Below are 144,179 nucleotides of genomic sequence, written 5' to 3' on the forward strand. Positions count from 1 at the left end.
TCCTATGCCTTCCCCTTCTCCACTGCCAGATGCTGTGTTTAGGGTAGACCAGACCTTGCTTGATTCATCTCTGTCTATCCAGGGCTTTGCACAGGGCCAGGCACAGAGGAGTCACTCCTCTAACGTTTGTTCCTCTAATGACCTCATCAAGCTTGCTTGGTAACTGATATTTGAAAGTGTATGTGTATCTATATTTGTGAGTATGTATGTGCATGCGTGCATGCAAGCTAAGTCGCTTCAGTTGGGTCAGACTCTTTGCAATCCTGTGGACTGCAGCCCACCAGGCTCCTCTGTCCATGGGATTCTCCAGGCAAGAATACTGGAGTGGGTTGCCGTGTCTTCCTCCAGGGGATCTTCCCAACCCGGGGATCAAACCTGCATCTCTTATGTCTCCTGCATTGGCAGGCAGGTTCTTTACCACTAGCGCCACCTGGGAAGCCCATGTATTTGTATATGTGTGTGTGTATGTGTGTGTGTGTGTATTTATTTCACTTTGCTGTACACCTGAAACTAACACAATATTGTAAATCTATTCTTCAATATAGAAAACTCCCACAGGGAATTTCCAGGCAGTCCAGTGGTTAGGACTCCTCGCTTTCCCTGGGGAGGGCACAGGTTCCATCTCCAGTCAGAAACTGCAAGTCATGGTCCCCTCCAAAAATTCCTGCAGATGTTAGGTTCTAACTATAGCCAATATTCTATTAGTAATCAACTTCCATATTGATCTAAATTCTTGTTGTTGTTCATCAGATCCACATCTTCTCTGTATAAGATATTGATAAGAAGTTGGTGTTTTCTGTAGTTCCATCACAAATTCAGACTGAGTCAGCTGTTGGCAGGGTGGAGGGAAGTGCAAATCAAACCGATCTTGAGACCAAAAAAATGAAGCAGGCAGCTCTATATAACCAAAGGGTCAGTTTATTATGGGGTTACTTACTCACAGGTGGGGTCTGGAAGCATTTACAACTGCATTCCCCACCCCTAAGGGGTCATGGGGGCAACTTTATAGCTAATCTAGGGTATGGGGGTGTGTGCTTAGAAACAGGACGTGTATTCCTAAGTCAAGATTATGAATGGGTAACTAGTCTTGTGGGTGCTGAGAACAGGTCAACAAATGTTTTCATCATTGTTTGCAGACTAACAGAGCATAGAGGCCACCTGGATCTAATGACCATTAAACAATATCTATTAACTACAAAGCCCTAGATGACTGAAAAGAGATTTACTACACAGTACAGCCCTAAGGTGGGGTCAGTCGAAGGACAAGAGGAACTGAATGGGCCCACAATGGCATCAGTAATGCTAATAGCCATACACCTCCTAAAAGTGGCCTGTTTATTTTCATCTCCAAACAAGAAATAAAAAGGCACATGAAAATGAAGCAAACAAATGGAGCCAACATTCATAGCAGTTCCTTCACCAAGTGCTTTGGGATTTTAGTTTGTTCCTACTAGTTTCTAGAAAGACATTTGCTGCCATAAAAAAGAATGAAAATTTGCCATTTGCAGTAACAGGGTTAAACTTGGAGGGTATTATGCTAAGTGAAATAAGCCAGACAGAAAAAGAAAAATAATAAATTATATTACTTATACGTGGAATCTAAAAAAATACAATAAACTAGTGAGTATAACAACAACAACGAAAAAGCAGATGCACAGGTATAGAGAACAAACTAGCGGTTACCAGTGGGGAGAAGTGGGGAGAGAAAATATAAGGGTAGGGGATTAAGAGGTACAAACTATTATGCATAAAATAAGCCACAAGGATATACTGTACAACACAGGAAATACAGCTAATATTTTATAATGAATATAAATGGAACATAATGTTTACAATTTGTGCATCACTATATTGTACACCTGTAACTTATATAACATTGTATGGCAACTATACTTCAATTTTAAAAATTAATAAAAATAAAAATTAAATAAAATTTAAAGACAAAAAATTTTATAAAAAAATGAAAGGCATTTGCTCAGGCGGACTGGGTCTGGGGCAATCCCATGGGCGCCAAGGGTGTTGGCAGTCCTGCCTGGGAGCAGGTGGATATTGCTGGGAAGGCTACTCGCCCTCTCTGAGCCTCGGTGTCCTCACCTGTAAAGTGGAGACAATGATCCTGCGGTATAGGCTTGTCGCACAAGGTGAGGGATGAGATGTTTCAGAGAGGGCTCATGGCCTGGCATGTAGTAAGCACTCCATGCGCAGCTGTCACAGCCGTAACCCACTGCACACACTAGACGAAGGTGACCCAGAGTTCCTGCTCCACGCAGGCCTCCCCTCCCCCTTGGCCAACACAACTGCTTTACCCCAACGAGAGACATGGTTTCAGGGAAGCCACCTGGAGCTGGGCCGCTGCAAGGTGCTTAGTCAAGGCCCTCTTGCTTTGAAATTCAGTGACCAGGGAAGAAGCTTTTCGGGGTTCAGGGTGTGTTCAGGGGTTCTGTGAACGCTCTGAAACCATATTGATCAATTTTGTGCAAAAGTGTATTTTTCCCAGGAAAGAGGTCTTGGTTTTTATCAGTTTCACAGAGGGGTCTGTGATCTTAAAACACGTTAGGAACCACTGGTTTGGAGTCCAACCAGCCTGGGACACGTGGGGACACATGCATTCCTCTGAGTCTCCTAGGGCCTCACCGAAACGGTGCCGAGAGCTGGAGCCAGTCCCAGCCCAGACCCTTTGCCAGCCTGGAGTGCCACTCTGGACATGTAGACGGAAGAATGAGAAATCCCTTGTCAAGACTGACAGGTGAAGTGATGTGGCTTTGTGGTGGCAGATATCCTCTCTACAGGCCCTGCTCCACCTGGGACTGTCAACCCACAGTCTTAGATGGGAGCTGTAACACCAGCAGGAGGCTGTGGCAGCCTCTGTAACAAGGCTTCTGGGTGTGTGTGTTTTGTGTGTGTGTGTGTGTGTGTGTGTGTGGTGTGTATGTGAGTGCGTGGATTGATCTGCCTGGATCCTGGGTGGCAGATGTTGGCACCAGCTGCTGGGGGTGGGAGGTGCAGTCTGTGGTCCAGGAAGTTTACGAAGAGAGATCTCCTGTAATTCTCATCTAAAGAGAGGACCGCCTCCATCTTATTACAGGGCTCTAACCACCTCCTGCTAAAGCAAGCTGGCAGCTATAGGAGCTCCCTGTCCTGGAGGAACGACTTCTGGGCACAATGGTAGGTTTCTCCCCACATCTTGTGCTGGGAGAAGGTTCTGCATAGGGCTTCCCACTACCTGCTTTGTCCTCATGGCGACATTCAGAATACAGAAACATCTCAGGTGTGAGTTCTCAGAGACTGAAGGCGCATATCCACTGGCAATCAGGTGTTCAGATTGCCTGACTCCTTGTTTTGACACCCTGGGTTTAGTGGGATGAGACAGGTGTCTGGAGGTGCTCTGTGGCAAACAAATTTCCCAATGGAAATGCGTTTATTCAGAAGCAAATTGTTGCTTCCTTGGGCAGGATGTCTTAGAGGTCTTTAAGTTGCTCAGCTTTCCCTCCAGGTGAATGGAAGTCCTTTATGCCCCTGGCTGAAGGAGAAAGAGATGATGCGGTAATAGCTCAAGCTTGTCTTCATGCAGATATTACATTCAGGTTTTTACCATGAATGTTTGATTTTCCCTGGAGGAATATTTATTTCCAAATCTACCAAATGCTTCTCGAGGCAGCCTCCACGCGGATTTTAATTGCTAAACCCACTTATTCTGACTCAGTGTCTGTTTGGTAAAATGTCTAGAGATACAAAAAATAGGGAGAGGAGTGAGCTGGGCCCAGATGCTTCTCTATGACTAACCGAATGTCCACCCAAAGTTGGGAGATGAGCAGCCGGCTGGCGTGTCATAGGTGGGTGGGTTTCTCATAACTCTTATTTAAAGCTGTGCCCTATTGTACTAAAATTATAATTTGTGAATAAGCTTTGAATTAGAGTCATTGGGCTGAGCTGACTCACTGTCAGTAACTGGGACAGGGTCTGAGAGATGGCTCCGTGTCACAGTCAATGCTGGGGAGAGGAGAAACGCACAGAACTCTGGAAGGGAACCTGCACTTTGGCTTTTCTGAGAGTCATTTCTGCAAACCTGGGGCACTCCCTTTTCTCTCCATCCCGTCCCTCTATCCTTTTAGAAGAAGGATAGGGTTACTTTGGGACTTCCCTGGAGGTCCAGTGGTTAAGAACCTGTTTTCCAACCCAGGGGTCTCGGGTTCGACCCCTGATCAGTTCCCACGTACCACGGGGCAGCTAAGCCTAGGAACTGCAACGAGGAGCCCTTGTTGTTGTTCAGTCTCTAAGTTGTGGCCGACTCTTTTGACCCCAGAGTCCACACCCCCCGCCCCTCAACTCCCCACCAAAACCAACAATAGGGCTATGTTGAAGTCATCCTCACCTCATCATCCAGTGGATCTCAGTGGAAATGCTTGAAAATCAGAGTTTGGGGCTTTGAGCTCACATAGCCCACTTTAGCTCACTAGGCTGGCCCTTGCAGCAGGAGGTGAGGTGCAGAATACATAGGAATCTGGAAAACTGGTTTCAGGGCCAGGTCAAGAGGTAGTCAAAAATTCCCTCATTTTAAGTCATGGAGTTAAGGTCTTGGAAGGAGTAGATGGTCTCTGTGAGGTGGCCTAGACCGTGGTGCTGGGCCCTGTGTTTCTGGCAGGTGGAACAGGCTGGTCGGGGGAGCCGTAGTTCAAGGGCTCAGGGGCTTACTGTAGCGCTTTTGTTCAGGGGCCCTTGTTGTGGCCCCCTTGTGCCATCCGGGTATTTATGTTGTGAGAAGCTCAGCGTGTCATATGATTGACCCCAGGTGGTCCCTACTGAGATGTTTCAGTGACAAATGAAGGATGGTGGGAGTGAGTGTGGGTGAGGGAGCCACCGACACCTGTATCCATGAACAATTTAATTTGAATTCACTCCTATTCATTGATCAGCCTTTTGAAAAACAGAGAATAACGTTCTGAAGTGATAGATTTCAGGAAGCATAGTTTTCAGAAGAAACAGGGTAGAGAAACCCCAGAACACAGGGCTCTGGAAGAACAATGAGGTGCTGGGATGATGAAGTAAAGCCTGTAGCCCAGTGATTCCCAATGGGTGACGTTGGGCAATGACTGAAAACACCTTTAGTTGTCACAGCTGAGAAGGGAGGTACGGCTGACATGTAATGGGATCTAAGGGCCCTCTGGTGCATAAGACAGCCAAAATAAGGAGCAATCTGGCCCAATAGGTCAGTACCACCACTGCTGAGAAACCCTGTTGGAAATGGACCTCAAAGCAGGGCAACAGCATGACTGCCTCTTGCATTTTATGTGTAATAAACACCAGACATTTGGGGAGCGTCTGTGTGCCAGACACAGTGGCTGGCTGAGCGGGAGGCCAAAGAATGGCTAAGACAGTTAGGGAGACAACAGGATGGCTGGGCTCCTCTCTCTCTGCTCCTAGGTGAAAGTTCTCGCCAAGAAGGTGTATCTCTCAGATCCTCACAGCACCATCTACAGTGCCTGATGATCTTTGTTCTCAACAAATGCTCACATTCATTGGAGTGAGGCACACTTCTGCTATGAGGCCTGTGCTATGGTTTGTCCTGGTGACTTTAGCTGGCCTTTGGTGCTGTCCCGAAGGCTTCCTGGTTTCTCATGCATGCAGCTTCCCACGCCAAGAAGCAGACTTGTTTTAGTTACTGAGATGGACTCAGATGTGACTGTCTGGAGCTCACCTCTTGCTCAATTGTGATTATTCATGGCTGATTGCAGATTTCTGCAGAAAATCCCCCACATCTGGCCTCAGGAAGCCCTGCTGAGGGGGTAGTTCTTATGCCAGAGTGTCCTGGCAAGGCAGTGTTGGAGAAGGAGGAGAGTCATCTGTGTGGCTCATAGTCCCGTCATTCTGACCCCCCTTGATTACACGTTAGGCCACAAGAGTTCAGTGGAGTGAGAAGGTCTGTTTCACATGAGGAACTTGGACTTATGGGAGATGGAAAAGTCTGAAGATATGAATTTACCCAAGGCACAGAATTCGAAGGCTGCCTGGGTCAGCCCAACCCCAGCTCAGCCCACATAGGGATGCTCCCCATTTCTGCTACAGTGGAACAAGATTGCTGGGCAATTCCTTTGCTAATAGACTTAAAGCATCAGTTCAGTTCAATTGCTCAGTCGTGTCCAACTCTTTGCGACTCCGTGGACTGCAGCATGCCAGGCTTCCCTGTCCATCACCAACTTCCAGAGTTTACTCAAGCTCATGTCCATTGAGTCGGTGATGCCATCCAACCATCTCATCCTCTGTCGTCCCCTTCTCCTCCCGCCCTCAATCTTTCCCAGCATCAGGGTCTTTTCAAATGAGTCAGTTCTTCCCATCAGATGGCCAAAGTACTTAAGGCATAGAATGTCTCTTTATCATCACACATTTATATTCTTCACATTCTGTGACAAAGAGCTTATAGTGGGGCAGAAGATGCTACAGAAATATTGCAAGGGGCCTGTGACCTATGCAACAAGCCTTGATGTAGACCAAATATATAATATTTCACACATAAACATTCTACTCTTTTTCAAATGTATGTGAGTGCTGCTGTGATTAAACCATGGGGATTAGTTGAGGTGCTGAATTCAGAGTGAATTGTTATTCCCCTGCCACTCCTGTCCCAAACCACAAACAGTTTTGAGTCTGTCTCCTGGCTCGCTCCCATCCCTTCCCATTTCCACCTCTTCAAGTAGGAACTGGGCCTTGTCAATTACTCCTTCATAAATCTCGCCCTTCCTTCCCTGCTGTTCTCCGCCAGGTCAGGCCCTCATCTCTCCACCACTGGAAGACGACCAGAGCTCCCCACCTGGCCTGTCTCCAAGGCCCCGTTCAAGATCAGCTAGCACTCTGCCACCAAGTAAATCTTCCTTATGGTCCATACAATTCCTTGGTCTAAAAATACTTAGGACTTCTGGTCTCTTAACCTGGTTATTCTCAATGCCTCTCAGCGTGGCATTAAGTACCACCTCTTGAACACAAAACGAGAGCCACCTAATATTTAAAAATAACTGAATCAGATTGACGTGTCCCTTAAAATACCACAATTTCTGGTTACCATGTATTGATAAGAATTATTATTTTATCATAGCCTTCAGAATGTGTGTGTGTGTGCATGCTCAGTCACTCAGTCATGTGCGACCACATGGCCTCTTTGCGACCACATGGACTATAGCCTGCCAAGCTCCTTTGTCCATGGGATTCTCCAGGCAAGAATGCTAGGGTGAGTTGTGACTTCCTCCTCCAGGGACCTTCCCAGGAGGAACCTGAGTCTCTTGGATTTCCTGCTTAGGCAGGCGGATTCTTTACCACTGCGCCACCTGGGAAGCCTTTCAGAATGAAAGTGTTCAATAAATAGATTCGGTGGAATTATAGATGGCAATGAATAGAAAACTTCATTTTCCACATCTCATTTTTTTCAAGAACAGGTGGTCACCTCCTGTTTCCTTGAAATAAGTTTTCCCCAAATTGTGGTGTTCCTCAGAATTCTGCGTATCAGAAAGTTCAGGAACTGCCAGCTTAGTTTACTGGGCCCAGGACTCTAATTCCAACTTCTCTTTGCGTCCATGAGGGTGTAAGCAGAGCAGCTTGTCCAAACAGGACCTGCTGGCTCCCTCTGGTGGAGATTGGGGAGAAAACATGCACAAAGAAAGGTTGCTCTACTTATTGGCAAATTGGCAAATGCTAGACATACTTCTTGTAGAATTTCATGAATAATTTTAATTCCACGACAGAGAAGGCAATGGCACCCCACTCCAGTACTCTTGCCTGGAAAATCCCATGGACGGAGGAGCCTGGTAGACTGCAGTCTGTGGGGTAGCTAGGAGTCGGACACGACTGAGCGACTTCCCTTTCACTTTTCACTTTCATGCATTGGAGAAGGAAATGGCAACCTACTCCAGTACTCTTGCCTGGAAAATCCCATGCGCGGCGGAGCCTGGTGGGCTGCCGTCTATGGGGTTGCACAGAGTCAGACACGACTGAAGCGACTTAGCAGCAGCGGGAGTACTGTATGGAAAGGGCCCCAAGAAATGTGATCTGCAAAGTCTGTTCTGAGAGAGAGGTGTCTTTTACTGTGTGCAGTACTGCAGAACGGATGAGAATCATTGGGGCGGGGGGCGGGGAGTGGAGAATAAATAACTGGAAAGTGTGGATAATTAAATACCAATTTTTGGCTGACAGTTTTAGTGTGTGCCTTTCCACCAGGGAATTTTACAAGGAACAATCTGTTTGAGGATCTCTTTCTCTTTTCATGGTGGGAAGAAGAGCAGAATGATCCAGAGGGAGGGTCAAGTCAAAGCTTCCTGGTCCTGGCAGGGATTCGAACACAGGAACACCAGCCTCCCGGGGTCCTGGGGCTGCCTGGTTTCTGGGGTCCTTCCTACCGGTGGTTGCTCCTGACGGCCATCAACCAGCCCTTGAGGCCACTCAGCCTGGCCAGGGTTTTTCGCTGGTCTGTGTGTTTCCTTCTTCTTCCTACTAGAAATGGGGGTGCAGAGGACAGTACCCACAGGAGGGGACGGAATGGGCATGATGAGTGTGTCTAATACAGCCTGTCGTGGGTGAGAGGCACCAAGTGTTCGGCTTGTTCTGCTTTTGTGGTTGTGCCATGTGGTCCTTGATTTGCCACATCTGAACATATCTGGCTAGTAGGACACTGGACAAGTCCCGGCCAGTGGCACCCATCCTTGCTTGGCTAAATCTGGCCTGCCTTCCTGGTCTTATCTAAAGGGTCATTTATTCCAGGAGGCCCTCCTGGAAGTCTCCCACAACAGGGGGAGATGATTCTCTCATGTGCCCCCCAGCCCACAGGCTGTACCCCATTTATTGTGCTGATCCCTCTGTACTCCGCCAGCCAGTTGTTGTGGCTGTCCTCACCATCAGCCTACCTGACTCTGGCAGTGACTGTGGCTTAACTCTCCTCTGCATCCCCAGGCCTAGTGCCCTGCCTGGTACTCTGAGTGGGTTGTCAGAGAAGGCTTCCCATACCGTCTAACTTCTGGGCTATGTCTTCAAGAATAAGAAGGGAGGGACTTTCCTGGTGGTCCAGTGGCTACCATTCTGGATTCCCAACTCAGGGAGCCCAGGTTCGATGCTAGATCCAAACTTTTGGATGTGAAAACACAACCTTTCCAGGACAAACGCAAGCAATTTAAGAGAAGATACATATTCTCCCCTCCCCAGTAATGGACACTTTGGAAATTAGAGGAAAACATAAAAGAATTTGTGAATCTCTGGGCCCCATATATTAATACCAAGAAACTGAAAACAAGATGTCTTGTCTTGAAATGGCCATGGCCTCTTTATGCCCTGGGTGCAGCCTCTACCCAGATGCGTTAGGACAGGGGCACAGCCCATTGCTTAGAGAGATGACGCACAAGTAAAGCCGGCTGGGAGTGTTAAAGTCACAGCCACAGCTGAGATGAAGGGCCTTGACAGCAGCTGCAAGCTGGGGAGTCAGAGGGAGTGGGGGGCTGTGGAGGTACAGGCACAGCTGCAAGGTGCCAGCCACTTCTCTAGCCAGCAGGTGAACCCAAAGGTGCAGATAGAGATATCGAAATATATGGGTTCCCCTGGTGGCTCAGTCAGCAAAGAATCCACCTGCAATGCAGGAGACCTAGGTTTGATCCTGGGTTGGGAAGATCTGCTGGAGAAAGAAATGGCTACCCACTCTTGCCTGCTTAATCCCATGGACAGAGGAGCCTGGCAGGTTACAGTGCATGGAGTCACAAGAGTCGGACGCGACTTAGTGACTAAACCACCACCATGTATACATATATAAATTTTTTTTTTCAGATTAGAGTTCATTACAGGATACTAAATATAGTTCCCTGTGCTATACAGTAGGTCCTTGTTGTCTACCTATTTTTATATTATATAGTGCTTTGTATCTACTAATCACAAACTCCTAATTTATACCTCCCCTTCTTTACCCTCTGGTGATCATAAGTTTGGTTTCCATGTTTGTGAGTCTGTTTCTGTTTTGTAAATAAGTTCATTTGTATCACTTTTTAGATTCCACATATAAGTGATGTCATATGGTATTTGTCTTTCTCTGTCTGACTGACTTCAATTAGTATAGAACTCTGTAGGTCCTTCAATGTTGTACAAATGGCATTATTTCATTCTGTTTTTCTGGCTGAATAATATGTATATATTATTACTGTATATATATATATATTTATTACTATATATCGGAGAAGGCAATGGCACCCCACTCCAGTACTCTTGCCTGGAAAATCCCATGGATGGAGGAGCCTGGTAGGCTGCAGTCCATGGGGTCGCTAAGAGTCAGACACGACTGAGCGACTTCACTTTCACTTTTCACTTTCATGCATTGGAGAAGGAAATGGCAACCCACTCCAGTGTTCTTGCCTAGAGAATCCCAGGGACGGGGGAGCCTGGTGGGCTGCCGTCTATGGGGTCACACGGAGTCGGACACGACTGAAGTGAACTTAGCAGCAGTATTACTATCTATATATCTATATATCACATCTTCTTAAGCCAATCTTCTGTTGATGGGCACTTGGTTGGCTTCCATGTCTTGGCTATTGTAAACAGTGCTGCTCTGAACACTGTGGTGCGTGTATCTTTTCAAATTAGAGTTTTCTCTGGTAAGATTTTTTGATCTTTAAATGGCTGGCAACTGATTCAAATTTTAAAATACTCTATCAATATTCTATCAATCAGACAAACCAAATGCATCTGTGAGTCACACTCACCCAGTGGCCTCTGTACTCAACCTCCTTGGCAAGGATTGCTCCGGCCAAGAGCTGGTTTCTCCATTCAGACAGATGGACAGACAGACCCTTGGGTCTTGTTTCCCCCCGGTTGCCCAACAGAAGGCTGATGTTCCCAGTGTCACCCAAGCCAGTGCTTTGACTTAAAGTCTTGGGAACTAGTGCGTGAACTGGGATACGGGGACGCCAAACTTCAACTTCATCTGAACTTTTGGTAACTTTTAATCATCGCATTCAGCATCTTGAACCTTGTAGGCTCTCTCCCACATGCTCTATCCCCAGGGACCCAGCCTCACTGGCCACCACCAGGACAAGGGGGAAGGAAGGGGAAGCAGGGGACGCTCCCAGATCTTCTTTAATTGCTCCTAGGAAATGGCAATCCACTCTAGTGTTCTTGCCTGGAGAATCCCCATGGACAGAGGAGCCTGGTGGGCTACAGTCCATAGGGTCGCCCAGAGTCAAACACGACTGAAGTGACTTGGCACGAACACACCTTGCTGCACCCGGGGTGAGCATGCCTACCTTGGCCCCTGCGATGCTGAGCAGCACTGTGAGTCGCATTCCTTTCTCTCCACAGTCCAGACAGCTCTGGGATTGTGGAGTTAGTGAACCCTGAGCTTTCAAAGGCATCCAAGCTGCCTTTGGTGCAATTCACTTGGCTTGGAGCTGGGAGGATGGCAGGCAGGACAGGAAAGAGGGAAAATGGGGATGTGTAGGAAAAACGGGGTATGAGAGGATGGTTATATCTCAGGTCTCAGGTGAGTCCTTGGGACAGGCTGCCAAGTGAGAGTCCTTGGCCTCCTGCAGGAAAGAATTCAAGAGCTAGCCATAGTAAAGTGAAAGGAGATTTATTTAGGGAGATACACACTCTACGGAGGGCTTCCCAGGTGCTGCAGTGGTGAAGAATCTGCCTGCCAGTACAGAAGATGCAGGAGATGCTGGTTCGATCCCTGGGTCGGGAAGATCCCCTGGAGTAGGAAATGGCAACCCACGCTGTATGTTTTACGTGGAGAATCCCATGGACAGAGGAGCCTGGCGGGCTACAGCCCACAGGGTCTCAGAAAGTCGGACACCACTGAGTACAGCACAGCAGTGGCACATTCTATAGATGGCCTGAGAAGGTGAGAAGTGGCTCCAGGGCTTGCGTTTCTCTCAGAAAGTCGGAGCCATCCCGAAATATGGAGTTGTCAGTTTTTACAGGCTGGGTAATTTCATACACTAATAAGTGGGAGGAATATTCTGTCTTGGATAACAGACGGGGATTTCTGGGAATTGGGGGCATCGCTCACTTTTTGGCCTTTTGTGGTCAGCCTCAGATCCCTCCTGGTGCCTGTGGGCATGTCCTTTAGCTAATATATTAACAGTGTCCGTATAATGAGGCTCAAGGTTGCAGCAGCTGGATATTCTGCCATCTTAAGCCTAGTAGCTTATAATGGGTTTTTTGTTGTTCAGTGTTCTTCATGGTTGCGTCATTCTTTTAATGGTTGTGCCCTGCCTCTATTCTTCCCGTCTCAGAAAAAAAGCAGAAAATGGCAAAAACGTGCTTCTCTGATTCCTCACCTTCTCTGAAACCTGCTTGGCTTGTGCTGAAACTCAGAAGAGAATTTCTCCGTGGAACTTTTCCCAGGGTGTGTTTTGTTTGCCACAAAAACAAACTCTCTGTTGAGTGTAGGCATGTGTGTGTGTGTGTGTGTGTGTGTGTGTGAGCTGCTGGAGGAGGCACTGGGTTGCTCTGGGTTTTGTGAGAGGTATCCGTCTGGTTTCCCCTGTTCTCTTACAGCCTGTGGCAGCTTTACACTCCAGTGAGCTGCTGCCTTATTGGTGCTTTGGACCCAGTGCAGGTACCCCTGTCACATTCCCGCCGGGAGAAACCTGGGGTAATTTCTCTTTTGCTGCTGCTGGTGTGTTCTGAAGCTATTTGAGTTTGGTTTTAGTGCCTGATGCCCTCTCTTCTGAGTTAATCCCTCACCTAAGAGCTCAGTGTGACTTTTGTGATAAAGCCAGTTTTCTCCGAGGGCTGCTGGTACCCAGGGACTTGGGGGTCCCTGGAAGTGCCTCCAGCAGGTGGGCGTATCCAGTTCTGGTCTGAGCATGTGACTCCAGCTAGGATTTGGGACTGAGGGGAAGAAGGTCTTGAGCTTCTAGGGGACGAGGATCAGGTCCTTGAAAGCTGTCTGAGGGTCAGACTGCGGAGGAGAAGTGGGTTTGGAATTTGGAGGTGGGCGTTCCTGCCCCAGGCATCCCTTCCTGCTAGCCTTGCTTACCTGCTCTAGACTCCTGAATGGTTCCACATTTAGGAACCTGCCCGGGACTCCTAAATGCTTCCACAAAACAAGCGAGTGCAGAGGTGGCAGATTGGTTTCAAAGACAGAGTCCGGGGCTGAGCCGACCACAGGCACTGTGCTAGGACCCCGGGCTTCTGTAGCACCCCTCCCCCCAGTCCCTCAGCCCCTGGACAGCAGGGCCTTTTGTCCTGGGGTCTGTGCCTGGAGTCACATGCTGCTCATTGACATTGAGGGGGTACAGGAGAGGGGGTGCCAGACTTTATGATTTTGATGACTTTCTCATTTTAACTAATTTAAATGTAAGCAGCCACAGGCATCCCGTGGCTGTTGTCCTGGAGGGCTCAGCTTCCATGCCTCCTCTTGGGGGGAGTCCAATGGACAGGAATGATTTCACTAGACAAAAAAGCATGTGTGTGGGTGTGTTAGCTGTCAAGTGAATCATGACTCCGGGACCAGAGTCATAACAGCCCTGTAGAGGCTCTTAAAGGGTGACTTGATGGTGGGATCTTCAGACGTCAGCTCTGGCATCTTTTTCACTTTCTGTGTGTGTGGGGCAGAGCCTTTGGCTACCTTTACACCACTGTCTTCCACACCCAGCTCTCCCACAGCCGGGAATCACATTGCTCCGGAATAGCTCTATATTACTGTTTTGCCTTGGAAAGAAGAGTTTGGGGGGTGGGGATGGGAATGGAGGGGACTTTTCATTATACCCTCCACTCTGGTTTGAAATTTCCATTGTGTACACACACGCATAACTTTCATCTATATAAATACATAAAATGATGATCCATCCCCTTGTCTCAAGCCTTCACAGCATTATAGTTGGCATGAAAAGATGCTCAGGATATTTTGTTATGTGAAGAAAAGGAGGTCACAAAATCATATGTTTCGTTTTTGGAGGACATGCACACAGGCAGTGAGGAAAAGTCTCGATGGATTTAGTCTAAGTGCTAATTTGGTTAGTGGCATTTTGGATGATTTTAAGTAATCTTTTGTATTGTGTTTCCTGGTGTTTCTTCAGTGAACGTGCATCACTTATGCCGTAAAAATAATAATGGGAACATAATGTACTACCACAGTAATCACCACAGAACTTTGTTTCTGATTCAAGAAATAGGGTTAAATGACTAAATGAATGTGTGTGCGTGCTTAGTCACTCAGTCGTGTCCCACTCTTTGCGACCCTATGGACTGTAGCCTGCCAGGCTCCTCTGTCCATGGGGATTCTCCAGGCAAAAACACTTGTGTGGCTTGCCATGCATGACCAAATGAATACTTGAGTTCTAATCCTTGTATGGGCTATTGAGAAAACTTTAAATTAGAATTGAATAATGGGTGTAGCATTTGGAAAGAAGACTAAAAAGAAAAAAAAAAGCAACTCTCTTCATAGTTACCGTGTGACAGATCTCTGAGCCGTGGATGTCTGGGAAACTGTTCTTTTGCAGTTAATCAACTGGATTGGTTTCTTTTTCCCCTCTCTCCAGTGCAAATAAGCTTTACTACAGTTGAGACTTCTTGATTAAAAACGTATATCAGTTTTATATTAATTCTCACAAAGTTTCCATTTGTAGTTTATTCAATCCCTGTTATTGATGTGAGAGCTTTTATCTGTTATTTGGTCCCCAGAAATATCCAGGTTACCATTTATATTTTTGTATTGCATATACAGGTATAACTGAATCACTTTGCTGTACATCCTAAATTAACCCAACATTGTAAATCAACTATACTTCAGTTAAAAAAGGAATGGAATCCTAACAGAATAATAGGAGACATGTTACATAGAATAAGGATACATCCGAAGTAAATGGTAACCTGGATATTTCTGGGAACCAATGCATACATATATATGGGGCTTCTCTGGTAGTTCAGACGGTAAAGAATCTGCCTGCAATGCAGAAGACCTGGGTTTGATCCCTGGGTTGAAAAGATCTGCTGGAGAAAGGAATGGCTACCCACTCCAGTGTTCATGCCTGAGAAATTCCATGGACAGAGGAGCCTGGTGGGCTGCAGTCTATGGGGTCGCAAAGAGTCAGACACGACTGAGCGACTAACACTTGCACTTTTTTCATACATATATATCTTCTTTTTGAATATACAGTAGGTCCTTGTTGTTTATCAACTGGATTTGTTTTGAGTTTGGTTTCTTGCTGTTTTTGGTGGAATTGTGTCCCCTCAGTATCTGTATATTGGCGCCTTAGGCCTTTATTGGGCCTTTAAAGAGGTGATTTTTGGTAAAATGAGGTCATACGGGTAGGCCTAATTGAATATGACTGGTTTTCTTATAAGCAGAGGAGATGAAGACATAGATAACACAGACAGAAGGGTGACCATGTGCAGGATCAGTGAGAAGGTGGCCATCTGCCAGTCAGGGAGAGGTCTCAGAAGAAACCCATCCTGCTAATACCTTGATCTTGGACCTTTAGCTTTATAATTGTGAGTAAAGTAATTTCTGTTATTTTATTTTATTATGACAACGCTAGGAAGCTACTATACTTGGGTTTTGTGTGACTTACTTCATTCAGGCCAAAGAGAAATAAAGGAATAATTTTTACTGGGCTCTTCCTTGGGCCTCAAATCTGGCAAAAACATGTCTTCATCCTTGAGGGAGGGAATTTAGTCAGACTATGGGAAGGCTGTTTCTCTTCAAACCTTTGGGGACAGCGACATCTAGTGGTCTTTTCTTTTATAAGTTCCACTCTAGTCCTTCAAGGCTATGGTTTTTCCAGTAGTCATGTATGGATGTGAGAGTTGGACTATAAAGAGAGCTGAGAGCCCGATATTATTGATGCTTTTGAACTGTGGTGTTGGAGAAGACTCTTGAGAGTCCCTTGGACTGCAAGGATGTCCAACCAGTCCATCCTAAAGAAGATCAGTCCTGGGTGTTCATTGGTAGGACTGATGTTGAAGCTGAAACTCCAATCCTTTGGCCACCTAATGCGGAGAACTGACTCATTTGAAAAGACCCTGATGTTGGGAAAGATTGAAGGTAGGAGGAGAAGGGGACGACAGATGATGAGATGGCTGCATGGCATCACCAACTCAATGGGCATGAATTTGGGTAAACTCCGGGAGTTGGTGATGGACAGGGAGGCCTGGCATGCTGCGGTTCATGGGGTCGCAAAGAGTAGGACACGACTGAGCGACTGAACTGAACTGAACTGAGCTGAACTCTGTAGTTCTCAGTCTGGCTATACAGAAAAATCACCTGAGGAGATTAAAAAATTCCTGGTGTCCAGGTGGCACCCCAGACAAATGATACCAGAGTCTGGGAGTGCGACCCAGGCAGCAGTATTTTTAAAGCTTCCCGTGTGTGCTTGCTAAGTCACTTCAGTTGTGTTCGACTCTTTGCGACTCTACGGACTCTAGTCCACCAGGCTCCTCTGTCCATGGGATTCTCCAGGCAAGATTACTGGAGAGGGTTGCTATTCCCTTCTCCATGGGATAGTTCCCAGTCCAGGGATCCCTCTTATGTCTCCTTCATTGGCAGGAGGATTCTTTACCACTAGTGCCACCTGAGAAGACTTAAAGCTTCCCACATTAGTCCAAAGTTCAGCCAAGGTTGAGAATCACAGCTTTCAAGTGGGAACCCCACTTGAAAGGTGGTGAAAACATCAGATCAGATCAGATCAGTCACTCAGTCGTGTCTGACTCTTTGTGACCCCACGAATCGCAGCACGCCAGGCCTCCCTGTCCATCACCAACTCCTGGAGTTCACTCAGACTCACATCTATCGAGTCAGTGATGCCATCCAGCCATCTCATCCTCTGTCGTCCCCTTCTCCTCTTGACCCCAATCCCTCCCAGCATCAGAGTTTTTTCCAATGAGTCAACCCTTCGCATGAGGTGGCCAAAGTACTGGAGTTTCAGAGTTCAATGAAAATAATTCTGGGTAGTAAAAATATGACTTCATATTATGATGTAACTTTTCACAATATGACAACTTTGATTAAATTGTATACTTATATATTGTTCCTCTGCCTCCACAGAAGGCAAACTACATGAGGCTTGAGGGGACCATGGTCTGGTTCACCTCTGGGTCCCATGAGCCTGCCACAGTGCTGGGCACAGTCTGGGGTCATAATAGCTTTTGTGAAATGAATGAACATATAGCATGATGTCTGGCTGTGTCAATTGTAAATATAATATTTATTCGATGGAAAACAGCCATCTCACTTTAGAGTTTTGAATGTGTTATATTAGGTTCACTTCAAAGTGACTTGCAGAATATTACAGGAAGACATCTTTGGATCTGTCATATAACATGTAGATTGATGTTTTGGAGTCTTTACCGCCTCTGATACTAGAAAAGGATTTTCTGAGGTTCAATTTTGTGGCAAGCCCTCAATGTCTACCAAGAACTATTATCTTTTCCTCTGTGCCCCATTCCCCGTTACCTTTAGACTTAGAAGATTCTATTATTTCAAAATCAGTTAACTGTTTAAAAGTTTTCTAGTTTTTAAGTTGTTTCTTTTTTCATTGGCTTAACATATCTGAAATTAATTTTTTGTGTATGATGCATAGTGAATATATAAAGATTTTCTCAAATCCAAGAACTAATCATGCCTGCATGATTTGTGAATACACCATCCCTTTTCCTGGTTTGTGACACTTTCTGTATCCTGAAATAAATCCTTTTATATACCAATATGAAAGATGTTTGGAGAAGGACATGGCAACCCACTTCAGTATTCTTGCCTGGAGAATTCCATGGACAGAGGAGCCTGGTGGGCTACAGTCCATAGGGTCGCAAAGAGTCGGACTAACACTCACTCATGGAAGATGTTAGATTGAGGCTTTTCCTGGCAAACTGAGTGAGAGATTCTGCATTGTCTTCAAAGGAAATCCCTGGGAACCTGCTTCTTGACCACTGGATGTGATTAAAAAATAGTCAGTGAGGAGATAAAAGAACAAGATTGTGTGAAGAGATTTCTTTGGAGAAAGCTGTTACTGTGTTCTGGGCCCCCAGCATCCCTTTTTGGGGACAGGTGGAGGTGCTTTCTTCTAATCCTTGGCTTGAGATACTAGGAGAACTTTGAAAAGTGCTTCCCATGGGGGAGATGCAGAGAAGCAGTGCTGACTCAAGGTAGCGTATGGACCCCTACTTGGAAACCTAAGGGGCCAGAGGAGGCTACTGGTTCCTACACCCCAGGGTTGTATAGGGCACAGGATGTGTGATTGTGTCTTAAGGACCAGATAGGGGGCTGCCTGGAAAGGAAAGATTAAAAACACATTCACAAGTTTTTTTTTTTTTAACTGCTTCTCACTCTGAGAGATGATGCTTAATTCCCCTCTGCTTGAGTGTGGGCTAGACTTACTGACTTGCTTCTAATGAACATAGAATATGGTGAAAGTAAAAGTGTGAGACTGCCAAGACTAGACCGGAAAAGGAGTTGTGGTTTCCTCTTTGTTCTCTCTCTCTAGGGTCATATGCTCTGGGGAAAACCAGCTGCCACATTGTGAAGACATTTAAACAGCCTTGTAGCTGGACTGTCAGATAGAATACAGGCTGCTCAGTTAAGCTTGACTTTCATGGAAACAATGAATACTTTTTTTGTATAAGTATGTTGCAAATATGATAGGGACTGGGCATCCTTGATTTGGGCTTCCCTGGTGGCTCTGTCAGTAAAGAATCTACCTGCAATGCAGGAGACCCAGGTTCAATCTCTGGCTTGGGAAGGTCCCCTGGAGAAGGAAATGGCAACCTACTCCAGTATTCTTGCCTGGAGAATTCCATGGACAGAGTAGCCTGGTGGGCTATAGTCCATGGGGTTGCAAAGAGTCATGACTGAGCAACTAAACAACATCCTTGATTTGGAGTTGAGACTGTATTTAGGATTTATAGTGACTTAGGGTTGTCTTTGACCTACGAGTGGGCAAAAATATCAGTGGCTTCTTCATCTGAGAAAAGGGTTAATGCTTCTCTAAGTAAAATTTAAGGGATGGTGGGAGACTGCAATGATAGTTTTTTTTTTTTTTTTCCCCTGAGTCTTTATTGCAACACATAGGCTCCAGATTGCTCAGGCTCAGTAGTTGTAACATATGGGCTTTCTAGTTGTGGCACATGGGCTTAGTTGCACCATGGCATGTAGGGTCTTCAATCCCTGACCAGGGATTGAACTCGGGTCCCTTGCAATGGCAGATAGATTCCTAACCATTGGCTTACCAGGGAAGTCACCAACATATGATTGCTGTAATCCAGGCATCTTGCTTATTCAATATACAGATTGCATTAGGACTAATTTGAGAGTCATCTTGATAGCACTCCCTCTTAAAATGCTATATCTTCATTAGGATCTTTTTGTTGGTTGCAAATAGCAGAACCTTCCTCAAACAAGCTCAAATAGAAAAGAAAATTTACAGTAAGGATATATAAGGTGGCCTTACTAGTAGGCATTCAATATTTTGGTCTTCTCTCACATATCCAGCATCCCTGGATGTGGTAGGTTTTGATACATCTTGATATATAAATAAATCAATGAACAGATGAAAGACCCACCTCAGCTATTGGAGCCAACCAGAGGCATTGTCCTTCCCACACTGGGCAGGAGTTGTATCAATACAGCTTTACTTTCACAAGTCCATTCCTCTTCACCTCTCACCAGCAAAATGGTGCAGCAAAATTGCCTGTTTTATATGCAGTGGAATATTATTCAGCCTTAAAAAGAAGGCAAATCTGTCATGTGCAACAACATAGATTACTGAGGACGTTATGTTAAATGAAGTAAATTAGTTACCTAAAGACAAATACTGTATGATTCCAGTTAATATGAAATATCTGAAGTAGTCAACCTCTTAGAAATAGAAAGTAGAATGATGGTTACTAGGGGCAGGGGAAGGGGGAAAGAGGCAGTTGCTGTTTGATGTGTGAAGAGTTTCAATTCTGCAAGACGAATGGTTCTAGAGATCTGTGGGGGCTTCCCAGGTGGCTCTAGTGGTAAAGAACCCGCCTCCCAGTGCAGGAGACAGAAGAGACACGGGTTTGATCCCTGGATGGGAAAGATTTCCCTGGAGGAGGGCTTGGCAACACACTCCAGTATTCTTGCCTGGAGAATCCCATGGACAGAGGAGCCTGGCAGGCTACAGTCCATAGAGTTGCAAAGAGTCAGCCACGACTGAAGCGACTTAGCACGCACGGACACTCAAGAAAAAGTTGTCCATGTGGTTACAGACTTCGCTGGATTTAGGAGGCAGGGCTCAGTGACCTTTCTCTTTCATTGTTTTATGCTGATTTCTGAGGATCTTACCTACTTGTCTCAAAAGGTAACCTTCTTATCAAATTCTGGAAATCGGATCACCCACACTGTCTGAACCTCTAGTTCAGCCTGGCATTCAGCCAGCCTGCCCTGCTTCTGCCAGGCTAATGCAGGAGGAAGGGTAGCTGCATAGAGCCTGGATCACAGCCTGGGACCCAGGACTCTGGTCTTCAGGAAAGGGACAGACTCCGAGACAGTAGGGAACCCAGGTCCCACTTAGTGATATGAACAGGCAAGGTGGGTTTTTTTTGCCTTTTTCTGCAGAGCCTCCTGCTTTTCAGTTATGAGACTGCCCAGTTGTATTCCTGTCCCTTTACACAGAGCTGTGTGGCTCAGTTGTCTTCTGTGAACACCCATCTGAGCCACAGGCAGAGGGCTCTCTGCAGCTCTGTGAGGGGCCTTCACACCTAGCTTTTTGCCCCTCCCGCCTTCTCGGCTTCTCTTTCAGCCAGTTAGCACCTTCGCAGGACAGAAGGTCTGCAACAGGGGGCCTGCTCCTTCTTAGGAGCCACGCTGGAGAACAAAGGGGACTGATGCCCTCCCTCCCCTGTCCCCCATCTCCTCTTTCCTCAGGATTCCCCCGCTTTCTGAGAAACCATCTCAGAGCTGGTGTACAACATCCATAAAGAGTAATCACACCCCCTCTCCTGCTTTCTGCTCCTGGCTTCCTAAGAAGACTGTGTTGTGCTAAGGGGCTTCCCAGGTGTGCTAAGGGGCTTCCCAGGTGGCGCTAGTGGTAAAGAACCCATATGCCAATGTGGGAGATGTGGGAGATGTAAGAGTCACAGGTTTGATCCCTGGCTGGGGAAGATCCCCTGGAGGAGGGCTCCTGCCTTCTGCTCCCCACTTCCTGGGTAGAAAGAACTTAAAAAAATCATGTGAGTAGAAAGGGTTATTGTAAGAATAGTTAGAAAATAGAGATAAGGGCCTTCCCTGGTAGCTCCGTCAGTAAAGGGTCCACCCACAATGTGGGAGACCTGGGTTCGATCCCTGAGTTGGGAAGATCCCCTGGAGGAGGGCATGGCAACCCACTCCAGTATTCTTGCCTGGAGAATCCCTATGAACAGAGGAGCCTGGTGGGCTGCAGTCCATGGGTTGCAGAGAGTCGGACACGACTGAGCGACTAAGTGCACACAGAGATAAGGGAAAGGGAGAAAAAGAAACACCAACCATGAAAATGGGCTGCCCAGAGATATTCCGAGGTCAGCCTGGTCTGTCAAGAATGAAAGCCTGAGAGGAAGTGGAAGCCAGGGACTGGGGACCGAAACAAGGAAGAGAAGCTAAGAGAAGGATGCACATTGGCTCTGACCACTGCTAAGGGCACCTGTGAGCTTAAGCCACTCTGACTGCTCGGGGGGCCTGGGGCATAGGAAGTCCATGTTAGGACACTTGTCTAGGGGAAAAGAGGGAGGCGCTTATTCACTGGCTTTCATCTCCCGCTGTTGGAACACTTGCTCTAAGGCAGCTCTTCCTTGTGTGCATTTCTGGGTCATACATGCAGGAACACCAGAGGGTGCATCACTGCAAAATCAGAGAAAGAGGATCCGTGTGGGCTTGAGTTTGGTGCTGTAGGGATGGGTGTGAGTGGACTAAGAGACAGGTGAGGAAGAGAGAGCCTGAAGTGGCGCCAGAGGCACCTGGTCCATCTACCATTTCCCAAAAAACCTGTAAATCCAGCAGTTACTCTGAGCCAGGTGCAGTGCAAAGTGCTCTACACCGATGACCTCATCTCATCCTCTGGTAACTGGAGGAGAAAGTCCTGTTATTATCCTGATTTTAGAGATCAGAAAGGCTCAGATGACCCAGTGAAAAAGTGGCAGTTTGAAGATCCAAGCCCAAGCTGTCTGAATCTGGCCACATTGTCTCCGCCATCATAACCAGTGCACGCTGGTCATTTGGGCTTGCTCAGCATCCCATCTGGCTTCAGGTGGGTTGGACTGAGTGACTGTCAGTCTGTCTGTCTGTTTAGGCTTCTGTTGTATCCACTGCATTTTAAGTCAGCCCACAACCCCCAAAGCCACATGCTTTCCCACCTGTGTCTGAGGGACAGAGATAGAAGGGTTTCCACCTGGCATTCCAAGTCGTCCCCTGACTGGCCCTGCCCCTGTGGCCTGCTCACCCCTGAACTGTGATAAGGGAAACAGGATAAGTCAAGGTTGGGAGGGATCCCTTTTCCCTAAAAAATGAGAGGAGAAGCAATGGATTCTTGAAAATCTGGGCTTGGTTAGGAAAGGGAAGTGGGGGGTGGACGTGAGGCAGGCCCCCTTTGACCATTTGGACATTATTTCCTCAGACTTCCAGTTTTGAGCAAAGCATGCATGAGTAGAAGGAAAGGTTGGAAGGGTCATTGAAAAGCTGGCTGCTGGCCAGACTCTCTCCCAGAACTTTTTTGTTGAACATTCTTCTCTCTGACCTCCCCTAAACCTGGTTCTTCTGTCTAATCTAGAAACAATTGGCAACCCCCTGCCTGCGTTATTCTTTTAATAAAGTCCTCTTTGCCTTAGTTCATCGGATAAGGTTTTACTGCTTTTCACTGAGAGCCTTGACTGATGTTGGGACCTCTGAGGAGATCCAGTGAATTCCACCCTACTTCCCCACCTGGTTGCAGAACAACCAGAAATACGGCCAAGAGTACAGAAAGAGGCCAGGACGTCTTCTTTACTGTAGATAAAGGAAAAGTTGGAGATGTAATCTAGTGTGAGAGCCACATGGGGCTGCAAACTGAACCCCAGATTTAGACAGATGCAGCCACCCAGACACAGCTGGCAGTGAACTGGGTGGGACTTCTGGCCCAGGGGGCAGTGGAAACTGTGTTCACTGCAGCCAGATCACTCCCAGGAGCGGGAAGGGAGAAGCAAGCCAGGTAGGCCTGTTATTCTTCTCAGACTTACAGTCAGATAAGTCACTCCTCTTCCCCAGAGATGGAATGAGTTAAAGGGGATGGAGAGAGACCAGGAGAGTTTATTGATAATCCTTCCTCAAGCAAACCTGGGGTGGAGTAAAGGTTTTCTCTCCTAACAGAGATATAACATCTCCTGGTTATTTCGATTCATCCATCCATCCATCTGTCCAGCTACCCCACCCTCATCCATCCATTCATCCACCTACTCCCTCATCTGTCTGCCTCATTCACCCAGCCCCCATTCATCCACCTTCCATCCATCCATTAACCCATCCACTCATCCATCTATCCCTCCATCCACCCATCCCCTCATTCATCCCTTCATCTATCTCACAAAAATGAACTTGTACAGTATACCCTATCTGTACTTCCTTTCCTCCTCTGAAAATATGTTATGAATATCACCCTGTGCCAATCAATACACCATTGCCACATTTCTTTAAATAGCTGCCTGATACTCCATTATTAATCATAATTTATTCAATACTTTCCTATTTTGAATATTTCAGTTCAGTTTAGTTGCTCAGTCATGTCCAACTCTTTGTGACCCCATGGACTGCAGCATGCCAGGCCTCCCTGTCCATCACCAACTCCCAGAGTTTACCCAAACTTGTGTTCACTGAGTCGGTGATGCCATCCAACCATCTCATCCTCTGTCGTCCCCTTTTCCTCCTGCCTTCAATCTTTCCCAGCATCAGGGTCTTTTCAAACGAGTCAGCTGTGTGCATCAGGTGGCCAAAGGATTGGAGTTTCAGCTTCAGCATTAGTCCTTCCAAAGAACACCAGGACTGATCTCCTTTAGGATGGACTGGTTGGACCTCCTTGCAGTCCAAGGGACTTTCAAGAGTCTTCTCCAACATCACAGTTCAAAAGCATCAATTCTTTGGCACTCAGACACTTTCTTTATAGTCCAACTCTCACATCCATACATGACCACTGGAAAAACCATAGTGTTGACTAGACAGACCTTTGTTGGCAAAGTAATGTCTCTGCTTTTTAATATGCTGTCTAGGTGGGTCATAACTTCCTGCCAAGGAGTAAGTGCCTTTTAATTTCATAGTTGCAATCACTATTTGGAGTGATTTTGGAGCCCCCCAAATAAAGTCGGAGAAGGCAATGGCACCCCACTCCAGGACTTTTGCCTGGAAGATCCCATGGACAGAGAAGCCTGGTAGGCTGCAGTCCATGGGGTCGCTAGAGTCGGACATGACTGAGTGACTTCACTTTCACTTTTCACTTTCATGCATTGGAGAAGGAAATGGCAACCCACTCCAGTGTTTTTGCCTGGAGAATCCCAGGGATGGGGAAGCCTGGTGGGCTGCCGTCTATGGAGTCACACAGAGTCGGACACGACTGAAGCGACTTAGCAGCAGCAGCAGCAAAATAAAGTCAGCCACTGTTTCCACATCTATTTTCTATGAAGTGATGGGGCAGGATGCCATGATCTTAGTTTTCTGAATGTTGAGTTTTAAGCCAACTTTTTCACTCTTCTCTTTCACTTTCATCAAGAGGCTCTTTAGTTCTTCACTTTCTGCCATAAGGATAGTGTCATCTGCATATCTGAGGTTATTGATATTTCTCCCAGCAATCTTGATTCCAGCTTGTGCTTCATCCAGCCCAGAGTTTCTCATGATGTACTCTGTATATAAGTTAAATAAGCAGGGTGACAATATACAGCCTTGACGTACTCCTTTTCCTATTTGGAACTAGTCTGTTGTTCCATGTCCATTTCTAACTGTTGCCTCCTGACCTGCATATAGGTTTCTCAAGAGGCAGGTCAGGTGGTCTGGTATTCCCATCCCTTGAAGAATTTTCCACAGTTTGTTGTGATGCACACAGTCAAAGGCTTTGGCATAGTCAATAAAGCAGAAATAGATGTTTTTCTGAAACTCTCTTGCTTTTTTGATGATCCAGTGGATGTTGGCAATTTGATCTCTGGTTCTTCTGCCTTTTCTAAATCTAGTTTGAACATCTGAAAGTTCACAGTTCACGTATTGCTGAAGCCTGGCTTGGAGAATTTTGAGAATTACTTTACTAGTGTGTGAGATGAGGGCAATTGTGTGGTAGTTTGAACATTTTTTTGGCATTGCCTTTCCTGCCAGTCCTGTGGCCACTGCTGAGTTTCCCAAGTTTGCTGGCATATTGAGTGCAGTACTTTCACAGCATCATTTTTAAGGATATTTACATCTTTTTGAATATTTATTTTCCAATTTTTCACCGTTAAAAATACTTTCCATGTATTTGACTACATCTCTGATTATTTCCTTAAAACATATTCATATATTATTAATTACATGAGATTATTAATGTTACAAGTGATTATTGAGTATAAAGAAATGCATATTTTAAGGGTTTTAGTGTATTTCCTGAATTTTTTTGGAAAAACATTGTGTTAAATTATATATTTACCAGTAGCATGTGAGAAAATCTCTGCTTATTTTAAAAGCCTTATTTGATGGGAAAAACATATTGCTTTAATTTGTACTTCTTGATTAATAAAGTTGACCATTACTTATGTACCCATATATTTATCATTCATTCTCCTGATTTGTGTCTTTTACTTAATTTTAGAGTGGTGTTTCTTTTTCTTGTTGAGTAAACAGGTCTTCGTATGGTAAGGAGATTAACCTATTGCTTGTCAGATATGTTGCAAGTATTTCCCCCATTTGTAGTGTATGTTTTAATTTTATTTAATATCTTTGACCTAAAAAGTTAAAGAACCTGTGTAGTCTGTAAGTTTTATCCTTTATGATTCTCTGATATTGTGACTATGGGGACTATAGTTTAAAATTAGTTAATTTTTAATTTTTTAATTTTTATTTTTTTGGCTGCACCACACTGCTAGTGAGATTTTAGTTCCCTGACCAGGGGTCGAACCTGGGCCCTTGGCACTGAGAATTCAGAGTCCTAACCACTGGGTCACCAAGGAATTCCCTATATATTTTTTAAAAATAGCTTTAAAAATGTATATATATATATTCATATATTTATTTGTTTATTTGGCTGCACTGGGTCTTAGCTGTGGCACTCAGGATTTTCACTGCATCACTCGGGATCTTCTGTTGTGGCGCACAGACTGTCTAGTTGTGGCACACGGGCTCCAGAGCATGCAGGCTTAGTAGCTGCTGGGCACGGACTTAGTTGTTCTGAGGTATGTGGGATCTTAGTCCCTGACCAGGGATTGAATCCCAGTCCCCTGCATTGCTATGCAAATTCTTAACCTCTGGACCGCCAGGGAAGTCCCTCCCTATAGTTTTGGGGGTGTTTCTGGCTGTGCTGGGTCCTTGTTGGCTGCACAGGCTTTTCTCTAGTTGCAGTGAGCTGGGGTTAGTGTCTAGTTTCGGTGCATGGGCTTCTCACTGCAGCGGCTTCTCTTGTTGTGGAGCCTGGGCTCTAGGGCTTGAGGGCTTCGGTAGTTGCAGCTCCCAGGTTCTGGAGCACAGGCTGAATAGTTGTGGTGCTCGGGCTAAGCTGCATGTGGAATCTTCCCAGATCAGGGATCAAACCCTTGTCTCCTTCATTGGCAGGAGGATTCTTTACCACTGAGTCACCAGGGAAGCCCCCTCCCTATAGCTTTTTAAAAAGAGGATATCAAATCTCTATGAAGCTCTAAATATGGAGCAATATGCTTTGTCTGAATACTTTGTACCTTTGCCCACCACGTAATTTCTCTTCCAGAGCTTTCATAAACATTTTTGTTTTCCTTTAGTTGTGGAAAAGGATCTCTGAGAGCTGCAAGTTAGCACTGACTTTATACACACAGCTTGCACGGTTCTCCCTCTCAGTCCTCTTGTTGTTGCTGTTCAGTTGTTCAGTCCCTCCGACTCTTTTCGGCCCCATGGACTCCAGGCCTCCCTGTCCATCACCAACTCCCGGAGTTTGCTCAAACCCATGTCCATTGAGTCAATGATGCCATCCATCCATCTCATCCTCCATCGCCCCCTTCTCCTCCTGCCCTCAATCTTTCCCAACATTAGGGGTTTTTCCAGTGAGTTGGCTCTTGGTATCAGAGCCAAAGTATTGGAGCTTCAGCATCAGTCCTTCCAATGAATATTCAGTTCTCTATATTTCTGATTTAAAACTGATCACCAACTGAAGATGTAGTAAGGAGTTTAAACATTAATTTTCCAATAAGATATTAAGCATCCTACACTCAGGTGGTTTATTAATTCATTCGTTTAATTGCATAAGGCAACAGATTCTCTGATTTCTTCTCAGGAAGAATTATGGGTTTAGATCCCAAGGCAGAGATTGCCAGGGCTATCCTGAAGCTATTTTCTCCTTTTCTTAACAATGATCAGCACTGCACACGCAGAGGTTGGTGGGAACCAGGCACTGGAAAGAGGGCAGTGGATGGTTGGCTGAGGCTGATAGTTTCTCAGAACTATTGCAACTAACTCCTGTGATCCTGTAAATAGATACTATATTGTCATTGAGGCCTTCAAGCTGGGTCCTGTGAAATATCTTTGGAATTTTGTCAGCTGTCCCTTAGTTTCTGTTATGTCTACAGCTGTCAAAGATGGTTACTGTATCCAGGATATCATGTGGGGGTGTCTCTGCTCTCCTTATTAAGTTCCAAAGATGCTCCAGACACAAGTCCTGGCATACTTGAAGTCCCCAAGCTCCCCAAAGGCCGGGGTGTGGCTTCAAAAGAGGCCAGGGATGGTTTTTTTTTTTTCTTCTTTTGAGGGTTTCTAAATATCCATCTCAGAAAGATCCTGTGAATGGTTTACTTTTATATAAACCTTCCTTGCACGCTCCCTTGGAGAAAGTTCATGTTCACTTTTGTATTTATTTTTAAGGAAGCTGTGATATTTGCAGGTCTTGATATGCACGTTACATCTTGCATATCAGGACCCTCTGTGGCATTTCCAGGTTTAACTGGAAATCTGGGTTTTTTTCTCTTAATTGCTTAAAAATGCACAGGTCCACTGATAAGTGAATCAGAGCCACAGAACTGAGGACTGGGAGGAGATCTTCAGGGCAATCCTACCTGCAAGGACCATGAGGCTCCAAATCCAGGTAGAGACTACAGTTAAGACCTGGGGCTTGGGGAGGTGATGATATGTATACTCTGTAATGGTGTGTTTTGGATGACTGGTACAGTAGCGAGTGTCTAGGGTGTTCGGTGTATTAGGTTCCTATTGCTGCTGTAACAAATGGCTGCAAACTTGGTGGCTTAGCACAACACAAATTTCTCTCTTACAGTCACGAAAGTCAGATGTCCTAAAATCAAGGTGTTGACAGTTCTGGAGATCAGAGGTCTAAGATCAAGTTGTCAGTTGGCCTGATTCCTTCTGGAGGATCTAGGGAAGAAGCTGTTTCCTAGCTGTTTCAAGCTTCTAGAAACTGCCCGCATGAATTGGCCTGTAGCCTCCTTCCATCTTCAAGGCTGGTAGAGCAGCATCCTCAGACCTCTCTGATTCTCTGACCTCCGCTGCTGTCACATCTTCTCTGACTCGAATGCTCCTGCTTTCCTCTTATAAAAATTCTTGTGACTACACTGAGCCCGCTGGGATAATCTGGGTCCTTAATCACATTGGCAAAGTCTCCTGCTGTGTAAAGTTACATAGGTACAGGTTCAACATAATTTTAGGAATTGGGATATAGGCATCTTTGGGGACCATTATGCTGTCTTCCATATTCATTGTGACAGATTTGCCCCAGCTTTTGCTTTATTGCAGAGATCCTCAAGGAGAAATGAGGATGATGGTGATGATTTATAACAACCTTTTATTAGATGGTGATATGCCATTTACAACACATATGACATTTCAATTTCCCTGAATTTCAATTAAAGTATAGTTAAAGGAGCTCTAGGACTTCGGATCAAGAGCTCTGATTTCATCACGTAACAATCTGTATGTCCTTCAGCAACTTATTTAAACTCTTGAGGCTTGGTATTCCCATCTGTAAATTGGGGGACTATTGTGATCAATGGGAAAATTTAGCTAGATTCTGGACAACTTGAGAATCTTGGAGTGTTCTGTGGGAAAATTTCATTTGGGGAGGTGCTTTTCAACTTTTCACAGTCTAGGGTGAATTTACAAACTTGTCCGAAAAATTTTTGCTCTAATTTTCACTCTCTGCATTTTGTGAGATGATCTGAAAAGCAGACACCAAAACGGAATCAGACACATTCATGAGATTTACTGGGAAAAATGCTTGTGTGGGGGAATGGGGAGGGGTTGGAGGAGGTTGGGAGAAGCTGTTCTAACCCCTGCGAAGAAAAGCCAGATGGATGGAGCTGGGTGTTGCTGGAGAAGAAGAGTAGTATGTGGTGAGATTAGTTGGAATTTTATTGTTTTTTAAATATTTTAAAAAATTTATTTATTTATTTGACTGCATGGGGTCTTAGTTGTGGCATGCAGTTCCTTGACCAGGGATTGAACCCAGGCCCCCTGCATTGGGAGCACAGAGTCTTAGCCACTGGACCACCAGGGAAGTCCCTGGAATCTTATTGTTGAGGGCCTTGAACTGGGAGCATCAGATGATTATTGGCAGAGGAGTAACTCAATTCCAACTGCCTTTTAGAAGATTGTCCTAGGATAGAAGATGATGGATTGGAACTAGAGAGAACATGGACACCATCCAGGGACTGCTGTGACCTTCTTCAAGTGGGTAGTGTTATGGGTCTGGATTAGGCTAGTGGCAATGAGAATGAAAAGAAAAGAACATGTGGGCGAAAGTCACTCAGTCACATCCAACTTTTTGGGACCCCATGGACTGTAGCCCATCAGGCTTCTCTGTCCGTGGGATTCTCCAGGCAAGAAGACTGGAGTGGATAGCCATTTCCTTCTCCAGGGAATCTAGTAGCCTTGAGTTATTATTCATCCCCCAAAATAAGTTTCTTTATTCCTCCCTGCCAAATAGAACCATCTGACTGTGTTAAATCAGTTTTGTTTGTTGAGGGGCCAGGAGATGTTTAACATGCTGTTAAATGACTATTGTAAGGAATGGTATTTATATTGCAGATATTGACACCATCCCAATGCCAGCTGATCTGTATCAGTTTCAATCTGCATCCCATTCCTCTCCTCTCCTTCTGTCCTCTCCTCTCCTCTCCCCTCTCCTCCCTTCTATCTCTTTCCTATCAGACTTAAGAACTCAACATAATTTATGACAGGAACAGGAATGGTCTGGGCATTCTCCCCTTTCTTTGATAGTGGATAATTCATCAACAGTGAGTTATGTCGACTTGCATCTTTTTGAATTTATCATAACATCTGAAGTTCCTGATGATTTATTAAAACAAAAAACTGGGAGGAGTACAGGAAATGTAGATTTAAAAGATGATCACTCTTGCTGCTGATCTGACTTAAGGATGTTTGACTCTGAATGTACTTGTTTGTGAGAAGTGTCTTTAGGCAAAACTGATGGCCTGATGGTGACTTCAAACAAATGGCAAGGGGTCTTGACAGGTGGATAACATGTAGCAGCAGAGCGTACCTGGAAGTCCAGGCAGATATCTGTTGTTTGTTGCCATCAGTTTTGGAGACTGTTTTGCATGCTCCAGAACCTCTAATTGCTGGACTGAATTTCAAAATAGGCTTCTAGTCTTTGGGCTGGAAAACCTAGGTAAGGCCCTTGTTCTAGAGAGGATTCACAGCACCAAGAGAGGGTGCAGGAAGCATGAACAAAATATAAACTAGGAGCTGAGGTTCAAGATCAGAGCTACACAATAGGAGTGCTGGTGAGGGTCCACCATGTTGGACTCTTGAATTTCTTGTGTCTAAGTTTAGGCTTAGACTGGATACTGAGACAGGACTAGCCCTGCAGGCAGGGGATCAAGGGCTCCAATGGGGAAGAAGAAGAAGATGGGGCCTTGTCAGGACTGAGGTCACCCAGAGGGGATTCTCATAACATTGCAGGAAACAGAGATGTCAATCTCATACTGAAGCAAGAATCAGAACTACCTGGAAGGCTTGTTAAACCACAGACTGCGGTGCTCCACCCCCAGAGTTTTTGATTCAGTAGGGTTGGCCTGGCTTCCAAGAATTTGCATTTCTAACACGAGTCCAGGTGATTCTGATGCTACATCTGGGGCCCACGCTTTGAGTACAGTTGTTCAGTGGCTAAGTCATGTCCAACTCTTTCCAACCCCATGGACTGCAGCATGCCAGGCTTTCCTGCCCTTGGTGTTGGAGAAGAATCTTGAGAGTCCCTTGGACTGCAAGGAGATCCAACCAGTCCATCCTAAAGGAACTCGGTCCTGAATATTCATTGAAAGGACTGATGCTGAAGCTGAAACTCCAATACTTTGGCCACCTGATGTAAAGAACTGACTCATTTGAAAAGTCCCTGATGCTAGGAAAGATTAAAGGCAGGAGGAGAAGGGGATGACAGAGGATGAGATGGTTGGATGGCATCACTGACTCCATGGACACTGGGAATTGGTGATGGACAGGGAGACCTGGTGTGCTGCAGTCCATGGGGTTGCAAAGAGTTGGACACGACTGAGTGAATGAACTGAATTGAACTGAACTATCTCCTGGAGTTTACTGGAACTCATGTCCATTGAGTCGGTGATGCCATTCAACCACATCATCCTCTGTTGCCCCCTTCTCCTCCTGCCCTCAATCTTTCCCAGCATCAGGGTCTTTCCCAGTGACTTGGCTCCTGGGTACAGTGTCTCTCCCTATTTATTGTACATTTGAATCACTTGGGGAGTTTTTTAAAACTATGGATGCCTGTGTCCTGCCTTCAGAGATTCTATTTTAATTGGTCTGTTGTCTTTGGACTTCAGACTCTGATCGACTCTGATCACACAGTTTTTTAAACAAAATTTTCTCTAAAATGTACATATAATAAAATTCACTCTTTTTCGTATTCAGTTCAATGAATTTTGACAAATCCGCAGCCATATAACCACTGTTACAATCAAGATGTGGTCCTGTCACTCCTCCTACCCTCATGCTGTGCTTTTGAAGGCACTCTTGTCTCACCCTCAACCCCTGGCAACTGGTGGTCTGTTCTTTGACTCTATAGTTTTGCCTTTTCCAGAATGTCTGAATCTAAATGTAATCATATAGAAAGTTGCCTTGAGTCTTGTTTCTTTCACTTAGCATAATGCACTTGAGATTCATTGTGTGGCAGTTTGAGCATTCTTTGGCATTGCCTTTCTTTGGGATTGGAATGAAAACTGACCTTTTCCAGTCCTGTGGCCACTGCTGAGTTTTCCAAATTTGCTGGCATATTGAGTGCAGCACTTTCACAGCATCATCTTTCAGGATTTGAAATAGCTCAACTGGAATTCCATCACCTCCACTAGCTTTGTTCGTAGTGATGCTTCCTAAGGCCCACTTGACTTCACATTCCAGGATGTCTGGCTCTAGGTGATTGATCACACCATCGTGATTATCTGGGTCGTGAAGATCTTTTTTGTACAGTTCTTCTATGTATTCTTGCCATCTCGTCTTAATATCTTCTTTTCTGTTAGGTCCATACCATTTCTGTCCTTTATTGTGCCCATCTTTGCATGAAATGTTCCCTTGGTATCTCTATTTTTCTTGAAGAGATCTCTAGTCTTTCCCATTCTATTGTTTTCCTCTGTTTCTTTGCACTGATCCCTGAGGAAGGCTTTCTTATTTCTCCTTGCTATTCTTTGTAACTCTGCATTCAAATGGGTATATCTTTTATTTTCTCCTTTGCTTTTCGCTTCTCTTCTTTTCACAGCTATTTGTAAGGCCTCCCCAGACAGCCATTTTGCTTTTTTGCATTTCTTTTTCTTGGGGATGGTCTTGATCCCTGTCTCCTGCACAATGTCACAAACCTCATTCCATAGTTCATCAGGCACTCTATCTATCAGATCTAGGCCCTTAAATCTACTTCTCATTTCCACGTATAATCTCAAGGATTTGATTTAGGTCATACCTGAATGGTCTAGTGGTTTTCCTTACTTTCTTCAATTTAAGTCTGAAATTGGCAATAAGGAGTTCATGATCTGAGCCACAGTCAGCTCCTGGTCTTGTTTTTGCTGACTGTATGGAGCTTCTCCATCGTTGGCTGCAAAGAATACAATCAATCTGATTTCGGTGTTGGCCATCTGGTGATGTCCATGTGTAGAGTCTTCTCTTATGTTGTTGGAAGAGGGTGTTTGCTATGACCAGTGCGTTCTCTTGGCAAAACTCTACGAGCCTTTGCCCTGCTTCATCCTGTATTCCAAGGCCACATTTTCCTGTTACTCCAGGTGTTTCTTGACTTCCTACTTTGGCATTCCAGTGCCCTATAATGAAAAGGACATCTTTTTAAAAATAGTTTTCTAATAGTATTTTACCTGGGTTCAGTATCAGAGTAATGCTGGCCTTGAGTAAATGAGTTTGAGACTGTTCTTTCCTCTTTAGCCTTTTGGAAGAGTTTCAGAAAGATTAGCGTTTATTCTTCTTTAAATGTTTGCTGGAACTCACCAGGGAAATCCTCTGGATCTGGGATTATCTTTGTTGGAAGATTTTTCTGTTCTGATTCAGTCTCCTTCCTTACTATTGGTCTGTTAAGATTTTCTGTTTCTTTATGATTTAGTCTGGTTAGGTTGTATGTTTTGGGGCGTATATCTATTTCTTCTAGGTTATCCAATTTGATGGCCTATAAATGTTCATAATAGTCTCTTATTATCTTATGTATTTCTGTAGTACCAGTTGTACTGTCTCCTTTTTCATTTCTGATTTTGTTTATTTAAATCTTTTCTCTTTTATCCTTAGTCAGTCTAGCTAAAAGTTTGTCAATTTTGTTTATATTTTCAAAAATCAGTTTTTATTTCATTGAACCTTTCTATTGCTTTCTCATCTCTGTTTCATTTGTTTCTGTTCTAATCTTTTAAATTTTCCTTCCTTCTACTATATTTGAGCTTAGTTTGTTCTTCTTTCTTCTAGTTCCTTGAGATGTATAGTTACATTGTTTATTTGATATCTTTGTTTTTTCCTAAATGTAGGCATTTATTTCTATGAACTTTTTTCTTAGAACTGCTTTCTCTGTTTCCCTAAGTTTTGGTATATTGTGTTTCCATTTTTTATTATTTCAACATATTTTTTGATTTCCATTTTGATTTCTTATTTGACCCATTTGTTGTTTAACAGTGTGCTGTTTAGTTTCTACATATTTGTGAATTTTCTAATTTTACTTTTCCTGTATTGATTTCTAGTTTCATACCCCTGAGGTCAAAAGATACTTGGTATGATTTCAATCTTCTTAAATTTGCTAAGGTTTGCTTTGTGTCATATAATCTATCCTGGAGAATGTTTTGTGTGTGCTTGACAAGAATATGTGTATTCTGTTGTTACTGGTTGGAATGTTCTATATATGTCTGTTAAGTCTATTTAGTCTAAAGTGTAGTGTAATCCCAAAGTTTCCTTTTTATTGATTTTCTGTCTGTATGATCTATCTATTGTTGAAAATTCGACATTGAGGTTCCCCACTATTGTTGTATTATTGCCCATTTCTCCCTTCAGATCTGTTAACATTTGTTTAATATAGTTAGGTACTCTCATGTTTGCAGATACACACCCCCCCACACACAAATGACTGTTGTATCTTTTGGATGAATTGACCCCCTTTATCACTACGTAGTGACCCTCTTTGTCTCTTGTTACAGTTTTTTCTCAAGGTCTATTTTGTCTGATAGAATAGTCTCCCCTACTCTCTTTCATTTTGATTTGCATGGAATATCTTTTTCCATCTCATTGAGTTTATGTGTGTCCTTAAAGTTGAAGTGAGTCTCGTGTAGGTAGCATGTAGTTGGGTCTTTGTTTTTTTAATTCAGCAATTGCTGTTTTCACCTACATTAGGTCATCTGGCTCTTCCATTGTCGCCTCTTTCTTTTCACTACAAAAACTTTATTGAGAAAGATTTGCTTGAGTCCTCTTAGGGCTGGACAGTAAACTGCTAACCCTGGTTCTCTGCTGTGTTTCCTCCACAGAATCTGTGACTCAAAACTGGACATTAGATTCTAGTCTCTTCCCCTTGATGTAAATTCCAGGTCTTTTAGCCATTATCACCATGTGTATGTGTGTGTATAGACATTGATTCCAATGTCTAGTTCTCTGATAAAAGATCTTCAAATCAGCTAGGAATAGGATGCCCCATTTGTTCCTGAGGTGGCCCTAGTATGACCTTGTGATACATAATTGTATGGATTGCATCATTTACGTTTAATCTTTCATTGTCCCACTGACATTGCTTGTAAATTGTCCTGTTTTGACTGGTTTGCTTAATTCTGTTGGTGTGGATCACAATCTTCCAAGAGGACGTGGAATTTTATTATACTGGTGTTTATAACCCATGTGGGTGAGGGTGCTCTGAGTATATGTCACTGTGAAAGTGACAGGGGTGAATGGATTTCCATTAGTACACTCTCTCGGTCTAGGAGTCCCTATGAACTGTGGCGGCGAGAGAAGTGTGAGGACTATTACAGTACTGTTACATTACTGTTACTGTTACAGGAACCATTTCAACTCACTTTTTGACTGGCCTTTGCTGGCAGTTCTGCTAATGGCTCTTCCCCAAGAGAGGGAAGTTTCTGTTTAGGAAGGAGGAAACAGGTATGGGAAAATATCCTTTTTATTGTTCCTGAGCCTACAGCTCAAAGAGGGGAGAATGTGTATGCTGGTCACAGGCCCAGGCAGATGGCAGCTTTCTGAGGCACCTGTTTTCCAGCTGTTTGCACCCCTGTGAAAGCCAGAATGGATGCAAGTAGATATAAAACATTCCACAAACTCTGTTTAGGGTGTTAGTAAGTAGCCAAGTAGAATACTTATTTAAACAAAGTCAGTGCCCAGGGATATTTTTCTATATGTCACATTTTGCCTGGCGTGCATGTATTAATCTTGTAGTTGAAGGAGTGAATTGGTATTAACCTGATATGTTGCCATACTCTGAGTTCCCTAGGCCTGTTTTCCATTTGGAGTGAAATCAAGAAGATTAGGACATAAGCCCTGATCCTTTTTTTTTTAAATTGTTCTATATCTTGTAAATGAGAAAAAAGACCCTTGTATTTTGGGGTGATGTCATTTTCTTTTTGGTAGAAGAGTATAAGATTAGTATTTGTCCCTCACCTTTAAGTCTGGCTTTTGATTTAATTATCCTGTGGAAGTAATCTTTTAGTAGGATGTTCTATCATGGCTTTAATGCCATTTCTGATTTTGCCTGTGTGGACAGGGCCTGAGTCTCCTCCAAATGTTCAATTAGAATGACTTACGAGAACAAAGTGGGGAAATGGCATTGGATATCATACCAAAGCCATTTGTACTATCAAATAATGACGTTTCTTTTCTAGAAACACATAATTATATTTGGAATTCATGATAACATTCTCCTGTATTTCAAAATCCAGACCACAAACAGATAAAATATCAGAGGAAAGAAAATGCTTTTGATGTGTCAGAATTCATTTATATTCCAACTTGTAATGCTTTGTCTTACGTATGTGAATGAGTACTTATCAAAACATAAGAAGGTTATTATTCAAATATTCCATTCTGAACATTTGTCCAAATGCAATTTAATGTGCTCTATTAACATGAAGAATGTTGAAAGAGGATCCCAAATAGACTTCAGGAGGCAATTAGAAAACTAAATCAGGCTTTGTTCGTAAATATTTTAAAAATATTTATTTAAGCTATAAAAGTAATACATGAACAGATACTTAACATAAAAAGCAAACAATACATTCTTTAGTACTTACCAGCTTTGGGTGAAAAATCTCTCCTCTGTAAGAAATTTTCGAATCTATCTTTTCATGGCTAATACCTTTAAGTTAGCCTTTTTTATGATTACTTTTGCAGCTGCCCATTAAAAATATAATTTATTATTTAGGATTCTCTTGAACATATTTTGCGTTTTGGTTTGCTCTCTTTAGTAAGAGGGACATTTATAATGCAGTCTTCTAAAGTGGGCACTTATTTTCTGCCCCTTAAGTTGTCTGTTTTAATGCTTTGCCTTGTTGAATCAGTCATTGTGGTGCTTTACAGCTATTTTCACAAGTATCTTATCTTCTCAGCTAAATTTTAAGTAGTGTAAGTCTGAAGCCTATGTTTTCTGTGTTCTGTGGTACTTAAAGGGTATTACGGACAGTAGGTGCTCAATAAATAAATTTTTAGAAGTACAGATTAGCATTGGATTGGTTCAAATCTGCTACCTAGGGACATAGCCCCTAATATTGCCTTTGGGCATAGATGGGGGTGGCAGAAACGTTTTCTCTCTCCTGATTCATTTGTAGTTTTGCTATATCTTCAGGAAGAATTTTTAAATTCTGGTTAATTGAAAATGCTGATTTCATTTTCAGTTCAAGATCTCATTTTACAAAAATTTTATTTGGAGGAGGAGAAACAAAATCAGGGTATTTAGATTGGAATAAGGATGCAAAAGGTTAAACTGCTATTTCTTTTAGAGTCTCTCATCTGTCTCATCCTCTCTTATATGTGTTTGACCCTTTATGCGGGATGGTTTCACCATTCTCCCTTCTAACCACAGGCACTGAGTACTAGGGAAAAATGGATGGCAGATTGGCTGAACTCACCATCAGGGTACTTGATTCATAGCCCGGACACTCCTCAGTTACTCTCAGACATTCATCTCTTCATTCTGCCAAGTCTGAATTAATCACCTGTTATTACGGCAGGAGTTGTGCAGGCCTAGAATTACAGTGGGGACAAGACAAACACACCCAGCCCCTCAGGGACTTGTACTGTTGGGCGCTGTCAAGATCTTAAATAAACTCCGTTACAGAGAGGATGTGAACTGCTTAAAGCCTAGTGGTGTCGGAGGAAAAATTAGACATCTGCAGACTGATTCACAGAGTAATTGTGTTGCTCTTCAGTTTAACTTAAACTTAATTCAGGTTAGATAAAAAAATACAAAATCAATTTGGCTTTTCCAGTCTAAGAAGAAAAATGCCTTAAAAGTAATTTTAAAAAAATAAATTCTAATAAATATAGAAAATTACATATAAATTACAATCCCATATGAGAGCTTCTTGTGAAGAATTGCAGTCCCCCACAACTATTAAGTAACCTATCAAAACACTACTTACATTTTCCCCCCTTTTCAGTAGACGTTGACACTGTGTTGCGGGTGTCCTGTGGAATGAATGGGGACTACAGGGACATCTGACTTTGTTAGAAACGGAAGAAAATGTGACCATGATTTCAAGGATGATCCAGTATAGCTTGGCAACAGTTCTTGATAGCTCTCCTGCTGAGTTTTTTTTGGGAACACAAATGGAGAAAACAATGAAGATAAAATTTCCAGGAAATAACCCAATCAGGTGTTGCTTAATGGAGTCTACTGTCATTAAAATCCAATTCGATTCATTTGGAGAGTGAAATATCACAATTGCAGCTACACCATAATCGCTTTTGGAAGATGGAATTTGTATAAGCTGGGTTAATCCCTTGATCACCAATTCAAATAAAAATAGATAAAACATGAGGAGCTTGGCAGGGGTAAAGGACTGGGAATAGCAATGACGATGCCAGAAGGTGTCTTTCCTGCCAAAGGGAATTGGCATAGGAAGAGTCTCTGAGCCCAAATGCTGGAAATTGCAAGCTGGTATAGACCAAAGACAGATTATCCACGTCCAGTAAGAGAGCGGGAATTCTGTTGACCCAACCAGATCACAAGTGAACTGACTCTCTGGCCTGCACACCTGGCCTCATGCAGAAATTTGCATTTCTTTCCATTTAGAGTTTGGCTTTCTGTTAGCCCGCAAGTAGTTTAATGGCTTGTCATGAACAAATTCTGTCTTTGTAAAATATAGCAGAGACAGTGTCTCTCTCAGGGGTGAGCTACTCTGTGTTTGTAGAAGAGGTTCTTTCCATGGAATAATTAGGAAATTGGTCAGTGAATTGTGACTCTATGCCCAGAGATGGCCCTCTGGAGATATGAAGGGGATAAGAGCTACCACAAAAGCCCAATAGACTTCCAGGGCATAAATGTATATCCAAAGACTCAGCAGTATTGTACTGTGCATGCTAAGTTGCTTCAGTCATGTCCAACTTTGTGACCCATAGCTCACCTGGCTCCTCCATCCATGGGATTCTCCAGGCAAGAATACTGGAGTGGGTTGCCATGCCCTCCTCCAGGGGATCTTCCCCCACCTAGGGATTGAACCCTCATCTCTTGTGTCTCCTGCATTGGCATGTGGGTTCTTTACCACTAGCGCCACCTGGGAAGCTGGATATTGCTCTGCTGCTGCTGCTAAGTCACTTCAGTCGTGTCCGACTCTGTGCAACCCCATAGACGGCAGCCCACCAGGCTCCCTTGTCCCTGGGATTCTCCAGGCAAGAACACTGGAGTGGGTTGCCATTTCCTTCTCCAATGCATGAAAGTGAAAAGTGAAAGTGAAGTCGCTCAGTCGTGTCCGACTCTTAGAGACCCCATGGACTGCAGCCTACCAGGCTCCTCCGTCCATGGGATTTTCTAGGCAAGAGTACTGGAGTGGGTTGCCATTGCCTGGCAGCCTTAATTACAAGGTCATTTCTTTGAATTTGAAATACTTTGACAATCTATTATAATTAGAAGGTATGGGGTGAAATTGGCAAATTCTTCTAAGATACTACAAGCAAAATGGAATTTCAAAGGCATGTTTACATTAGTTTTGATGACAAACCTTTATTACCTCACATACCAAAAAATTGGCATGGTATTTAAATTTTTTAGGTGTTCAGCAAAAAAAGACCCTATAAGAATCTCTACTAGGCTGTACTTGATTGCCTGTACATTGGATAGGATGCTTTTGACTGCAAGTTATGGAAAGCCCAGGTCAGAAGGGTTTAAACAATAAACAATATGAATAATTTGTCATCTTACTTAACAAGAAGACCTGACAGAGGGTTCTAAAACCAGCACTTCAGAAACATCACCAAGGTCTCACGTTCTTTCCATTTTGCCCTTCTCCATGAGCTTGGTACCTTTTTCTGGTACCAAGATGACTGCAGAGTTGTGGCATTGAAATGGACACAAAGTGAAAGAGGAGAGTGAAAAAGTTGGCTTAAAGCTCACATTCAGAAAACTAAGATCATGGCATCTGGTCCCATCACTTCATGGCAAATAGATGGGGAAACAGTGGAAACAGTGTCAGAATTTATTTTTTGGGGGCTCCAAAATCACTGCAGATGGTGATTGCAGCCATGAAATTAAAAGACGCTTACTCCTTGGAAGGAAAGTTATGACCAACCTAGATAGCATATTAAAAAGCAGAGATATTACTTTATCAACAAAGGTTCATCTAGTCAAGGCTATGGTTTTTCCAGTGGTCATGTATGGATGTGAGAGTTGGACTGTGAAGAAAGCTGAGTGCTGAAGAATTGATGCTTTTGAACTGTGGTGTTGGAGAAGACTCTTGAGAGTCCCTTGGACTGCAAGGAGATCCAACCAGTCCGTTCTAAAGGAGATTAGTCCTGGGTGTTCTTTGGAAGGAATGATGCTAAAGCTGAAACTCCAGTACTTTGGCCACCTGATGCTAAATTGGAAAAAACTCTGATGCTGGGAGGGACTGGGGGCAGGAGGAGAAGGGGATGACAGAGGATGAGATGGCTGGATGGCATCACTGACTTGATGGATGTGAGTTTGAGTGAACTCTAGGAGTTGGTGATGGACAGGGAGGCCTGGCGTGCTGCAATTCATGGGGTCGCAAAGAGTTGGACATGACTGAGCTACTGAACTGAACTGATAGTTCCTGTCCAGCTCTTTTTATTAGAAGAAAATTATTATTGAGGAAATTCTTCTAGAGACTTCTCAGCAGACTTCATGTGTCAACTCATTGGTCAAGAGTGGATCATACTCCCTTCCTAAATCAGTCAGTAGTGGGGTGAATGGGCTCATGAACTGACTACTTAGTGCTACAGACTAATCAGGATTTACTGCTACAGGCTAATCAGGATTTACTTCCAAGTCAAGTTGGGCAAAAGTGTCTCTGTGAAAAAAATCTCACACACACATCCATATGTGCGTGGTTCTCCAACAACAGCCAACTGCCGAAATGTGTGCTCTCCAGAAGCAGAAGCTGAGACAAGGTTTGAAGTGTAAGATATTATTAGGGTTCAATTCCTATTAAGGGAAGGTGCAGGAAGCAGGACCGAGCAGAGAAAGAAGCTGAACTGTGATGTAGCTCTGAAGAAGCTTTGGCCAAGAGAGTGGAGAGTTTGGGGGCAAGTGTTGCCCAGGAGTATCCTGCCTCAGGTCTTTATATATATCCTGACCAGGCCATGTATACCTATATATATACACCTATCTGACCACTCCCCAGATGTGGGCTACTGGCCAAGGCTGCTTTGCAGCTCAGGTAGACCTGGAAGAATGTACTCTCCATTTTGGGCAGAAGGTCTTCCTAGCAGGGGGAGGTGTGTGGTACATGCCCAGGTGTACCACACCCACCAGTATCTGTTACAGCCCAGTGTGCAAAAGTGCATAAACACACACACACACACAAATATACAGCCACATTTCTTTAAAAGGATTCTGTAGTTTCTTCTGTTCCCCTTCCTCTGTTCCCAGCCTCAGTTATTTCAGAGTTGCAGTGTTTTATTGAATGTGACCACCATGTGTGGATCATATATGTTTAGAGCTCAAACAGCTCTTGGAGATCACCGGTTCAATTAGAAAACCAAGGAGTTGGGTTAGATAATTAAGCTGCGGTGCAAATGAGATCTGGGATTGAATATGAAAACTTGCATGTCGTGGGCATTCAATGAATATTCCTCCAGTTGAGGATTCGAATCCTGTTCTCCTGACTTCTAGACTTCTAATCCAAGGTTTTTTGTCTTAATCCAAGGTTTTTTGTCTCTCAACATATGTTTCCTTGTGTGTGTGTGTGTGTGTACGTGTGTGTGTGTGTACACGTGTGTGTAGGCAGGGGTTTGCAGGGAGAGAGAGAGAGACAGAAAGAGAATTAGTTTAACATGTTTCAATTAGGCAGTCTGGGATTTTATGTTGTACTTGTAGGAGAAGTCAGGCAAATCAGAATGATTTCACTTGAAAAACTGGAGGCAGCTTTATCTGGCATTCAAATAGGTTTTGTTTTATGGGCTGTGTTGAGGCCACAAACTCAAACTTGGGTGGGGCAGTAGCTACTAAACCCAGCTGATTATTGCTATGGGGCAATGCAGGCAAGATGTCTTGCTTTCTCAGGAGAAGCTGGAGATCTGAATTTTTAGGTGGTATTTCCAAAATTTCTAGTGTTAATTCAATAGCTTAAAAACATGGTGTTTGCCAGCTCTAAGCATGCTAAGTTTCAAATTCAAATCCAGCAGTTCTCAGCCTGGGGCAAGTTTGCATGCTCTCTCCCTCCCCCTCCTTGGAGATATTTGGCATTGAAAGTGAAAGTGTTAGTTGCTTAGTTGTGTCCAACTCTTTGCGACCTCCTGGACTATAGCCCACCAGGCTCCTCTGTCCATGGGATTCTCCAGGCAAGAATACTGGAGTAGGTTGCCATTCCCTTCTCCAGGGGATCTTCTTGACCCTGAGGTCGAACCCAGGTCTCCTGCATTGCAGGCAGATTCTTTACCATCTAAACCACCAGAGACTCTCTGGGTTTATTTCTGGTTGTTACAAGTGGAGTAAGAGATGCTACTGGCATCTGAAGGCTTGAGATGCTGCTAAGCATCCCATGATGCCCAGGACATTCCCCACAGCAAAGAGTTAACCTGGTCCAAATGTCAATAGTGCCGAGGTTGAGAAGCTCTGCTTTAGTCATATCTTAAAGGAAAAAGACAGAAACTGTCTCTTTTTCACTGGAACATCCTGCTTGAATGATGACAGCTGGGACCTGCCCAAGAACAAGTGAAGTTTCAGGACTTCAAAAATCAATGCCTTTTAAAATGGTTACTGATCAGCAAATGGCCAAAAAAGCATATGAAAAGATGCTCAACATCACTAAAATCACCAGATAAATGCAAATCAAAACCATAATAGATATCATCTCAGACTCATTAGGATGATTACTAAAATAGATAGCTAGTGGGAACCTGCAGTATCACACAGGGAACTCAGCTTGGTGCTCTGTGATGACCTGGATGGGATTGATTGTGGGGGAGTGGGAGGCAGGGGGTACATGAGAGAGGGATTATATGTATATATATATATATATATATATATATATATATATATATATATAGCTGAATATAGCTGATTCACTTAGTTGTACAGAAGAAACTAACACAATACTGTAAAGCAATTATACTCCAATTAAAAACCCTAGAAAATAACAAGCTGCAGGTATGTGAACTTGGAATCCTTGTGTACTATTGATGAAACTATGAAGTAGTACAACTGCTGTGCAAAATATTATGGTAGTTCTTCAAAAAAATGAAAACTACAACTATCAGCAATTTTACTCCTAGATATATAGCCAAAATAATTTTAGATCTGCTGGAGAGGTATTTGCACACCTATGTTCATAGCAGCATTTTTCACAATAGCCAAGAAATAGGAACAACCCAAGTGTCCACTGATGAATAAATGGATAAAGAAAATGAGGTTTATACCTTCAATAGACTACTACTGCTGCTGCTGCTAAGTCACTTCAGTCGTGTCCGACTCTGTGCGACCCCATAGACGGCAGCCCACCAGGCTCCCCCATCCCTGGGATTCTCCAGGCAAGAACACTGGAGTGGGTTGCCATTTCCTTCTTCAACGCATGAAAGTGAAAAGTGAAAGTGAAGTCGCTCAGTTGCATTCAACCCTCAGCAACCCCATGGACTGCAGCCTACCAGGCTCCTCCATCCATGGGATTTTCCAGGCAAGAGTACTGGAGTGGGGTGCCACTGCCTTCTCAATGGACTACTATGCAGCCTTAAAAACAAATTTTATTGTTTTTTGACAATTGAAATTGTCACATGCCTCAACACAATGAACCTTGAGGATGTTACTCTAAATAAAATAAACCAGTGACAGAAAGGCAAATACGGTATGACTCCGCTTGTATGAAAGTAGGTAAAGTAATCAGATTCATAGATATGGAGAGTAGAATGGTAATTACCAGGGGATGGTGGGAGGGGGCAAAGAGGGGTCATTGTTTAATGGGTATAGAGCTTCAGTTCTGTAAGATGAAAAGATTCTGGAGACCTGTTCTACAACAATGTAATAAATATACTTAACACTACTGAACTGTATACCTAAAAATGGTTAAGATGGTAATTTTTATGATATATGCTTTTTATCATAATAAAAAAGGTGACAGAGCTGAAAAATAGTCCACCAATAAATTCTAATTTCATTTGAAATCAGTTATACTAAGGCCATTTTTGAAAAATAAAGACAACAACAACAAAATGATTTGTAGATACTCAAATCGTGTTTTTCTCTGCATTCAAGGAGAGAAGCATCTAAGGAGTCGTCCTGCGGCTGAGTGACAGGTGGTCAGAATTACAGGGGTCAAGCATCTATCCTGCCTGGACCCCTCATGGCCCAGTGTCCTGATGAATTAATGTAATCAGACCGCCAAGGAGTCTCCTGCTCTGAAGAGCTGGTGGAATGAGTGCTCCTTCTGACTGAAATGAAAACTGTCACTGTTGTCTTCTTCCCCACTGTATGACGAATGACTCCAACTCTGCGCTCTGAAACGTCCAGAAGTTGACTTCTGATATGAAAATCGAGGTTTTAGAGTTTTATTTCTGTCTTTGTCTCTTAAAAAAATCTCTGCTATATGTTTAACATGGGCTTTCCTGATGGCTCAGTGGGTGAAGAATCCACCGGCCAGTGCAGGAGACACAGGTTCGATCCCTGGGTTGGGAAGATCCCTTAGAGAAGGAAATGGCAACCCACTCCAATATTCTTGCCTGACAAATCCCATGGACAGAGGAGCCTGGCAGTCTACAATCTGTGGGGTCACAAAGAATCGGCCATGACTGAGCGACTGATGCACACAGGCACACATGTGTTTAAAATATCTATTCTGAAATCAGTTACATTTTTCATTCTGGGTTGTAGACAGTGAGTTAGAAGGCCACCTCTGATACCTAGAGTGAGGGCAGGGGAAAGTGGAAGGGGTGGAATACCTCAAAACCCCATCCTGATACTCAAGTTTCCTTCTTTGCCCTCCTGTGAGTTCCAGGGCAGGGTCTATATCTTCATCTTGTGCCACCAGGCTTGGTTGGCACAACAGGAGCTTACTAAGAAGGTGTTTGAATCAAGGAAGGAATGAATGAGTGAGTGACTTGACCTCTTTTTTTCTAGGACTTTCTTGGCAGTCCAGTAATTAAGACTCTGTGCTTTCACTTCAGCAGGCACTAGTTCAATCCCTGGTCAGGGAACTAGGATCCTGCAGGTAGCACAGCCAAAAAGAGAATGAATAAATAAATGGAAACGTATTCTTAAAAAAAGCTTAAACAATAAAACAGAGTTAATAATCTTAGGGGTGACATAAGCTGTTTTCCTTCATTTCTTTTGGGTAACCCATTCCCTTCCCCTGTTAAAAATGGTTCTCAGGAAAGGCCCACCTGTGGTTTTGCCCCACATTATGCACTGATTGATGGGTTATCTTTCCACAGTCTACTTGCTTCTTAAGCCTTGTCTACGGTGTGACATGGAAGAGCTGTCTTTGGTGAGAAGGGCTATTAGGTGTAATTTTTTGGGAGGGACTCTGAGGCTGTCGGTCCCTTCCTGGGCCCCCAGACCTATTGAGCACCTAATCTGCTTTGCTTACACTGAAGGCCAGCCCTGATAATCCCAGCTCCACCTGCATCACCAGGCTGTCAGCAGGATAAAATGGGATGATGGATGGAGGAGCACTTTGAAAAGTTAAAAGCTCCTCACAATTGTGAGTTGTTATTGTTATTAATCCACAGTGTCAGAGAGACACTCCTCTTGAAAAGAGTCCCATTCCTGAGGAGACTGGGGGCAATTTGGGAGGAGGTATCACTCATTGGTTTCTTGTTCTTAGAGCAACAAAATCACCCCCAGTGCACATGGAGTGAATAGGATGAAAAGTTGTTCTTAAAATCAGCACGGATAAAGGGCTCCCCTCTCCCGCCCCAGAGCCTCTAAAACTTGTAAACTTTGCTTTGGCAGGTTCATTGCCAAGTGACAGGGAGCCAATAGCCCTCCTTCTCCCTCTCTGTTCCCACATCTCTTTCTCTACCCCCTCTCAGTTACTTCAGAACAAGTCTCAGCATGGAGCTGATCATCAGCTTCTGGAAAGCTGAACTGGTGCCTAAGTATGTGGCTTGGCTGAGTGGGGGGAGGAGGGCTTGCTTCTGCAGGAAGAGGACGGGGGTACAAGCTGGGGAACTGGGAGGGAACGGGGGCCTTGGTCCAAGTTTGTACACTCACTCCCTGGCCTGTGCTTCTGTATTCTGCTCACAGCTCATCCAGGGGTGGGGCTGGGAGAGGATGGGGGTGGGGGGAGGCAGGAGGGAGGGTCCAAGGCAGTCAGGTCCTGGGGCTGATTGGGATTCTGACTGTTGGTCAGATTTTGTTAGATATGGGTCCAGCTGCTGGAAAATAAATCAGGATGTGGGAGAGAGGCCAGTGGGTATTTATGGTGGTGATTTGTTGTCTTACAGGAAAGAGCTGTTTCCGCATCTCTTTTTCAGGTGGGAGTGGGGACCCCTGCTGCCTTTCCCTCATCACTGGCTGTTTTCATAGGTTGGGGTTTTGGCAAGAAGACATGTGTTGGCTGGAGTTCCTGGGACTGGGTTGGGCAGCACAAGGGGGGCCCCTGAGCTGGGGTTGAGATGCTGTCCTCTGCCCTCACTGATGGTGAGCACTTTGAGCCCCACTGTTCTTTGAGAGCAGCCCCAAGAGTGAAGGGCCTCCTGAGGCAGCTGCCTGCAGTGTGGGCAGGCCAGGAAGCATGACTTTGTATCTGTGTGGGAGAAACTGTCTTCTGTACTCTAGAACCCTCTGGCTCGGTGAGCATGCCCAGAATATGGCTTCTTCTCTCTAGGTCTTCCTGCTGAGTGAAAAACCCCTTCTTCCTCCATCCAAATTTAACTTACACAGGGCTTGGCTCAAATCCCACCTCCTTCTGTACCTTTAGAACAGTCTTCTCATTACATCCCAAACATTAAGAACCCTGTTCATATCCATCACACGAGTGGGCTCTTGATGACCTGAAAGTCCATAGACGTTGACACTCGTGAAGTTATTTTTAGCTCACCATTTATTATGTGTGTCTCAAGAATTTCTCTGTGTGTGCTATATTCTTCTTGAAATCGTTCATTTCTTTAGGACAAATGATACCCCCTACTCTTTTGACAAAGATTTTATTTATTTATGATTTATTTTTGGCTGTGCCGGGTCTTCGTTGCTGCACAGGCTTTTCTGCAGTTGTGGTGAGTGGGAGCTACTCTGTAGTTGCAGTGCACAGGCTTCGCTGGCTGTGGAGCACAGCTCTAGGGAGTGGGGTTTCAGTAGTTGTGGCACATGGGCTCAGTAGTTTTGGTTCCCAAGCTCTATGGCACGGGCTCAGTAGCTGTGGGGCACAGGCTTCATTGTTCTGCGGTATATGGGATCTTCCCGGATCAGGGATGGAACCCGTGCTTCCTGCATTGGCAGGCAGATTCTTTACCACTGAGCCACCAGGGAAGACCCCACTCCACTCCTTTTATACACTGTTTGATTACAAATTTTATACTGAAAGTGGTAAGCGTTCTAAACCCATTTCTTCCATTTTTCCTTTAGTGAATACTGTTTATGTGAAATGAGGAGGATAGGTATTGGACAGGCAGATGTACTCTTAAGAGTAGATAAGGTTCTAGAGCATTTTTCCTCTACGATGTGCCTTTACTGCCTCATCCGGCACCAGTGTCAGGCATCACTAATGGAGCATCTCTCTCTTCTCCATCTGACAGCATGTCCAGGCACTATCTATCAATCAGAGCTGGGCTAATGCTCTGAAGCATCTGTGGGGAGCATGTGGGCTTCTTTGAAATTCTCCCCCTCCATTTCTCAGTCTTCCCTGAAATGGCCAAAGTAGGTAAAATGAGGGGCAGGAGGCTGGGGGTCAGAAGGCAGGAGGAGGTCTTGGGCACAGGAGGAAGCCTTTTACAATTCTGCCACTCTGGTGGAGTTGGATAATCATGCTTGGATGGCGGTCATGCAGGAAGGAGAATAGAATGGCACTTTATGTTTCCGTAGCTGCTTCAAAGCATAACATTTTAATATACAGAGTGTCTGGGTCCCACATTCTTACTTCCCAGGCCAGGTATTATATCAGAGAAGTAGACTTCACATTTTGGTGTTTTCCGATAGAGTAGATGTAATTCTGGATGTGATTACATTCTCTCTGCCAATTCATACCTGGTTTTCAAAGATTTTCATATTAAGAATTGCTTTCAGAAATTAATGTTAAAGTTCTACTGGTGTGGGACACTTCCATGGCATTCCAGTGGTCAGGACTCTGTGCTTCCAATGCAGGGGATGCATGTTCGATCCCTGGTTGAGGAAGTAGGATTCTGCAAGTTGAGGGATGTGGCAAAAAAACCACAAAAAACAAAAAAACAAAAAACAAACTACTAGTGCTCACTTCCCTAAGGTCATTACAGGCACTGCCAATGCTTCCTCAGATCCTGTACTGGTTCTTAGAACCCACCACCCAGTCTCCCTTCCCTTTGCTTCCAGGCTGGCACCAACGGCCTTCCTCACAAGATGTCTTCGGACCACTGGTGTTGCTTAAATCACAGCACAAGAGCCAGACGTGTCTGGGGATTTCCCTTCTGTCCTGAGGTGACAGGCAGCAAATGACTGACCTCATGGGAGTCAGAAGGGCAGTTCCTTGCCTCAGTGTGTGCTCTAGAAAGCCCCTTGCAATCAGGGTGAGGTGGAAGCTTGGAATCACACCCATACTCAGCTCTTTCCCTGTTTTTCTCCTGCTTCCCCCACTCCCTTCTTGATTCTTCCTGAAAGCACTTCATTGATATATTACTGGCAAGTGAATCATAGACTCAAGATCTGATTCTGGGAAACTGATTTAAGATGAGGGCAGCAGAGGTGGGATGGTGGTGGTGGTGAGAAGGGTGACTATTATGGATAATCTCAATCATGGTTAAAAGAAAGCTCCATGGAATCTTGATCTGGGGGCAAGTGATCTGTGACTAAAACATGGAGGTGTCTGGGGGAGGATGCTTCCAGTATCTGTTTGCCTACAAGACTTAGGAATTTGTAGTGTCTATTGGGACTGCCAGTGGTCTAGAGAGGATTCCAGGTGTGGGCTGAGAACCTGGGTGGGCAGCAGTCCATTTCTATAGCTCAGGTTAAATCACTTCTGGAAGCCAGAGTGTTGGTTGTAGTTGATTTCTCAATTTCTGAGACTGGAAGTTGGCAACGACCCTGGAACAGCCACGATGACCTCCATGGGCAGAGGGGAGGTTTTGTGTGGTCTGATGCTGGATGTACTGCTGTCTGGGTGTCAAGGTGAAGTGGTTTGACCTTTATGAGTAAGCATTTCCTTCCTGTATTTTAGGGTTTCTTTGGTGGCTCAGATGGTAAAGAATCTGCCTGCTATCCAGGAGACCCGGGTTTGATCCCTGGGTCAGGGAGATCTCCTGGAAAAGGGAATGGCAACCCGCTCCAGTACTCTTGCCTGGAGTATTCTATGGACAGAGGAGCTTGGGAGGCTACAGACTATGGGGTAACAAAGACTTGGACAAGATGAAGTAACTAACACTATGAACTGTGTCCTTTATTTTAAATTCAATTTATTTTATTTTAAATTCACATTTGCTACCTTTCACTGCAGTCACTGTGGACACACTTCTGTGTGAATTAAAGTAAACAAAGGCACACACTCTTTTTCTGGAAATTTGCAGTCGAGATGGAAAATTTATCTGTCTTGGCTAGGCAGTTTTTTCTCTTGCTACTCTATCCATCACCCTTGTTGGGTTCTTTTTTTAACACTATCATATGAGTCAGAATGGGTGTATCACTTTTAATTATTGTTGATTACCATTCATGTTGGAACAGCTACCTTGTAATACCATCTCCTATCAGAAATAAATGTCGACTTAGTGACCTGCATGAGATAGCTGGTGACCCAGCCCACTGGGGAGATGGCAGGCAGCCGCCTGGCGCTTGTTGAATTAAGAAGTGTGACTATAGTAATTAGCAGTGAGTTTCCAGCACAGGAGAGAGTAGATTCAGGGCACAGCCCAGTTGTCACACAGGTTGACCCCAGTGTGGGAGAAATGAGGGATTTGGGATTGGGGCCTGGAGGGTTGGGGAAAGGGTCACGGGAAAGATGGTCAGTGGCAGAAACCAATTTGACATCCCTGAGCTTGTAATAGGATTTACCCTGGGCTTGCAGACCTTGGAGGTGTCAGCTATGCAAAGCTGGTTGACAGTTCTGCAGCCCTGGAGTATGTAATTGGGACTAGAAGAGTTAAGTCTTGACTGTTTTGCCTCTAGTATGTGCTTAATGGATCACAAACAAAAAGGAAGAGACACGGTGTTAAAATAGAACTGGGGCACAGATTGAAATGATACATGATTACTAGCAGTTGTACAATTCATGGAAAAAATGTGCATGCAGGTCTTTTAGGAAGTGTAAATAAAACAGATGGATTTATGGAAGGGGGAATTATGCTTTACACACCCAGCTCCTATATCAACAAATATTGCCCTCAAGGTAAAATTAAAAAAAAAATGTTCTAAGCTTGTATTAGTCACACCCATTTATTTTTGGCATAATTTGTGCACTATTTGGAAGTTGGCAAGAACAAGAATGTTAGGGCCAACATTTGGTCTTGCTTCAGGAGTTTCTATGAATATGAATGCCTGAAGTTTATGTAGGCTTATACCGTCTCTATAGCAACGCATGTTTGTTGTGAAAATTCCGCCTTTTAAAGTCAAGAATTTGTATGTTAACCTCAAAATGCAACACACTATTCTAATTCTGGTGTTTTAAAACACTTAGAACTGTTGCATGTTCAGTATTGGATTGGATTGGAGGGAGAGTTGATGGGTATGCTTGGGAAATATACACACTCTCTATCTGTCTCTGTCTGTCTTTCTCTCACATTGAGAAGGGAAGCCCTTGCTTTCAGAAGTTAACCTTAAGGTGCCTCCAGATGGAGCCAGATGAGTGGAACTTCAGCCCATGGAGCAGCCCTGGCAGATCTGGGAGCCTGTTTGAAGCAACAATGGAGAAAATGGTTGTTGATTGTGATTTTTCCACCGAGTGTTTAGAACTTGGGAAGAACTTGGGGAGTACCTGTTTGGCTGGCTTTGGTCCTTCAGAGCCTGGAAAGCAGAAAAGGGCTGTCTGGACTCCAGACCAAATACGGGAAAACAGCCCACATCCTTTCATCACCCTGAGGCATGGGGACTCATCTGTGCAGTTCCATCTCTGTTGGGCTTTTGTGTGGTGGCTGCTGTTCTTGCCCTTGCTGGGATTCTTGATGGAAGCCTAGTTAGATACCAGTGGTAGTAGGGAACTTGAGTATTTTTACTGGTTCCCCAGTGCTGGCTTTTGGCAGAATTATGATATGCCTTATGTCCACAGCCCCTGGGCTCCGACATCCTGCTTCTTTTTGATGATGCCCTTTCCTATCCTCAGTGCTTCTCAGGATCCTCAAACTCTGCCCTCCCCTGACTTCAGAAGAGGATAAGATCAACTCTTTCATGTCGCTGTGTAAGAGAGGAGTCCTTTCACAAAGAGTGGTGGGCTTGGAAGAAGAACTAGCCTCCACATTAGAATCTGGGACCTGCTTCTTATTAGTGATGTGTCCATGAATAGTTTGCAGAAACTCCTAAGTCTTCCATGTTAGCATGAAGGAAAAGAAAATAACACCCGCTTGAATGATATCATGGATGTGACAGAGCTTTGTATAGTTCTCAGCTCATTCAGATGCAGATCTGAAATAATAAGAAATGGCAAGCAACTTTCCATTCACATCCCAGCTTTGTTCAATTGTTGGTGGCTGCTTGAAGTGTCATGTGGAAGATTCTTAGATGGAAGGAAAGTGCCGAGATTGATTGGTGATGTCTGTCAGTGGCATATGGGAGCTGGAAGAGTGCCCTCCTGTATAAAACACTGCCACTTCTTGGTCCATTTTCTTTTCAAGAGGGTAGACTATGAAATAAAGGGATAAACATTTACTACTAAAATTTCAGGTGTCAGTGCATGGTGAAGGCATTATACTGAAGAAGTGGACCTCTCAAAACCCAGAATCAAGCATGTATAGTTCTGACTCTGTCTATGGACGAGAACTATCATATTATTTCCCAAGGCTGTTCTAGCTGCCTCGTTAGGAAGATGATAATAACTGTGACTAGCGTTGCATCTTCCCTTTTTGTTCTTCCATTGTTCAGAACACCTCTTCCATACATTTTGGCATTTGGTAAGAAACAGGATAGCACTTGGCTGTTTGTTGTTCTATCTTGATATCTAATGGTTTATTTATTTTATTATGTTTTTATTGTGTTATAATTGACATATAACATTATATTAGCATCAGGTGTATAACATAATGATTCAATATTTGTATGTATTGCAAAATGATCACCACAGTAAGTCTAATTAACATTCATCTTCATACAGTTACAGAACATTTTTTTCTTGTGATGAGAATTTTTAAGATCTACTCTTGGGACTTCCCTGGCAGTCCAATGGTTAGGGCTCCATACTTCTACTGCAAGGGGGCACAGATCCGATTCCTGCTTGGGGAACAAAGATCCTGCATGTCTCAAGGCATGGCCAAAAAAAAAAAAAAAATTTAAGATCTACTTTCTTAGCAACTTTCAAATATACAATACAGTATCATTAATTATTACCATATGCTGCACATTACATGTAATTACATGTTAAAGACTAATGGTTTTTAACTGTATGTTCCTATTCATCTGTGAAACTGTAAGTTGTCCAAAGGAGGGGATTATGTCCAATACTTTCTCTCCTGATTCCTGGTCTAAAATAGGATAAGTAGTTATTTGCGTAGCAAATCCTGAATTGATTGATACATTTTTTCTTGTTATATGCATAATTAATTTTGGAAAATTTGAAAAATAAAAAAATGAGAGAATCAAGTAAAATTGATTATAACCTTATCACTAGAAGTAATTACCAATACCATTTGATGTGTTTCCTGCCAACATTTTTTATGTGTATATTTAGATATAACTTTTAGAATAGGTGAGAGCATACTCTTTATATAATTATGTAATCTGATTTTTCTTTTCAGTAAGTTCAGTTCAGTCTCTCAGTTGTGTCTGACTCTTTGTGACCCCAGGGACTGCAGCACACCAGGCTTCCCTGTCTATCACCAGTTCCCAGAGCTTGCTCAAACTCATGTCCATTGAGTCAGTGATGTTATCCAACCATCTCATCCTCTGTTGTCCCCTTCTCCTCCTGCCCTCAATCTTTCCCAGCAACAGTGTCTTTTCAAATGAGTCAGTTCTTCACATCAGGTGGCCAAGATATTGGAGTTTCACCTTCAGCATCAGTCCTTCCAATGAATATTCAGGACTGATTTCCTTTAGGATGGACTGGTTGGATCTTCTTATAGTCCAACGGACTCTCAAGACTCTTCTTCAACACCACAGTTCAAAAGCATCAATCCTTCGGTGGTCAGCTTTCTTTATAGTCCAACTCTCACATCCATACATGACTACTGGAAAAACCGTAGCTTTGACTAGACGGATGTTTGTTGGCAAAGTAACGTCTCTGCTTTTTAATATGCTGTCTAGGTTGGTCATAACTTTTCTTCCAAGGAGCAAGCGTCTTTTAATTTCATGGTTGCAGTCACCATCTGCAGTGGTTTTGGAGCCCCCCCCCCAAATAAAGTCTGTCACTGTTTCCCCATCTATTTGCCATGAAGTGATGAGATCAGATGCTGTGATTTTAGTTTTCTGAATATTGAGTTTTAAGCCAACTTTTTCACTCTCCTCTTTCACTTTAATTAAGAGGCTCTTTAGTTCTTCTTCACTTTCTGCCATAAGGGTGGTGTCATCTGCATATCTGAGGTTATTGATATTTCTCTTGGCAATCTTGATTCCAGCTTGTGCTTCATCTAGCCCAGCATTTCGCATGATGTACTCTGCATATAAGTTAAATAAGCAGGGTGACAATACATAGCCTTGATGTACTCCTCTCCCAATTTGGAACCAGTCTGTGGTTCCATGTCCAGTTCTAACTCTTGCTTCTTGACTAATTATTGCTCGGATTGATTTTCTAAATGAATCTTAATAAACAATAAAATGCTTAAGTTTTAACTTTTAAAATGTCAACTGTTTATTAGTTTGTGACTTAAACAGTGGTATCCATTAATTGTCAAAAAAACCTTGAAAGATATGGAATGAAAAATAAACAACTTTCTTCCCCTCATCTATCTCATGCCTTCACTTCCTGTAGGCCCCTCCCCCTTTAAAAATTTTATATTTCCTTCCAGATGTTATTTTTACATTCATTGATATATAAAATATTGTTCATATTATTCATATGGTTTTTCAACATGACTTTTGTGCTTATTATATCATTGAATCTTTTACATTACTGCATTCAAATCCATCTCATTCTTTTTTTTTTTTTTTTTTCTCTCATTCTTTTAAACTGCTACAAGGTATCTCATTCTATGGATATCTCATTCTTAACCAAATTCTTATTGGTGGGTTTTCTATGGTTTCCATTTTTTTGCTATTATAAACAACACTGCACTGAACATATTTACACATATATTTGTATACAGAAGTGTGAGTGTTTATGTAGGATTAATTCCTAGAGTGGAAATTCTTGACTAACGAGAGGATTTGTATTTAAAATAATGAAGGAGAAGGACAAATTGCCCTACAAAAATGTTAAACTATTACATTCTCACCAGCTACATATGAGCTTTCTGTTTTCACATATTATCAGTAATGTTTTCATAATGAGGAGGTCTAGAGTATCCTGACTGAAAGTGAAAGTTGCTCAGCCGTGTGCGACTCTTTGAGATCCCATGGACTACATAGTCCATGGAATTCTCCAGGCCAGAATAGTGGAATGGGTAGCCTTTCTCTTCTCCAAGGGATCTTCCCAACCCAGGGATGGAACCCAATTCTCCCGCATTGCAGGTGAATTCTTTATCAGCTGAGCCACACGGGAAACCCAAGAATACTGGAGTGGGTAGCCTATCCCTTCTCCAGTGGATCTTCCCGACCCAGCAATTGAACTGGGGTCTCCTGCATTGCAGGAGGATTCTTTACCAACTGAGCTATCAGGGAATCCTTAAAAATAGTATTTCTTTGCTAGTTTCACATGGATTAATTTTCCAAATTATGACTATGGAGTCATTATGTTAAATTTCTACTCTCCCAAAACAATGGACAAACAAAATCCTTTTTTTGTGACTTGGATTGGGATGACATTTAGCTTATAGAATAAGATGGAGAGAATTGACATCTTTACTGATACTTCTTATCCAAGAACACAGTTTTTGTATTAGAATACTCTGTCCATGGATTAACTACCATTTATGTGCTATTACCTTATTGCTAAACTATCAGATCATTTCCCATCTAGATTCAGCAATGTTGCTGTGAGCACCTGTGTGCTTTGTTTTTGAGTACATTTTGCTGATTTCCTTAGAATGTATTTCTGGAAGTAGATCAAAGGACCTTGGCCTTTAAAAAGCTCTTGGTAGCTATTGGGAGGTAGTGAATTTTTAGAAAGGCTTAAACAATCTACTCTCCTATCAGATGCGTAAGAGTACCTATCTGGTTAAACTGTCACCAGCTCTTCAAGTTAACATTCATAAAAACTTGGCTTTGACGAGAAGGAAGTGTGTGAAGGAACACAGCAGTGTGCAGCAGCCTCCACCTGTCTATGAATAAATCTTCTCTTCTTTTCTCCTTTGCTTCATGCTTACCCACCAGTAGAGTCAGGGGACAGTGTTCACCCTTCACTAAACTTTGGAGACATTTAGTTAAAAAAATTCCTGAGTCTTTCGGAAAGTTCAGTTGTCCATGGACATCTAGGAATGGAGAGTAAATTTGGAGAGGTGTCTTTCCATTATGCCATGATAAAATTGTCTAATAGCAGAAAAAATAGATATGCTACTGGAGATCAGTGGCGAAATAACTCCAGAAAGACTGAAGAGACGGAGCCAAAGCAAAAACAATACCTAGGTTGTGGATATGACTGGTGATGGAAGTAAAGTCTGATGCTGTAAAGAGCAATATTGCATGGGAACCTGGAATGTTAGGTCCATGAATCAAGGCAAATTGGAAGTGGTCAAACAGGAGATGGCAAGAGTGAACGTTGACATCTTAGGAATCAGCAAACTAAAATGGAATGGAATGGGTGAATTTAAGTCAGATGACCATTATATCTACTACTGTGGGCAAGAATCCCTTAGAAGAAATAGAGTAGCCATCATAGTCAATGAAAGAGTCCAAAATGCAGTACTTGGATGGAATCTCAAAAATGACAGAATGATCTCTGTTCATTTCCAAGGCAAACCATTCAATATCACAGTAATCCAAGTCTATGCCCCAACCAGTAATGCTGAAGTAATTTAAGTTGAATGGTTCTGCAAGACTTTCTAGAACTAACACCCAAAAAAGATGTCCTTTTCATTATAGGGGACTGGAATGCAAAAGTAGGAGGTCAACAAATATCTGGAGTAACAGCAAATTTGGCCTTGTAGTACAGAATGAAGCAGGACAAAAGATCATAGAGTTTTGCCAAGAGAACGCACTGGTCATAGCAAACACCCTCTTCCAACAACATAAGAGAAGACTCTACACATGGACATCACCAGATGGTCAACACCGAAATCGGATTTATTATATTCTTTGCAGCCAAAGATGGAGAAGCTCTATACAGTCAGCAAAAACAAGACCAGGAGCTGACTGTGGCTCAGATCATGAACTCCTTATTGCCAATTTCAGACTTAAATTGAAGAAAGTAGGGAAAATCACTAGACCATTCAGGTATGGCCTAAATCAAATCCCTTACAATTATACAGTGGAAGTGAGAAATAGATTCAAGGGATAGGTCTGATAGACAGAGTGCCTGAAGAACTATGAATGGAGGTTCATGACATTGTACAGGAAGCGGCGATCAAGACCATCCCCAAGAAAAAGAAATGCAAAAATGCAAAATGGTTGTCTGAGGAGGCCTTACAAATAGCTGAGAAAAGAAGAGAAGCAAAAGGCAAAGGAGAAAAGGAAAGATATACCCATTTGAATGCAGAGTTCCAAAGAATAGCAAGGAGAGATAAGAAAGCCTTCCTCAGCAATCAATGCAAAAACATAGAGGAAAACGGCAGAATGGGAAAGACTAGAGATCTCGTCAAGAAAATTAGAGATACCAAGGGAACATTTCATGCAAAGATGGGCTCAATAAAGGACAGAAATGGTATGGACCTAACAGAAGCAGAAGATATTAAGAAGAGGTGACAAGAATACACAGAAGAACTGTACAAAGGACATCTTCATGACCCAGATAATCATAGTGGTGTGATCACTCACATAGAGCCAGACATCCTGGAATGTGAAGTCAAGTGGGCCTTAGAAAGCATCACTATGAACAAAGCTAGTAGAGAATTCCAGTTGATCTATTTCAAATCCTAAGAGATGCTGTGAAAGTGCTGCACTCAGTATGCCAGCACATTCGGAAAACTCAGCATTGGCCACAGGACTGGAAAAAGTCAGTTTTCATTCCAATCCCAAAGAAAGGCAACGCCAAAGAATGCTCAAACTACCGCACAATTGCACTCATCTCACACAGTAGTAAAGTAATGCTCAAAATTCTCCAAGCCAGGCTTCAACAGGATGTGAACCATGAATTTCCAGATGTTCAAGCTAGATTTGGAAAAGGCTAAGGAACCAGAGATCAAATTGCCAAAATCTGTTGGAGCATAGAAAAAGCAAGAAATTTTCAGAAAAACATCTACTTCTCCTTTATTGACTATGCCAAAACCTTTGACTGTGTGGATCACAAAAAACTGTGGAAAATTCTTCGACAGATGGGAATACCAGACCACCTGACCCACCGTTTGAGAAATCTGTATGCGGGTCAGGAAGCAACAGTTAGACTAAGCAACAGTTTAGGCCTTGTAAATTGCATAGAGTAACTTGGGCTTGAGGTGGGCCAAGTCGGAGAGGAGGTTTCCAAACTCCATACCACCAGATGGATGTCTGGAATAGAAGGCTTCCTCCTGCTTTCCAGGGGAAAACATCATTCTGGTTCTCTGTGCTTTGAACCCATGTTAGCAAGCAGATGCCATATTTACTAGAAAAGCCTTGGGTGGACACCTGGACAGCTCCCCTTGTTAATTCTTCTTTGCTGTGGGGTTATTATTCACTCCTGTGTACTTTGGCAGGCACTGAGCGTGGGAATTAGACACTTAAAATGCTCTCATTCCATCTGAAAACCCCTTTTGTGGCCACCACCTCGCCATAGAGCCTCCTCCATCAGGATTTTTGTGTGGGGTGGGTCATGCTTTTATAGGGTGGTGTCTTTCAGGGCAAGTCTATTAGGCTTGTAGGATGTTTTAATTGGGGCAGTGTAATTGCAGGGTGCCACAAGGGCCCTGGCAAGGGATACTTTATAAATCAGATTATTATGCTTAGCTGTGTTAATGGGCATTTATATGCCCTAAATCCTTCATACAGCAATGGGATAATAGCCCTTAAGGCCATAGTTACTATTTTGGGTTGGGCCCACTTGTAAAACAGGATCATTTTATTGTGAAGCTGTTTTCAGTTAGAGGAGTACATAAAACCCTTTGAAAGACAGAATTTCAATTTTGTGGTTGCTATCTTATATCGTTTAAATGGTAGAGCCACTGTATCTGTGTATGTGTAAAAATATATGTATATAAATATTTTAAATATATTTAAAAATATTAAATATTTAAATATACATATATTTTTAAAAACTTAGAACCAAAAAGTTAAAATTGTGCTCCTGAAGCAAGACTTCTTAATAATGGAGACTTACAAAATCTTAATGGAATTTGGCCAAATGTACATCCTTTCCCCTGATCAGTAATAATTTTAAATTTTGGGGAGAAAGATTCTTTTTGGTTTTGTGATGTGTCTCAGAGGTTCTAATCTCCCTGGAAGACCTTGGTCTGGTGACGGGCAGTGGTGTGGAGGATACAGACTCTGTGGGTTACACTGGGAAATTGAACACTCTGGCGTGTCTTGACAAGGTTTTGCTCATCTAAGGCAGACAGAATGTCTGGCTAGCCCAACAGGAGGTCCTGGCCCTCCTGGGAGCCTGTCTACCCCATTTGGTGGTTCACAGTAAGCACATGGAATTAATTGTGGGTGGCTGCTATGCTAGACATGCTGTGTAGATGTGGTTGGAATAGGATAAGACTGAAAACTGCATGACAAGGGGAATGGGTTATCTCCTGAATAGAGAGGATCCAGGGTTTTGGGAAGGTCCCCTACTGGTGGCCTCTGCCACTGATTCCCTTTATTGATACTGAGAGGTCTGCTCCACCTTTCAAGAGCACACATGTGCATACACTCGCTCTATTTTGAGGGAGGAGATTGGGAATGAAGCTCCTCTGGGGATGGAAACTTTGTCTTTGGTACCTGAGGACTGAGGAATCAGAAAATGGAAAAATTCCTGCTGGTCTTACTGTGTGCTTACAAAACTAAATTTAGTGACTGTCTTTCTCTGTTCTCCCTGGCTGCCTGTCCTCTTTCTGGTGTTGAATTTGTGAGTCTGAAGGACCAGCCAGACTTGTGGTTTCCACAGCCCTGTTTCAGTCTCCCCTTCCCTGCAGATATCCCGATAGCCTTGTTACTACTTTCGTTCCCAGTATTTCTCCTTTATGTGACCCCAGGCCTCTTGTTTGTTCCTTTCCCTTCTTGTAGGTCTGCATCAGGCTCCCTCTTCACTGAAGCTTTCTCTCACCACTCTGGTTGTTGCAGACATTAATTATACCAGTCATTTGGGGTTTATACTTCCTCACCAGTTATTTATAAAGAAAAGAGGTGGTGTATGTGGTGGTTAAGAGTTTGTCTCCTGGAGTCAGACAGGTCTGATCTGAATTCAATTTCTGTCCCCTGCTGGATGTATAACCCTGAATATTCACCCTTCTGAGCTTCCGTTTCTTATGGAAGACTCAAATCATTAATCATGAGGATTAAACATGATTCAAAGCTCTTCAAAGGTTTTATCATGGTTGCAGAAGACAGTAAGCACTCCAGAAGTGTTAGTTGCTATTGTTGTATTGTTATTATTATTTAAATAGAAACACCATGTCCTGACTTCATTGTAAGGTCTTTGAGAGCTTCCTTGTATCCACCTGAGCACCTGGATCTGTGCCTACAGGTGATGATTCAGGGGGTGTGGAGGACGGCACAGGCTTCATGTTCTCCCAGTGCTGACCCTTTGGTTTCTAGAACAAGATAGTTGGTAGTTCAGAGGTCCTGCTGAGGTTCTTGGCAAATAAACAATAGCATGTTCTTTTTTAAAATCAGACTTTAATTAATTAATTTAGTTTTGGCTGCTCTTCGTTGCTCTGTGGGCTTTTCTCTAGTTGCGGCCAGTGGGGGCTCCTCTCTAGTTGTGGTGTGTGTGTTTCTCATTGAGGTGGCTTCTCTTGTTGCAGATCATGGGCTCTAGAGCACAGTCTCCAGTAGTTGTGGCTCCTAGTCTGTAGAGCCCAGGCTCAATAGTCGTGGCCCACAGGCTTAGCTGCTCTGCAGTATGTGGGATCCTCCTAGGCCAGGGATTGAGCCTGTGCCTCCTGAATTGGCAGGTGGATTCTTTACTACTGAGTCACCAGGGAAGCCTGGCATGTTCTTTAGGAAGCAAATAAGGTGACTTTTAATTGACCTACAGTTTCCTCTGTGTGTGTGTGTGATGTGTGGGGAGGAGGTGAGTGTGGCATCGAGAGATGAGCACTTGAAGAGGTGGGGTGAACAGTGGGAAGCTGGTTTCCGCTTTGTCCTGTAACTTGCTGTTTTGGGAGGCCAAATGGTTTAGGGGAAGGAGGATGATGTTAGAGTCAGAAGGCCAGGGTTTGGGTGCCCAGTCTGTCACTTGCCAGCTACGTGAGATTGGGAAATTCACAGTCTTTGGGGGCTGAAGTCTCCACACTCACCAAGCTGTGGGGGAGTCCAACGAGGGGGTCCTTTTTTAACTGCTGTGTGAGAAGTGACACAAATATTAGCTGTAGTAATTGGACGTGTCCTGATTGCACGTCGCTTGGTGTAGCTCAGCGCTTCCTTTTTCTCTGCCTTCCTCCTGTGCTCTTCTCTGCCTCTTCAGTGGTCCTCTCTTTTCTCCCTTTTCCATTGCTGGAGTAATCCTTAGCCTAAAGGAAGCAGCAGAGGGAACAGAGCTCCGGCTCTGGCTGGGACCTTGGCACTGCCCCCACATGGAGCATTTCTCTCGCAGCTTTCAGACTGCTCGGTACTCAAGTGGGGATGTTCTGAATCTGTGCTCAGAGTTCCTTCTCTCCTCATGGGCATTCCTCAGTGTTACTCTTATCTCGCAGCTAGAGCATGTATTTATTTCCAGGGAAAGATTATGGTTGTATGGCTTTGTATTAATACAAAGGTGGGTATGTGGTCGGCAGTGAGTCATTGTTTCTTCAGTGGCGCTCTTGCTGGGGATGGATGAGAAAAATTTGGCAAATATCCATGTAGCCTGTGGATCAATAGCCCCTGGAGGGCATGCTTGAATGATGGTCCAAAGGGACATGGCTCAGTCTCCTGGCTCCTCTTTTTGCATCAAAGAGCATAGACTTGAGAGGTGGTCTCCAGGATGGAGAGGAGGATGAGGTCTGGAGATGATTCAATAGGCAAACCATTGTTTTTCTCTTTAGAAAGCAGAAACCATCCTATTACTATTTAATAATTAATGAAGGTATGAGTCTATATAGATTAATCAGGAAAAAAGATTTAATAAAAAATACAGATCTTTTCAAGGGAAATAGCTTTAGAGAGATATAAAATAGAACTAAGTTGTACACAATTTTATCCTACTAAATTTGGAAACTTTGTATGAATTGTGAACATTTAGAGAACACAATTAAATGCCTGTGTTGGTAAAAGAAGACACAGAAAACTTGAATAAACAAGTAAACACCAAAAAATTGAGATAGCAGTCAAAGACCTCCTCTCCAAAAAGGCACCTGACTCAAACAGTTTTACAATTCACTTCTAGCAACCTCAGAATAGAAAGAAGTATATAACAAAAGCTGTCCCACTCATTAAAAAAAAGTATTTATTTATTTGGCTGCATCGGGTCTCAGCTGTGGCACGTGGGGTCTCCAATTGTGGTGTATGGGCTTCTCTTTAGTTCTGATGTATGGGCTTAGTTGCTCTGCAGCATGTGGGGTCTCAGTTCCCCAGTCGGGGATCAAAACTGCTTCCCTTGAATTGGAAGGTGGATTCTTACCCACTGGGCCACCAGGGAAGTCCCTGTCCCACTCATTTTTGTGTTAAAAATAATTTTTATTCTAAAATTGGATAATGACAATATAAAAAAAGAAAATTACTGACCTCTTTTGTTTATGATCACAGATATAAAAATCCTAGATAGAATATTGTAGTAGCTTAGCCTATCAACTGTTTGTTAGTAGTTAAAAACATATTGTCATTTAGGAGGTTTATTCAGAAATGAAAAAATGGATCTCCTTGCTGTCCAAGGGACTCTCAAGAGTCTTCTCCAACACCACAGTTCAAAAGCATCAGCTTTTTGAACTTCTTGAACTTCGGCACTCAGCTTTCTTTATAGTCCAACTCTCACATCCATACATGACTACTGGAAAAACCATAGCTTTGACTAGATGGACCTTTGTTGACAAAGTAATGTCTCTGCTTCGTAATATGCTCTCTAGGTTGGTCATAGATTTTCTTCCAAGGAGCAAGTGTCTTTTAATTTTAAGGCTTCACTCACCATCTGCAGTGATTTTGGAGCCCCCCAAAATAAAGTCTGTCACTGTTTCCATTGTTTCCCCATCTATTTGCCATGAAGTGATGGGACCAGATGCCATGATCTTAGTTTTCTGAATTTTGAGTTTAAAGCCAATTTTTTCACTCTCCTCTTTCACTTTCATCAAGAGGCTCTTCAGTTCTTCTTTGCCTTCTGCCATAAGGGTGGTGTCATCTGCATCCAAGGAAATCAGTCCTGAATATACATTGGAAGGACTGATGCTGAAGCTGAAACTCCAGTACTTCGGCCACCTGATGCGAAGAAGCGATTCATTGGAAAAGACCCTGATGCTGCTTAAGGTGGAAGGTGGGAGGAAAAGTGGATGACAGAGGATGAGATGGTTGGATGGCATTACCTACTCAATGGACGTGAGTTTGAGTAGGCTCTGGGAGTTGTTGATGCACAGAGAAGCCTTGCGTCCTGCAGTTCATGGGGTCGCAAAGAGTCGGACATGACTGAGCAACTAAACTGAACTGATGACACAGAGCCTGTCCTCATGAAGCGCCTGACTTTCTATCACTTCATTGCCTTCAGGGATCTAACTAATTATCAAGACCAAGAAAACAACAATAATTTGAAGCACAATTCTGTGATTATCATTTTAGAAGACAGAAGTATGTTTTATGAACTCTGACTTCAAGGAATTTACAAAGTCATAACTTACACAGAACAATAGAAAATTATTGGAAGTACTATATATTATTGTTATATATTATAAAAATAGAGAGAATGTAATGAGCAGAAAAAATAATTGATCAAGTGTGTCCATAGTTGAAACAAATTGTTTTCGTTTTATGTAACTAATGTAAAAACATTTTTTTTTCTATAGCCTACTCATTAAAGGAGGAAAATGAAAAAAAAAAAAAGAAATGAAAGAATGATTCAACATGGTAATATAATTAAACACATTAATAGACTGACAAAAAAATCACAAAATTTTGGTAGATACAGAAAGGCATTTAATAAAGCTTGATACCTACCTGTAATGAAAAGCTTAAAACACAAATTATACTTACTGGAGACAGGTGCATTCCATTTAAGATCAAGAGGAGACAAGAATCTCCATTATCATTCACTAGTGTTAGCACAATATTGGACTTCCTAGCCAAGATATGAATGAAAGAAAAAAGAAATCAGACATATGAATTAGAGGGGAAGGAACGAAACTGCCATTATCTGTAGATAATGTTATTGTTACATAGCAAAAGCAACAGATTCAACTAAATTAAGCAAAGTTGTCAGATGCAAGATCAGCTTATGAATATGAGTAGAGGTTCTCAACTCCAGCAAAAAGAAATTAAAAAACATAGTAAAAATAATATTCATGGCACAAACCAAAACTATGAAATATTTAGGGATTAATAAAAATATATTACTTCTATAGAAGAAATATTAAAATGCTTAAAAGCTATAAAAGGTAGCCAGAAGAAATGGTCAGAGTAAATACATTTTAGTGGCATGGCAATATAACATTATGTTTATCCTCCCCAAACTAAGTTATAAAGTCAAGGCAATCCCAAGAAAATTACAGAAGGATTATTTTTAGGAGTTTGATAGATGTATTTAAAAACTAATATGGAAAAATAAAGGTTCATGAATAACTTACAATCTAATTCACACCTCTATTTCTTTATTCATAGTCTTGGCTAGGAAGTCCAGTTTTGTGCTAACACTAGTGAATGATCATGGAGATCCTTGTCTTGTCTCTTCATCAACAAAGGGAGATGAAGAGAAGAAAGTATCATATTAGATATGGACACATCAGTAGACTTAATGTGGAAAAAACCCCCAGAGAAATAGAGCAGTGTGAGAGTAGAGAGCTCAGTGACAGACTCTGTGTATAAAGGAACTTCAGAAATGATAAAGATGAACTGCTGATAAAGTTGGATCCCATGGCCAATTCTATTCCCAAAGATGATTGCAATGTTCTCTCCCGTCTACATGTGCTTTTTCACAATGTGACTTTGACACTTTTCCCATTGAAATGTGGCTTTTATGTTTCCTCCCCTTGATTCTGGGCAGGTTTTGACTACAGCAGAAGTAATTCTAGATGATTTCTGAAGATAGGAGATATAAAGTGATACTGGTGAAATAAACTGCCGTTACTTTTTTCCCCTTGGAACTCAGCCACCATATGTGAAGAAGCTCAAGCAGTCTGTGACAATCAAGGTGCTGGTGGGAAGGAGCTACGGCCCGTGGCCCTCAGCCTTGGCTGGACTCCCAGTTGACAGCCAGCCACATGAACTTGCCAGCTGTCAGCCAGCCACCCTGAAAGCACATCCTTCGGGCCCAGGTGAGTCATCTCAGTTGCCACTCCGTGGCGCAAAGATGAACCATCCCTGCTGATCCCTACCTACAATACAAATGTGTGAGCAAAATAAATGTTAGTCTTAGTTGTAAGCCACTACATTTTGGAGTGTTTTCATATATACATTTTAAACAGCTCCCTGCTGCTGCTGCTAAGTCGCTTCAGTCGTGTCCGACTCTGTGCGACCCCATAGACGGCAGCCCACCAGGCTCCCCAGTCCCTGGGATTCTCCAGGCAAGAACACTGGAGTGGGTTAAACAGCTCCCTGGCTCACACCATATACAGTTATTGATGCTACATCATTAAAGGTAAAACAATACAATTTGTAAAACATTACATAGGAGAACATCTTTGGAACATAGGAGTGGGAAAATATTTCTTAAGCAAAACCTCAATTATACAAACTGTAATTGGAAAATTGATGAATTTAATTAAATAGAAATTAAAACCCTAACCCAAAGCAATAATGTTTTGTGAACTTAGGACTCTAATCAAAACATTATTAAAATCCTTCAGTCTTAAAACACATAAACACCTCCCCACTAAATACTCCATGCACAAAGTTAATGCTTATCTTGGGAGATGTTTCCTTGTGTTACTGCTCTTTTCTGCTTGAAAACACTTTCCTCCTATAAGGAGTCTCAGTATCTTGGGGTCAGAAGAGCTCTTTCCTTCAATAGCATCTCCTCATTGAGTGCGATACAAGAGAAGCAAGATACACTTCTTATCTTTAGGCCAATTCGTCTAGATGGAGAGAAAACATACTCAAGAAACAATTAGATAATGGCCCAAGACAGTGTGTAATTGTTAAGATGCACGGAGAAGGTCTGCAACCAGCAGAGGCAGAGGTGCTGCTGGGGAAGAATGGGATGTCTGCTCAAGATGAAAATAGATACAGATATATGGCATTTTATTGACTTCAGAAGAATTTAAGTGGAGCCGCAGGACTTTCCTGGACACTGAGCTTACTGCCCATTGCCAGGAGCAGTGGATTTCCAGCTGTGCTGCCAGGGGTCACAGAGGTTGCCCTGATCAGCTTCTGGTGCAGGAGGCCAGCAGGAGAGAGGGGCTCTGAATTTACAATTCAGCTTCAACCAGGTTTGCTTTCCATGAATCCAGGGCTTTGAATGAAGAAACTGCCTGAAGACAACTTTTCTGTGCTGAAGAGCTTGAAACGAGAGGCCTACAGAATAAAATTCAGTGCCTCAGTGAGTGTGAGGGTATCTAACTTCCTGATCTGGCTTGCACTGACCTTATAGGATGTCACGGGCCTCCTTTGATTCCAGAAACTGTAATTTTCCTGAAGACCTCCTTGCTCTTATGTCTCTGTGTGCCGAGTGAATTCCTTGTATCTTTCAAGGTACATCTCAAGTGGTCTTTTCCTTTTTGGACACCTTTCTCATCAATCACCTTCCCCTAACCAGAGCACATCCCTTCCTTTAAGCACTCACACACATGGTGCTATGATTGTCTTTGTATCAGGCTATGAGCATCCCTTCCCAAAGGTTGAATGCTAACTTCTTTATCTTTGCAGCTTCAGCATCCAGAAAGGTACCTGGCACATAATAAGTGATAAGTGAACACCTGCGGAGGGAATGTGTGATTAACACACTTGTGTCTCTTACATTTTTAAAGACTTAAAAACCCTAAGAAGATTGTGTGACAGAGGCTGTGTGTGGCTTGTAAAGCCTAAAGTATTTACTATCTGACCCTTTATTAAAAAACTTGCTACCTCTCTGGGACCCTATGAGAAGATACTCTGCAAAGGTTGTGGGATTCTAGAGGCTGTGCAGAGCTGAGTACTGGTTAACATTATAGTTGGTACTTGGCTAACATAATTGCTCTTATTATGTGCCAGGCACTGTTCTAGGCACTGTATATATATTAACTCATTTAATTCCCCTCTATCCCCTATGAGGTAGGTACTATTATAAGCTCCATTTTACAGGTGAGGAAACTGAGGCACAGGAAGTTTGACTTGGCTAAGGATCCTCAGTGACTTCTCTTTAGACAGAGAATTAGCAGAGTATGGTGGTTAAGAAGAACGTCCTTGTGCCCTCCAGCCTGGTTTGACTCTCGTTTGCACGACTTTCCTGAGTCTCTAGATATAAGGAACTCAAATATTATAGAGAGGAAAAGATAAATGCTCCTTCTTATTAGAACTGTGATGCTGCAAAAGTCACACTGACAAATACCTTGTGTTACTGTAATGGAATAGAGAGTATGAGTCACTAGATTTGGAGAAAAGCAGTCAGATTGGGAGGAGAATGGTACTGCCCAGGGACCTGTGCCTGTTGAGGGGCAGTCAGGGTACTGAGTGTGGTACATAAGTGAAGGGCGATTGCAGTAAAGGGCGGGGGTGATAGGCTTAAGAGGTAGAATCGGTGCATGTGTGTGACATGGAGAGGGAGAACGTGGGAGAGAGAAAGAATGTGTGTGTGTGTGTTCAGCCTCTACTGTAACTGTAAAGCTATAAGATGGCTAAGGACGGTTGATTGGGAAGATTTCTGGGTGAAACACCGGCATAAAACTTTATAAGAAAATCCCACACTGATATTGTTTTTCAAGACTTCTGGAGTCATCTTTGTGTTTTCTTTGAATATATCTTTATGCTGAGACTGGATCACGTCGGGGCCAGGATTTACGTGGGTTTCGTTATCTATCAACTGAACTCAGTAACTAAGACTAGCCTCCCCACCTATGATCTCATGTCAATATAAAGTGCCTTTTAGCCCAGGATATTGGCAGGAACGTCTGAAAATCATTCTAGAAACAGATCGGTTGAGGGCAAATGACAAGAGTTATCTCTAGAACTGCTGCCAGATGTGAAAGGTGCTGGGGATATTTTTCAGTCTGGAATCACAGACATCCAGTGGTGGAACCAGCTCCAACCACCTGGTAAGAACCAACCATGCATAGGTATTCCCAGTTCTGCACTTCAGCAGCATCCCAGTGGTAGCTTGAAATTGGCTGTGATGGAGGAATTCATATCATGGAAATTAACAAATGCTACAAGTCAGTTTTTTTTTTCCCTCACTCAAGCTGGTTGTTAAATATCTACCGGCATACCACTGCAGGCATCAGGTTTCTCCCTCTTCTCAGTTCCAGAATTTCTTTTATTACCTAAAGAGTACAAGGATCATGGTAACATGGGTGGAACCCTGAGGAGAGAGAGCATTCCAGTGGGGAAATTTTGTTTCTAATAAATAGGCTGAATAGTAGTTTTCAGTTCTGAAGGGCTTTTTCAAGTGTCTTAATGCTAATTAATCTAATTTTGACATCAAACATTCTAGTCAAATGGTGGATGTAAGATGATTGGGCTTCTATGTTTAAATGGTCTGTGTGTGTGTGTGTGTGAATGTTTTTGTGGTGGGAAAGACTTGAGCAGGAGAAAGCTGGTGTGTGGTGGGGTACTTATAGAAAAAAAGAAATATATTTTGGCCTAGTATTTCTCTATATTTCATTCAGGTTTATTTTTTTGGTTTTTTGGAGGGTCTTTTTTGTTGTGCATTGACTTACTATCTTTCCACCAATATGTTTCAGGGAGAGAAGTGCATTTTTTAAAGTATGTTTAATGCAAGTCACAACCAGAAAGGATAAAAAATTACTAAGTTGTTGTCCATGCATGGTTGAGTATTATGTCTTTGGTTTTTCAACACTAGCTAATTTTCAATAAAGAGATTATCCTGTTAAACTGAAATAGCTTTGGAAAGGAGTCAAAGTTTCCCAGTTACGTGGTGGAAGTTTACTATTATCACTGGTTAGCTCTAATTAACACAAGAATGAGATTTGGATGACGTCGCAGGGGGGTGTAAGTGCCTTTGTTGTGTGACTCTTACTGTTTGTGGAAGAACCAACTCTTGCGGGAAACATAGGCTCTGCAGCCATTGGAATATAATTATGTGCGTTTTATTTGTTTTTACAGAACAGATGCAAGACAAAGAACATAGTATGAGATATTGGAATGTAATTTCGAAACATATGCTTCCAAAATTATGGAAACATTCTGGATGATAAATAAATCCTTTCAGCCTCAGAGGGTACAGGCTTGTAAGGCTGAGGGGGAGTGGGGTGTCAGGCAGGGAGGAACACGGTTTAAGTAACAGGCTAAAGAGTACACATATCAAAGCTATTAAAGCATAAACCCCCAGATTTAAAAATGTGAGAGGCAAAAGATTATGTAGCGGCTTTATAGAGCCCATTTCAAATGAGGGATAGAACAAAAGAATGTGTGATTGAAGCTCTTGAAGAGATTTATTTCAAGAGAGAGGCAAACATTTTGCTCTGATACCAATTAACCAGGAAAAAGCACCACGTCATAAATGCCAATATTAAAAATGTAAATCCCACACCCGAGGGTGTATTGAAGACAGATCACAATGCTTTGAAGATGAAATGCATAAAGAGATAATAGGAAGAGAGTCATTCAACCACCCAGACTACCTGCTTAGTTCTGGGTTTTGTCTGCTGGTGAGATTTTTCAATGGGGTGAAAGGTACTTGTTTGGGATAGTTTGGCCACTTGACCTGTTATAATGTGGGGTTCCCATATCATCCAAGACAATTTATTATGGCAACTCCAGAAGACCCTCTTCATCACACTTTTTCACCTGTACTACCCTGGAGATGCCCCAGAGATATCTATGTTATATTGAATAGCATAGCTCACATAGTAGATGTGTAGAAGTATTTACAAAGTACAGAGTGAAAACCATCAAATGATATATATAGCACTTTTATGCCTTTTAAAGTATATTCACCTTCATTAACTTAGTTATTCCTCACCATAATTCTATTATGAGAATTATGTTCATAGAGTCTTTTCCTTTGGAGTTTGGGATGAATTTAGGATGATTAGGCCAGCTCTTTCATAAAGGAAAAGAGGGCCAGGGAGGTTGAGAGATATTTATACTCATTAACCTACTCAGGAAACTGAATAAAAAGAGAGCTGACCTTCTCAGTCACCAGCAGCATTGTGTGTTGCATCGTGGGTTTCTCTCATTGATAATAAGGCACCCCAGTCTTATGGGAATGAAAATACACTAAAAAGTCAAATAAAAAGTGTTATCTGGAATAGAGATGTCTGTTGCTACAAAAATATTCAACTCATCGTTACTGAACTAAGATAATAAATCTCTTTACCTTTTGCATTTTGGTGCATTGAAATGTTATCTTTTATGATCATAGGTGTTGCTTCATTATTTAAAGCATACTTGTTATTGCAGGAAAGACAAGCTCTCACTTGATTTATAAGGGAACGATTATGCTTTGAGTTAAATGAAAGTTCAAAGGAAAATGAATTCTAAATAAGAATAATTGAAGAGATTCAAGGTTCATTTGAGTTTATATTCATCAAGGCGATTGTCTCTAGAAATCCTCTTATTTAAAGCAACAGGACAGATCGTAACTTACAAACTTTGCCTTTATGACATCACTTTATTCTATATATCATAATCAGAAATGTTAAGCCTCAGCAGTAATTTATACAAAACGTATTGTTACAGAGTTATAAATGTCATTAAGTGGTAGACTTATGCCTCAATGTCATGCAAGTTGAACTCTGGATTTAAAAAAATTACCCATAATGCAAGTATTCTATAAAAATATTCTTAGTCCTTTCTCCTCCAGAGTGGTTTCATATTAAAAGTTCAGTTTCATTTTACACCTGTACTCTGCTCTGGGAAGTGCAACCTTTATTTCTCCTTCATGTTTTTAAAGTCACCTTCTTAATTCTTGTAGAACATAACTCAAACAACTGAAAATGTTAGGAATGAATTTACAGTCCCTCTGGCTACTCTCTGTCTGGGATGGAAAGGAGAGTGAAGCTGGAGATAACTTTTCCTGCCATCAAGGGACACGTAGAGGGAAGAGGTGATGAATTGTAATGTGCCAACTACTTTTGATTATTCAGGGACTTTTGATGGAATCTGTGGATTGTTCAGGTCTCCAGTTTTCTATTTTGGCTCAGTTCACTGCTCAGTGGCACCTCTGGTGGCTAGGGACAACTGTCCACCTACATATGGTAGGCCTTTGAAGAGAAAGTGCCAAAGGAATGACCCCCTTCTGAGCCTTACTCTTTGTCAGACACAGGGTAGAACTTTCACAAATATATTCATTAAATCTTCACTTTAAACTTACAAGGAAGGTACTATCATCCCATTTTATAGATGATAAAGGCTCAGGATGGCTCATTCATTTCTCAAATCCTTATTGAAGTTATTCTATGTTCTAGTCCTGGGGAAAAGGTGGTAAATCGAAGAGATGAGCTCTCTGCCCACTTTGAGCTTAGAATGCAGTATGGGAAAAATTAGACAAATCATCTCACACATAAATGATAAACTTACAAATGGTGATACATGTGATAAATAAAAATTATTAGGGATTAAGAAGTTTATATAAGGGGGATCTGATCTGATTTGTGGGGCCAGAGAGGTTGTCCCTGAGGGTGTAATGTTTGAGCTGACAATTAAAGGATGGCATAAAAGTCATCAAAGTCTACACAGCTACCCAATGGCAGAGCTGGGATTCAAACTCAGGTCTGCCTGACACCAGATTCTATCCATGTCACAGTACTTCACGGAGTTGAGACTGTGCGCTGAAACCAGCCCTTTGACTCCAGGCACCAGTCTCGCTCCACCAGCTCCTGCTTCCGCAGACTCTGTGTTTGGGGGAGTTGGTGATGGCAGATTGGAGGCACTATGGGTCCCTGTGGCTTCTCAGCAAGCTACACCCACAACACAAAGCAGCCGTCCTCTCTGCATTCTCTCCCTTTTCTTCCTGGTTCCATCTAGGTTGAACTTGGGCACTGGTGGCAGGGGTGACCCTCTGGCATTGCTCCTGGTAGGGGAGAGGCCTAGTTCCAACACTTGGGAAGGGCTTGATGAATGACCCATTCAAGCCAGAGTTCAGAAACATTGCCCGGGGCCTCTCAAGCTTCCAAGAGTCTGTCTCCTAGTCTAACTCTCATTGTTTAACCCTACTTTCCAGATCAAAAGATATTCATGGGGATTGGCCACCTGCCTGAAGAACTCCCTGACCCACTGAGGAACTGCGGTGGGGATGCTGGGAGCAGCTAGGGGAGGGTGGTTGGAGTCCAACCAAACATTTCTCACTCATGTTTCCACCCACTTTGTGTCTGGGGGTGAGCTGCCCTGTTGGACGTGGTTGCCATCCAGAGCCGACCTTCCAGCCAGGGACAGGGGTGTGGGCAGCTGATGACGGAGGAGAGAAGTCGGGGAAAGGGAACATTTTCCTGGGTCTTCTGATAATTTTTTCCCTCTCCTCCAGATTATAGAAAAGCCTGTAATTCCTTGAAGAAATTGAGGCACTAGATAACTTTTCAAAAACATTCCTCCAAAACACAAAGACAAAAAGGCCTAGGGGAAAAAAGTCTTTTTTATTTTAAATTTTTTAATTTTCTAGATTTCCACCACTGGCGATTTATTCTGTTGGGTTTAGCAGCCTTGCCTTTTTGGTTCAGTGCTTTTGTTAAAATGCATAGTCTGGGGTGAAGGGAAGTTTTCAGTCCTGGACACCTTAATGTGAATGAGTTGATCATTTCCCTTTTCTGAGATTGGTGGAAGGGCAGCTGGAGGGCCATGGGTATCTGGAGAATAGGTTGCTAAAGTGGGGGACGTAGGCAGCAGCTTATTTCACTGGTCCTCAGTTCTCTTGTCTTTAGCAAAAAGCAGCAGTTATGATCACTAGGGGGCGGAAGCAGGCCAGCAATTGGTCTCTAGTCCTTGTTACCAATTCTGAAAACCCAAGTTGGCAAATATGCATTATTAGTGCTCTTTTTTCCCTAGGAATCTGGAGTTGCTGCAAGCTGGTATGAATATGTGAGTTAGGCCACTGTAGTGCAATGAAACAACTCCTCAGGAAATAAAAGCCCCGTGTAGGTAAAGCAAATACCCAGCAGATTCCATCAAGGAACTTGGGTATTGTTCTCCCATTGCTTTTATTCTGAAAATTTCTCAGAGCTAAAATTCAAATGAGAACATGGGAAGTCAAACTGGTTTGTTAAACCCATACTGGTACCTTTGATTTCACAAAAGGATGAAAACTTACATAAAGATATATATTTTTTTCTTATGGAGGACACACTCTCTGGAGGAATGGTGAAAAAGAATCTCCCTCGCAGTCAAACATATATTGTACTGTTACGGATGGCTCTGTTCTTACTGAATAAATCTTGCTTAGCAACCTACCTCCAGAGTAAATAATAAATCACCGCTGAAAGCTCCAGGCATTTAGCTCTGTCTGGGCAGTAAAACTTTGCAATGGTCTTGACAGCATTTTGTAAAATCATAATTGCTTAGGGAAAGTGATTCTGGATGTCTTAAAATGTTCAGAATTAAAGAGTAGCTGTTCCTTTGAGGAAAATTATCCTAATACCATGTGTGTGTGTTATCCTTTATAAGAAGTCTAGATTATAATCTGCAGACCCTTTTCATTTCTATTAAGGATGTGATGCAATAATTTGACTAGAAACTCAGTCCATGCATCACACTCAGGTTTTATAGGAAGCTTTGTGACAATTAGGGAAAAGATGCTCAGTTGTCTACGCACAGTACACTGTATTCAGACTGAAATGGGTCCCCCTAAAACTCAAATGTTGAAGTCCTAGCCCCCATGCCTCAGAAGGAGGAGTTGGGATCTTTCAGTGAGGTCATTAGGATGGGCCCTAATCCAATATGACTGGTGTCCTTGTGAAAAGAGGAAACATGGAGACAGATACACACAGAGGGAAGATCGTGTAAGACAGGCATCTATGAGCCAAGGAGGGAGGCCTCTGAGACCAACTCTGCAGATACCTTGATCTCAAACTTTTGGCTCCCAGAACTGGGGGAGAAATAAATTACTGTCATTTGAGCAGGCTAGACTGTGACCCTTTGTTTTGGCATCCCTAGCTAGCTAACTCTACGTATATATGTATTATATATATATTAGAATTGTTTTCAAAAGTCAATGTATTAGAAGGATATCTTTACGTATTTAAAATACGGCTCATGATCTGCATTTAACAGTTTTAATATCAGTAATTTTAAAGTAGAATTGTTTAAAATGAAATAAAACATTTATAGAAACTCCTATTGTTGAGCTAATCACCCCTCTGTAAGTTGCCGTTAAACCAATACACTGTTTGTGCCCGGATACTCTGTGAGTGTCTGACTGTTCCACTTTCTCAACCTTGGCAAGCAGGAAGGTACCTTTGGGTATTGCTTTTTTCTATCTTTCCCCCAAATTGTCACAGGACATTTAACCCCAGGTTTTGCAGTGTAAGTGAAGTCTCTGTCTTATTTTATCCAGTAAAACAACAGTGCATTGTTCCCAGGCTCACCTCTGGGATGGGATATGGATGAGAATCATCTCGACTGCCTCCCCACTTCTGGCATCACTCTGAGAAGTGCCAAGAATGTATAATCAAAACCCCAGAGGGGAGAGATGAGCTAAGCGGTTCAAAATAGTTAGAGCATAGAATTGAGCTAGTTTTTCAAGATGGATAATGGGCTTGAGTTTTTAATCTCTTTTTGTTTACTCATCTCAATCACCAGGTGTGTTGAAAGCTCATTGGAGGAGAATTTGGACCAGCAGTTAGGAGGCTGGGGTCTAGCCTACCCCAGGGATCTCTCCCTACTTTCTTCTAGCACTAACATTCTTGATAGTAACGAAGTGTTTGAGGCCAGGGGGCAGGTGCTGGGTTTAAAATAGCCCTTGGCAAAATGGACAAGTTCAACGTTCCTTCCCTGGCCCAGTGGCCTGGTGATGTCTCCTTTCCAAGGCTACTTTTGCATCCATAAGACCCACTCGTTTCACTCATAGGTACTAATAGATCAGTTCTACTAATAGATCAGTTCTCTGGTGTTACCTTCTTTTCTATCTTTCTCTCTAGCAAAACTAGTTCTCTAGAGAGTACCAAGCACCTGTCATTTACAACTTAGTGCAAGTTTAATAGGTTACATTCAAAATCACATTCCTTAACTTAGCTGTAGGACCGTCTCCTTCAGAGAGCAGTTTCAGTTATCTGGGAGGGTGGGGAGCCATCTTTGAGGGTCGGGAGCTTCTTATGCATCTGTCAGGTAGGTAATCCCCTTCTTTGCTGGGGAGAGAAGGCCAGGTGTGAATAAAAGAACCATGTTAAATGACTGCTGTGAGTTTGTAATGAACAGGAAACATCTGCGACCAAGATTAAAAGCCCAGGTCTGGTTGACTTTTTCCATCTTCATCTTCTTGCTGCTGTTAAGTCACTTCAGTCGTGTCCGACTCTGTGTGACCCCATAGATGGCAGCCCACCAGGCTCCCCCGTCCCTGGGATTCTCCAGGCAAGAACACTGGAGTGGGTTGCCATTTCCTTCTCCAATGCATGAAAGTGAAAAGTGAAAGTGAAGTCGCTCAGTCATGTCCGACTCTTAGCCACCCCATGGACTGCAGCCCACCAGGCTCCTCCATCCATGGGATTTTCCAGCCAAGAGTACTGGAGTGGGTTGCTATTGCCTTCTCCTGTGAGGGGCTACCACAGAGCAAAGCTCTCGGGTCTCATAAAGAGGCCCATAGGGGAAACCAGAGCAAGTAGGGGCCCCCAGAATCGAGGCTAACAGCTCAAGACAGCACGGGGCCCAGCAAAACTTCCTCCCTGGCTCTGCTCCCCTCACTCCACCCCAGGCTCTCCCCACCCCCATCCACGAGCATTTCAAAACAGGCAAGAATACTGGAGTGGGTTGCCATTCCCTTCTCCAGGGGATCTTCCTGACCCAGGAAACAAACCGGCGTCTCCAGCATTGCAGGCAGATTCTTTATCATCTGAGCCACCAGGGATATCTCCAAACAAGAGTTAGATGCCATGAAGTAGGTGGCAATGCCTTAACCAAAGGCATGTTGTCAGGCCAGAGAGCTTCTTCCATCCTAGTCAAGGGGAATGCTAATCTTTTCTCCTTTCATACAACACATAGAAGACATATACCCTAAATTAAAACTTTAAAAGGTTGAGAAAAAACCTAAGTACAAACAGAAGTTGTTTGAGTATTTCTTTCTAGACCCCAGTGGGTGTAAATGCACACTTTGTGGTGAGAGTGGCTGAGCCCTACTTCAGGATCTCTTGCTTTGTGCAATATTTTTATGTTTGACATTGACCAGAATCTATATTCCATCCACTGGATGAAGGAAAACCAGAATTCAATTAGATGAATGTTCACTGAAGGCCTGTCTCATCCTGGATAGTCTGCTAAATGCTAAGGGGTTAGTGACTCTGTGCCTGGGATTATTCCAGGCAGATCTGATTTAAAATACTCATTTTCATTTTCCCACAAGTATAGTCACCCTGGCTGGTTGCATGCCAAGAGTTTTAGTATAGAAAGTATTGTGACAATTGCTACGGAATAACCAAAGGATGGAGAAGACTACTCCTGTTCCTCAGGTCTTATTTTGGGTTATGTTGTGTTAGCAATGGCCACAGTAAAAAAACAGAAACAAAACAAAAAAACAACAGGGCCACCAACGAGGAGCATATGGGAGCTCTAGATATCTTGGTGATGTGGTGATGTCTCTTTCTGAACCCAAAAGGAGGGTGCACAGATTTCCCTTTATTATTCTTATTTAATCCATGAAACAGTAGTCATGTATGGATGTGAGAGTTGGACTGTAAAGAAAGCTGAGCACTGAAGAATTGATGCTTTTGAACTGTGGTGTTGGAAAAGACTCTTAAGAGTCCCTTGGACTGCAAGAAGATCCAACCAGTCCATCCTAAAGGAGATCAGTCCTGGGTGTTCATTGGAAGGACTGATGTTGAAGCTGAAACCCCAATACTTTGGCTACCTGATGCGAAGAGCTGACTCATTTGAAAAGACCCTGATGCTGGGCAAGATTGAGGGCAGGAGGAGAAGGTGATGACAGAGGATGAGATGGTTGGATAGCATCACCAACTCAATGGAGATGAGTTTGAGTAAACTCAGGGAGGCCTGGTGTGCTGCAGTCCATGGGGTCACAGAGTCAGACATGACTGAGTGACTGAACTGAACTGAACAGGTACAGGGACACTTCTGAAAGATGAGCAATTTTATTAAAAGCAAAAAGAAAATAAAAGAGGGCATTAAAGTTACAGAGCCCTCTGGGATTGAGCACAAATAGAATGAAGCAGGCCGTATGTTACTCAGACTAGTGGGGCTGAAACAGTCAGGGAAAGCTTTGCAAATGTGTATGGATGTGACACTTTGACCATAAAGAAGGTTGAATGCTGAAGAATCGATGCTTTTGAACTTTGGTGCTGGAGAAGATTCTTTAGAGTCCCTTAGACAGCAAGGAGTTCAAACCAGTCAATCCTAAAAGAAATCAACCCTGAATATTCATTGGAAGGACTGATGCTGAAGTTGAAGCTCCAATACTTTGGCCAAATGATGCAAAGAGCCAACTCATTGGAAAAGACCCTGATGCTGGGAAAGATTGAGGGCAGGAGGAGAAGGGTATGAAAGAGGATGAGAAGGTAGGATGGCATTACTGACTCAATAAGACTTCCCTGGTGTCTCAGATGGTAAAGCATCTGCCTACAATGTGTGAGACCCAGGTTTGATCCCTGGGTGGGGAAGATCCTCTGGAGAAGAAAATGGCAACCCACTCCAGTACTCTTGCCTGGAAAATCCCATGGACGGAGGAGCCTAGTGGGCCACAGTGCATGGGGTCGCAAAGAGTCGGACAGGACTGAGCGACTTCACTTCACTTCACTGACTCAATGGACATGAGTTGGAGCAGAATCTGAAAGATGGTGAGCAACAGGGAACCTTGGAGTGCTGTAGTCCATGGGGCTGCAAAGACTTGGACATGACTTAAGAGACTGAACAACAGAAACTGTGGGGCCTGGAAGCACAGTGGCATGTGCTTCCAAGCAGAGAGGAGCCTCTGGGACTCTCCAGGTGAGGTGAACAGTGAGAGCTAAGTATGGCAGTGAGGCTGAGCTGGAAGGTCTGAACATCAGCCCAGTGGGTCATGGGAGGGCAGCAGATGGGTGTTCATTCTGAGTCGTGGGGTATCTAGTGGAGATATGGGTGAAAGTAGTTGTGGTGTGTTTCGAAAGCCAGACAGAGAGTTTCAAAATCAGTTTGAAGGCACTGGAGAGCCATTGACCAAAGTGAATTTGGAGAAGGTTAATTTGAAGCTGTGGAGAAATGCTATCTGTTGATGTTGTCTTCTGACACCTCCTGATTCATTCTATCTCTGTTTGTGATGCAGAAACAACCTCCTTCTTGGCTCCCTCCCTCTCATCTTAACTCTTGCTAGTCCACTTCCTGTACTTTTGGCTAAGAGATCTTCTAAAAATGCCATCTGACCATAGCTCTTCCCAGCTCAAACATGTTTAAATGGTCCCCACCATCTTTTCCATAAAGACCAAATGCCCCTATGCCTTTTCCCTTGTCTTCCTCTCCAGGTTTTCCTTCCACTTCCCACAAGCAAAACTGAAGGCCTTGTACTTTCCTGAGCCCTCCACCCCTCCTGATGTTTACCTGAGCCATGAGACCCCCCCAGGCCACCCCCAACTTCCTCTTACCCTGGCTGACTTTGGCTCATTCTTCAGACTTGGCTCAGCCATCAGATTTCTCTTGAACGTCACGGCTCAGAGTGTGGTCTGTGCACCAGCGTCATTCTCAGTATCTCCCGGATCTTGTTAGGGATGTAGAATCTCAGGCCCCACCTCAGACCCACTGAGTCAGATCCACATTTAACAAGGACTCTAGGAGGATTGTGTGCATAGTGACTGGGCATTCTGGTCCACTCCCTTCACCACCCCCAACTGTAGGAGAATCAGGCTCCCATGCACTCCTGGAAGCCTTCCTAAGGGGACATTGATATCTGTTTATTTTCCTGTGTTTCCTTCCTTGATTTTGACCTCTCTGAGGACCAGGATGACATCTTATTCATTTTTGGTGGCTGACTCAGGGACTAGTCTAGTGCCAGCACACTATAGGTGTTCAATAAATGCTTGTTCCATGAGTGAACCATCAGCAGCAGCCTCATATCATGAATGGTGATCCATTATTACTCCCACATCACTGATGACCAGCATAAGGGAGACCCCATACAGGATGCTTTGTTGAGACCTGGTTTAGTTTCAAGTATCTACTTACCCTAAATGAGCTGTGAGGCCAGCCAGGCCCCTGGTACCTGACGGAGCCCAGAACCCAGTGCTTGTGATGTTGACATTTAAATTCAAGAGACTCTCCTTTTAGCAGGACTGCTTTTAAACAGCTGCCCCTTGGGGAAGAACCAACTGTTCGTGAAAAACAGCCTTGTCAATTAAACAACATTATCCTTCTGATCAAGGATCCACCTTGAAGACTTTTAATTTGGCCTTAAAGTGAGGATTGAGGGACTAAGTGACATGGGGCATCACTTTTGACTGCTTACCCTTAGTGGAGAGCCCTCATCAGGACTCTTGGCTCTGTGCACAGAATGGGGAGGTCACCCTAGCTCTAGAACTGGCTTTTCTCTCTATCTTGGAGATGGACATGGGTGACCCTCATGCCAGAGCTTCAACAGTGAGAGAGACTCCAGTTGACCTTGGAGTCCAAAGGACACAGACTGCCTCAGTCTTTCAACGCCCAGTTATAAAGTCTGGAGCATTGTCAAAGGGGGCAGGGGAACGTGAAGATCAAGGCTTGGCCTTGGAAGTCCATGAACAGATTTTTGATGCTTCTCCCTTCTACCCTGAATTTTCTGTAGCCCAACTGAACTTAAAAAATGTGTCCTCTATTTGTGATGAAAGGAATAGCTTGTGTTTGCCAAGTCCTTAACTCTTCAATGCACTTTCCAATCTTGGGTGTCATTTGGTCCTCATGGGAGGCAGCAGAACAGTGTCACAGACTTTATTTTAGACGTGTGGTACTAAGGTGCAGAGAGAGGAAGAGACCAACCTCGTGTCATGTGACTAGTGGGGTTGAGCTGAGGTTGGGACCCAAGGCTTGTGACTCAGTGCAGAGCTCTTTGCAGCCTGCTTCTTGATTTTACAAGATGGATTCCTGCACGTGGATACCACATGCCAGGATGGAAACACACCTTGTCTGTTAATTCTCACTCGTCTGAGAGATAGGAACTCTATCTTCCTCATTTGCCAGACTGGGAAGTCAAGGTGGACATCCTGTCTTGGCCAGACAAATGTCTCCTGCAGGACCCAGCTCCAGTGTGATTGCTTGGGTTTTTTCCTGGTTACCCAGCAGCCATGGGTGCTCCTCCTTACTCTGCTCTTGTTGGTCTCTCCTCTACAGCTTCCGTCATCGTATGGGATGGTAATCATTGGCCTTTGAGTGGTTTGAGGGTATCCTTTTTTTTTTTTGTTTTAACAGGATTCAACCCTGGATAATAATATTCTTTCTCCTTCCTTTGAAATTTTGCCTGAACTTTTGTTTCTTTGGGGTCCTCTGGAGTAAAAGAAAGCGTATTATACATCAGGGCGCATTTGACAGATACAAGTGATTATACTAATAGTGGGATTATTTCCCCACATGTCTAATGTATTCAGACTTCTTTCAAATGAAATGAGTTTAAAACTCATCCCTAAAAATGAAATGAAGTCTTTAAGTTTTATTCTACCTACCTCCTTCTTTTATCTGGATTTTAAAACCTTTTTGTTTTTAATGAGAGTGATATTGTGCTGCATATAATTTACTTTAAAATACTTTGATACAAATAGCTTGATTTTATACTTATATATCTTTATATATATATATGTATATACTCACACACATGGACTTCAATTATCTTTGTAACCAACACTAGAGGTTTTACTTTTTGTAAAAAGTTTTACTTTTTGGTTAGAAATATTGCAGTGACCCTCCCCCTTTGCATAACAGAACATAAGAACATATATATTCATACACATATATTCATATAGCTATATCTGTATCTACATCTACCTATCTATATATCTATCTACTTCTCTGTGTCTGCACACCACAAAAGCATCCTCATGTTGGTATGTGTGATGTGTATGTATTTGTATATTTGACCTATATCTCAGGTACAGTCTGTTACCCTAAGAGGGAGCATACATTTCTGGGCAAGCAGTTAGTGTTTTGAAAACTTCTTGTTAGTTAGAAGCCAATACTCCAGATGTGGACTTCAATTATCTTTGTAACCAACACTGGAGGTTTTATTTTTTATAGGTGAAAAAAATAGTGTTCAAGATCTGTGGATTGGTTGGAACTATTGCAGTGACCCTCCCCCTTTGCATAACAGACCATAAGAACATAGTCCAGTGGTCCACACCTTTTCAAATGATGCCAGATGTTTTCTTTGGAAATGATCCTGTACCAGCCACTGATTAGAGAATTCTGGTCCCACAAATCTAATTATAAAATCAGCTGAAACCTGCTGCTAGTCTATTGTTACATCTTCCTTTGGCGAACCTAAAACTTTCTACAGGGATGAGAGCTGGAATGTCATGCTTACAGACTTGGTTGTGTGAGCATTTTGGAGCTTGCTTGCTAAGTGAATGAGTGTATATTGGTGGAATTTTGTCTGGGACTTAATTTTATTGTAAGCAAATGGTGGGGTTTCCCAGTTGGCTCAGTGGTAAAGAATCCACCTGCCAATGCAGGAGACACAGGAGACATGGGTTCAATCACTGGGTCCAGAAGATCCCCTGGAGAGAGTAATGGCAACCCACTCCAACATTCTTGTCTGGGAAATCCCATGGACTGAGGAGCCTAGAGAGTTACAGTCCATGGGGTCACAAAAGGGTTGGACATGATGTAGTGGCTAAACAACAGCAGCAATCAAATGGCAAGGGGAGAGATCTGTAGACCCCACCCACCTCTAGCTACTGGATGCTGCCCGTGTTTACTAGAAAGAACCTAATAATTGCGAACAACCAAGTTGGCTTAGGTGAGATCACAACAGAAGATAATGGAAAAACTTGAGTTCATCTCTTAGAGTAGTCTTTGGCTCATTAGATTGCTTTATTTCCATTCTTAGGATATTCCATCATCAGCCTTCTCAGTTTTGCAAAGGAGGCTAATAAAGTATCCTCTAAGCAAACAACAAGAACACAACACTGCTAATGATATCTTAGCTTTGTCTTATCATGGCTCCGAAATTTAGTTTTCAAAATACACTGGGGGCCAAAGATGACATGGGTGCCTGTGTGATGAGCGTCATCCTGTCCAGAGAGAGAGGATTGCTTGACAGTGTACACAAGGGCAGTAATAATGGCAGCACTGCTATCAATCCAGGGCCACTTGGGAAAGACTCCAGTTTCTTCAGCATATTTTACCACGTGGGGCCTATTAGGATTGAGGGCAGAAGTTTGCTTCAGATTTTGTGGGAATCTATGGAAGCTCAACATGCTTTAGATGGTGGGGTAAATCCTTTGTCGTCTCTCATTTCTAGGGTTGGAAGCTATACAGGGATTTTTTTTTTTTTAATACACATGCAATAATAACTTGGCAAAAAGTCTGTATGTAGAAGAGAATCCTGGAATGAGATACATCAACTGTTAATTATGGTTGTCTTTGGATGGTGGAAATATGGATAGTACTCTTCTTTTGACTTTGCTTTTTTACAAAACATTTTAGTGCCTGATGATACAATTTTGAGGCACTCAGTATAGAGTCTTTCAGCCTTGAGTGAGTTGGGGGTACAGTGTCCAAGCTCTGACTTGGCCACAGGGTGACAGCAACCCAGACTGACCCCTTGGGTGTTGTCAGACTTATTATAGGAGGAAAGAGCCCAGAGAGGGAAGAGAGTTTCTTAATAGAGAAATGGAGGCTTGGATCATCTTAATTTCAATATTAGAAGAACAGTGACCTTTTTTGATATCCCAAGTTTCTACAACAGGTCACAATGCATCAGAAGCATTTCCCCATGCTACTGGATACTTTAACTAGATATATCCAATATAAATATATATATTGGAGCCCCACCATCCAAACACACTCACTAAATTAAGGATTGAATGTTATGTCATTGAATGGCTAGATTATTATTCAATGAATGATAACTCTACAGTTGGAAATTTAGATCTTTTCATTTTTCATCATATATAACAATGAATATAATGTACATAAAGCTTTCTTTGGCTTGTTTCTGATAGCAGTAATATTAATTAGTGTTTATGCAAGCTGCTTACCCTTCTAGAACTCCAAATTTTGTTGGCAAGGGACTTCCCTGGTGGTCCACTGGTTAAGAATCTGCCTGCCAATGCAGGGGACAAGGGTTCGATCCCTGATCTGGAAAGATCACACATGTTTCAGAGCAACTAAGCCTGTGGGCCGTAACTACTGAAGCCTGTGTGCCTAGAGCTCATGCTCTGCAACAAGAGAAGTCACTGGAATGAGAAGCCCTTGCACTGCAACGAAGAGTAGCCCCCACTCACCTTAGCTGGAGAAAGCGGGTGTGCAGCAACAAAGATCTGATGCAGCCAAATAAACTAATTAATTAAAAAAGAAACAAAAAAATCCAAACTTAGTTGGCAAGTAGGGTCAGGGACACAAGTAAAATAATAAAATGACACTGGACGAGATCCTATAGTAATCAGTGACAGATAATTTGTACAGCTAGTGTATAATTTGGAGAAGGCAATGGCAACCCACTCCAGTACTCTTGCCTGGAAGATCCCATGGACAGAGGAGCCTGGTAGGCTCAGTCCATGGGGTTGCGAAGAGTCAGACATGACTGAGCGACTTCACTTTCACTTCTCACTTTCATGCATTGGAGAAGGAAATGGCAATCCACTGTAGTGTTCTTGCCTGGAGAATCCCAGGGACAGGGGAGCCTGGTGGGCTGCCGTCTATGGGGTCACACAGAGTCGGACACGACTGAAGCGACTTAGCAGCAGCAGTAGCAGGAATTGAAATATTACTTATACAAGTTTACTAAACTCACCTGATGTTTGATTTCAGATAAAGCTGAGTTCAAATACAGATACTGACATTTATTTGCTATGTGATTTTTGGATAAGTTACTGAACACTTGACCCTCTTTTCTGAAAGATAATTTTTTTTGGGGGGAAAGAAATGCCTCATCTTGGATTTAAATCCAATAAATGCATGCCAGAATATGAGATGCTTTTACGTAGCTGTGAATTTTAAGGAAAGATAATATTTTATTGGGCCATTCTGGAGTCCTTAAGTCACACCAAGTGTAAGTTGACACACTTCCCTGAATTCCGTACAAGTTTAGAATGTGGTACAGAGTGTCCTAGTTAATTCACGTCACTCATTCATGTAACTAATATTCACTGGCACTTAACATGTGTCAGGCACTAGTGGCTATGGGGACTTTTTATATCCTTTTCAAGGTGTATCAGTCTTATCAAAAATGGCCACAAATGCAGGGTAAAACAATTTTTTCTCCAAGCAATTGAGGGCCTGTATACCAAACAATTTTTGAAAAAAAGATTAAGTGATATGTACAGTCTGATTACTAATAAGCTCCCAATGGAAATGCCAGTGAACGGCAAAGTGGCACCTATAAGAAGCCCCTGCCTGGCTCAACCTTTAGGGGAATCACGCTTGGGGACGACTGCTATGACCTTATGAGCTGCTCATAATGTCTGCCCTTGAGGTCAGTGCTGCCAGCCCAGTAAGCACTAGTGATAAGTTTACTCCAGAGGCTGATGACTAAACTCAGGTACCTCAATTTACCCCCAATTTTTAGGCAAGCCAACTCAGCCTGGAGAACTGGGTCCAGTAACACTGTGACCCCAGGGTTGTAGCCAGCAACACACTTCCACTTCTCTGCTGCTGCTGCTGCTAAGTCACTTCAGTTGTGTCTGACTCTGTGTGACCCCATAGATGGCAGCCCACCAGGCTGCTCTGTCCATGGGATTCTCCAGGCAAGAACACTGGAGTGGGTTGCCATTTTCTCCTCCAATGCACGAAAGTGAAAAGTCAAAGTGAAGTTGCTCAGTAGTGTCCAACTCTTAGCGACCCTATGGACTGCAGGCTACCAGGCTCCTCTGTCCATGGGATTTTCCAGGCAAGAGTACTTGAGTGGGGTGCCATCGCCTTCTCTTTCCACTTCTCTAGTCTTCTACTAACACTGAATGTTGTCAGTGTTTTTTTATTTTTGCCTTGTGTCAAATATTTTCCCATATCAACAATAATGGAAACATGGTATTCTATTACCCAGAATTGCTATAATTTGGTTAAACTTCTTTTTACTGGCTGTTTAGATCATTTCAATACTTTGTTATTCTTCATAAAACTCAACGTTATTATTTTTTTCTTGGTTGCTTTCTTGTGAAGCAGTACCAATATAGAGTCCCACTGCACTTTAATTTATTTTTCAGCTGTGCTGTACAGCATGTAAGATGTTAGTTCACTGACTAGGGGTTGAATTCTGGCCTCCTAGCAGTGGAAGAACAGAGACCTAACCACTGGACTGCCACAGAATTTCCCTGCTCTGCAGTTTAAGGCAATGCAATTTCTCTACACGTTAACAGAATGCAATCAGTTCAGTTCAGTTGCTCAGTCGTGTACGACTCTTTGCGACCCCATGGACTGTAGTGCGCCATGCCTCCCTGTCCATCACCAACTCCCGGAGTTTACCCAAACTCATGTCCATTGAGTTGGTGATGCCATCCAACCATCTCATCCTCTGTCAGCCCCTTCTCCTCCCGCTTTCAATCTTTCCCAGCATCAGGGGCTTTTTGAATGAGTCAGTTCTTTGCATCAAGTATTGGAGTTTCAGCTCTAGCATCAGTCCTTCCAATGAACACTCAGGACTGATCTTATTTAGGATGGACTGGTTGGATCTCCTTGCAGTCCAAGGGACTCTCAAGAGTCTTTTCCAACACCACAGTTCAAAAACATTAATTCTTCGGTGCTCAGCTTTCTTTATAGTCCAACTCTTACATCCACACATGACACATGACAACTGGAAAAACCATAGCCTTGACTAGATGAAACTTTGTTAACAAAGTAATGTCTCTGCTTTTTAATATGCTGTCTAGGTTGCTCATAACTTTCTTTCCAAGGAGTAAAGCATCTTTTAATTTCATGGCTGCAATCACCATCTGCAGTGATTTTGGAGCCCCCCAAAATAAAGTCAGCCACTGTTTCCACTGTTTCCCCATCTATATGCCATGAAGTGATGGGACCAGATGCCATGATCTTAGTTGTCTGAATGTTGAGCTTTAAGCCAACTTTTTCACTCTCCTCTTTCACTTTCATTACAAGGCTGTTTAGTTCCTCTTCACTTTCTGCCATAAGGGTGGTGTCATCTGCATATCTGAGGTTATTGATATTTCTCCCGGCAATCTTGATTCTAGCTTGTGCTTCATCTAGCCCACTGTTTCTCATGATGTACTCTGAGTAGAAGTTAAATAAGCAGGGTGACAATATACAGTCTTGATGTACTCCTTTTCCTATTTGGAACCAGTCTGTTGTTCTATGTTCAGTTGCAATAAGAATTTCAAAAATTGTTTGCCAGTATGATATGTGGAAAATATGAGATTTCATGATTTAATTTGCATTTCCTTGATCATTGGGGAAAGTAGCTCATTTTTCACATGTATCTGTCATTTATATTTCCTTTTTGTGCATTGCTTGTTCACTCTTTTTGCTATTGGCGTGATCATCTTTTTCATGTTGATTCAGAAGAGCTTTTTACATATGAAGGACACAGATTTAATTTTAAGTGTTAAGATTCTAGTTAAAAGGAAAAGTGATCACTATGCAAAGAAAACATGAGCACATTGTATTAGCTAGTTCCCAGTCTTGTTCTTCTCTAATTCACTGTGTCTGTGGAGACTAAAGTGAGGACTCTAAAATGCAAGTCTGATCCTGTCATTCTCTCTCTCTCTCTTTTTAAAAAAATTAATTTATTTTTGGCTGTGCTGGGGCACTGCATCTTCTTTGCTGCATGTGGGCTTTCTCTAGTTGCGGCAAGTGCAGGCTGTTCTCTAGTTGCAGTGCACAGGCTCCTCATTGCTCTGGCTTTTCTTGTTGCAGAACATGAGCACACAGGCTTCAGTAGTTGTGGCACACAGGCTTAGCTGCTCCACAGCATGTGGGATCTTCCCAGAGCAGGGATCAAACCTATGTGCCCTGCATTGGCAGGCGGATTCTAATCCCCTGGACTACCAGGAAAATGCTCTGACTCCTTTTAATAGTTCCTGATTGTACTATGGTACAGTCCATCTCCCACATGTAGAGTGGCAGGCCTTTTATTACGATCCTGCTTGCCCCTCTTGACTTTCCTTTCCTAACCCTCTATATCTAGTTCTAAGAGCCATTCATAATGCATCATCTTCAGCTACCAAGAACTGCCAACCTGTCCCCCTCTCTCTCTCTTCTGGGCCTTTGTGCTATATCTTCTGCCTAGACCTCTCTTCCAATTCTTTTTCTGATAACCACCACTCATCATTCAGATTTGCCTTGCACACCACTTCCTTTAGATCAGTGATTCTTAGCCAGGGATGCTTTGTCCTCAGGGGACTGTGTCTGGAGACATTTTTGATCATTATACTGGGAGAGAGTTATGTTAATGACATCTAGTGGTAGAGGCTAGGCTTCTCAGGTAGCTCAGCTGGTAAAGAATCCGCCTGTAATGCAGGAGACCCCAGTTCGATTCCTGGGTCGGTAAGTTCCTCTGGAGAAGGGATAGGCTACCCACTCCAGTGTTCTTGGGCTTCCTTGGTGGCTCAGATGGTAAAGGATCTGCCTGCAATGTGGGAGACTTGGGTTTGATCCCTGGGTTGGGAAGAACCCCTGGAGAAGGGCATGGCAACCCACTCCAGTATTCTTGCCCGGAGAATCCCCATGGACAGAGGAGCCTGGAGGGCTTCAGTCCATGGGGTCGCAAAGAGTCACACACGACTGAGCGACTAAGCACAGCACAGCACAGTGGGTAGAGGCCAGGGATGCTGCTAAATATTCTACAATGCACAGGATAGCCCTCCACAACAAAGAATTATCTGGCCTGAAATGTCAATAGTAGTGAGGTTGAGAACCCCTGTTCTAGACCTAAAAAGTCTTTACTAGTCTTCCCTCTGATTTACTAGAGGTAGACTTACTAATTTACCTCTCTATGCCCAGTCTAAGACTGGGCCTTCCTGTGCCCACCGCCTCCCAGAACATTATCCTGTGTTACCATGTTTGTGGATTTACTACACTGTATTGTGATTGTTCTCTAGACTAGAAGCTTCTTGAGGGGAAGAACATGTTTTGTTACTCCAGGGCCTGGGTTGAGAATATGGTTGGCAGAAGCAGCTTAGCACATTGTGCAGTGGGGAAACAAAGTGCCTGGACTTGATGCCCAAACTCGGCTACTTGCTAGCTGTGTGCTCTTTGGTGAATTACTAACCTCTCTGTGCCTCACTTTCCTCTTCTATAAAATGGGGATATTAATAGCATCTGTCATGTGAGTTATCAGGAGGAATACATGGGTAAATGTTGGTGGATTGCTTAGAGAAGTAAGCTCTCTATAAGATTATTGTATAGATTATTTCCTATAAATAAAGGAGTATTAATGAAATGAGTGCTCAATAAATATTTGTTGACTGAATGACCAAGGCATGCCTTACTATGGGTTTGGTCATCTCTCCTTTTCTTAACTTTCTCCCATTTCATTCAGCACATAGTAATTTTTTCCAATGATTTGAAAAGCTTCTTTGTAGTTCTTAATTTTTCTAGGCTCACATTATATCCCTAAGTAGCTCTGTGATCATGAGCTGCTCATTTTCCTTAAAAATGTTCCTATTTCTATTTGTGTAAAGGGGCAAATGAGAGTAAGCCAAAATATGGAATCGTAAACACATACTTTTAAATAAAGTATTTTGGAAATGACTTTCTTTTAAATAAAATATGTATGTGGCTCCTCCTTTTGTATGCGGGGTGTACTATGGAGAGACTTTGACAAATGAATTTGTTTTAAAAGGAGATTTACACAAGGCGCACCGAGCACACACTGCCGCAGTGTTGTGTACCATCTCAAATCAGCGTCGGCTGTTACATATTTGAAGTTAATTTGACGTTGAAGTAAACAAATCAAAGTGTGTTTATGGAATAATTAGGCCCTATTCTCAATGCTGTGGCTAAGAAGTTTTGTCACAATTACTGATCAGTGGTTTTCTTTGTTTTGCTTTCAAAATTCCATAGCAACACACAAAAATAAAGCGGTTGCTATTACATGGGTACTCATGTTAATTCCAGCATTCTGTATGCAGCGTATCTGAGGATGAAGTCACCAAATTCTTAGCTGAATCTTCTCTTGGTTCATAGAGTAGAGCCTGGTTGGATCTTCAGAAATGGAGAGGAAAAGAGAACTTTTATAAATGTGGTCCAGTCTTCCACAATTGCTTTAAAATGCATGTTCCTGTTCATTTCTTGCTTCCTGTTGTGCACTGTGGCTTTTTCTCCTTGCCACTGGGGAGAACTGGTTCACAATCTTGTGAAACGAAGTCTTCCATCCAGATCAACAAGGAAACTTGACATGAGAAACCAAACCAAGGGAGTATCATACTTCATACTTTAAAAAAAATTTTTTTTCCCAAAGAAGCTCATTACGTACCCTAAAGGAGTATACAGTTGGACTTCGATATCCACGGGGGTTTAGTTCTAGGATCCACCCAGATATGAATATTTGCCTATGCCCAAGTCTGATAGTTGACCCTGTGTATTTGCAGTTTCCACTTCCAGAGATTCAACCAACCACTGATCATAAACCTACTAGTACAGGTACTGAGGGGGCCGCCCAGGTGGCTCAGTGGGTAAAGAAGCCACCTACAATGCAAGAGACACAGGAGATGTGGGTTCGATCCTTGGGGTGGGAAGATCCCCTGGAGAGGGAAATGGCAACCTATTCCAGTTTTTTTGCCTGGAAAATCCCACAGACAGAGGAGTCTGGCTAGCTACAGTTGACAGGGTCACAAAGAGTCAGAAAGACTGAGCGTCTAAGCAGGGGGATAGGTATTGAAAAAAATCCAAGTATAAGTGGACCCAAGGCAGTCCAAAGCCTTAACTGTTCAAGGAGCAACTTTACTTAATCACATATACTCAGAGGGGTCTTTTTATGGTGTGCCAGTGGACTTGCCGGAAGGTATATTTAGGAGAAGGGATCTGCAGGATATTGAGGACTGGCTGGAGGGTGGAGATGAGGAGCCCTGCCCAGCAAATCTCCCTGAAATTGTTCTGACCCACTAGAAAGGTCTTGGAGTGATTTATTTTCCTCGAACTCCATCTCCCCGGTATTTACTCAAAGCAGGCTGGCATTTACAATGGGTCCTTCTACAAAGAATCTGTTTCTTTTCTGATGTTTAAATGAAGTTGTGGATCAGTCCCCAGTTCTTAGCTTGAGCGTCAGTTCCATCTTTCCTCTTTTTCTAGACCCCAAGACTCCTTGCCCTGGGCACACAGCCTACTGTTTTCCAACAGCGTCTATGTCCCTGGAACCGCCCGCTGCTCATTTGAGGTCCTTGGTGATGGTGGCGCTGTGCCACCGTCAAATCTCTGGGGTCTGCTGCTGAGTATTATTTTAATTTCTCTTCATCTAAATTCCTCATAGAGCAGCTTTTGAACATGAGATTGTCTTATTAAGAGGTACTTATTGTAAAGTAGAGTGAGCTGCACCTTTGATGAAGACAGAAGAGGCCAAGTTTGACGGGTTGGACAGCGTTAGACAAAGAGAGTAATTAATGACTTAATTGCCTCTTCACCCTTTCCTTTTTAATAAAAGTTTTTCTTCTTTTCTTTCAAAACTCACCAGGCTGAAAATTGGAATTCCCAATGCTATTTTACAGCTTAGTGCAAAAAGGAAAAAAAAAATGGAACCCAGTTTTTCTCTTACATTTTCCTGTAACAGCATCCTCACTTACTTTCTAGAATCATCATCTATTGATTTCACCTGTAGTGGCCTTGGAAGTTGCAGTGATCTGTTTCTGAGAAGTTCAGTACCTTGTATGGATTTCCCTGTGTTGGTTTAAACGCTGATAAGATACATGGCAAATTAATGAAATAAAAATAGCTTTGTCAATAATCAGAAGAGAAGCCACTTTCAACATTTGTTCAGTACCCATTGCTTTTCAGGGCCTAGACAAAATTAGTGGGTAGGATTAAAGAATATATTCGTCTTTTATCCTATGTTTGAGTACTTGATCACAGAGGCATGGTTTAATCCAAACATCAATAGCACCTCGTCAATTCCGTCAGAGACAGCTGTCAAAGTGGACTTTGGGTTTGTTAGGGCTTTGTGTTTTATCCTTTTTTAAGGTCATGGAGTATTTTCTTTGATTCTTGATGCTGAAATCTTTCTTAATCTTCTAAACTTGAGAAACATCTGTTAAGATTTAATAGGACGGTTTTTGTCTTAAAATTAGAGCCCATCTTGCAAATCATTCTGCCTCCTTTCCTTTTCTACCCCAATTTAGAAAACTGAGGAGCTGGGACGGAGGAAGGGAAGCCCATGTCCCTTATCAGACAAAAGTTCTTCTGGTCAGCGTGCAAAGAGTGTGTTGGAGTGATGCTCAGGCAGGGCACGACATTTCTGAATGCTGGATGCTGGAAACTGGTGTTCAATTTTATTTTATTTCCTGGTGACATTAGCAATTTCCCTATAGCACATCACTTAGCCTGGGATCTGAGTGGCAGATTTATGGATACTCGTGAATAATGAGACAAAAATGATATAAGGAAGAGAAACAGCTGGAAATAGGAATTTTAACCTTTTCCCGTAAGCCTCCTTGTTACTGGATTGCATCGTGTCAACAAAATTTAGTAGCTAACATAGCTGGAGGTACAGTAACGGCATCTAAAAATACACGCCTCCAAATACATACAGACAGCTGTCATCTCTGTTGACAGAATATATTAGTCATTATCCTCATCAGTAGACACAAAATCATCGCAGTTTTCATAATGGAGGCATTTCATACCACATAACTGCTAGTGATTTTGGAAGTCCTCCGATAAAGCCACCACCATTGTAATCATGGTGCTTTCATTTACTTACTTTTTGTATTCTTAACCTGGATATTAACACCTTAACCAGAGTGCTTCACAGGGAAACATTAAAAGCCTTCTAATTTATTGCTTCAGACACATTCCCACCTCCCCTTGACAAGGAGCATGGGCTGGAAACTTATGTTCTGAATAGGAGGGGCGTCCAAGCCCTTTCCCACTAAAGGTGCCAATATCTGAATCCAAACCTTCTCTAAATGTATTGGAAAAAGATGTCTACTCCCGAGAACTGGATTTGTACCATTTTCTAAGGGTTTCTTGCTCCTTCTCAAATGCAGGAAGGAATCCCCCGTGCAGAGCCTGCGGGAGGTGGTGGCAGGAGGAAGATTTCTGGATGCTTGATGCCACCTTTAGGAGCCTTGTGACTTTGGGGAGCTTTTTGATCTGTCCTGAGCCTCAGATTCTTAGTAGAAAGTGGGGAATAATCATAACCACCTTTCAGCTCTGTTCAAACACCCCGTGAAAGCACTTAGAATGTGTCTGCTGTAGAACAAATGATTAAAAAAGAACAGCTTCTTGGTGTTCGTGCCCTGTTACCCTGTACTGAATTCTTGCCACCTTCCTCCTCCGCCTCGTCATATATATGCATTCTTGTTCCCTTTGCCATTTGATGCCTTCTGTGGAACTGGTACCAGATTTACTTATGAAATGGGAGTAGAACAGCAGCCTCAGCTCTTTCTCCACTATTTTTCCCTCATCTATTTTTCTCCAGTCTGATAAGGGAGAATTCTTATTGTTACGTGTCTTAACATGCGTGCGTGAAAAGTCACTTCAGTCGTGTCCGACTCTTTGCAACCCTATGGACTGTAGTCCACCATGCTCTTTTGTTTGTGGGGTTCTCCAGGCAAAAATACAAGAGTGGGTTGCCATTTCCTTCTCCAGGGGATCTTCCTGACCCAAGGATCTAACCAGAGCAAAATATTAAGATCTGTCACTTACTGTATCAGGCCTTGTGTCAAGTGCTTACATATATTATCACACTGAATCCTCATAATGACCCTGTTGAGTAGATGCAATTCTTATCCACATTTTCCAGAGGAGGAAACCAAGGCCCAGAGAGGCTGTGTTACTTGCCTTTGATCACACAGCCAAGAGTCTTGAGAACAGTAAGTATCCCATCCTCATAGAGCAAGTAGGCCCCAGAACTGAGCAGGGGTCCGGAAGCCCAGTAGTTGCATCCTTGCAGCATTTTTTGACTGTCAGGCACCATCTTCCAGAGCCTGAGTCCCCAGGTCCTCGCAGCTGGGAGGAAGGACTTCTGTGTGGCTGAGAGGGAGACAGCCCACCCTCTGGGAGGGTGCGTTGCTCTTCACAGTACAAGGGGGTCCTGCCAAGGGTTGTTGTTTTTCCCCCTCTGCCTCTTCCTCCCACTTCTGACAAGGTTTTCAATTAGCAGCTTGTAGAGGTCCGGCCTGTGGTCCTCATTTCATGCAATATGCATAACTGAATTCCCCAGAGGGGACTGAAGGGCAGAGGGAGAAGGGGAAGGGGGGATACAAAGGCCCCTTGAATCGAGGACAGAAATGTGCTGTGAGTACAGGCTTAGAGCAATGCCTTGTTTAAGCTTCTGGTGACTCAGCGGTGAAGGGGACGCTGCCGCTGCAGGAGGTGGGGCCCCTGGGCTGCTGGCTGGGGGGCCTCTCTACCTCGGTTCTGGTTCCTGGCAAAACCTGCACAGAAAGTGGTGTAGGCTACTGCTTAGGCCTCTTTGTGCTCAGGAAGAAGGCATTTCCTCCCCTTCTGGGAAGTGACCCCAGGTGGCTTCTTCAGGTGGAAGTCCTGCTCCCCTGGAGGATAGGCTGCCTATTCCTTCCCCAGCCTCGAGTGGAACCAGCGCCCTCCTCTCTCAGGTTGGAAATCTGTTTCTGTGGAGATTTTGCTGGTTGCTTCCTCTTTATCAACAGGCTGGGTCTGCATTTCACCTGGAAGCCATATTCTTTTTTTTTTTTTTTTAATCCGTCTGTGACAACTGAACTGAACTGAAAGCAGGATAGTCGTTTCAAGGAAGAAAAAAGTCAAGATGCACATGATCCTGAGCCAAACGCTATGTATTTGCCACCTCCATCCAATAAATGGCTTGTGATCCACCGGGAAATAAGGGCTCCTTGAATCAAATGGCAGGGATGTGCTGCCCTTTAGAGCAAGCAGAACAGAATGTCTTGTTTGAACTTACGTGGGGCTAGAGAATTATCTGAAAAAGAAGACAGATCAAAGTTAAATTCTGGTTTCTAAATAGAAGTAGAGGGTTTTTTTAAAAAGAGGTTGTTTACAGTCTTTAAACCTCCATTATCGGGTTAATATCTTTTTCTTAGGATCCACAAACACGATTTTCTCTTAAAGAGGACTGTGGGTCTGCCTGTGTTATTGGTGGTCCTCAGAGGGCCTGATGTCAGGAAGAAGAGGTTCTGGAAGTCTGGGAGCAGAGACATAACGCCCCCTTTATTTAAAGTTGTTCTTTTTTTTTTTTTTAATTGTGGTAAAAGTCACATAATATAAAACATACTATTTTAACCATATTTAACTGCACAGTTCAGTGGCACTAAGGACATTCATGTATATGTATGCTAAGTTGCTTCAGTCATGTCTGCCTCTGACTCTTTGCAACCCCATGGACTGTAGCCTGCCAGGCTCCCCTGTCCATAGGATTTTCCAGGCAAGAATATTGGAGTGGGTTGCCATGCCCTCCTCCAGGGGATCTTCCCAACCCAGGGATTGAACTTGGGTCTCCTGCATTGGCAGGCAGGTTCTTTACTGTCTGAATTACCAGGGACGTCTCTAAACTGAAACTCTCTCCTCATTAAATACCAACTCCCCATTGCCCCCTCTCTATTCCCTCAAACCCTGGCATGTATCAATGTACTTTCTGACTCTAAGAATTTGACTATTCTAAGTACCTCATATAAGTGGAATCAAACAGTATTTGTCTGTGCCTAATGTATATTGCAATGTACTTTTCTTTAAGGAATTATATAACTCCTTACTCAGTGTCCAAGAGGCCTCTGGGCAGCAGCCACAGGCATATAAGAAAGAATGAGGCTCCTGACCTGTTTTGTGAGAGAAAAAGTAAAGAGTATAAAAGGTTCCAGATGAATCACAGTGGTATTCAAATTTGAAGTCATCCCCAAAGCTTATGTCCTCATCAGAGCATATATGTAGTCATAGCTTCAGTTCTTTTTGAATCTTCCTTTCCTCCCCTCCTCTCTTCTCCCCTCCCTCCTTCCCCTCCCCTCTTCTTGCCTTCAGTTCCCTTCCCATCCCACCAGCAAGCATTTTCTTTCCCTGCCAACTTCTTGTTGAGGGCTGTTTGGAGTACTGAATTCCCCTCAGGACAGACCTGAATCATCCCATGCAGGGCGTATATTCATGTAACAGGAACATGTGAAAACAGGCCCCGGGAGAAGCTGGACTCAGGGCCACCCACTGCAGACATTTTCTAGGTGAGCCTGACCTCGGTGATGGGCCAACCAGTCAAGCATTGTGTGTGCTGAGGAGAGCCGGGGTGTGAGGGAAACCTGCCTTCCAGTGACGAGTGATTCTGAATCTCAATGATGTTTTCCTAGATGTAGTTTCAGTTTTTCAAATCTCCTGCAAACGAGGCCTTTCCCATTCTGGGTGAGTGGGCCCTCCCCTCCTCCTGCATCCGACCTGTCTGCCGCTGCCAACTGATTAGGAAGGAGTGGGGGATGAGGGTGCTGTCGGGGTCAGGTTATTGGATGGGGTAGTCGTCAGGCTTGGGCGTCCCCAACTAGTAAACACACTTGCTGTTACAGAAAAGGCAAAGTATCACATTTTCCTCTGAATTCTTGAGGAAATTGCTCTCATATACAACACCAACCTTTGGCTGCGTGACAGAGACAGTATGTCGTTCGCATGCCATTACCAGGCTGTAAAGTCTGGTCAGGGCTGCCTTTTCGGAGTTTCCAATCTTTTGGGATTCTTGGAGGGTCGCCCTGGGGGTCAGGTTTGTTTAGTCTGGTCCGTAATGGTGTAAAGTGGCCTTGACTGTCAAGCCTACCTAAATAATGCCCTATCTGTGTGATACTCCACCAGCCCCTCGAAGTTGTATATATGTTTCACTTTCTAATATTCAAAGCCGAATTGGATTTCATTGTTAATAGAAGGCAAATTGTTTCTAAAAACAACCTCATCTCACTTTGAAAATTAGCCAGCATTCAGAGGGCCCCTGCAATTTAAGGGGCGGTCCACACTTTTCCTTGGGAAAACAGCACAGCACGTCTGTGTTTCTGTATATACATTAGCCACTCTCTGCCTCTCTTTTAAGACTCAGTTGAACATATGCTATTTTTCAGACTCTTTCTAAATGGAAGCTTAACATACACAGAGGAAACAATACACATGCTGAGCGTATAGTGACTTTTCACAAACCCAGCACACCCTGGACACTGGCCTCCAGATTCCGAAGCAGAAGATCACTCCTCCAAGAGCCCTCTTCATGGCCCTTCACTTCGAGCCCAGGCGATTTCAAACTTCTCCTGTTTATAATTTACCCAAGGTTTCCTGACTTGGAACTTATTTCTCTTTTCCCGATGGTGCAACATTCTCTGAATTGTCACATAACACATCAGGAGGGGCAGAAGCCTGTCTGATCTTCTGAACAGTAATAAACAGTGTCTTTCTAGAACCCCTGAATCTGGCATTGTGGTGTCTTAGGGAGCTTTGCAAACTCATCAGTACCTTGTTAAAATGGGGTTCATTTCTGTATTATGGATCCCTCTAGAAGCTCAAATCATGCTCCTTTACATATTTCATACAATAAAAATGCGGTTTCACAAGATCTGTCTGAACGGCATGGGCTTATCTATCTAATTCACACCCGGGCTTTGTGAAACGCCTTGGAACCCACTTTATAAATGTTAAGCGATTATGGCCTTGGGGGTGGAGAGGATAGAGGTGCAAGAAAGATGCTCATTGCAAACATATTTTGCTCAGAGGCTTTTACGAGTAAATAGGTTCTCCTCCCCAACCTCTCTATATTTCAAAACTAATCTTGTTTGAAGCCCTATAGATGGACTTCCCCTCCCCCCCTTTAAACATAGTTCAATTCCTTTCTTCTAAGCTCCTCAGCTCCCAGCGCAGCTTTCATTACAGCAACATAAATAAAAAGTGACATAAAATTATACAGCCCTGTGTAAAGTAGTTTAAGGAAAATGTCTTTTATGGCGGCTTTTATGGTTTCACCAATTAGTTATTAGATTTTCTCCATTTTTAATTTGATGTCCTGGGTATGCGTTCTGAAAGGTTTCCTCCCCCTTTCATCTCCTGGCAGTAATAAGGCTGGGGGGCCTTGAGCCCCCGTTGAGCTGACTTTCTAGTTTTGCGAAGGCCTTTCACTCCAGCCTATTTGGGCCAGGCAAGTTCCTCAGGAGAGAGGCCAGGGTCGAGGTGTTTTCAAGTGAGCAGAGTTTTACCCCCTTATTAACACTCAGGGTCCCCTGCAGCCCGTGAACTTGCCTCCCGCTGAGGGTAGCTGCAGGCTGGGCTCAGGTTTGTACCCTGGTCGTTGGACCTTAAGCTGATAAATCCTGAGTTTTTAGTAACTTTCCAAACATTCCCGGGGAGTGAGAATAACAGAGATTTACTCCTGCCAAAATTTAATCATGCAGAAAAAGTGAAATTTAGATCAGCGTATAGATTATTTTTTAATGTGATCACTCGACGGAGGAGGCAAAGGGAGCCAGAAGTTGAGCACTTAGTGCAGCTGAGTCTAGACCATTGCAATTTGATTCATTTGGGAGAATTGTATTAGGTTTTAGGCTTTGGCTTGGGCTAGGCTGTTCTCTTTGGGAGTGCATGATGTCATTGTGTCAAGCGTGTCACGGCCAAGGCATTCTGGTATTTATGTTGGCTTCAGATCTAGCCCAGAGTACATGGCAGGCTCGATTTATTGCTACTTTAACTTTGTTTAGTCATGGAGAGGCTTTATTTATGTTGGTAAATTTCAAACAGTGGCCAACAGTGACCGCACAATGAAAAGGCCTGCAAGATTCATCATCGATAAATCACCTTGTTGCTGAGTTTCTTTAATTAAGGAAAAACTCCGTCTGTTGATCCCTGTGGTTGCTGGAAGGAAAGCAGGGTGGGGAGTGCTTTGATTAATCCATCTATCAGCCCAGCTTTGGAAAGTGAGTCTCCTGTTTCTGATTGTAGCTGGGCAAAGACCTAAATAAAAATTTATCTTGTCAAAACCTATGGGCTAACTGAAAGCAAATAAAGAAGTTTTATGGCATCCACATAAAATTAAATAAATAGCGCCAAAGTGCAATGCGTCCTACAGACATTTTTCAGTACAGTACGTGGCTGTTCTTAGGGGAGAGCTCATTAACTTAAAAAAAATTACGTTTATTGGGCCACTCATTATTGTCATGATTAAAGCCAAAGACTGGGGCTCATGGCTTGGTGCTGTTGGAACCACCCAGGATGGTTGGCTTGGTAAGTGCTTCTAAATGGTGACAAGCACACTGTAGATATTAAGGGATCTTTTTATTGATTCTTCTAGAAAGTAGCCAACTTTCCTGTTGATGACATACCATGGGGCAGTGGGGTAAAGCTCTTTATGTCTGATTGAACAGGGGACCTCATCTTTGGGTGAACTTACTTTTCAGGTAGGGGATTCCCCCTACTGGGAAAAGTCTAGAAAAAGCCTATTGAGGTTGCAAGGCTCTTTCATCAAACACACTTTAAGCAGACGTCTATCTGAGCTTGGGCTCCTGGCAGAGTACTTCCTTTTTCTAGTTAAAGGATGTCTTTGAATCAGATGAAAGACAGCAGCTGATGATGGAGAGGGTCAGTTTTGATATTGAGGTGGGCTTAAGATTACTTGCTTTCCCTTTTTAGGTTGAGAAAAGGGTGCCTTCTTGCTACCAAGCTTCAGGATCTATTCACAGGAAAGTGCGATTTCTCGAGTGTCAAACTGTGGGGCATGATGTAGCTGTTTGATGGAGCTGTACCATAAATGTGGGCTTGAGGGAATATGGACTGTTTTGAGGACCATCTCCTGTGGGGTCCTGGTGCTGTAGGCTACTTTGGGACATGACATCTTTGTGTTGACAGACTAAAGCTGCTCTTCTTGGATTTAGCTGATGGTTTTGCAAGTTCTTGGCTCTTTTCCTGACTCCTGTCAGCATACTGCCGTTATTCATGGGTCAGGGCTCTCAAGGAGCCCCACAACTGAGGGTGATGATCATGGTGATGGTGTGTGAGGAGCATGGGTACTCCACCAGGATCTGGTTAGGAGAGATGGGGAAGCCAGACCTTCCCTTGAGTTAGGAAGATAAAAACTTACTCAAACGGGGGACAATATAGAAGTCACAATCTGGACCATAGAAATTGCTAATACGTAGATAAAAATTTCCAACTATTTTATGATGATTGTTCCTCATGCACTTTCTGTCTTTTCATTGGCTCCAAGATATAGTTCAAGGTTATCTTGAAGTCACCTTAGTTTGCCCCCATGCATAACCAAGGGCACTTCACTTTTTTCCCAACTTGGAGGTCAGAAGTTAACAACAGGGCCACAAGTACTGTGTTAAGCGCTCTCCAATTGGTCTAGCAAATGCAGGGCTGTGTGGGGAATCCAAGGAATCTGAGGTCATGGTGCTTGCCCTGAAGAAGCTTCCATCTCCAGGAAGGAGGTAGGATTTATGGAACTGCCAGTTTGAAGGTGAGGACAGCTAGAGGGTGCAATCATAAGGTGTCATTGTTCCTTCCTTCCATGCCTGGGCCGTGGTTCTTCCTTCTGCAGGAGAGATCTAGGGTAAGTTCTGTCAGTTTTCTGGTCACTCCACAATCTTTTGTTTGAAAAAATGTTCTTTTTTTTTTTAAAGTTTTTTGACGTGGAACATTTTAAAAGTCTTTATTGAATTTGTTAGAATATTGCTTCTGTTTTGTGTTTTGGGTTTTTGGCTGCAGAAACATGCAGGATCTTAGCTCCTCACTGGGGATTGAACCCACATCTCCTGCATTGGAAGGTGAACTCTTAAATACTGGATTGCCAGGGAAGCCCTGCAAAAAAAGTTCTTAATTCAGTATTACCACAGTGGTTTTCAGCCTGGGCTACCCATCAGAATTGCCTGGGCATTTTTTTTTTTTTTTTTTATATCAATATCCAGGCTGCTCCCCAGGCCAATGAAACCCATATCTCTGGGGATGGATCCAGGCATCAGGAATTTTTAAAACTCCCCAGGTGAACCCAATGGGCAGTCAGGATGGAGAGCCACTGAAAAGTGCAGTTCCAGATGAATAATGGAGGCTTCAAAGTCTATTTGGAATTAAAGCTTCTCCCTTTCTCTTCTTTTGGCCAGGGAGGAGGGCATGGGAAGCTTCTGCTTTTCATCTTGCAAGTCTATTACTCTCTGCGAACTTGTTCACCAAAGTTGTCAACTGCTCTGTGGTTGGGGTGCTGATGGGGGAGGAGAAGTAAAGGCTGGGGATCTAATGTGACTGGCCCTGGTGCTGTCTAATGTGGCTTCCTCATGCTGTGGCAGATGTCCCAAGCCCATTCATTTTGGGAGCAGGGATGAGCCTTTGTGTATTCTTCAGAGACTGCTTTCCATCCCTTCTCTGCAGTTCCCTTGGTTTTCCAGCATCTTATTCACATGGAGAGACTCTGCTGGTGTTCTGGTGCTGCCTCCCTTGAAGACTGTCCTAGACAAAGTCCCTTTAGGATGGCACCAGGCTAGAGTACATCATGAGAAATGCTGGGCCGGATGAGGCACAAGCTGGAATCAAGATTGCCAGGACAAATATCAGTAACCTCAGATATGCAGATGATACCACCCTTACAGCAGAAAGTGAAGAAGAACTAAAGAGCATCTTGATGAAAGTGAAAGAGAGTGAAAAAGTTGGCTTAAAGCTCAACTTTAAGAAAACTAAGATCATGGCAACCGGTCTCATCACTTCATGGCAAATAGATGCGGAATCAGTGGAAATAGTGGCTGACTTTATTTTTTGGGGCTCCAAAATCACTGCAGATGGTGACTGCAGCCATGAAATTAAAAGACGCTTACTCCTTGGAAGGAAAGTTATGACCAATCTGCTGCTACTGCTAAGTCGCTTCAGTTGTGTCCGACTCTGTGCGACCCCATAGACGGCAGCCCACCAGGCCCCTCTGTCCCTCGGATTCTCTAGGCAAGAACACTGGAGTGGGTTGCCATTTCCTTCTCCAATGCATGAAAGTGAAAAAATAAAGTGAAGTCGCTCAGTCGTGTCCGACTCCTAGTGACCCCATGGACTGCAGCCCAGCAGGCCCCTCCGTCCATGGGATTTTCCAGGCAAGAGTACTAGAGTGGGGTGCCATTGCCTTCTCCAATGACCAAACTAGACAGCATATTAAAAAGCAGAGACATTACTTTGTCAACAAAGGTCCATCTAGTCAAGGCTATGGTTTTTCTAGTAGTCATGTATGGATGTGAGAGTTGGACTATAAAGAAAGCTAAGCACTGAAGAATTGATGCTTTTGAACTGTGGTGTTGGAGAAGACTTTTGAGTGTCCCTTGGACTGCAAGGAGATCCAACCAGTCCATTCTAAAGGAAATCAGACCCTGATGTTGAGAAAATTTGAAGGCAGGAGGAGAAGGGGAGGACAGAGGATGAGATGGTTAGATGGCATCACCAATTCAATGGACATGGGTTTGGGTGGACTCCGGGAGTTGGCGATGGACAGGGAGGCCTGATGTGCTGCGGTTCATGGGGTTACAAAGAGTCGTATACGAATGAGTGACTGAATTGAACTGAACTGAGGCTGGTTGTCTCTCAGTCGCGTGGGTTTGCTCCTCCTCTCTCTGCTTTCAGAGAGGCAGTCACCCTAGACATCCCCTCAGGCTTGCCCATGAAGGGGTGGCACCAGCCTCTAGTGTTCCACAGACTTCAGGAGACTAAAGCTCTCACTGGGCTCCTTGAAGCTGCCTTCTCCAGGATGAAGGTAAGGGGAAGCAGTGCTTTAGCAGAGAGCATTAATTATCCCCAAGCATTTGTTCCACTTCTTTCTACATTGTAAATATGATTTCCCAGAACAAAAACTGTGTGTCTCAGTTTCCCTTGCAGCCAGACAAGGCTCTGTGACTAAATCCTGATCAAAGGTGTGTTGAGTAGAAGCAGTGTAGGCAATTTTCAGGAATTGTCTTTAAAGGGAGAAAGCATATCCATCTCCTCATCCCCCTTTTCTTATTGCATGGGATTCAGGTGGCTCAGCTGGAAGAGCCATCTTGGTCCCAGAGGTGGGGGAGGAGCAGCAAGCTAGACGGAGCGTGGGTCCCTGGTGTAGGGCCAGCACACACAGATGGCCTACCTTCACTTCCACATGAGAGAGAAGTAAACTTCCATCTTCAAACTCCATTGCTTTCAGGCTTCCATGGTGGCTCAGATGGTAAAGAATCTGCCCCAGTGAGAGAGACCCGATTTGATCCCTAGGTTGGGAAGATCCCCTGGAGGAGGGAATGGCTACCCACTCCAATATTCTGGTTTTTATGGGTTTCCTGCCACAATTGAACCTGATCCTAAATAATTCAGAAATTTGTCCTGAAATGGGCTGCTGAGCACGAGCTTAGGCAGGTAGTGGGCCACAAGGACATAGGTATCGCGGGCTAGAAAGATGGAGCCCCCTGTTATGTGGTGGCAAAGCATTTGGTCAAATTGTCATCTGCTGCAAGGCAGGCCAAAAATGAATGGAAATAGTAGGAAGAAAGTCTGAATGTTGGTGGTGTTGGATGCTTCTTGCTGTTTTTAGCTTCAGTCCTGCAAGAGAGAGCTGAAGTCAGTGGAGAGGTGGTAAGGCTGCAAGCAGAGATGGAAGGCAACATCCGTTTGCTAAAGCAGGCAATTTGGCTGTTGCTTGCGTTCTAATTTGGCTGAAAGCCTAACAGTTGGGGTCTTTGAAGTGTTGAAAAAGCTATATCTGTACCCCCAATTGAAGCAGTTTTAAGAAGGGGCTACCAATGGCAGACTTGTTAAGATATAACACTGTAGCCCCAAGTCTTCTTGAAGCAACTTCTGTCAGAGTTCTCTGCCCTTTGGTGGGAATCAGGCTTAGCTGGCTGTACAAATCAGAACTCATCCAAGCCTTTGGTTTTAGTTGCTACTATGTTGAGAGAGAGGAGTGTGGTCAGTAAAAGACTTGAGACATTTTCAAAAACTCTGCCTAGATGCAATCTTTCACTATAGTTTTTCACGCATAGACAGAAACTGACTGGAAGTCTAAGATTTTGAAGGAATTCTATTGTAAAAAATAAGTCTGTGATCATCAGCCTCCCTAGCAATGCCTGGGCTCCTGAACCTGTGTTAGTAGAAAGAGGGAGTAAGAGAGGCTCGTGTGTGTTCCCCAAGGCCCATTTCACATGTGTTCAAGAGGGTGATGGATAAGGAAGAAACCTTCCAGAGGGCAAAGACAGGGATAATAGACCAGGGAATTCTTCTCAGGAAGGAGACTGAGAGGCTGCCAGACGGTCTAACCAGGGAATTCACTCAACTATTAAGGAAAGAAATCTTTGCAGTTTCTGACCAATGGGCTATGACAATAGTTATGGGCCAGTAACTTCTGGACATTTCCCATTTCCCCCATTTCCAAATGGGCTTTTTTATTGCTGTTATCTTGCTTCTTTTCTACCAGTTTTATTTTAGGTGTGTGATGGGAAGATAACTTACTGTTAGTAATAGATCACCTGACCATTCAGAGCTCTATCTGGGTCTGGTGGAGAAGACTGAGCATTGCTCACAGGTCCTGACTTTAAGCTGAATGCAGTTACTGCTTGGCTTGGTTGTCTTCTTTTTTGGAGAGTGTGGGTATGTTCTGTAACCTCTCAAAAGGGTGCACATGATATTTTTAGGGCTTAAGAGGTAGATTGTGGAAGAGACAGCTAGATTTCTTGTTACATCTGTTGTTCCCTTCCTCAATCAGTACCTGGTTTCTTGGCATGAAGACTACATTTCCCCATTGCCTTGCAGCCCCTTGTAACTAGGGTTGGCTATGTCACCACATCCAGGCCAATGGAAGATAAAGTGTGTGTATGCAACTTCTAGAAAGTGTTCTTTCTAGAAAGGAGAACACTTTCTCTTTCCCTTTTAACCTTCCTACTGATGGGAAGGTGGGTGGAGTCACCACTGCAGCCCTGAATCATTAATTTAAACATTTACAGGAGAGATAAATGCAGTTCTACTTTTAGAAGTCACTGCCATTTTGGTTCTGCTCTCACTTGTGGTTGAAGCCAATCCTATGGAGGATATTGACAGAACACATACTAATGGGGAATGAAAACCTCTCCTATTCCCAACTTCTTCAATTTCAACATTTTATATCATTGAGGATGAAAGTCGCAAAACTGATTATAAGAGTTTTCTTTACAATTTCCACACAAGTGGCAAGTGGTTTAGGTAGGGATAGCTGGCACCTATTTTCTAGGTGTCCCCAGAGAAACTGAGACAGAGAGTCCCATTTTAACATCCTATTATAGTGATGTATATAAAGGAGTTGTTTCAGAGACTGTATACTGTAAGTTAATGACAGATTTCATGATGTATACTATAGGTTCTCAAGGAATACAGACAATCGAGAAATTATTGTAGGTTAGACTAGTTAGGGGTTTCTCTGGTGGCTAAGATGGTAAAGAATCCACTTGCAATGTAGGAGACCTGGGTTTGATTCCTGGGTTGGGAAGATCCCCTGGAGAAGGGAATGGCTACCCACTCCAGTATTCTGGCCTGGAGAATTCCATGGACAGAGGAGTTTGGGAGGCTACAGTCAATGAGGTTGCAAACAGTTGGACACAACTGAGTGATTTTCACTTTCTTTCACTTTCAGACTAGTTAGAGAAGCTTCTAAGCTGTGGAAAACTCAAAGTGAAGGTCTGGATTGAAAGATAAGAGAGTGAGCCATATAGGGATGTATGTATGTGTGTGTGTGTGCGTGTAGGGGTGAGGCAGTTCAGACTGCACAAGTGAAAGCGTGTAAGTAGGAATATATATGGTCCAGGGGGCGCATTTTCTTTGGTGTTATATAGTTCTGGGTGAAACTTGATCTCCATCTCCTTCCTTTTTCTTTTCCTTTTTCTTTAAAAGTTGATATATGAATTGCATTAGAGTGGTTTAAACAACTACCTGAATTTTTGATGAAAAATAATAGCCCTCAAAATACCATCTTTTTATGTTTTTTTCAGATGTGGAAGACACTGTTTATCTGCCTTCTCCACCATCACTCCTCCCAAGCCCCTGCCAATAGACCACTGTTTTGGTTGGGTTATCAGGCTGCTATGTACTTTGGGGGACATCAGGTCCTGCCCCAATGCAGAGGGGGCATCTCAATTACTCTAAGCCAAGCAAGGGAATCTGTTACACTTTTTAGTGGTTGCCATGGGAACTTGGCATGTATCACAATTCTGGCTGAATTGCAAGAAGAAATCTGCTAGGGGGTGAGGGTGTTCTGGAAATTTTCTTTGTTATTAAAAAGCAATATAAGGATACTACATTTGCCAGATTCCTCTTACATGTTGTATGAACTCAAATACTTAAAATATCTGCAGACATCTGCCACCACGAAGGGACAGGCCTGAGGACAAAAGCCAACAAGCCTGGGAGAGCAGAACAGAAAGATGGAAAGAAAGAGTCTTTGCAAACTTATCTCTGTCCTTATCCAAATATACACAAACATGGATATGTCATTTTCCCCTCCTGTAAAACAGCTGTATGAAGCATTTATATCAGCTTAATCTATTCTTAACTGTATATCATGGAGTCTCTGTAGGCATTAGGCTGAGAGATAATTCACCATGGAAAAATAAATGTATAATATTCTTTTGTGTGGATACATTAAAATTTATTCAACTCTTTTGTATTGATGGATACTTAAGTTGTCTCTAGTTTTTCCAGTTATGTGTTTCCTTATATACAGAGTCTGTGGTTATGTTTACCTCTGAAGACGGATGACATGAAGTGATATTAGTGAGTAATAGGATTTATAGGTTAGAATAAGCTAATTGCTGTAACAAATAGACCCTTGAATATTTAGTATTTCAGACAAAATAAACATAAAAGTTCTAGTTCCAGGTACCTAGATGAAACTAAGGGTCTCTGCTACCCATAGACATTCAGGGGTCCAAATTGTGAGGCATCTGTTACCTTCAAAAAGTGACTCAAATGTCATACCTGAGCTCGGATTCAGTCACCTGCTGCAAAGGAGTCTGGCAAATGTAGTTTAGGTATGCCCAGGAGAAAGAGGAGACAGATTTTGAGAACAGCTAACTAGTTTCTGACACAAAGGGTAGATATAAGTATATTTCTAATTTAAATATGTGTTACCAGATTACTTTTGCCTATGGTGGCAACGATTCACATCTCCACTAGCCATATCTGTGCGTGGCCATAATGCTAACCTTTGCCAGTCCTGAATGGTATCATTCTTTTCATTTTTCCAAATCTGATGGGTGAATGATGATACTGCTTTAATTTATAATTTCCTGAATAGTAATGGTTGAGTATCTTTTTATGTAGGTGACAGTCACCTGGTCAATCTGTTTCAGATTTTTAAAATTTTGTTTTAAGTCTTTTAAAATTTTACTATTTATTTTCTATTTGTCCTACTTCCAATCTTTTTTTTTTTGCCTTATTTCAGATGAATTACTTTTTATTATTGCATTTCTCTCTTCTATTAGTTTGTTCATTTTTATTTTGCTTTATTAACCTTTTACAGATACCCAGAATTTCAACATACCTCCTTGATTTATGAAAATCTAATATGATGTTGCAGGTGAGGTTGGTTTCCCAGGACGGAAAATGTCTAAGGTGGAGATTACTTCTGAAAGTCTATTTGGGGGATGCTTTTGGGCTTATCACCAGTGGAAAGGAAGGGAGGATGCAAGTTTGGCAGGAGGAGTTAGGTTGCAATGCAATTACAACAAAGGCCTGAAGCCACCATGAGGGGACCTCTGAAGCTGGATGGCTCTTCAGAGTTGGGTGAGTAGGTCAGGCTTTTACATCCATACATTGACTAGTACTTGGATACAGGCTGCCCTGGTGGTCTTCTTAAGCTTATGACAATTATCAAAGAGGAGTGACAGCTGAAAGGATAGGTTCTTGGGTCTCGAAGTGGGATGGTGGTAAATATTAGATTATACTGCATCTAAATTAATACTATGATCCTTTCCTAGGCAATGAAAGAAACTTAGACTACTTTAACTTTACTTGACTCCTCTGATTTTATTTTTGTCCCTTATGTTTGTTCCATATACATTTTAAATACCATATTATTATTATTTTTCCTACATTAGATTTTCATTTAGATTCACCTACTTGCTTCACCTTTTTGTGGGTCTTTATTTTTTGCATTTTTGAGCTTCCATTTGGGATCATTTTCCTCTGCTTGAAGAATTCTCTTGGCATATCCTTTCATATAGGTCTGTTGGTAAGATGTTTTTCCTAAAACATCTTTATTTAACTCTCATTTTTGAGAAACACTGTCACTGTTACATGTTTACAGGTTGACAATTATTTTCTTTCATCTGAAAATGTTATTTTGCTTTAATTCTTGAAGTACACTTCACTGGATATAGAATTCTTGGCTGACAGCTTTTTGTTTTACCCTCTAACTGTTTTACCACTCCCTGTCTCTTGCCTCCTAGTTTCTGATGGGAAGTTAGTGATATAGCTAATCATGCTCTGAGCACTTTCAAGATTTTCTCTTTATTTTTGGTGTTCAGCAGATTGAGACTGCTGTGATTGTTGTAGTTTTCTGTTATTTTTTCTCCAATTTTTATTGAAATAAAGTTGATTTACAATGTGTTAGTTTCAGGTGTACGGCAAAGTGATTCATATATATATATTGGATTCCTTTCATTATAGTTCTGTGGATCTATAGATCCATAGATCTTTGTTGGTTATCTACTTTATATATAGTGATAGTGATAGGGTTAGTCACTCAGTCGTGTCCAACTCTTTGTGACCCCATGGACTATACAGTCCATGGAATTCTCCAGGCCAGAATACTGGAGTGGTTAGCCATTCCCTTCTCCAGGGGATCACTCCAACCCAGGGATCAAACCCCGGTCTCCCACATTGCAGGCAGATTCTTTACCAGCCGAGCCACTTGGAAGCCCAAGAATACTGGAGTGGGTAGCCTATCCCTTCTCCAGTGGGTATTCCTGACCCAGAAATTGAAATGGGGTCTCCTATATTGTAGGTGGATTCTTTACCAGCTGAGCTACCAGGAAATGCATTTTATATATAGTGTATATTTTGTGGTTTTCTTTGTGCATATCCTTCTTGAGGATCATTGAGCTTCCTGAGTATGTAAATGATGACTTCCACTAAACTTGGGAAAATTTCAGCAATTATTTCTTTAAATGTTTTTTTTATGTCTCAATCTCTTTCTCTTCTTCTGAGATTCCAGTTACACATACGTTAGGACTTTTGATTTTGTCCTGCAGGTATTTGAGGCTCATGTCTTAGCTGGAGTTTGCTATGTGTTAAGTGGTTCAGGTGTTAGCCAGAGATTTGGGCAGAGTATAAACCCAGAAATTGTGGTTACCCTTTCTGGCTCTCTCCTTTCTGGAATTTCCCTCTAACTTTCAGTGCCTCTGGTTACCCTTAACACTCTGTTTCTTTTTTTTTCAAGCCAGTAATGATGTGGGTTTTCAATTGGATCCATTCTATGCTGCACTGACTTTGGTCTATGCTTTAGGCCAAATGCCATCAAAGAGAAAAATCCCTGTAGGCTGTTCCTTTTCCCTAAGTGTCCTACTCTCCTCTACAGTCTATGTGCCTTTTTACCCTGTAGTGCCTTTGAAATGTTGTTTATCATTTGGAATTTTGTCCAGAATTTACAGTTGGGATCTGTGTGAAATTTGGGTATGGTAGGAGTCATTTCACAACACTGGCGGAAGAAGCTCGGTTGTTTTCTCTCAGCACTTTTGATCTCAGGCGGCCTCGGCCGGCAATGGCTTGGAGCAGGGCTTGGGTTCCTAGCCAGAAGATGAGGCCAGGTCACAGCGGTGAGAGCACCAGGTCCTAGCCGCTAGACCAGTGGCCAGTGACAAGGGTCCTGGGCCTTTGGCTTTGCAGGAAAGAATTTTGACAAAGACAGGACGTGTTGAAGCAAATAGAGTATTAAGAGGAAAAAGTACAGTATGTATGTATCGACACACAGGCAGACTCCGAGGGAAAGTCCTTGAGTCGCGCTCTTGTGGCAGTTTGAATTTCTTTTATAAGTAATTTCTTCTGAGTGTCCTTTGGCCAATCATTTTGATTTGCCTGGTTCAGAGTCCATATTTGATAAGTCTCAGGATCCGCCCATGTGCGTGCACGCATCTCTTAGCCAAGATGGATTCTACCGCAAAGGCTTGTGGGTAGAACATCCCTTAACATCACTCTCCTTTGATCTCCAAGGAACCTTTCTGTGCATGTGTGGTCAGGGAGGTCTCCTCACTTTGAGAATCAGGAGTATGTTATCTGAGCAGAGCCCAGCCTGCTCCCTCAATTGCTATACTCCTCTTGGAGTTTCAGTCCACAGGGAATGAAGCTCCAATTACTTTACCATGGCATAGCCCATCTATCTCCTGCCTCACTTTGAAAATACAACTTCATTGTCTCCTGGCCTTCGGTTACTTCTGTTGGGAATCCAGTTGTCAGTCCATTTGTTTTATTGAAGACAATGGATCTCACTTCTCCGTCTCTTGAATTTAGGCTTTTCTCTGTGATTTTCAAAAGTTTCCACTACATCTGTGAAGATGTGGGGTTCCCCCTTCCTTCTTCTTTTGGTAGGGAATCTGACATTTATAGTGCTTATCTTCTTTGATCAATTTTGGAAATGTCTTAGCCATTAGCTCTTCCGGTATTGCTTCGTCACTCCAGTCTTTACTGGCTTGGTAGCTTATTGAAGCTTTCAAGCAGGTTAAAACAATTTTTTCCCCCACATGTTCTTGTACTCAGCAGGAAGATAATTCTTTAGCAAGCATTGCCACCATTGTCAGAACTGGAAATTCTTGTTTGCTGTTTTTTTAATCTCACCAAGGGCTCAGAACACCTCAGCGTTTAGTAGCAACTTGGAACTTTTTTCTTTTAACATGAGAAAATTGCTCAATTTCAAGGCTGGCTGTGACAGTCAGAGGGTATCAGAAGAAGAAACAGTGTATCTTCAATGTCCACAAGTAGTGCCGTCTATTATTATGATTTTCATCTGCCTTATATTGTTCATCTGACAACAAACTGGTTATTTTCATGTAATCCTTTTCAGTATGTGGGAGTGCTCTAGAAGTATATGTAAAAAGGGATCTGTCCTCACTGCAGGGTTCTTGGGTGGGGAAACAAAGTAGCTATCAGGCTTCCAGTTTGCCCAGTGCTAATTGTCATGACTGCATAGCCACATCTGGAGTCATATCTGAGCTGCCAAAATGACTCAGGTCAGAATGAACCTCCTTCAACCGCTAAATTGTTTAAATGTTGTTGGTTTGGGGGAGCAGAGTTGTGTTCATGGCAGAGCAAAAGGTGGTGGACTTATTTTCCAAGCTCAAGTGGCCTCATCCAGAACAGAGGGCATTAGACCCAGTGATCACGGCAGGGATCTGTGCACTTTCACGGTGACATCTCTGTAATCTGTTGCCTGCCCGCCTTTTCACTCATAATCTCCGATTCACCTGCTGTTGGCTGCATTTACCTGTTGTTTTCCTTGCCCTTTTACTTTCCTACCTGTTTCTCTTTTCCTTTTAAACCCACATCTTCATCCTGCTGCACAGACCCATGCCTGTCAGGGCAGAGAGAGAGAGAATAGGTTCTCAGGAATAACTCTGAGTGTGATAATGAGGTTCACAGAGTGGTGGTGCCTGGAATATTTTTATTAGCAGAAACAAGGGACAATCTGGAAGAGCAGCAAGGCTGGGGCTCTCTTTAGTCTGCAACTGACATGCCAATGATTTTGTGAATTGCATCAGCAGCCTTTATGATAAATTGAAAAAAGTCCTCACCAGCAAGTCAGTACCACCTTCAGCTTCTTTGCTCCTTTTCTCAGTTGAGAATATTTGTTTGAAAAGTTAAGTATACTTTGACAAGCATTTTGGTAAAACCCAGATTTTGAGAAACTCAAAAAATAGACTTTTTTTTTTTTTTTAAACAAACAAGCTTTAAGGGGAAATGGGTAGAAATCTAGATCATATAAGACTATGAATTGATAGTTATAAAGTCTAGGTGATGAGAACAACATTTCTTATATTTTTGGTCTACTTTGGCACATGTCTGATGTTTTCCATAATGAAAAGAAAAAAGGATCTCTGTGTCTTTGGGCAACTTTGTAGAAAGAGTTCCAAGCAACCCCCAATTAATAAAATTCAGCTGGTCTACTCCATTTTGCATAATATCACCAAACTGACACCTCAAATATAAGGAAGCTTGTGGGTCTGAAAAACAAAGCACATATTGTAGGGTGGATTTTCAATTTCACATAAAATGCATATTGGCCTGAGGCCTGCTCTCTTTTAGGCTAACTGCTTGCAGGGGCTCATCCAGATTATTCTTTGTGTGTATGTGCCTAATACTCACATTAAAGCCTTTGAAATAGAATTCCATCCTGTGCCATTAGACTGCTCCAGCTTTTTAGAGATCACTTGTGATCCTGAATATTCCAGACAAAAAGCAAATACATAAAATGAAGTTTCATAGGATTTCTCTCCATGTAGTTAATATTATTAATAGTTGAATCTGCACTTGGTGTCAGGTGCTAAGCTAAATATTTTACATGCAGTATTTTATAACATCCTCATAGTTATTCTGTGGAAAGGTACAGCCATTATAAGATTTTTTTTTTGATATGAGGAAAATGAAAGCTTGGAGTTTACATAACTTCTCCAAGGTCACATACTGGTAATTAAGGTATGGAACTAAGTGGGGTTTGAAACCCAGGCTGCTTGACTTCAAGTTGAGCTCTACTATGAATTCCAAGTTCTTTGGTAATTCAGTTTACTGTGGATTAAATTAAATTTAGGCTCTTTGAATGTACATATTTCAAATATACATATTTAGGCAAAAGTGAAAAAATAGAGAATTAAAAAAAAAGTCATACATGTAAAACAGATAGCCAATGGGAATTTGCTGTATGACTCAGGGAACTCAAACAAGGGTTCTGTAACAACCCAGAGGGGTGGGATGGGGAGAGGTGGGAGGGAGGTTCAAGAGGGAGGGGACATATGTATGCCTATGGCTGATTCATGTTGATGTTTGGCAGAAATCAACACAATTCTGTAAAGCAATTACCCTTCAATTAAAAAACAAATAAAATTTAGAAAAAGATTAAACATACCCAGAAGAAATAAAAATCAAATGTCAAAGTTCCAAAAACACCTTTAAGTTTGCCAAAATTTAAAAACTTAGGGGGCTGGGCCACAGAGGTGGGTGCCGTAGTGGGAGTGACCTTCCATGAAGCTTTCTGGCATCTTCCTCAGAGCAACTCACAGCAGTACATGGTACATTTTCTTCTCTTTCTTGGCCACTGAAAGCACGGATGAGATGTGCTGTCTTGATCCAGGGGATTTGGCAATCCTGGTAATGACCCGAGATCCTGTTTTCCACACGTCCTGTTGCATTGTCATTGGCAGTACATCAGGATTGCTCAGCCTCTTCACAGAATGTCAGTGTAAGGCTCTCTCCCTGGGCTTGACTTGGTGGCCAGGTCAAGTGCAGGAGGGAAATAAATCAGTCCCTTGTGAGGGCCTCCAGTGTCTCTAGGTTAGCTTTACTTTTCAGTTCATTTGTGTAACTTAAGTCCAGGAAAGGAGAAATTGTCCACTGTGTTGGGAGTAAGGAGGAATCTTGTAAGACAAATAAGATCCAAGATGAATAATAATTTAAATCTACCCTACCCTAGAATATTTGTCAGGGCTCACTTTAGAGGGCTCCAAGGGATGCTCATTATTTTGAAATATCCCCAAGGGTCCTAGCAGCCAAGAGAAGCCTGTGACTATGTGGCTATTGTTACAGGATGTGGCTTTCAGTCTATGAACTTGCAGTCTTTAACAGTGGTGACATTAGGAGGGACTCTGAAATTGGGACTAGCCAAGCTTGAAATCACTTAGGAAGATGAACCAGGCTAGAGTGGCTGCAGAATAGACTTGAGAAGGAGGCATCCATTCAATAGAACTAGTATATGAAATCCCTGCCATCAAGCACACGGGTTCTTTGGGACTGTGTTGAGGTTACTGGGCTGGAGTCAAGCACCAGCAGTGAAAGAGAAGTGTAGGGGGGTTGGGCTGGATTAGTTACTTTAAAGTGGGATCAGTGAGTAGTGACCAAACTTCTGAGAAATTGAAGAGGAGCAGGCTGTCATCAGCTGATGGAATTCTATTGCCCCTTAGACTATCTATAGAAGGTTCCATGATTTTGGATGTACAGGTAACTTGCTCGTAGAAGCACTTCCTCCAGTGGGTGGACCAAAGGCTCAGGACTGTTCTTCTCTCTCTCTCCAGCTCTTGCTATCCAGTTGGTTGGCAGGGTACTAGTTCACAGGGACTCTGGCAACTTCCCAAGAGCCACATTTAGGAGAGCCTTGGAATTTGCTCCTTTTTTCTACCTGAAAAGCAGAATGTTTCCTGGGGATTCTTCAAATTTATTTTTTATCTTTGTTTATTTTAAATGTATAGTTTCCTCTCTCTCTTGCTCTCCTTATTCCATTTATTTTAAAAGTTTTTACTATTATTGATTACATACCATCTATAGTTATTATAAAACAGTGACTATATTCCCTGTGTTGTACAATACATTCTTGAGCCTACCTTACACTCAGCAGCTTGTGCCTCCTGCTCCCCCATCCCATTCTGCCCCTCCCCACTGGAAACCACTAGTTTGTCCTCTATATCTGTGTCTGCTTTTTTTTTTTTGGCTTATATTCACTAGTTTGTTGTATCTTTTTTTAGATTTCACATAAAAGTGATATCACACTATATTTTTTCTTCTGTCTGACTTATTTCACTAACGCAGTACCTCAAGTCTATTCATGTTGCTGCAAATGGCAAAATGTTGCTCTTTTTTCTGGCCGAGTAGTAGTCCATGTGTGTGTGTATGTATAACATTTTTATCCATTCATCTGCTGATGGAGGAGATTCTTAAAGGTAAAAGTTTGAAACACTACTTTTATAAGAGACTCTACAAAATACTTCTGTTTGCAACAGCACTAAATCTAGATGCTTCTTGATTCTCTATCTCTCCCATTAATGTGGTTACTCAGAAAAGAACTCAGAGAGTATATTTATTTCTTTCCCTTCCTTTTAGCTTTAATTCAGTTGCTTTCTTTACCCAATGACTGGTACCTCAGAGACAGCATCTCACTGAGTTTTAAAGAGAACAAACTTTACTTTTAAAGAGAAATTATACATTTCTCCTTTGATGTACATTATCCTATAACTCTGTTCTGGTCTTTTGGATTTATATGTAGATGATTTATTAAGGCAGTGCCCCTAGGAAGCCAGATAGGAAGTGGGGGAACCAGGACAGGAAATGGAAAGAAGCTATTCAGGTTGCTTTGGCTGCCTAACAAATTACCCCGAAACTATTTATTTTGCTCACAGATCTACAGCTTGGACATGACTCAGTGTGGACAGCTTAACTCTGCTCTGTTTGAAGCAGTTGGAGTGGCTCAAAGACCAGAAGTGGGACTGTGTGAAGGCACATGTACTCCTGTGTCTGGCTGTGGATTCTGGCATCTGATGATGTCTCAGCTGGACCACCTAAACATGGCCTCTGCCTAAAATGCAATATTCAGAGAAAACAAAGTTGTAGCATAATACCATTTTTAGTATGATACAGTATACAGAAATTTAATAAACACAGTCCACTGGGTATAGATTACTTGTATGTGTAGTGTAGTTGCTCAGTCGTGTCTGACTCTTTGCGACCCCACAGACTGTAGCCTACCCGGCTCCTTTGTCCATGGGATTTTCCAGGCAATAGTACTGGAGTGGATTGCCATTTCCTTCTCCAGGGGATCTTCCCAAACCAGGGCTCGAACCCGGGGCTCCTGCATTGTAGACAGACGCTTTACCGTCTGAGCCACCAGGGAAGTCCATAGATTATTTATGGATACATATATAAGTAGTAAAATTATGAAAATGTAAACAAGATACGTAAGTTCAAAATGATTTCACCTGGGGGCTGTAGAGTTTTGTACTTCATCTATGATATTTTATTTGTAGAAAAAAATCTGAAGCAATGTGATAAACTTAACATTTATTATATGTGGGAAAAGAATCACAAGTATTTGCTATTATTTGTATCTTTTTTTATACACTCTATTTTTTTAAATAAAGGAAACGTTTTGGAAAATTAAGAACACCTTTTAAGTTAAGGACATTTACATTGGCAATACCCCCAAAAAGCAATAAGGTTGAGGTTAACATATAATAGGGAAAAATGTGGGAAAAAATGGATAAAATAATGAAGAATTGTCAGAAAGTTAGGTATGAGTTGGAGACTAGAATTGTAATGGAGCTATGCAGTGTAGAACACGTACTGTGGAAAACAAAACTTTTCTCTGAATGTGGAGAAGAAAGGACAAAGATTCAACTGATGAGGGCCAGAGCCAGAGAGAAGGGATCAGCAAAAATGACTGTTGCTCTTGAGGAAGAACCCACCTTCTGAAAATTTATAAATGCCATCTTACTCTGTTTAAATTTTCTGATCAGGAATCTAACTATATTAGATATTTTCAAGAGGATTTACAAACCTGGAAGAAGATAGGGTCTGTGACCTTTCCATTAATTTTTATTATTCAGTATCAGAAAGTGTGTTTGGGGGACAATATTCTTTACCTCACACAAAAGCCACTTCTTTTCTAGCCTCAAATAAAGACTACAGTCATTAAATGACAGTGACATTGTGTTTGCAGAATTGCTAAACCCGGAAAGACTTTTTTGCTCCCTCCACTGAAACTGATTTTTGTTCAGCAATATAATGCCATTGCATTGACAAGGAACTTGAGTCATAATTTTCTGCTTCTAAGAATTCATTTTGAATGACCTGAGTATATAGGGTTTTTATTTTTCTTTTTTATAATTACGAAAAATGAATAAACTAGCAGTGGCAGATATAATCTGTGATTAAGATCCTCTTTGTAACATCTTCCAACTAAGACTTGTGAATGACTCTTCTTGGGTTAATTGTACTTAAAATCAGAATATGTAATATAATCTTAACTGTGTTAAATTATGCATAGAAAAAGAACTGTAAAGAAATAAAATAGTAAATGAGGATATATCTGGGTGGTGGGATTCTGGGGGATTCTAATTTTCTTTATGTATTGTATATTTAAACAATTTCCTAAGATAATAAATTATATTTTTATAGTCAGAAAAATAGATGCTATTAGGACAATCAATGTATATATGGTTTTTATATACCATCTGATACGAATTATGTAAATGCCATGCGCAAAGGAAAGATTGAGAGGGGGTCTTCCATGGTTAAACAGACAGTCTGCTGCCTTTGGATATTAGAACTACAGATTCTTTTTTTCTTTTCCTTTTTCTTCTTTCTTTTTTATGGTTTTATATCTGAGATGGCTATGTATTTTTTTCCTAGTGAAAAATACTTTTTATTTTACAAATGTGCTAAAATAAAATGTATTCAACTCAGCATAATAATACTAAGATGGGTGTATAGAGAAAAGATATACTTTCTATTTTTTATTCTTTAAACATAGTAATTATTTAAACTGTAGCCCTCTCTTCTTACGAATAAATTGTTTTTAAAATTGATAGTGGTCCAAACACTAAATTCACTGTAAGACTCATACTAATAAAATAATTTTAATAAAATTAGATTTTTTATAAGGTAAAATTGCTATGGTGAAATTAATACCTTTCAATTTATTACAGTGAAACAGAAGATTTGAGTTTTGGACTTGAAGTTCTAGACCATAGTTTTAAAGAAGAAAGGACTTTTGAGTTGATTTCAAGTCCAACTTCCTCATTTGATAGATGAGGAAATTGAAGTGGGAAGAAGAGAACTGAACAGCTCTGCGTTTCACATTAATTTGCACCAAAAGCCAATGTTTCAGTGATTTTTCTTATTATAACCATGCTTCTGGAGAGGACTGTTTTTGAGATGTGATCCAGAGGAAAGTGGCATGTAGACTATTTACCTAGACATCTTCACATGCAAAATGAAATATGGCCTATTTCTTTTCTTTCCTTTTTATTTATTTATTTTTTACAATTATGTGAAACACCTTTTGATTCCCGTGTCACAACCCCATGGCTAAAGCTGCTTGGTGACCATCTTGGAAGGAAGTACAAAATCCCTAATGCTATTCTTACTGCTCAGATTTTCACAAGAGAATTCCACTGGAGGACACCCTATGAAGAGTTCACTAAAAATTGAACAGCTTCTAGAACTAAGCTAGCAAAATATCTTTAGTTTCTTTTATACTGGTGGCTCAAATGGTAAAGAATCTGCCTGCAATGCGGGAGACCTGGTTTCATTCCCTGGGTTGGGAAGATTCCCTAAAGAAGGGCATGGCAACCCAGTCCAGTATTCTTGCCTGGAGAATTCCCATGGACAGAGGAGCCTGGCAGGCTACAGTCCATAGGATTGCAAAGAGTCGGACATGACAGAGCAACTGAGCACAGAGCACATACTATTTTTTAAGATTAAAACCAGTAAAACATTTAGTTCAAAAGGTAGCTCAGATTTTGTTGAACCCACTTTGCTTGCAAAATAATAATAAAAAAAATCTGTCAAATAGTCCAGCTCTAGATTCTAGAGTTTAGAAGATGAGAGAGAGAATAGTGATGAGGAAAGTGATTTTATAGGCATGATAGTGGTGTGGAGTAGTGCTAATCATTATTTCATTGGTGATTGACAGGCATCCAAGGGTATTCTGGGTAACTCTTATTTTTCAAGGCACGTTCTAGTCCTGTGAAAGCACCATAGCAAATTTTTTGAAATATATTTGAGATTGGACTCTGGTGTTGAGTTTTTCTGAATATGTGGCAGCATAATGACATATTATCTGGGATTTTAGGCTCCCTTTTGAAGTGGAGGTGATCAGATTTACACTTTAGTATTTCCACTAGATGGCATTAGAAACTTCTGAAGCCATGAAGTAATTACTAGTCACCTTTGTTAGGCTGTAAATTACACCTGCATGTTTAAGGGGTAATTGGCAAATGACTTTCTGGTGTGTTTTAGCTCTCATGCCTGGTACACGGCTAAGACATTGGTATCAGATCTCTCCTTTGACATAAATAGCTCCGGGGATTATCAGATTGTCATTCCACATCTCATGTTCCAAGCAGGAGTTTTGAACACGACATATACCTTCACCCCACTATAAATCAACACCAAGCAGCATTGCTTTGTCCCACCTGAGCAAAGCAATCAGTTTAGAGCAAACATATTAGATGGAAAGGAACAACCAAAACTTTTATTTTCCCAGCACACTGAGAAAAAAATCGTTTGTTCTTTTGAATGGGATGCCGTGTTTCAAACACGAGGGGGACAAAAAAAAAAAAAAATAACTGAAGATCTATCAGCTTATTCTAGTGGTTGTTACAGGGCAACTGTGCTGTGTAGGTTTTTAAATTATAAATGAAAATTAACAGTCAAGAATAGGTACACATTCCAGTGTTTCTAAAAAAACCTTTGCTTCTTTAGATGCTCTGTCTAGCTAAACCAAGAAGTAGGTTTGGCATGTGTGTGTACGTGTATATCTTTTTCTTTCCTCACCGTGGTGTGTCTCTGTGGCTGCTGCCTGCTTCCTAGCCTGGCTTTCATCATTTCTTCCTGTTGATTGGTGTCACCTCGCATGCTTAGAATGTCTGCCTGTCTGTTCGGAGTGTGAACACATTCCTCAGAATGCTGATCTGCTCGTTTCACACCAGCGTCAAAATGACTTATTAAATTCAGCACCTCCTGATACTCAGTAGCTGATGTGTTGCTGTCCAAACAGTAAATGACAATAAGCATATGCAGCTGGTGGGCCTAGCAAACTCATTTAATTTGATAAAAATGTCACCGCAACATGCTTTAAATCGCTGTCCTTTTCATCATTGCTAATTGCTAGCTATAGACCTTTTTCCTATGCTTAATACAAGTGTTAAAATACTGCTCCTTCCTGCCTGATTAAGAATTTTAAAAAAATGTAGAATTCCTTTTCAGTGGCAGCATTATTTCATCAAGAGATGGATTTTGCTCTTAATTAGCCAACATGCCACTAGGGAAGCTTCAGAGTCATGGGTGTGAAACAGCCTCAAGCAGGAGATCAATCTAAAGGAAAAAAATGGTGGCTGGGGAATAATTGGCAGCTCCGGTGAATGTGGGCTGGTTATAACAGTGACAATATGTTCCAGTGGAATATCACAAACCTCTCTCCTGTTTCCAACTTGGCACATTTCAAGCTCAACAAAAGCTGAACAATATATCCCATGGTTATTTGTCTATTGTTTTGTATTTTTTCCTTGCTGCTTCATTGAGGTTTTCTCTTGTGTTGGGTTGACAATCTGGACATTTCCCCTGAACGGATTAGGGGATTAAAAAGGAATATGAATTCTAAAAATAATAATCCTTCAATAGCTTGGTGCTTAAAAACAGATCTGGAACTGATCCTTACATCAGAAAACAGGCAAACCTGCACTAATTTGCTAAACCCAAATGTTGATTTAAAACACAGACACCCATACCCATAAATTGAACTCAAACTTTTTGAGTGATGTCTACTTGATGAATAGGAACTGCCTCCATTTTTTTTTGAATTACACAATCCAAAAAAGAGGCTACATAAAATTTTCTCCCAAGTGAGTTGATACTTAATTTAGTTCAAATTCCTTCTTTTTTTCTTCTTCTTAAATAAGCTCTGTGTGTTGAGCCTGACAACTGCAGCCAGTGAACTGACAGCCACGCTGGCCACCAGGCTGTCCATCCACCCATTAGCACCTCCTCCCAGCAGGAGGCTTAATCTAGGATCTGACTTGTGCAAAATGTACTGAAGAAAGAAGGAAAATCTTCCCTTCCTCCTGATATTCTTGCATTTTAGAGCCTGGTAGCCTTTCTCTATCTCTTTGCTAAACACGGAACAATGATTCTATATTATTTCCTATTTATGTGATTGAATGTATTTCTTAAAGTTGTTTGTGGAAGAAAATATCACAATCATTTTGGTGTAAATTCCAAATGATCTCTCCAGTCATCTACCTATCGTCTTCCTGCTTTGATTGGCTAATCTAAATAAGAGTCCATTGAAGGTCTGGGTAACCTACTTTGAAATCAAATTTTTTTAAAAAAATTATTTTTAATTGGAGGATAATTGATTTATAATGTTGTGTTGGTTTCTGCCATGCAACAGTGTGAATCAGCCAGAGGTATACATGTATCCCCTCCCTCTTGAGCCTGATTCCAACTCTACATCTAAAGAAGTACATTTTGGTCACCAGGCAATCCCAGGCTGTGAGAGGTTGTTTCATTTTCCCATCTCTTTGGGCATTGGTGGTACCTTTACCTCTGGCATGCACAAGAACATGTCTTTCCAGAAAGGCCTACAGATGCTTTTTATGCTTAAATTGAGCAATGCTGAAGAGCAAGACTCTGAACTTTACCAGATCAGTTATCAGTCTCACTTAGAATCTGCATTTCCAAAGAGAGGAAGTACTAAAGGCTCTGGGCTCTGATTAATACTCATGGTGGTGGGCAGGCATCAACCAGGTGATACATGTCCCATGCTGGCAGGTACATGGTGGAAAGCAAGGCTGGTGGCTCCCTGGTTGACATGTTGGGGCACAGAGGACCCCATCCAGGTTTTCAAACCATTATAGAACTTCCCCAGTCTCAGCTGCAAATCCACTTTACATATCAGTGCCTTACAGGGTTCATTTCCAGATAAGTTTGGAGCCAATTCTTTCAATATTCAGCTCAGTAAGGGAAACCTGATGTGAAGAGCTGACTCATTTGACAAGACCCTGATGCTGGGAAAGATTGAAGTCAGGAGGAGAAGGGGATGACAGAGGATGAGATGGTTGGATGGCATCACTGACTCAATGGACATGAGTTTGAGTAAACTCTGGGAGTTGGTAATAGACAGGGAGGCCTGGCATGAGGCTGTCCATAGGGTCGCAAAGAGTCAGACATGACTGAACAACTGAATTGAACTGAAGGGAAACCCCAGTTAACTATCTTTCTGTAAAGAACTCTGGTCCCTTCATGTTTTGACCTCATCTTCACACCTGCTCTCATTAACTGATTAGTAGAGATTCTTCTAGAATTACTGTATTTCCTGAAACAAGCTAGAAGGTAGTTTTTATTGGCTACATAAGTTTTCTTTTATCATGCATAAGTAATACATAAATATAGTATTGTCTCTTCTGAAATATTTAAGCAATAAGGCCTCAATGTACTCTTCCTGTCTCAATCTGGTGCTGATCCCTGGAGAGACCACCTTGTGCCTTGGCCCACGTGCTTTAGCCTCTATTTTTGTGTATTCTTACATATGTGTGTCCATGGGCCTGTAGAAATCACCCAGTGTTATCAGTGGCCTCTTTTTTCAAGCACAAATAGTATCATTCTATGTGTATCATTCCACAACTTGATCTTTGAACCGAATAATGTATTTGAGCTAGCCAGGAGATTTGGGTTATTCCTTTGAAGAACTTCAAGGGCTTCCGTAAATAAAAAGAGCAAAGTTTGTTTAGCAATTTCTCTTCATTTTACAGATGAGAAAATGACGGCCCAGAGAAGTTAAGTGAATTATCCAAGGTTATGCATGCTTCCTGCATGCCAAGTCGCTTCAGTCATGTCCAAGGTTACCCAGCTACTAAGCACCAGGGCTTGGGTAAGAACCCAGGCGGATCTGAGCCTCCAACCTGTGCGGATCCTTCTGTGTCATCATATTCCCCTGGTGATGCCCCCTCTGCTCCCTCTCTGCACTCCTCCCACACCTGCTTTACTTTTGAATCTTCACTGGACTCTAGATTCATCTTTCTGCTATGAGTAACCTAATTCAAACACTCAGTAGATCTAATCAGAGGTCAGATCTACTCCAACCTAGAATTTACTCCAGGATGAACAAATGTTTTTAAAAACATCTTTTTTTTACTAGGCACCATTTGAATATTTTATTTGTTTTTGCCAACCAAGTTTTGTCAACCCTTAGGCTATCCCAATCCTACAAATCTTTTTTATTTTTATTTTTGTTGGCATGTAGTTGATTTATAATGTGTGTGTGCTGTACAGCAAAGTGAATCAGTTTTACATGTACACATATCCACTCTTTTTTAGATTCTTTTCCCATGGAGGTCATTACAGAGTATTGAGTAGAGTTCCCTGTGCTATATAATAGGTCCTTATCTATCCTACAAACCTTTTAAACACTTTTCCTCAGTGGGTTCTATTATCCATGTTTAATAGGAAAATGTGTAGGAAGGATGTGGGAAGCCATTGCTTGGGGAAATACCGCCCTCAGGAATATGACAATTGCAGTCATTCTTAGGTTTATGTTGGGATGTTTATGGTGGGATCAGGAGGAGTTACAGTGGGGTCAGCAGGAGTTTCTGTTTTTGAAGAGGCTGCAACATCAGAATGGGAGGTAGACTCGGTAACTCAGTTGCTTTGCAAATGAAAGGGCCTTTATCTTCCCCCAAAGACTGTCATAACTTGGGACTCAGTGGCTCATTCTAGAGAGGATCTGTTCTTGAAAATGGTCCATTTGATGCAGCACTTTGAGAAGTCATCAGTGAGTATTAACAGATGAACTATCTCAGAAAAAAAAAAAATTGCTGTTTAAAAAAAGTCCTGTTTTTAAATTTTGCTTACCTATGGAATGAACTGATTTTTGCATCTCAGTGCTCAGATCTGGAACTTCACATAGATGTATTTGAACATAAAATTTTAAAGCCATTGTTGCCCCAGCTATGTGCTACAGACACCCCCACCCGCACCCCATTGACCACCTGGTTAGTTTTCTGAGAGTTTCTGCGGGAAAGGTTTACAATGGCTGGCTCCTGGTTTGATGTCATATCGATAAATTATGGTGCTTTAAACAGATGTGATCTCACAGCATGGAATCCTTCAGGGTAAAGCTCGTGAAAAGGTTTCTTTCCCCCCTTGGTTTCATTGTAGTTTTGTTGTTTGGAGGTTTTATGTTGTTCATTTAGTTCCCTGGCTATTGGGGTTTTATAGTCATATTTCCTTTGTTTAATATAATTTCCTTTTTTTTTTTCTTTTAGCTATTTTTGTTAGGGTGCCCAGAGGCTTCAGTTATGAGTGGCTGTAAAATAAAATATATTATGATTATTACAATGATAAAGTATAAGCTTTTAAGAGTCTGCGTATATTGATCCATATATTCTCTTTCTCCCTCTCTCCAAGATACACACAGAGGCACATTGGAAATGCAGTAGAAAACGGCTGCCAGTTTAAAAGCAGAAGTTAAGAAGCACAAACCCAAGCGTGCGGTGACAGGGCTTCAAGCTAGACCAGCTCCCAGCAGAAGTGAGTCCCAAGATCATGGATTCTGTTGCCTCTTCTGTCTTCTGCGAAGTGGCAGATGCCAGCACCTGGGCTTGAACTTGATCATGACTGTTTATTTCCTAACCTTTTCTGGGCTACCTACCTCTCTGGAGTTGCAGTTTTCTCCTCTGTGAGTTGGGAGATGGAAGGGTCTTCACCTGGAGTCTGAGTGAGGTGTACGCAGAAGCATCACGCATAGTATCTGGCAGATAGTAGATGCTCAGTGAGTGTGAACTAGTGTGCATATGACCTCTGCTTGCTTCTTGTCCCCTTGTGGTGGCTGGTCTCTGGTGCTCTGTGCTCCCTGAGACATGGCAGCTTGCCCCAAGTGGGCACAAAAACCATGTCTGTCCTTGCTGTCTCATTTCCTAGGTCTCATGTGCCACCTGCTCCCTTCCAGTTTCAGATCCCAGGCTCCATTCCGATAGAACCTTGCATCAGCTGGCTATTGTGCTAAAAGCAGCTGATGACTGCTCAGGTATGAGATGATAGTGATTTATGGATGCCATCGCTCCAGACAGCATTTGCAATATTATAGGTTTTGCTTTTACTTTATTGGGCACTAGAAGAGCATTGAGAACAAAAGGAAGCTTTCTCGTGGTAGAATATAGGAACTGTAGCATGCTTTTTTGATGGATGGGAAGAAGGCTTTTCATTTTGAAACTTTTCAGATCATACCCCATAGGAAGCTGCTCAGTCTCTCTACCCATACTGATCTCTTCCTGTGCTGGGTTAAATAGTGTCCCCCTCCCCCTCCCAAGTTCATGTCCACCTAGAATCTGTGAATGTGACCTTATCTGGAAATAGGGTCATTATAAATACACTGAAGTTGAGGTCATACTGAGTTAGTGAAAAGTGAAAGTGTTAGTCACTTAGTCGTGTCTGACTCTTTGTGACACCATGGACTGTAGCCCACCAGGCCCCTCTGTCCATGAGATTTTTCCAGGCAAGAATAGTGGAGTGGGTAGCCATTCCCTTCTCCAGATATTGGATTAGTTCAGTTAAGTTCAGGCACTCAGTCGTGTCCGACTCTCTGTGACCCCATGAACCGCAGCACGCCAGACCTCCCTGTCCATCACCAACTCCCAGAGTTCACCCAAACTCATGTCCATTGAGTCGGTGACACCATCCAGCCATCTCATCCTCTGTTGTTCCTTTCTCCTCCTGCCCTCAATCTTTCCTAGCATCAGGGTCTTTTGAAATGAGTCAGCTCTCCGCATCAGGTGGCCAAAGTATTGGAGCTTCAGCTTCAACATCAGTCCTTCCAATGAACACCCAGAACTGATCTCCTTTAAGATGGACTGGTTGGATCTCCTTGCAGTCCAAGGGACACTCAAGAGTCTTCTCCAACACCACAGTTCAAAAGCATCAATTCTTCTGTGCTCAGCTTTCTTTATAGTCCAACTCTCACATCCATACATGACTACTGGAAAAACCGTAGCCTTGACTAGATGGACCTTTGTTGACAAAGTAATGTCTCTGCTTTTTAATATGCTGTCTAGGTTGGTCATAACTTTCCTTCCAAGGAGTAAGCATCTTTTAATTTCATGGCTGCAATCACCATCTGCAGTGATTTTAGAGCCCAAAACAATAAAGTCTGAGACAGTTTCCACTGTTTCCCCATCTATTAGCCATGAAGTGATGGGACTGGATGCCATGATCTTCGTTTTCTGAATGTTGAGCTTTAAGCCAACTTTTTCACTCTCCTCTTTCACTTTCATCAAGAGGCTTTTTAGTTCCTCTTCACTTTCTGCCATAAGGGTGGTGTCATCTGCATATCTGAGGTTATTGATATTTCTCACGGCAATCTTGATTCCAGCTTGTGCTTCATCCAGCCCAGTGCTTCTCATGATGTACTCTGCATAGAAGTTAAATAAGTAGGGTGACAACATCAGCCTTCAATGTATTCCTTTTCTTATTTGGAACCAGTCTGTGGTTCCATTTCCAGTTCTAACTGTTGCTTCCTGACCAAGCCCTAAATCTAACATGCCTGGAGTTTTAATAGGAAGAGGGAAATTTGGACACAGAGATAAACAAGAGATCAGGCTAAGTGAAGACTGAGGCAAAGCTTGGAACGATGTGCCAACAACAGGGATTGCTGGCAACCATCAGAAGCTGGAAGAGGCAAGGAGAGACTCTTCCTTAGAAGGTGTATGGTCCTGCCAACTCTGACTTTGGACTTTAAGCCTCCAGTACTTTGAGAGAACAGCTTTCTGTAGTTTTAAGGCACCCAGTCTGGGTACCTTGTTACAGCAGTTCCAGGAAATGAATATGCTGACTATTCAGGATGTCTGCTTCAGGATGTCTGCTGAATGTTCAGAGTTAGCCCAGTGGGTCCAGCAATAGGGAGGGGTTGTGGGAAGATTTTGGTGTCAGGCAAGTGATGTTGGCTTACAGCAGAGCTTGGCATGTTGGGCATGAAGCGTGTGCTCTTCAGTTCAAGGAGGGGAGCATGTAGGCTGTGAAAGGACGGGTGATGCTGAGCAAGTAACTGCCTGAGTTCAAGGAGCACAGACTTCACTTTATAAAAGGAAAGTCCTCATAAAACACACCAGGCAAGCTAAATTTTTCTTGAATTTCTCTAGGAGGAAATGAAGTTTCAAGGGATCATTGGCATTGCAAGAAACTAGAAATGTTTTTACAAAGTGGAAGATCTAACCCCCTCCCCAACCTGGGGATTGTTATTTTGTGAGTTTCCATCTTATACTTGTGAAAGTGAGGACTTCCCAAAATGCAAGAGCCAAAGGAGGTTTGGGAGAGTGAAGGGAGGCTGACTTTTCATATTCTGTAGGGAAAAAAATTGTACAACTCTGACAATTTAAGAATTTTAGAATGACCTCTTTAGACACTTCATAATTTATTTCTGGATGTCAAGGAATAGAATTTAACAAGAAGAGGCTATTGTGTGTCAAAATAGAGGAAGTTCTTACTCGATCATTTGAAATAGCAGTGAAAACTGGTTTTTCAACCATCCATTCAACAAACACTTTCCAAGTGCCTGCTACATGGTAGACGCTTTATCATGCACACCTGGTGAGAAAGGCCAATAATCTCTATCCTTGCCTTCAGTGACCCTGGGGGAGGGGATACACAGGCTTGTAAATACGTAATTAGAGCTGTAGATAACATTCCTGAACATCCACAAAATGCCAGGCCCCATGACAAATGCTCTATATCTAGGACAGCATCATTTACTCCCCACAACCCTATGAAGTAGATTCGGTTACTGGTCCCATTTTGCAGATGAGAAAATTGAGGCTTGAAGGGACTAAATTGCCTAGTGTTAACCAACTAAATAAGTGGTGAAGCAGAGATTCAAACCCAGGTCTGGGGCCCTGAAGTCTCCACTTCTCACTACGAGTGGCTGAGATGTATCTGATGTATGTGCCAGAAAGTGAGTTTCCCGGGGTTTGATTCTCATATCCACTTGCAGCTAGTTGTGCCCTTGAACAAATCACCACACTGCTCTGTTCCACGGAGAAAGCTAATGACAGGACCTGCCTCATAGGCTTGTTGTGAGACTGAAATGGTCTGATGCAGGCAAAATGTTTAACACCCCCCCAATGTGATCTGGGCAGCGAGGATACATCAGTTTTTGCTGTTACATGCTGATGGGGGCTTGAGAGTCCCTTGGGCTGAAATGAGATCAAACCAGTCAACCCTAGAGGAAATCAGTCCTGAATATTCATTCGAAGGACTGATGCTGAAGCTGAAGCTCCAATACTTTGGCCACCTGATGAGAACTGACTCATTGGAAATGACCCTGTTCCTGGGAAAGATTGAAGGCAGCAGGAGAAGGGGATGACAGAGGATGAGATGGTTGGATGGCATCACCGACTCAATGGACATCAGTTTAAGCAAGCTCCAGGAGTTGGTGATGGACAGGGAAGCCTGGTGTGCTGCAGTCCATGCAGTAGCAAAGAGTTGGACACAACTGAGCGACTGAACTGAACTGCGTGACTGAACTGAATTGATGGGGGCTACTGTAGGTTTGTGACCAAAAGGCTGTGGAGCAGAAGTTCCCGGATTAGACTCTGCCTCTCCTGTATGGTGCTTTGATCCTGGTCCAGGCATGGATTTATTATTGAGGTCAAAAGGGAGATCTGTGTGTGAGGGAAGCTTTGTAATTAGGGGTGGCAGGTGAGGGGAGGGACAAACATCACAGGATTTACTTTCATAGAGTCCTGTTTAAAAGGGGATAGTTAATGGTTTCAGTCTCTTTAAATGTATTCCACCATAGTATGTGATATACAGGATACAATCTATAGGATGGTAATGGAGGTGTGCTAGAAAGTTCCTCTAGGCAAAAGGACCTTCAGCCTGGGTAGGATAGGGAATTAAGGTCTTTTAAAAATATATCTAAGTGCTATTTGGAGGTGGTAGAAGAGTAGCTTCCAATAGTTGGAAATACTCTACCTCGATCATGTGAATACACATCTTAGCAGAGATCTAGGTTCTGAAAAAATGGCAGAACAGGAAACCTACAGGACAGGTAAATTGATGAGGACTGGAAATGGTCTAAAGCCACCTGGTACAGGTGACATTTTGAAGTACAGAGGCTTAAACTTGAATCTAATGCTTTGTTCTTCCTCTGCAACCTCCATACATAGGCTCAGATATCACCTCCTCCAGGAAGCCTCTCTGATCCCCCCAGAATCTGAGCTCTCCTCGTATATTCTGAACACCTCTGGTGTAGGACTCACCATATTTGTTGGAATGACCTCTTGAGGAGTTTTCTCTCCTTCTCCAGCCCCCATAATATTTCTAACACCATGGAAGCAGCACATAATAGGTACCCATGTTGTAACTGGATGGAAGTAGGTATTATCAGATTAACAAAAAGAGGGGAAATGGTCCAGAAAGGGGAGATTCAGAGAATGCTAACTACAATAGTCTCTCATTCCATAATCCTGATGCAAACAGACCTTGGTTTTACATACTTGAATTTAAAATCCAATGTACGGTCAATCTGTGCTCATGAATTCTACCTGAAATAATTCTTTTTCTCCATTCAGATGTAAAGAGCCTACAAATCTCAGGTAGAAGGCTTCAGTTTCTTGGAAGCAAAGTAAATGTGGTGGATCTGGGTTCAGGAGAAAAGGGGATATTGATTGATTCATCTCTCCTACCCTCCAAGAAAAAAAAGGGAGAACATTTAAGCTAGGGCAAGATCCACTATAAGGCAGGGAGCATTACCTTGGGAAGAGCATCTTTCAAGGCCACCCATCATGTCCTGAACATCTACAGCATGTGGGCAATCAGGGAATTTACACATCTTCAGATCTGCTGTACTGTCTGGGACATCTCTACCATTTGTACCTAAGATGTTGAAAATGACTCTTCTATTTTCTCAGGTAGCTGTGGGATGATTTCAAACTTGAAAAAATATATTGAAGGTAAAAAATTACCTCCTCTTCTTCCTCCTCCTTCTGCTCATCTTCTTCCTCCTCTTTTTTCTTCTCCTCATCTCCCTCTTCCTCTTCTTCTCCTCCTCTTTCTTCTTCTTCGCCTTCTCTCTCTCTCTTTTTTTTTCCTAAAAGACTTTCCATTCCAAATCAGTGGAGATAGTCTGTAAAATTCTAGATTTTGTTTGAATGTTCTCTTCCATGTAGAACAGCATTCTTTCTCTGTTGGCAGAAGCAGCCCTTCATCTAGGCCAAAGCATGGCCATAATTCAGGCCAACAGGAACAATGGGTTTGGAACATATTGTTATTTGTTACCAGGACGGCTTATAGCACACGACTTACCCTAAACAAATGAACTCTAAAGGTTTGGATTACCGAGGGCCATAAATTTAAACGCACTCAGCTTATCTTTGTTGGGGCTTACCTCTTCAAAGACAGTCTCCTACTTTAACTCCTACTATTATCTGGTTCTCTGTTTTAGCGGAGATTTTTAAAAAGCCTGGACAGACTGATGCTTGGGAAGGTTCAGATGCTGAACCTCTATAAGGGAGAGAGATCTGAGAGCAGGAGCAGCATCTCTGCCAGCAGGGGTCAGCCCTGCTGGCTGCTCACAGCAGGTAAGTTGCTTGGCATCACAGTGTCAAGAGTATGGCCTTGAGAGTAAGTAGACTTGGGTTGAAATTCAGGAACTTCAGCGCTCACACTTTAGTTCTCTTTTTCATTATTTTCTTCTTTATGTTATCTTTCATTATATTATTTTTTGTGTGTGTTATTTTGTCCTCTTGAATGTGTAACACTTTTACAAGTGTGAACACATAAAAAATATAAAAATGTATGTGCGTAGTGTCTTCTCTTCTGCCCCTGCTCACTTTGCTTGCCTCTTCTCTGACACTTATAGGTAACCTTTGTTATTAGATTCTTATTGTTCCTTCTGGTGTTTTTAATGAAAATACAGGCAAATTTGAATATATATTATTATTTCCCTTCCTTTCTTATCCCCAAAGAACATTACTATATCTACCATCTTGACTCTTGTTTTTCTCATTTTCAGTATCAGAATGTACTAAATGTACAGAATGATCCTCCTCATTTTTACAGCTGCCAGTATTCCACTGCACAGACAGACCGTACTTTATGCAACTGGCACACTATTGCATTGTTTCTAGGCTATTGCTGTGAGAAATGATGCCACGAGGAACTGCCTGCTGTATATGTCCTATGTATGCTGGTATTACCTTTGTTGGGGCAAAAGATAAATGCATCTGTAATTTTAGCAGTGCTTGAGGCACTTACTGGATAGACCATGTTAGGCCAGTTGATTGTCCTTGCAGATCCTTAATTTCAATCAGGTGTGAAATGCCCACCTCCTCCTCCGGTGGTTGTGAGGATTAAATGAGGCAATGGTTGTAAAATGCTTAGCACAGAACAGCACTCAATAGTAATAGCTGTTAATTGTCATTAAACAGAAACTTTCAAATCTGGCAATCCTTTTGTCTCTAGAGATCTGGAACAGACTTGGTCTCCTAGTAGGTGGTCAATAAATATTTACTGATTGAGTACCGTTGATAAACTATTGAGATGTTATTGCTTCATTCCATGTCTTTTCATGAAGACAAATCTTTCTGGTCTCAGGATTAATTGTACTTCTAAACAAGCAGTTTGATTTTCTTCTAAGGACACCAGATAATGCAATGGATGGTGTTTTCCTCTTTTCACCTTGGCTGCTAGGAGGCTCAGAGTCCAATTTGTTAGTCTCCTCTTGCTAGTATGCAGACCATTAGGGCAGTTGTATCGTAAATCGGAGTTTCTTAAACTTGGCTGTATAGAATTACCTGGGTTACTTAAAAAAAAATCCTGATGGCCAGGTCACATCCTATACTAATTAAATCAGGATCTCTGGGAGTGGGACTCTGGCATCAGAACTTTTTAAAGCTCCTCAGGGGGCTCTAATGCACAGATAAGTTTGAGGACAGGTATTCTAAACTAACCTTACCCCTAGTTTTATCTCATTTTTCCTATCCTTATTTTTCCTCCATGGTAACAAATTTTATTTCTCTCATCTTCTCCATTTGTATCTTCACCTTCCACATGGAAAGTAGTACACGGCTTAATGCAAGTCATCAATAACACGATGCTTGGCAAAAGAAGAGGTAGAGGAATAGAGAAGGAGCTTGGGTATCTCTCTAGAGAAAAATTCATTTATTCATTTATGCATGCATCATTCATTTATATTCAGCAAATATTTATGAAGTGCTTTGGGCTCAGCTTCCTGTTTGGGGACCATGTTTGATGAAAATAATGCCTTAGAGAGATTCTTTCTAGTGAATGTATTCTTTAGGCAGATGATAATTTCAGGTTATCTGATAGAAGCTGTGCTTCTGACATTTCTTTCACCCTTCAGGGAGGCTCTTGGCATTTACCCAGAGAAACATCCTAACATCTACAGGAGGGAGTGGTAAAGAACCCAGAAACATGTCCATCCCTAGAAGGCGTCTTGGCCCCAGGAAAGTCAAGTATTTGTATGATGAGGCATAGAGTAGATTTTGGCTTATGTCTTTCATCACTTGGCTGAGTCCTTTGTCAGATAAAAAAGTAGCAGCTGAGAGCATTAGTGGAACAATCATCGGCCTAAGCTTCCTGTAAGAGAGCAGACAGGGATGAGGAGGCTGGGTGTGGGCCGACGGCAGCGGCAGTGATCGTCACCCACATAGACCCACCATGCTCAGAGCCCTGCGGCACCGGCCAAGAAGCACCCTTAACTGCGTGTGGCATCCTGGACTGCCCCTCCAATGGAGCTGTCCCCGGTCAGTGGTGAGCCCAGACAGGACAAGCAAAACAAAGAGGTGCCTGCAGGCCCCTGGCCACAATTTGGACTTCTTCTCTGAAGGGGGACTCTGCTGATTCTGTGGGCCTGGCTCCCTCCCTGGGGGCAGTACGTAAGCAGAAGCAAGCCAGCAGCAGGGGCCACCCCTAAGCTGGGTCGTGCCTTTGCAGCAGGCTTCCCTGCCAAGGTGAGAAAATGTGAGATGCTCCCCAGTGGGTGCAAATATGTGGAAGAAAATTGAATGGAATCCATCCCCCACTGAATTCCACCCTCACTGTATGATTGCTCTCGTGTTCAGTTCTTCCGTATCCAGCTAAAGGCTTTCTGTTTGAATGTAATTAGAATGAAATTAGAACCAAAAGGAGACGGAGGAGCTATTGTGGCCAAAGATGACACTGGAAAACGTAGCAATTGGTGGCCACCTTGCCCCTCCCAACTGGTCAGAATCCCTCGGATAAAGAAGCAGACTGTCACCAGCACCTCTGGTACCCACTGCAGCATTGTGGAGCCACTGTGTACCCTGGGGCTCTTGCCACAGTGGGGCCCTCAGATCCCAGGGACCTTCCAGCCTCGCTCCCCTGGAATCCTCCTATCCTTCCTTTTGTTCAGGGGTTGGGGCTCTGCTGTTCCCTCAGCACCCACCTCCATGATGTGAACACAGTTCCCCAATTCTGGAAGGATTTATGCTCTTTGGAGGAGAGATTTTTAAAGCCAAAAGGTTTTTCTGTGATGGGCAAAAGCACAAACAATAATACCACCACAGCCAGGCTCCTTGGTACAGAGGCCAGAGCAGTCAGACTTATTGGTGATTGGGGTGAGGTAGTGGGGTGGGCTGGGGGGCTCTCCTGGGTCCCCAGTGAACCAAGTACTCTCAGAGGAGTGAGGACCAACTTGTCTGCTCAGGTTTCTTTCACTGAGAGGCAAGCTCTGCAGGTTGAGGCCCTGGCTAAAACCCATGGCAAGGCCTTGAACTAGAGCAGCTTTTTCTGACGAGGTTCTTGGGCCCACTGGGGTGGGCTCTGCCAAAAAGCCATCTGAGCACTCTCTCTAGTGCTGACGTAAGGAAGTGATTATGACTGGAAACTTGAATCTGGAATGCTGTCTCTTTAGGCCCAGGGTACTTCTAGTGCACTTTGCTGGGTAAAACAGGTTTTTCCAGCTCCGCGGGTGGTCTCATGGCCACTGGGAAGAGCATCTAGCTGGGAGGTTTGCGCTGTGGACCTGCCTTGGTCAGTCACACGCTGTGTGACTTGGGACAACTCACTCAGAGTCTCTGGGCCTCCTGTGAGCGTCTCAGCTCTTTCCATCTCAAGACAGTTTACGTAATCAAGTGTGTTGTTAATTTGGTGTCATTTTCCCCCCTGTAGTTTATGTAGACAGGGAATGGAGTTGCGCTAAAAATAAACTGGGGAAGCCAAAGCACACATACACAAAACCCCTCGGCATCTCTCCGCTGAGTTTCACTTGTCAGGAAGGGCTGCTAAAGGACAGCTTGATTCTTCTTTATGTAGTTGTCTGCAAATGGCACTTGAACGAAAATATTCCCTTTCATCTCTGTGACAGAAATATGATTCAGTAATTCTTTGTGAAAATGTAGATGATACGCTGCCGTAGTTACTGTGAGTTAGGTTTAAGTGGCAAATGCCTACTGATAAAGACTTAATTAAAGACACAATAGCAGTGGGAGGTCATTATAGTAATTACAGTCCCGGTTTTATTGTGGGGGCCCAGTCCTGAATTGTAGCAGCACGTTTTCGCTACAGAGAGTCTTGGTGTGATGAGGCCGTGCTCAGGCTCTGTGTGCTTAGACTGTCACTGACGGTGGGATTGGTGCTTTTTCTGCAAATGCCATGGTTCCACTTTATTTTAGTGTAGATTTTGTGCCTTATTTAAAATATACGTGATAAATCAGTCATCTCATGTGGGGGCATTCTGTTTCATGTTTCCTTGGACATGTGTGGTATGTGATGGGTTGTAAAGGTGCCCCGGGTCTTCTTTGCGGCAGCACATCCATCCATAAGCCTTTTAAAGGGGGAATTCTGAGGCCTCAGAGAGCAAAATGTGGTAAGGTCAGGAATCCTCTGCTTGCCTGGAGTGGAGCCAGGGGTGGTGCCTTGGGAAGGCCAAGAAGAGCCTGACTTCGGAGTGGCTGTGAGGTGTGGTAGGCTGTTGTTTCCCAAGACTGAGCAGCTCCCCAGGGCCTCTGCCTCCAGCTCTTTCCAGGACGCTGTTACTTTACTTGGAGTGTCCTGCTTCAGGCCAGATTGCAGGCAGAGTGTGCATTTAAGGACAAATCCCTCCCCAGACTTGCAGGAAAGCAGCAGGATCTTGAACTGGGTTTCTTGTCATATAGGTTGGAATGTTGGTCAAAGGATAAGAGTTGCTAGCAGTTTGCCAGTGTGGTTAAGAATATTGTTAGCATTATCAATTATCGCCAAGCAAATAACAGAATATTGGTAGGTTAAATATGAAAGTCTATCAGAGTGGGAATCTTCTAAGAAAGTAGAATTGTGGTTGCTAGAAGCTTAGGGGAGGGGAAACCAGGGAGTTATTGTTGAATGGGTGAAATGAAAGTTGCTAAGTCGCGTCTGACTCTTTGCTATCCCATGGACTATATATAGTCCATGGAATTCTCCAGGCCAGAATACTGGAATTGGTAGCTTTTCCCTTCTCCAGCAGATCTTTCCTACCCAGGGATCAAACCCAGGTCTCCTGCATTGCAGGCGAATTCTTTACCAGCTGAGCCACAAGGGAAGCCCGTTGAATGGGTACAGAGTTTCAGTATGGAAGATGATAAAGTTCCAGAGATGGATAATAGTGATGGCTGCAAAACAATGTAAATGTACTTATGCCACTGAACTGTACACTTAAAAATGGTTGGGGTTTCCCTAGTGGCTCAGTGATGAAGAATCTGCCTCCCAATGCAGGAGACATGGGTTCAATCCCTGGCCTAGGAAGATCCCACATGCTGTGGAGCAATTAAATCTGTGTACCACAGCTACTGAGCCTGTGCTCTAGAGCCTGGGAGCTGCAACTGAGCTCACGTGCCACAACTACCGAAGCCTGAGCACTCTAGAGCCTGTGCTCTACAACAAGAGAAGTCACGCAATGAGCAGCCTGTGCACAGCAACTAGAGAATAGCTCTGGTTTGCCGCAACTAGAGAAAGGCTCATGAACCAACGAAGACCCAATCAGCAGAGCCAAAAATAGCTAAGTAAATTTAAAAAAAAAATGGTTAAGGTGGTAAATTGTAGGAAATGCCGGTCTTCTGCCTCTTTGAAGTCTGAGATAAGTAGTTGGTGATTATTAGGTATTCTGGTCACCAGTTGAAATTGTGAAAGGTTTTATCTTTTTTCCTAAAGACTCTCCTTTTTTCTCACTCTTTCCTTGATGTTAGCTTGCCTAATGTTTCTTTAATAGGCATTTCTGTCCTATTTCTGGTCCCTGACCAGAATGATGTAATGAGATATACAGATCCAATAAAGTGAAAGTCACACAGTTGTGTCTGACTCTTTGTGACCCCATGGACTATAGAGTCCATGGAATTCTTCAGGCCAGAATACTGGAGTGGGTGGCCTTTTCCTTCTCCAGGGGCTCTTCCCAACCCAGGGATTGAATCCAGGTCTCCTGCATTGCAGGCAGATTCTTTACCAGCTGAGCTATCAGGGAAGCCCTACAGATCTAGTAAGACTCATGGAATATGATTTTAGGATATCCAGGAAATAAACCTCAATATGCACCTTCCCCATCATTCTGTTGCTAATGCTGGAAATGATCTGAGTAGCAATTCATCCCTTTGGATTGCTTTAGAAGCTATGGATACCTTAAAAACCAAAAGTACATGCAGAAAGGGGTTCCTTGACTCTTCCAGAGTAGTCCTAGGCCATCAAGGCTCAGATGAAATGAAATGGGACCCCACCAGTCCCCCTCAGGTTCCTGTGTCCTGATACTTCTTGAGCTTCTTGACTGGTTCCTGACTTTGGTTATTGGTTAAGACCTTGGCTAATAACTTACTTGATTTGGCTGGTCACAACTCAACAGCTTTCTGGTTGGCTCTAACTTCGCTTTGCCTCAACTGACTCATCTGCTGCCTCCTGGCTCAGCCTTGTTATGTAGCAGCATCTCTTCTGGCATCTACCTCCAGCAAGTCCCAGGTTTGGGTTTAATCACATTTTACCAGTGTTCAGGGGTTTGGATTAAAATGCCAGAAATCTTCAAAGGAGTGACTACTCTGCCTGAGCCACCCAAGGGATTAAGTTCCAGAAAGAGAAGTGGATGGTGGGACTAGGATGGAGAGAAATATTCAATAATGGAAGACTTTAGCATCTCACTCTCAGCAATTGATAGAACTAGCAGACAGAGATCAGAGAGGCTACAGAAGACCTGAACAAACCATCAAACAGTAGGATCTAATTGACATTTATAGAATATGTCACCTAACAATAGTGGAATATACATTCTTTTCAAGCACTCATGGAACACTTGCCAAGATGGACCATATCTTTTTTTCCCTTTCTTTTAAAAGAATTAAAAAACATTTTAATGTGATTTTTAAAGGATACTTTCCATTTACAGTTATTACAAAATATTGAATATATTCCCTGTGTTATACAATACATCCTTGAGCCTATCTTACACTCAGTATTTGTATCTTCCACTTCCCTATCCCTGTGTTGCCCCTCCCTCCTCTCCCCACTAGTGACCTCTACTTTGATCTCTATATGTGAGAAGATAGACAATATATTGAATCATAAATCAAGCTACAAAATTTAAAAGAATTGAAATTATTTATATTATTAAACCATAATAGAATCAAACTTGAAACCAATGCAACAGAAAAAGTTCCAAATACTTGGAAGTTAAACAACACAGTTCTAAACAACTCATGGGTCAAAGAGGAAACTTCAAAAGAAATTTTAAAAATGTGTAGAATTGAATAAAAGTGAAAACACAACATATCAACAATTTGGGGTGTGGTGCTACAAGGGAAATTTAACCACTAGATGCTTATTTTAGAAGAGAAGAAAGATCTCAAATCAATAATCAAAGTTTCTACCTCAAGAAACTAGAAAAAGAAGACCCAAAGCAAGCAGAGAAATGAAGAAATAAAGGGCATAAGGAGTACGTCAAGGCTGTATATTGTCACCCTGCTTATTTAACTTATATGCAGAGTACATCATGAGAAACGCTGGGCTGGAAGAAGCACAAGCTGGAATCAAGATTGCCGGGAGAAATATCAATAACCTCAGATATGTAGATGACACCATCCTGATGGCAGAAAGTGAAGAGGAACTAAAAAGCCTCTTGATGAAAGTGAAAGTGGAGAGTGAAAAAATTGGCTTAAAGCTCAACATTCAGAAAATGAAGATCATGGCATCCTGCCCCATCACTTCATGGGAAATAGATGGGGAAACAGTGGAAACAGTTTCAGACTTTATTTTTTTGGGCTCCAAAATCACTGCAGATGGTGACTGCAGCCATGAAATTAAAAGACACTTACTCCTTGGAAGGAAAGTTATGACCAACCTAGCTAGCATATTCAAAAGCAGAGACATTACTTTGCCAACAAAGGTCTGTCTAGTCAAGGCTATAGTTTTTCCTGTGGTCATGTATGGATGTGAGAGTTGGACTGTGAAGAAGGCTGAGTGCTGAAGAATTGATGCTGTTGAACTGTAGTGTTGGAGAAGACTCTTGAGAGTCCCTTGGACTGCAAGGAGATTCAACCAGTCCATTCTAAAGGAGATCAGCCCTGGGATTTCTTTGGAAGGAATGATGCTGAAGCTAAAACTCCAGTACTTTGGCCACCTCATGTGAAGAGTTGACTCATTGGAAAAGACTGTGATGCTGGGAGGGATTGGGGGCAGGAGGAGAAGGGGACGACAGAGGATGAGATGGCTGGACGGCATCACTGACTCGATGGACGTGAGTCTGGGTGAACTCCAGGAGTTGGTGATGGACAGGGAGGCCTGGTGTGCTGCGATTCATGGGGTCGCAAAGAGTCGGACACGACTGAGCAACTGAACTGAACTGAACTGAACTGAAATAAATAAAATTAAAAATAGAAAAATATGAATGAAACAAAAGTTAGTCATTGAAAAGAAATTAATAAAATTGATAAATCTCTAGCAAGAACACAGATAAAAAAGAAAACACACAAATCCTGAGTAACAAGCATGAAACAGAGGGTATCACAACAGATCCTATAGTTATTGAAAGGATAATAGGGCATTATTACAAACAAGTTTATGTTCAGACATTTCAAACTCAGAAGAAATTGACCAATTTCTCAAAAACACAAGCTACCAAAACTCAGCCAAGATTAAACGGATAGTCTAAGTAGTCCTGTAATTAATTTAAAGTTGAATTTGCAATTACATAGCCACTGAAAAAGAAATCTCCAGGCTGAGATGATTTTACTGAGAGGATTTTATCAATCATTCAAAGAAGTATTAACACCAATTTTATACAATTTCTGCAGAAATTAGAAGAAGAAGGAATACTTTCCAATTCATTTTATAATGTGAATATTATCCTGGTTCCAAACTCAGGCAAAGAGAGCACAAAGAAAAGAAAATTATATGCAAAATATCTTAAGAACTTATATACAAAAATTATCAAATAAAATCTGACACTGTGTAAAAAGAATAATAGACCATTACCAAGTGATATTTATTATAGGTATGCAAGAATAATTTAATATTTGAAAATGAATCAATGTAATCCACTAGCTCAACATCCTATCAATTGAGGAAGAATAAACATTAGACAAAATTTAATACCTGTTCCTAATAAAAACTCTAAGCATATTAGGAATAGATAGGAACTTCCTAAAACTCATAAAAATCCTACAGCTAACTTAGTGGTGAAAGACTGAGTACTTTCCCTCTAAAACTGGAAACAAGGCAAGGATATTTGCCCTCACTACTCCTGTTCAATGTAGTTCTGGAAGTTCTAGCCTCTGTGATAAGATAAGAACAAGAAATAAAAGGAAGACAGATTGGAAAAGAAGAAATAAGACTGTCTGAAGACAACATGATCCCAAGGAATCTATAAAAAACCTTTAAAAACTGAGCTTTATAAAATCAACACACAAAATCAGTTGCATTTCTTTGTACTGGCAATGAAGAAAATACAGCACTATGCACAACTGCTGCAAGAAATGAAGTGCTTAGGTATAAATTTAACAAAACATGCAGAATTTGTATGTTGAAAATTACAAAATGTTGCTGGAAGATCAAAATACTTGCAGAGACATATTGTAGATCAGAAGATTCAACACAAAAAAGCTATCAATTCTTTCTATATTGATTTATGAAAGTGAAAGTGAAGCCACTCAGTCATGTCCGACTCTTTGCGACCCCATGGACTGTAGCCTACCAGGCTCCTCAGTCCATGGAATTTTCCAGGCAAGAGTATTGGAGTGGATAGCCATTTCCTTCTCCAGGGTATCTTCCCAACCCAGGGATCGAACCCGGGTCTCCTGCATTGCAGGCAGATGCTTTACCATCTGAGCCACCAGGGAAGACATATTGATTTATAGTTTAATGTAACTCTTACCAAAATCTTAGCAACATCTTTTTGTAGACTATATGTTTGTGCTAAAATTCATATACAAAGGGAAAAGCTCTTTAATGGCCAGAAACAATTTGAGGAAGAGTAATAAAGTGGGAGAAATTATTCTTCTTGATATTAAGAATTATTACATAACTAAATTGGAACAGTGTGGTATTTGCAGAGGGATAGAAAAACAGATCAATGGAACTGAGTGGAGAAACTAGAAATGAATTCACACAAATATGCCCAATTAAAATTATTGACAAAAGGAACCAAAATGATATAATGGAGGTGGGATAGCCTTTCAATAAAAGGTGCTGGTTCAGTTGGATATCCATATGCAAAAAAAATGGATATTGAGCTAAATCTTACACCTTATACAAAAGTTAACTCCAAATGGATTGGATTTAAACGTGAAACATAAAACTGTAAAACTTCTAGAAGAAAATAAGAAGAGATCTTTGTGATCTCAAACTAGGCAAAGAGTTCCCAGACTTGACATCAAAAGCATAATCCATAAAGGGAAAATCGATAAATTGGACCTTTTCAATAATAAAATTTTTGCTTTGTGAAACACTCTTAGGAATGAAAAAGACAAATTACAGACTGGGAGAAAATATGTGCAAGTCATATATCTGAAACTGACTTATATTTAGAACATATAAAGAACTCTCAAAACTCAACATAAAAAACCAGACAACCTATTTAAAAAGTAGGAAAAACATTAATGGACGTTTCTGGAAAGGATATACAGATGTCAAGCACATGAAAAAAGGTTCAACATCATTAGGCATTAGAAATGCAAATTAAAAACTTGAGATGTCACTATATACTTATCAGAATGGTTAAAATGAAACAAAAATAGTGATAAATAAAATATAGTGATAACACCAAATGCTGGCAAGATTGTGGGGATATTGGATCACTCATACATTGCTGGTGGGAATTATAATTATACAACCACTCTTGAAGAAGTTTGGCAGTTTCTTAAAAATAAAACATGCAATTACCATACAACACACTGTTTGTACTCTTGGGCATGTGTTTCAGAGAAATGAAAACTATGTTCACTCAGAAACTTGGGCAGGAATGCTCACTGAAGATTTATTAATAACCCCAAACTGAAAACTACAGAAATGTCCTTCAGTGGGTGAATGATTAAACAAACTGTGGTACATCTATACTATGGAATACTACTCAGCAATGAAAAGAAAAGAACTACTCATATACACAAAAACTTGCATAACCCTCAAGGAGATTATGCCATTTAAAAAAAAAAAAAAAGAAATGGAAATAGAGTGGTTGCCAGAGTTGGCAGTGTTAGAGTGAGGAGAGGGGGGTGAATGTGGCTAAGAAGGGGGTCTTGTGGTGATGGGACAGTTGTGTATCTTGACTGTGGTGGTAGTTACATTAAGCTACATATGTGATAAAATTGCATAGATTAACATACACACACCAATGTATGGAGAAATCTGAACAAGCTCTATGGTTTGTACCATCAGTTTCCTGCTTTTGATATTACATTACAGCACAACAGTTATATAAGATGTTAATATGTGGGAAGGTTAGGTGAAGGGTATACAGGTCCTGCTTGTGTATTTCTTCATAACTTCCTTTGAATCTATATTTATCTCAAAATAAAAATTTTTAAAAATGTCAATATATCTCAAAGGGGTGACTTCTGAGTCTCATGTGGAAGAGTATAGATTCTTCAGTGGAGAGCAGATCTGTGATGGTAGGTTGAGGAGAGACTACTGAAAAGTAGCAAAAGGATTTCTGAAGAAAAATTACCATATTCTTCTTTATTTGGGACCCCGATAATCACGATGGTGTGACCACTTACCTAGAGCCAGACATCCCGGAAAGAGAAGTCAAGTGGGCCTTAGGAAGCATCACTATGAACAAAGCTAGTGGAGGTGATGGAATTCCGTTGAGCTATTTCAAATCCTAAAAGATGATGCTGTGAAAGTGCTGCACTCAATATGCCAGCAAATTTGGAAAACTCAGCAGTGGCCACAGGACTCGAAAAGGTCAGTTTTCATTCCACCCAAAGAAAAGCAATGCCAAAGAATGCTCAAACTACTGCACAATTGCACCCATCCCACATGCTAGCAAAATAATGCTCAAAATTCTCTAAGCCAGGTTTCAGCAATGCATGAACCATGAACTTCCAGATGTTCAAGCTTGATTTAGAAAAGGCAGAGGAACCAGAAATCAAACTGCCCACATCTGTAGGATCATAGAAAAAGCAAGAGAATTCTAGAAAAAGCAGAATACTTCTGCTTTATTGATTACGCCAAAGCCTTTGACTGTGTAGATCACAACAAACTGGAAAATTCTTCAAAGGACAGGAATACCAGACCACCTTACCTGCCTCTTGAGAAATCTGTATGCAAGCCAAGAAGCAACAGTTAGAACCGGACATGGAACAACAGACTGATTCCAAATTGGGAAAGGAGTATGTCAAGGCTGTATACCGTCACACTGCTTATTTAACTTATATGCAGAGTACAACATGAGAAATGCTGAGCTGGATGAAGCACAAGCTGGGATCAAGATTGCTGGGAGAAATATCAGTGACCTCAGATAGGCAGATGACACCACCCTTATGGCAGAAAGTGAAGAGGAACTAAAGAGCCTCTTGATGAAAATGAAAGAGGAGAGTGAAAAAGTTGACTTAAAACTAAACATTCAAAAAACTAAGATCATGACATCCACTCCCATCAGTTCAGTTCACTTTAGTTGCTCAGTCATGTCCAACTTTGCGACCCCATGAATCACAGCATGCCAGGCCTTCCTGTCCATCACCAACTTCCGGAGTTCACCCAAACTCATGTCCATTGAGTCGGTGATGCCATCCAGCCATCTCATCCTCTGTCATCCCCTTCTCCTCCTGCCCCCAATCCCTCCCAGCATCAGGGTCTTTTCCAACGAGTCAACTCTTCGCATGAGGTGGCCAAAGTCCCATCACTTCATGGCAAATAGATGGGGAAATGAGACAGTGACAGATTTTATTTTCTTGGACTCCAAAATCACTGCAGATGGTGACTGTAGCCATGAAATTAAAAGACCCTTGCTCCTTGGAAGAAAAGCTATGACCAACCTAGACAACATATTAAAAAGCAGAGATATTATTTTGCCAACAAAGGCCCATTTAGTCAAAGCTATGATTTTTCCATTAGTCCTGTATGGATGTGAGAGTTGGACCATAAAGAAAACTGAGCGCCAAAGAATTGATGCTTTTGAACTGTGGTGTTGGAGAAGATTCTTGAGACCCCCTTGGGCTGTGAGGAGATCCAATCAGTCCATCCTAAAGGAAATCAGTCCTGAATATTCATTGAAGGACTGACGCTGAAGCTGAAACTCCAATCCTTTGGCCAGCTGATGCGAAGAACTGACTCACTGAAAAAGACCCTGTTGCTGGGAAAGAGGAGAAGGGGATGACAGCAGATGAGATGGTTGGATGGCATCACCGATTAGAAGGACATGAGTTTGAGCAAGCTCCTGGAGTTGGTGATGGACAGGGAGGCCTGGCTTGCTGCTGTCCATGGGGTTGCAAAGAGTGGGACATGACTGAATGAGTAAACTGAACTGAGCCTGCCAGGATATTATATTGAAATATTAGTAGTTTCTTGACTGGGGTTGTATGACAAAGCTTTGAAAGACATGGGATATGTTTACAATTTTTGTTTATTGAAAAAGTTTTTTTGAACAATTAAAAATACAGAAAACTAAAATGAAGAAAATTAAAATGTATGCATATTCTCAGTATCCAGAATATCCATTGTTAACAGATGGCATATTTGTTTCTAGTCTCCTTTTTTTTCATTTTAAAGAAAAATCACTCTATTATTTTTCCAGGGAAGTTATATTTTTGGGGGTGAAACAAGGAGATGTTTAAGAGAAATGAGAGGAAAACAAAAAGATAACAAAAGCCAAAATCCCTATTCTATTTTCTTAGTTTTTTGTTTTAATTTGATTCCTCTTTTCTGCCTGACAAAGGGAGGCTGAATTACTTCAACTGCACTAAGTATTCAAGGGGATATTTTATGGCACCACAATGATCTGGTTTACTGCTAAAGAGCAGATGCCCCTGGCACAAAGTTCAGTCAATAACTGAGTTTGGAAGCTCAGTAAAGACAGATAATTTTGAACAGGCACAGTATTTAGAAATGGTTAACCATTGGCAAGTGTGGAAATTGTTCATTATAAGCATAGGCTGGGAGGTTAATTTTCTGTTTTCTTACTGACTACTTACATATCTTCCACTCCAGCAGTTTAGTTTTTAATTCTCATAAATAGAGTCTATTATTGGATATAAGAACTGTTAGTATTTGAAAGTAGGGAAACAGAAAAATGCTGTATGTTCTTCATGCAACATATTTGCCACCTGCAGCTGGGACATCTGTCTGCTTGGAGCAAAAGATCTGCAGATAAAAGTTTGATCTCTTTAACCTTTTCGTCCTGGCTTTATTAGAAACAGACTTGTTATCTAGGATTAAAATATCAAGTAGTTATCTTGGAAAAGATGATCAAATTCTGGACAAGAAAATGTTCCTTAGTGAGGAATGTTAAAGAGAACTGTGGTTATACAGGAATCTGGAGGGCCAAAGGCACAAGACTGCAAGTGTGAACATGAGGTGGACGGCTATATAGAGGCACACTTGTGCATCACAAATGGACCTCCT

The 144,179-nt window shown here is 42.5% G+C and overlaps 1 non-coding gene across 1 annotated transcript; it reads right to left on the reverse strand.

Moving 5' to 3' along the window:
• Positions 1-76,117: 76,117 nt before the first annotated feature.
• On the reverse strand, positions 76,118-76,240 carry LOC113901980. The gene has a single exon (XR_003513636.1). It is a non-coding gene; the product is annotated as a U6atac minor spliceosomal RNA (small nuclear RNA).
• Between the last annotated feature and the right edge of the window lie 67,939 nt (positions 76,241-144,179).

Source organism: Bos indicus x Bos taurus, chromosome 11, assembly GCF_003369695.1.
Source record: "Bos indicus x Bos taurus breed Angus x Brahman F1 hybrid chromosome 11, Bos_hybrid_MaternalHap_v2.0, whole genome shotgun sequence".
Lineage (NCBI taxonomy): Eukaryota > Metazoa > Chordata > Mammalia > Artiodactyla > Bovidae > Bos > Bos indicus x Bos taurus.